The sequence below is a fragment of the Quercus lobata genome, chromosome 4 (genome assembly GCF_001633185.2).
Source record: "Quercus lobata isolate SW786 chromosome 4, ValleyOak3.0 Primary Assembly, whole genome shotgun sequence".
Taxonomy (NCBI): Eukaryota; Viridiplantae; Streptophyta; class Magnoliopsida; order Fagales; family Fagaceae; genus Quercus; species Quercus lobata.
The window spans coordinates 34767501-34911679 of NC_044907.1; the positions used below are offsets into that span (position 1 = coordinate 34767501).

General features: G+C 34.1%; 8 protein-coding genes across 15 annotated transcripts; 2 read left to right on the top strand and 6 right to left on the bottom strand.

Moving 5' to 3' along the window:
• Nucleotides 1-1407: 1407 nt before the first annotated feature.
• Nucleotides 1408-13810, bottom strand: LOC115986493 (probable helicase CHR10). Of its 3 annotated transcripts, XM_031109577.1 has the most exons (18): nucleotides 13680-13810; nucleotides 13350-13536; nucleotides 13094-13101; nucleotides 11315-11393; nucleotides 11040-11200; nucleotides 10714-10845; nucleotides 10173-10353; nucleotides 9149-9284; nucleotides 8938-9055; nucleotides 7235-7324; nucleotides 6834-6941; nucleotides 6533-6736; nucleotides 4922-5047; nucleotides 4177-4841; nucleotides 3848-3993; nucleotides 2309-2473; nucleotides 1848-1962; nucleotides 1408-1756 (listed from the first exon to the last, which is right to left on the bottom strand). In XM_031109577.1, the coding sequence occupies exons 2-18, from the start codon at nucleotides 13528-13530 to the stop codon at nucleotides 1732-1734; spliced, it is 2640 nt and encodes an 879-aa protein (XP_030965437.1). In that variant the 5' UTR covers nucleotides 13531-13536; nucleotides 13680-13810; the 3' UTR covers nucleotides 1408-1731. The 3 variants fall into 3 exon arrangements, with proteins under 3 accessions (XP_030965437.1, XP_030965438.1, XP_030965439.1); XM_031109578.1 differs by lacking the exon at nucleotides 13680-13810 and having other exon boundaries at nucleotides 9149-9272; nucleotides 13350-13673; XM_031109579.1 differs by lacking the exons at nucleotides 11315-11393; nucleotides 13094-13101; nucleotides 13350-13536; nucleotides 13680-13810 and having other exon boundaries at nucleotides 10714-10899; nucleotides 11040-11131.
• Nucleotides 13811-18845: 5035 nt separating this feature from the next.
• On the bottom strand, nucleotides 18846-19868 carry LOC115985091. Its single transcript, XM_031108061.1, has one exon. The coding sequence runs from the start codon at nucleotides 19866-19868 to the stop codon at nucleotides 18846-18848; it is 1023 nt and encodes a 340-aa protein (XP_030963921.1).
• Nucleotides 19869-30767: 10899 nt separating this feature from the next.
• Nucleotides 30768-37259, top strand: LOC115983574 (carotenoid cleavage dioxygenase 7, chloroplastic). The gene is made up of 7 exons (XM_031106288.1): nucleotides 30768-31599; nucleotides 33873-34001; nucleotides 34091-34222; nucleotides 34918-35190; nucleotides 35817-35902; nucleotides 36122-36439; nucleotides 37042-37259. Exons 1-7 carry the CDS (start codon nucleotides 30825-30827, stop codon nucleotides 37186-37188), a joined length of 1860 nt encoding a protein of 619 aa, XP_030962148.1. The 5' UTR covers nucleotides 30768-30824; the 3' UTR covers nucleotides 37189-37259.
• A 4509-nt stretch (nucleotides 37260-41768) lies between these two features.
• On the bottom strand, nucleotides 41769-52990 carry LOC115986445 (TMV resistance protein N-like). Of its 6 annotated transcripts, none has more exons than XM_031109468.1 (10): nucleotides 52828-52990; nucleotides 52051-52130; nucleotides 47300-47827; nucleotides 45934-47023; nucleotides 45586-45801; nucleotides 44610-45479; nucleotides 43645-44436; nucleotides 43200-43254; nucleotides 42726-42836; nucleotides 41769-42402 (listed from the first exon to the last, which is right to left on the bottom strand). In XM_031109468.1, exons 3-7 carry the CDS (start codon nucleotides 47800-47802, stop codon nucleotides 43675-43677), a joined length of 3441 nt encoding a protein of 1146 aa, XP_030965328.1. In that variant the 5' UTR covers nucleotides 47803-47827; nucleotides 52051-52130; nucleotides 52828-52990; the 3' UTR covers nucleotides 41769-42402; nucleotides 42726-42836; nucleotides 43200-43254; nucleotides 43645-43674. The 6 variants fall into 6 exon arrangements, with proteins under 6 accessions (XP_030965328.1, XP_030965332.1, XP_030965334.1 ...); XM_031109472.1 differs by having other exon boundaries at nucleotides 41769-42415; XM_031109474.1 differs by having other exon boundaries at nucleotides 41769-42120; nucleotides 42610-42836.
• A 10762-nt stretch (nucleotides 52991-63752) lies between these two features.
• Nucleotides 63753-65153, bottom strand: LOC115985092 (disease resistance protein RPS4-like). Its single transcript, XM_031108062.1, has one exon. The coding sequence runs from the start codon at nucleotides 65151-65153 to the stop codon at nucleotides 63753-63755; it is 1401 nt and encodes a 466-aa protein (XP_030963922.1).
• A 688-nt stretch (nucleotides 65154-65841) lies between these two features.
• LOC115985093 (TMV resistance protein N-like) lies at nucleotides 65842-67776 on the bottom strand. Its single transcript, XM_031108063.1, has 2 exons — nucleotides 67274-67776; nucleotides 65842-66988 (listed from the first exon to the last, which is right to left on the bottom strand). The coding sequence occupies exons 1-2, from the start codon at nucleotides 67774-67776 to the stop codon at nucleotides 65842-65844; spliced, it is 1650 nt and encodes a 549-aa protein (XP_030963923.1).
• A 33154-nt stretch (nucleotides 67777-100930) lies between these two features.
• LOC115985094 lies at nucleotides 100931-101656 on the top strand. Its single transcript, XM_031108064.1, has one exon. The coding sequence runs from the start codon at nucleotides 100931-100933 to the stop codon at nucleotides 101654-101656; it is 726 nt and encodes a 241-aa protein (XP_030963924.1).
• A 29330-nt stretch (nucleotides 101657-130986) lies between these two features.
• Nucleotides 130987-135989, bottom strand: LOC115984301 (BAG family molecular chaperone regulator 6). Its single transcript, XM_031107273.1, has 3 exons — nucleotides 135798-135989; nucleotides 132975-134808; nucleotides 130987-132768 (listed from the first exon to the last, which is right to left on the bottom strand). Exons 2-3 carry the CDS (start codon nucleotides 134718-134720, stop codon nucleotides 131152-131154), a joined length of 3363 nt encoding a protein of 1120 aa, XP_030963133.1. The 5' UTR covers nucleotides 134721-134808; nucleotides 135798-135989; the 3' UTR covers nucleotides 130987-131151.
• Between the last annotated feature and the right edge of the window lie 8190 nt (nucleotides 135990-144179).

Below are 144179 nucleotides of genomic sequence, written 5' to 3' on the forward strand. Positions count from 1 at the left end.
GTAGGGATTACTTGGTCATTTTTCATTAAATAGTCAGAGTATTCTGTTTTGTTATTATTATTATATCTGCCTACCGTAACTCATCTGAAACAGTTCTGCTTGCTGTAAGCATACTCCTGGCAGACAAGGCATAGTTTGTGCACAAGCTGGCCCAAGTTGAATTACAGTTGGATCGGTCTCATTTCCTTTACTCAGAAACATTCGGGTCCATTACCGCAGGAGGTAGCCTAGCCCAATGCAATACACAAAAAAGGCCCCTACATTTTCAAACAATAAAACTTATGTTTTTAAATGCATGTACCAAACATCCCCTTACTTTTTTATGGCTTTTGGTTAATTGTTGTCAAAGCAACTAAATAATCTCATATTCTAAATCTATCATTATTATTACAAATAAAAATAGTTTCTCATATAAAATTTATAAAAATAATCATATAAATTCCTTTAATATAAATCATTAATGCACAACTATTGATAATTAATATATGCATTTATTCCATTGGCTAATTCAAAGGCTAATAGTTTGATATAATTAAATACAAATTTTGTTGAGGTGGAAGCCTTAATAATAATAAAAATCTTAATGAATGCATCATATGGAAAAACCTCATGCTCTTCCATATGAAATCTGCTTTTATATATATATATATATATATTTGTTATTCTGCTTGGAATGAAATTAGGATTAAACATGAAGAAGCACCATGGTGGAAATTACACTCGCATAATTCTTCCATTCCCGACCATGCATTCATTTTTGGTTAGCTATATTATATAGACTATCAACTCGGGAAATGCTCTAGAAATGTTTTTTTTTTTTTTTATTGTCCTTTTACTAGAAGGATCTGGTCTCAGTTGCTGGCATGGTGTGACATTCATCAGATTGGTTCCTCTTAGTCAGAATTTCTCTACTGGGACCTTAGAAGCTTGAAGACTGGCATGGTGTGACATTCATCAGATTGGTTCCTCTTGGTCAGAATGTCTCTAATGGGACCTTAGAAACTTGTTAGAAACTTGAAGATTGGAGGATTTAGAGCAATTGTGTTTAAGCAAATGTGGGTTGCTGCAATACCATATCACAAACTAGATTATATAGCAGCAGCAATATGCTATCAGAGGAAGCTGTAGTTAGAAAAATCAAGAATTTGTAAAGCAACCGTAAAGCAATGCCAAATATCCTATGTAACAAGGTTCTGTGTATTATTTGGGATATCTCTTCCACCGTATTTGCCTATGTTTAGAGCAATACTTTTTTGTGGGACATGTCTTGTTAGATGAGAAACCTAACCCTGAATATTGCATACAAGAGTTGTAAATTTTATGACTTGTTAATTTATAGTGTCATAGACTCTTTTCTTTGTTTTTTGTTTTTTGCTCCAGTTAAGATCTTGTCATTTGTAAACTAAATTAATATAATTGCTTATTTAAATAAATAAATAAATAAACTGCCAGAGTTTTAGGGCCTCGCTTGAAAATCAGACCAACGACCACCCTTTCATAGTTTTATTTACAAGAAAATTTTGAACATCATCCCAGATGTCAGATTTGTATACCTTTTCCCTCCTATTTTTCCAAATCCTCTATTCCATCCCCAATAAAAAGCCAAGCGAAAAAGGGAAGTCAATTTAAATATTGCAAAACATGAAAGGAGAGAGATCCACATATCCTTTTCTATGCTATTAAGCTAGGATTTTGGTCATCTGGAGATTGATTTAAAACTCAAGCCATGCCTCAAGTTGACCGTCGATAATAATACCTGCAAAAATTATAAGGAATTAACTTTCCACACATGTACACAGAGAGAGAGAGAGAGAGAGAGAGAGAGAGAGAGAGAGAGAACAACATACACAAAAAATTTAATGCCATATACGGAAGCATATTTCCGTAGAAGACATTCCACTGTGTACCAATCTGAGCGATCTGATCCATCCTGATACCCAATACGTGGCATGTGGATTGAAGCTTTTGGAAAAATCAGATAAATATAACATAAGACGATTTCACATATGAAGAATAAACAAAATTTCACATTCTAAATTACCAGCCTGAGAATTCTGGTAAATGAGGTGTTTATTACAAATAGAAGAGAATTTTATGACCATGATGACAAGCAATCAAATAATCACCACAGTTAACTAGATACAAAAATTCATGCCTCAAAGCACGCAAACTACAAAGCAAAACTTGGTTACATTTACAAGGAAGCACACAATCCACTCAGAATTTCAAAATAACCAATAGGACGGAAGAGCAAGCCAAGAACATCAAGTTCTGTAATGAACAAGCCAATTGTGTCTTGACACCTTACCAGAGTTTTGAGCTGCTGAGAATGATGCTTTTGATAAGCAACGTTCCAGGTCAGGAAGAGAGATCTTGCTGCGAGGGATTTTACGCCTAATACTGTAAGACTGTACAACAGCCAAAGCCACCCATTGAGGACTACCACCTTCCATATTCTGTTCATCACTGCCCTCTGCATAGCAACCAATTGGTTGAGAGGTGAAGAATTATATGAAAGAAAGAAACCTTACAACCAACCAAAAAAGAAACTTGAATGCCAAAGTTTGGAATTTACAGTCTATATGAAAGGGAATCAATGAAGGCTACAACGGACTGCATCTCACTATGGCCCAAAAGATGAGACAATTCAAATAAAGTTCTTAAGAAGATGATTTTAGCTAAGTAAATGAGTTTCCCACATCCTCAAAAGTACGTTAGATTTTTACCTTCCACAAAAGGTATATAGAGGTAATAAGTTTGATACAACCGAAGAATATTTATCCAATCAATTCCTCCATCCAAAAAGTAGTTCTATAACACTCTTGGGTAATACCCATTGTGTCTCAAACATTGTAAAGGTAAATGTCCACAATTCATAAGCAATGTCACAATATAATAACAGATGATCTACAGTGTCACCACTGTTTCTGCACATGCAATATCAATTTAACAGACTTATCACTCTCTTGATAAGATTGTCACCACTTAGGAACTTTCCTCAAGTTTTTTGGAGCCCTTGTGCTCCAAATACATTTCCAATGAAACGTCGCCCCCCTTGTTTAATGCTTCATAGTTAGAGCTAACATTGAATTGCCCATCACTAGTCAATCTCCACTTCCGTCTGGCAGAACCCTCACTACATGGGAAATTTGAGTATAACATATCAAACAAAGTGTCAACCGACTCCAGTTCCCAGTCATTAACATCTCGAATAAACCTAATATTCTAATAGCGTGCCCTCCTATCAATCGGCGTTTCCAAACAAGAACTAATTGTAGCATTGTTATGAACTGCAATGGTGTGCAATTCTGTATATACAAATCTTCCAAAGGTTGTTGTCCACACCATGCATCATACCAAATCCACACCCTGTTCCCATCTATTACCACATACTGAACATGCCTCATGAATCTATCCTAGCCCACCATAATACTTCAAAGGTTACAACCGTGGGTCCTTCTTACAGGTATCTGCATAAATTAACCTAATCTAACTGATGCTGTGTGGTGTCCATAATCATTTGATTTATTATTAGATGGATTATCTACAATGAGGTAACACATTCTTACATTGGGAAATCATATAAATAGTACCTACTTGTGATAATCTTCTTCATTTAGTCATTGAGTAGAAACTGGAAACAGAATATCTAAGGATTTAATTTTTCATTTAGTAAGTTACACACACAACAAGTGGGTCTTGAACATTGTTTGCATGGATTGAACATTGTATCCTGTCATCAGTACCTGAACAACTTCTGAAGTGTGCTTGAGTGTCTTTAAACAATCCGAAGCATATTTGGTTATTAAACAATCTAAAATAAGGAAGAGAGAACACAGAAGCTGACCATTAATTCTAATAAGATGCAGATCACCAACATGCAGGTCCCCAAATTCAGAAGCTTGTTGATACGCATCAGGGATACTTGCAGAAAGTTTGGCCAGTGCATCAAACATTCCTCCACAGCCCCAATTTCCAGAGTCATCAACACAGCTGCAAAATCAACATAAAAATCAACACTACAAGTAAAAATGGACGACCCTCCAATGAGATGGAACCATTACAAAACATAAAGAGTAGAGATATTAGTGTCATGTAACAGGAGATGAAATAGATCGTTTTATATAAACTTCTACAAATTCAGAATTGAAGGCCCTTCCAGAACAATGAACTTACCTGAAGATAACTGTGGGCTCAGATGGACAAATTTTTGATGGTTGTGTACAATCTCCATAAACAAAATGAACAGAACCTGAATCTGACATCATATCACTATCCTCAGGAGGAATAGGTTCTTTTACAGACAATGAGCAGTATCCAAGGGCTTCCCACTTAGACAACTTCTTCTCTTCTGCCTTCTTCTTTGCAGCCTCATGTTTTAGATGCTTTTCCTCAGGGGCTTGCCTTCTAGTTCCTGACTCCATAATTGGGTTACTGCCCGTTTGTGATGCCTCCTTCAATTTTTCAACCCAGGAGAGATATGAAGCATCATCAAGACCAGGATCTAAACCGACAGAGGTAGAACTTTCTCCAATAGCAATATCAGATCCACTTGACAAATCTAATGGGTTAACCTCAAATTTCCTATCATCCTTTTCCGCAGTTTGTTCATAGCGCTTTGCAAGTACCTTCTCAACCATAGCATTCAGGTCAGACATCTGCGTCTCACCCAATTTCTCAGTAGAGATCTCAGTAGGATCAAACCTGTGTAACCCAAATATGATAGAACGCAAATCACCAGTTTCAACTCCTGCAGTTTCTTTACCTTCCCAGTTCATAACATCATCCCCAACAACATTATGGCTAAGCTGCAACTTCCTCTCTGCTCTCCTCATAATAACCTATACTGACACACATGAAACCAACAGTCTATATTACGGTTTTCAACAACACAGGCTGATAGTGATTAGTAAGATCTCACCTCATCCACAGTATGTCGGGTAACTAGGTTTATGGACAAAACATGATTCATTTGACCGATTCGGTGTGCCCGCTGCAGAGCCTGCTTGTCCACTTGAGGATTCCAATCTTGCTCATAGAATATAACCTAACAATGTAGATTGAAAACAAGTTGTGAAAAAACCATAAATAATATCACAAGGATACAAAGATGTGCTCTGAAGCAACTTCAAGGAAGAACAAGATCTAGGTAGGCTTCTGCATTACACAGAAATAAGGTTTCTTAACCATGATACACTTTCAACCACAGGTGATATCATTAGTGATATCATTATCGAAGTCATTAACATCAAGAGAAGTAAAAACCTGCCTTAGAGCCTTTTGAACATGAGGATTACTATTACCTTCATTTTTGGGTAATATAACATCCAAAATATGTAATTAGAGTTATTTACTTGCTGAAATAAATGGAAAAAAATTAAAAATATTTTACTACATTGTTGATTAGACAAACAACTGAAATTTGAAAACCTCAAAAAGGAAGAGATAAAGACTTATAATTGCCTCAGGTAGTTTCATTTAGCCTTGTCAAGTAAATTTTTTTGTGAAGGACAACACAAATAGAAACAGAATGAAATTGTTACAACACCTTGCCAAATTAATTTCTTGAACATTGTTAAAAAGATTTATGGTAATAATACTATACAGTATTTCTTTCTTGTATTCTGAAGCAGGTACTTCCTAGCTCATTAGTGCAAATCCATTTCCCACCTTACATCTTACATGATACCCAGATTGGCAACCATTGTCACCTCTAAGCTCAACTATGAGTTATCAGAGATCTACTCATGATTGTTTCCACAAGAACTATTCAGATCATCAAAGCCTTCAAGCTTGTGTCTGTTATTGATATCTGTAGTCTGTAACATCCCCAGAAAACTATTTTCAGCCACCAATGCAAGTCCGCTGGCAAATTATCTTTAGATGTGATGATTGATTAATCACCAGATTCTGATATCTGAATCTTCTCCCCAACAAGTAAATAACAATTTCAAAATTTGACTGCCTAGCTACATCCGCCCTCAAAATTGATCAAAGAAGAAATTCATCATATCATGATTTCCTCATCATACGGAATAGGTAAGAGAGCGTGGTGATTTCTAAGACTATAAGAACCATACCAGAATCTGTCAATTATCTTTATCATAGTAGTGAACTGACCAGCTTTGAATTCATGCAATCAGGAAGTTTAGAAGTTATAGCATAGAACACATAGAATGCATCAATGCATATCTCATTTCTCAGCCCTTAGCCTCATTAATTACAGGGATGGGTTTCCACACAATTTCAAGAGTTAGCTTTCTCCAGACTGTACATTTTTCATGCCATGTCATAATCAATGATATATGATATATCTCAAGAAATAAATTTAAAACAAGTAAAACTATGCTTTGGGTAAAAGGACCTAAGAAGTATTTGTATTTGGACAGATAAGAACCATTTCCTTCAAACAACACAAACATATTAATGTGTTCATATTCCACTCGAATGAACACAAAACAAGTCCAAAGTTCCTGCTTCAACTCAATTAAAAATGATGAGGGCATGGTTGGTTGAGTTTGATAAAGCTCACGGTATCAGCAGCCACTAGATTCAAGCCAACTCCTCCAGCTCTTGTAGAGATCATAAAAACAAAAGCACCATTTTGGTCAGATTCAGAATTCAAGCTCCCTTTAATTGATTGCCCACTGAAGCTTCGTATTGCAGAGAAGCGCTCCTCAGCCCGAACTGATCCATCAAGACGCTCATAGGAATATTTTCGTAACTCAAGAAAATCCTACATTGAATATGGAGACACTTCTTAAAACAAACTGCACACTGTCTAATTTAGCTGAAGAGATTATAAAAGTTTTCTTTGTAAAAGGACAAGAAACCTGTAAAATGTCAAGTGTATGTGTCATCTGAGCAAAGAGAAGGACACGGTGTCCAGAATCATGTAGCTTCTGGAGTAGTTGGTCCAATATCATAAGTTTGCCACTGGCCTGATCAAGAAGCCATAAACGAATACAGGTTTCATTCAAAGGAAACATCATGAGTGAGGAAAAGACAGATTTAATATATATCAATCCAGATATAAAGCACATAGTTTATCCATTTTGGGCTAAAATAGCACAAGCAAGCAACCTTATTATCCCTCTTTCTTTTTTTCTCCCGCCTTTTGTTTTCCCCTTCACTATTAAGGAGATTATAGAGTTTTGAGACCAAATACTTTGGTTCCCACCCCACATCAATTACACCACAGTTATATCAAATCAACATAAGAAAGCAGGGCTACCTGAACTAGGTGTTCACCCTCCTCAAATGGTTCAGGCTCAATACCAGGAAAAAGGTAAGGATGGCTACTTGCTTTTCTTAGCTGTATCACCTGTACACAAATGGCAGATCAATGGTCAAATGCTTTATAACATTAGAGTGACACATGGACACACATGCACACACACACACAAAGACAAACACACAGACAAACACACAAACACATCCAATACAACCATACAGGTGATAATAATATAAAAATAAAAAACAAAAACCATGAGTTGAGTTGTAAATGAAGAATGGAGAAGAGATTTTGAGAAAATTTTTAGTGCTGGTTGATCAGTCCTTCACCTTAGCACATATTTATATTAGGGTTTATGGAATGATTACAAAAATTCCCTTTTGCTAATGTAAAATAACATGTTAATATTAAAAATAATAAAAAGTAATCCAGCCTACATGAATTGCAATCAAAGTAAGCAATTAAGTATCAACAAATCATTTGAATTTGTAAAGCAAGAAATAAAAAATTACATGATTAAGGGCCTTAGACTACTAAGATAACAGTACAGACTTCTACTAAAAGTTCACATTCTATACCTCAGCATTCCTAATTAAATATGTTTTAAACTAGAAATGGTTTTCAAAGCAGATTTTGTAAAGAACGATTTTATGATTTTTGAGGCAGTCAATTGTTGAGGAAAATTTTAAGTCATTGTACTGCCTTGCTAGTCCATATATTTATGTTTCCCTCGATTTTGTACCAAATTTGGAGTTAGTTTGCACCTCTCAAGCTATGGAAATCATATTGATAAAGGCAGCTAGCCTCTTAATCCAGTCCAGAATGAGTCATAGCACTCCAGTTCAGTACCAGGCTGTAATTTAACATTAATTAAGAAGGTTCAAAAATCATCATATCATTCTTGTCCTTTGGCAAGAATATTACATAGCTTTAGGGGTGGAACCGTGGAAGGCCAACAGGGACCCACCAATTTCCACTTACCCCTTCTTTACGTGGCATGCTTCAGCCAATGGACTCAATCCATGAGGCTGGCAGTGAGTGAACTTTTGCATAGCTTTTTCCTTTCTTGACTTACAAGGAGCATAAGTAGCCAAACACATGATTAGTTTTAGGTGAGCACAAGCTCCATATATGAGGATGATTAATGGCAGAGTGATTCATGAGATCCATGAACCTGACATAATCCTCAGATCAGAAACATCAGATATCAATTCCCAAGCCCAATATACTGAGAATCATCTATCAAGTGATTCCATCAATCCACACATTATACTTCAACAAATTTAAGAAAAAGCATAAAACATTGGCAGCCCTAGTGTCAGAAGGTTCATCAATATACTATCCTTGATACAAACTTCTTCCACACTTGGAAAATGAGATTATGTCATCTGAATAAAGTGTTGTCAACCTAGAAGCTACCTGACAATAACAACAAAGCCCAAGTCCCAAAACTTTGGGATTAGATATGCATCCCCAACAGATTAATCACGGCTGACCATATGTATTCTTCTCTACCATTCTATTCTATCCAACATCTGACACCTCCTCAATTAACTCAACCTAGAAGCTAGGTGAAATAAAATAATTCTTCCAATGTGGATTAGTAAAAGTTAAGGAACAAAGGGATTTATTGTACTGCAACTTATAACTGGAATGAAAATGAAGAAAGGTGCTAAAGGTGAAAAGTTGATAAACTAACGCACAATATTCTGTAAGGATTGATGATTTGATGTTCTTGAAGATAAAGCAAGTAGTTTAGGAAGCTCCTTTCTCAATATTGACAAGTACACCTTCTTTTGCAGGCTGAGCAGCGGTGCCATCCTGTCAATATAAGGCATCTTAGAATCATATGATGTAAACAAGCACACAGAACTTTTGGTTGAAGTAGTTAGTGACATAAAATAGAAAGCATACACGGTTATCTCTGTAAGAGCGGGCAGCACTAGATTTCCACATTCAATGAGCTTTGCTTTTGTTCGTCGAAGCATGAAGGCTCCCAATATACATTTTAAACTTTGGAATTGCTCCTTTACTTTGGCTGTATCATGACCTAATCATAATTAACAAATTTAACGTCTATAAATGAAATCATGTTACATTTTCCCCAAACCTCTTTCTCATTAATAAATCACAAAAGCCATGAAGAAAGGAAGCTATCATCACCAAAAAAAATAAAGCCAGGTTAAGTGATTAGATTGTGACAGTTCCAAACTAAAAGCTATTATCGCATTAAAGGTAGCAAGCCCACACTACTAGCAATACATATATTCTGAATGTATCTACATGTGTGTTTGTGTGCATGAGTTGGAGCTCTAAAACTTATGGAAGCAAGAGCATTCAAGAAAAGTAGCATCAATAACAATCATGATTATCAAAAAAAAGTCCTGTTCCTGACACAAACTTCTCATGATTGAGAAATTTTGTACATAAAAATGGAAAGAAAAGATAATCGTAATAATTTAATTGCTTTTTTCAATTTCAAAAAACAAACTTGTAAAACTGCGTAATTGACGAAATGAGCAAATCAATGTACAGGTTTACAGACACTCAATGTTTGAAATTCTAAACCAGGAGTATTTTGATATTCAGTAGCTCAGCTGACATTATAGTTATGAAAAGTTGTGACCCCAATTATACTTAATTAAAACTTTATAGATTGATAAATCTTAAATTGACTCCAAACTGTTTATACCAATGAAATCATTTCTCAACATATTCATAAAATTTTTATTATAATTGCACCACAGGCCACTGGCTCGGCCAAATAACCATTCAATTGATGACCTGGCTTCTTTTATAATTTGGGTAAATTTGGAATTAAAATATACTATAATTAGTTGTAGCAGAAGTAGACACTTAAATTATATAAACATAAATTCATAGTCTTGGAAGAGCTAAAATCACTGCACAACTTACTAATGGCTGGTAAGAGGATAACCTGATGAAGGATTTCCAGCTTCCTTGAATGTGAAAAGGAATTGGTCTAGTGTCCCAAACACGGAAGGCATACAAAAATGCATCAAAGCCCAAAGTTCAGTGAGATTGTTTTGAATAGGTGTTCCAGTCATCAACAACCGTCTGGGCATAAGAAAGCGATCTTTGAGGAGACTGTAAAGAACCTGTTAAGGTTTAAGCATTTAGGTCTGCAATAAGAAAAGGGCAAAAAAAGAAAATAAATAATCACTTTAACTAAAATGAGTTTTTAATCTACTTAAAATTGGCATAAGTATCAAGTAATATGGTTGCATAATTCAAATCTTTCAAATATTTATTTGAAGAAAACTTTCAGTATGTCATTTTTCCATGTTTGGCATCCAAAAATTTATTGTTTTCAGTAGAAATAGTAAATAAAGAGTGCTAAGTCCTCCCTTCAATTTTTGAAGGAAACTTAATAAAAATGTTCACAATATGATTAATGATGTAATTCATAAGTAAAAAAAAAGACTAATATTTCAAGTTATCCTAAGCAATAAACATACACTGGAAGGATTTTTAAGTCTTTGAGCTTCATCAATTACTGCATACTGCCACGATATTTGAGACAGAAAATCTTGATCCATCAATGCAATGTCATACGTTGTCAACAGAATGTCAAAAGGTAACAACGAGCCCTGTCAATGGATCCAGCTTGGAAAACCATCAAGACATAGATTGAACAGGAAAACCTATTTTTCAAACAAGCGCCCAACCCAAGGAAAATTCTAGAAAGTTATGAATTAATATCATATAATACCAAAGTAACCAAAAAATTAAAAATGATTACATCCACAGCCTGACTCCAATTAGTAAACCCACATAAACTTACATTATAGGATGAGGACTGTTCTTTCACATGTTCATGCATTTTCCAGCGTAGACTGCGGCGGTGTTCTTTATCTCCTACATATCGAAGAACTTCTAAGTTTGGAGCAAATTTAACTACCTCTGAAACCCAACCATCTGTCACACTCAGAGGACATAGCACCACTGCAAATAATTGAAATAAAAATAAGAAACTAAAAAAAAAGTATGAATCCAATCCAAGACCAGAAACAAATACTTCATGATGTTCAGAATCATACAAAAATGTCCTCAACTTACAAAATGGCCCAGGAGACTTTTTGTGAACCTTCAAATAGCTCAAGAAAGAGATAGCTTGCAAAGTCTTGCCTAGTCCCATCTGTCAAGGACTTTATTAGATACAAAGCACACTGAACAAGATTATGCATTGATTTCTACACTTTACAGGCGTTATTAATTTCCTGCTTTTCACTTCTGCTTGGCTAGGTAAGGTTAAAGAAGATTAAAAAAAAATAAGCACACCACAGTTAGGTTTTCCCATATAAGCAGCTAAACTGCAATTTTCTGACAGTAACCTACCACGTAAAATCTGTCATCATAAATAAGCAACTACAATCGACACTGAAAAGTCACACATGAACCTGTGACAGGAATATAATACTCGAGACTTTGTTGTCATTCTTTCAAAACATCTCACATTTTTGTGGTTCTCCCCAAGTTACTGATGAAAAAACACAGATGTCTAAGGTGCACTAAAGGAAACAGATTTGGCACTCTAAATTTATGGTACATTTTACATCTTATTTTTCATAAATTCTAAGCACTAACATAAACTAACTATAGTATGTTACTTTTAACTGCTATGGATGTCTATTTTCATGAAATATTTTGCGCTCTCAGGTTTATCAAGAATTAGTTCATTGTAGAAATAGACTACAAACAGGGGTCCCTTGGGAAAAGTATTTCACATGTAACTTGGAAAGAATTCATCGGTTTACAAGAAGCCCAAAAATTCAGGAAAGATCAAAAGCTCTCACTCTTTGGAAAAGCAATTTGTATTCAAGAATCTCTAACATGGTAAGCATGCAAATAATAAGTCTAGTGGCATAAAATATTTCACAATTGCTGAGATGGCATATTGTGATTGATGCACACTTAAAGTGGTGTAACTGGTGAGTCCATGTAAAAAAAATGTTGCACCAATCACAACTTACCACCTTAGCAAGTTGTGAAAAAATTTGTGTCCATATCATTGTTCGTGTGCAAATCGTAGTATGGCAAACTCAATTACTTCAAGAAAGATCATGGAAAAGGAAAAATCAAGGTCCAAGTCCCTTCTAATAGGGTAATAGAAATATCATTTCCTAAAAAAAAAGATACTAAAGTACAACAACAACAGCAACAAAAATAAACCAAGCCTTAGTCTAAAAATTAGTAAAGAACATTAAATATCGGGCACTTTAATGTGCATACACTCTATTCAAATATTCTATTCATATGGTTTACTGAAACTTTTAAGTTAAGTGGTACTCCAATATTACATTTAGGCCTTACTTAAAGCCTCCCCACAAAGTTATCTCCCCGAACGAGTGGTATTAGAGCAAATTGTGGCGAGCGGCAAAAAGGAGCTAGTAACTCTTATTCGTGGCTTACAAAGAGATCTCAAAACTCACATAAAGATAATAACTCAAACATGATAAGAAGATTGTTAAGTATACACATTCAAGTGGAAGTCACGAATGGGAAAAAAAATTAACATCATTGACCACAATGCCATAGACTTAAGCTTTTCTAATAATTGTGCATAAGGGCGGTGTCCCAATCTCAAATATCAATTGGAGTCTCCCCAAAATGTTATCTCTCGAGCAATTAATTCGAAGGATCAAACACTTTGTACCCAGTGCACAAATCTCTCACTTTTGCGCGGTCTGAAAAAGGTCTTGGTAGGTAAAAATTATCAACAATCTCCATAATTACTTCAACTATTTTATGAACATTCTTAGAATTAGAAACATATCTGAGGCATTTTGATGAATTTAAACAAAACTTTGAACTTCCTCTACGTATAATAAATCGTACCTCATCTCCTGCAAATTCAACAAGGAAATACAATCAATTAAATGTACATTCCAATTATTAAATATGCATATAAATGAAAATTAATCTGAATTGTATCACTGTGAATGAGCCCTAATTATGGAGTAAATTTTTAACCGTTATCAGTTTAAGTTGAATTTCACTAACTATAAACTCAAATTCCAAAACTTTCATTTACTTTTACTCAAGATTTCTCAGCAACCAAACACGGAAAAAAGTTGAGAAAGTGAAATCGTACCGAGAATAACGTTGACGCCGAGATTGTACCGCCGAATGAGCCACGAAACTCCTTCGACTTGGTAAGGTTTCAGCGTCGCCGTGACTCCGAAGCTCGCGGCTTCCACAGGCGCGTCGCCGGCGCGTGAGTCATCGGCGAGTACAACTCTCGCTGCGGCTTTGAGCCTCTGCTCATAATTCATCTCTTTCTGTTGAAAAAGAAACTGTGATTCGCTGATGAGAGAGAGAGAGAGATTTGGCTGTTTGTGACTTTTTAAATCAAGAGCTTGAGAGGGAGAGTGAGTGAGATTTTATGTTGACAAAAATGGCCTTTTAGGAGTTCTCAATTTACCGTAAATCGCGTTGTTCTTCTGGTGTGGTGTGTGTTAGAAAGGTTAGTGTATTATCGGGATTTGATTTTCCACGTGGCGCATAAGGATGTATGTTGGTTGTAGACGTGGAGACGTGGGAACTGGGAAGTGAAGACCATTGAGCACGTTGATTGCACAGAAATTCCTGATACAGTTTGGGCAGAAGTTCTAAAAGCTATAAGGCCTCTAAACAACACATTTTTAATTTTTAAATAACATTATATACTTTTTTATACCTTCTTTTTTTGGGTAGAAATACGATGCATTACAACAAGAAAACTAACCAGAACCAGCTATAACAGGGCATGCCCTGTTAACATACAAGCCATTCTTATCAAAAAGCAGAGACTCCAAAATGTCCATAGGCGGACCATGGAAGTGGACAAAATCTAACTCTTGCTCCACGCCCATTTTTGCCAGTAAGTCAGCGCACCGATTAACTTGACGATAGCAGTGATTGATCTGCACCTGATGGAGACGGGCTACAAGCTGCCTGCAGTCATCCAGCAAAGGGGAAACAACATTATTTACGTAGCTTGAGTTTTTTAAGACATCCACCTCCACCTTAGCATCTACCTCAACAATGACACAAGGAATATTAAGATCACAGCAAAGGATGAGACCATCTCTCAATCCCCATAACTCCGCAACAAGGCTATTAGTTACCCCAATATGTCTCGCAAAACCTGCTACCCAATCCCTGTTTTCATCTCTTATAGTACCTCCACATCCAGCCTTACCCGTTCTTCCTACACAAGACCCATCCGTATTTAATTTTTTCCACCCAGTTAAAGGCTTCTCCCATCTGATTCTATTGCTATTTCGCGAGGCAATCCACATTGATGTAATGAAAGGGAGGGACCCACGACAATGACAGAACGACCCGAATAATCCACCCGTTTGCCAAGCAGAGTCTCACGAAATCTTCCCTCTTTGCCTTCAATAACATCCGAAAACGACTTGTAAACCTTATTATGACCGTCCCTCATTGGTTGTCCGCGAATTCCATTATCAAGAAGTGTATCCACAGCTTCTTGTACCAATTTCTCCTGACACATTACTAATTCCCCCGGTGTCGATCTACTTGTTGCTAATAAATCGATAAGAGTATTGTTCCGATAAATAACTCTTCTATAAAGTTCATTAATATCCGAGCTCATTAGTTTACCCCCGTCTATCTGAATGATCGGTCTCAACTCGGGAGGAAGAACTGGTAATAGACATAAAACCATCCATTCTGGTTCTATATTTGTTCGAATAAAATGCTTAGCTATTTCGATGCGTCTAACCAAAAAATCCTTTCTTCTTCTAACCTTTCTATTTTCCCACTCATTACCCGGGGGCCCTTCTTCCCTTAATTCTTTCCATTCTACCAACAAATAATCTATAATAATTCGCAAATCCAAATCGGCTAATTGTTCTCGTATAGCACCTGCTCCAGTAGACATTTCTCGATTTCGAAATGCATCGAAGCCTTGGGTAGTAAAGAAAAGTGGGATGCTGTATTTCCAGGATTGGATTTCATATTCGAATGAACCTCGTAATCGTAAGAAAGTAGGTTTTTTAGCTATGGGCCTAGCAAAAGAAAAATTTGGGTAGGATCCTATAGGATATCCCCCTTCAAAATTGGACGTGAAAGTTTCCTTTCATCCGGCTCAAGTAGTTACACCAACTAAAGATAAAGAAAGGAGTTTCCACTTTATTTTCTTTATCTATAAAACGGAACCCCCCCCCCCCCAAAAAAAAGAAAAAGAAAAGATCTACTCTTTACTCAAGTTTCCAATTTAGACCAAGCAACATTTCATTAATTCATTTTTTTTTTCTTTTTGTAGATTTCGATTTTATTTTATGAATTTTTTATTCAATTAGAAATTACGACGTAAAATCAATGAAATGTAAAATTCTTGAGTAGTCTACGTCCCTTCGAATGAGAGATACCTTTACTTAATTCTTAATTTCATTCAATTAAAGTAAAGAAGTACCTTGGAATTTATAAGGGATTTACTTGTCTATGTATCATTACATTCGATCTTTTAGGTCCCTACTTTGCCTCGACGGTTATGCCACGATGTCCTTAAAGCCTCTATGCGATGGATAGGCTCCTGCAACCATGACATGACAGAATTTGCTTATTTTAATAAACATAATTTCATTTCTTTATAAAGTAAAAGAAAGGGAGTGGTTAATTCCACAAAAGAAGTCTTTTTTTTTTTTTTTTCACGAGGTAGAACTATAAATTCCTATTTATTTGTTACTGAAGAGCCCGTAGACCAATTCCCCCTTTTATTTGGGAGTATTGAATACACCCATAATTCTGAGCTTCATGTTCTTCCTACCAAGAGACATGTCAGATCCAGGGCATACCAATTCACTTGAATGGTATGACAGTTTCTCATTCTGAATCTGTAAAATCAGAGTTTTGATCAAATCACACATCGCAGTATACCAGTCCTTCTAATTCTTTAAGAGGTTTATCTAAAAGATTCGCGATATAACTAGGAAGACGCTTCAAATACCACACATGGGTTACTGGGCATGCCAGTTTGATATAGCCCATTTGGTATCTTCGTATCCGAGAATCCACGAATTGGACTCCTTGGAGATGCAAAATAACAAAGAAACTCCATAGCTTGGTTCTCAATCTCCAAAGACAGCTTCGGGTTTTGATCTTTTCTGTTGAAAACAAAATTGTTTCTGCTCTTCCACACATTCCAAACAGCAAAAAGAAAGCTAGTACTCCATGGAGGCTTCCCTTGGATATGTCTTTTGTTGTCTTTTCCATTCAGAATCAACCAATCCTGTAAGTTGCTCACCCAAAAACCCCGGTCTGTCTCCTTAACTCCTAACTGTCTCCAAATATCCTTAACTCTTCGACAGTCCCTCAAAGCATGTAGAATTGATTCCGGCTCCCTTTGGCACATGGGACACAAATCCTCCTCAATTACTCTTCTCCTTACAAGACATTCTTTGACCCCAATACTGCCATGAAAACACATCCACAAAAAGGTTTTAATATGAGGCAGTGTCTTTAATTTCCAAATCCAACCAAAACTACTAGTAGTCACCTCAGAATCCTCATCCGTAGCAATTCCATAGGCACTCTTTAAGTCAAAGGTACCTCTCGGGTTTCCCAACCAAGAAATCCTATCCCTTCCTCTGCTAGTGATTGATATAGGAGTGGCCTGAATCATTGCTCTAACATCTGAAGGAAGCTCAAAAGGAATTCGGTTCCAAGCCCACCCCGTGTCTGATAACACATCCTTAATTTCCAAAAGATTTGCTTCTTGAGTTAAGGGGCCTTGAATCAACTGGCGAAGAGGCCCTTTACTCATCCAGTTGCCCCTCCAAAAACTGATATTGCTATCTCTACTTATCATCATCATGCTACCTTTGTGAAAAGTATCTCTTCCCTTTTTCATTGCTACCCAAATCTGAGAGCAAGGCAGCCTGTCAACATTAGAGGCTCTTGCTCTTCTATTGTTACAATATTTCTGCCATAATACTTGGGACCATAGCGCTTCCTTTTCTGTATGAAGACGCCAGTTCAGCTTAGCAAGAAGGGCTGTATTTCTGCCTCTTGCAGTCTGCAAACCTAGCCCCCCCTCTTCCTTCGACTTTGTTACTTTTTGCCATCCAACCCAATGCATTTTCCTTATAGTTTCCGAAGAGCCCCATAGGAAATTCCGGTTAACCAGGTCAATCCCATCCAAGATTCTCCGAGGAATGTAATTACACTGCATAATATAAAATGGAATTGCAGCCGATGAAGCCTGATTAAGAACAGTCCGACCAGCCAAAGAGAGCATGTTAGCCTTCCACCCCGCTAGTTTTTGTTTCACTCTCTCCAAAATGAAATTAAAGTCATGGGAAGATGAGCCTGGATGTTTAATAGGAAACCCAAGATATCTTCCAAGTGAGGGAGTAGAAGCAAAACCAAGGATATCACTTAAAGATTCCCTAGTATCCCTATCCACATTAGACGAAAAATAAACTCTCGATTTTGTATCACTTATCGTTTGCCCCGATAGGTTACAAAATTCATCAAGGACGTACCTAATGGTGGAGCAATTAGTGCCATCAGCTTTGGCAAATAAAACCAAATCATCCGCAAAAAATAAGTGAGAGAAGGCCGGACCACTCCTAGAGGCCTTTACGGGCTGCCAAAGGTGAGCATTGCATTTCCCTTCAATGAGTTGGCCCAAATACTCCATACATAGGATAAAAATATAAGGTGATAGTGGATCACCTTGCCTTATCCCTCTTGAAGGATAAATCGGCTCAAGAGCCTCTCCATTAAACAAAATGGAAGTGGAAACTGAAGAGATGTAGCTCATAATGATGTCAATCAAATCAGTCGGCAAGTTAGCTCTAATGAGCGTATCCCTTATGAAATTCCATTCCAATTTATCATAAGCCTTCTCTAGATCAATCTTTATCGCCATATATCCTACCCTCCCTTTTTTCTTACTTAGAGTATGGATAATTTCTTGCACTATGATAGCGTTATCTACTCCCTTTCTACCCAGAATGAACGCTATTTGGAGGGGAGAGACAAGCTTATCCAAGAAAGGCCTCAATCTAGCAACAATGATCTTAGTTATAATCTTGTACATCGTATTGCAAAGACTAATCGGTCTATAATTGGCTAAAGTTTCAGGCCCTTGAATTTTAGGAATAAGGACAATGTGGGTTCTATTTAGGTAATCAGCGATTTTCTTCTCAGAAAAGGCCCTTTTCACTACGCTCACCATAGAACTACCCACAACCAGCCAAAATCTCTGAAAAAATCCCGCATGAAGCCCATCCGGCCCCGAGGCTTTAAAGGCCTTAAGAGACCAAAGAGCCGCCTTTATCTCCTCCATCGATACAGCCCCACCAATGCTCTGACTCTCCTCTTCATCTAGATTGATCTGCCAAGGCAAAATGGAAGGGGCTGATCGAGACACACTAGAGAGAGAAGAAGTGTACACCTCGATGAATCCGCTCCTAATGATCCCCTTTATAGCATTTTCCTCATAAAACCACTCCCCCACTGCATCCTTAATAGCCAAAATCTGGTTTCTTTTCCTTCGCACCAAAGTTGATACATGATAAAAATTGGTATTTCTATCTCCTTGCACCATCCAATTAACCCGGGATTTCAAAGCCTAAATCTCTTCCTCTTGATTAAGCACGACATCAAGATCTTTAAGCAACTCCTTTTCAAGATTGATGAGAAAGGAGGAAGGCCTATTAGATAGGGCCCGTTGAACACCATTCAATCTAGCCATGATATTCTTTTTCCTATTGAACACATTCCCGAACTGCATTCTATTCCACCTTGTTGCTTCCTCTGTGAATTTGTTTATAGCATCCACCAACATCACAGGATGTCTCCAAGCTTGATTAACAATGTTGGGAAACGATGGGTCTGAGAGCCAGCAAGTTTGGAACTTAAAATGCCTATTCCTTCCACTACCCCTCCTTGGCTGCATTTCCATCAGGACAGGGCAGTGGTCTGAATGGCACCTTGTGAGATGCACCACTCTTGCTTCCGGATAAAGAAGACACCAGCTGGGATTAACAAAAAACCGGTCTATCCTCTCTTGTATAAGAGCTTGAATATCTCTTTTGTTTGTCCAAGTGAACCTAGGACCAGAGAACCCAATATCTATCATACTACATTTGTCCAAACACTCTTTAAAGAGCAAGGACCTATTAACACTCACCGCTCTTCCACCAAACTTATCTTCCCCCAAGAGGGGTTCATTAAAATCCCTAGCTAACACCCAAGGCATGTTATGCAATTCCGACACTTTAATTAAATTATTCCATAAAATAATTCTCTCCGCAGTCCTAGGACTAGCATACACAGCAGAAAACATCCAGCTAGCATTAGAATTACGTACCTTAACTAGTGTATGAATTTCTTGCTCCGTGTTGGATAACGGAGTTACCTCCACTCTCTCCGAGTTCCAGAGCGTCCAGAGCCCACCAGTATAGCCAATCGTCTTCGTATGGATAAACCCATCAAAAGGCAACCGATCAGTAATCTCCCTAGCTCTTTCCCCTCCAATACGAGTTTCCATTACAACAAAAATTGCTGGATTATGGTTGTGGACCAGCTCACGAACATGCTTTTTGAAAGAGGGCTTAAGAGCGCCTCTGCAATTCCATACTATAACATTCATGGGGGAATATAAGGAATGGGGAAACACTCATCAAAAGGCGGCAGCGGCTTCGCCCCCTTCCTCAAGCTCCATCCAATCCGTATCAACATATCCCTCGTCTACCCTTATCCCAGCGATATTATCCACATGGGTTGGCGCATACCCATCTCCATCTCCTGTGAAAGCACTAGCTGGTTGAGGGACATAGTTGGGAGTAGCACTTGAAACCGTTTCATACTGAGTTTGGTCCCCATGGATTAGCTTCATACATGAATCGGATTCACTCAGATTTTGTCCAGAATTACCTCCGGCATCTCTACTACAGCTTCCTTTAAATTGGAAGCCCATCTCTGGTAACGGCATGGCTGTGACCTGAAGCATAGCAGCCGCTCCCGGTTGATGGTCTCCAAAATGTCTGCAATTCATCTCTTCAACTTGATCGGAATGATCAGCTTGCCCGTGAAGATTGGAAGGCAACAGTGCTACAATTGTCTCAGTCTCTCCCACGGCGCTCAAAGATAAATTCTGCGTAGCCCTTAGTCTAGCCAAAGCCTTTTTGCCCCTTATTGACTCCTTACGGTTTGTCTTAGACTTAATTGCCTCAACACCAGCCCATGTTCCTACAGCACCTGAACCATGTGATATTGGGCTACCTTCTGGCTAACTTTGGGCCCGATTGATGTACTCCTTTCCAATACGCTGAAGAGCCTCATTGAGTAATAGCCCATTTACACCTCTAATAGGTGACAACTTCCTTTTAGCCTCTCTAACAGAATCACTGCTTGATCCATCTTGCCCACGAGCCACATAAGACTTAGACACATTCCCACTTCTGTGACCATTTTCCTGAGCAACAACAGGCCCACCACTCCTTAGATTTCTTGTCCCATTCTTCTTTCTGGTAACCACTACCCAAGGACCGTAACCCCTATCCATTGCATCCTCATGTCCACTGCCAGGCACGCTCTCTGTGGTCCCCACCCCTGCCTTGTCTTTATCCGTAACACACTCTTCGCATGACTGCTCAGCCCGCTCAGCCAACTCACCTTCAACAGAATTTTCCGTTGTTCGCCGTGGCAGATCGTGACGGACAATGTACGGACAAATTTCTTGTTTATGTCCCATTCTTCCATAGCCGAAACATAGTTTTTGAATGCCCTCGTAACAAACAGGTTGTTCGAACTTACCGATCAAAATGGCTGTTACCAGAGGCTTATTCACGTCTATTTGAACACAAAGTCTGGCAAACCTCCCTCTCATTTCAGAAGCGGTGTGCGTATCCACCCTTAGGACATTTCCAATCGACTTACCAATGTGATGTAGAGCTTCTGCATTGTAATACTCTATAGGAAGATTGTTCAATCTTATCCAGACAGCAATGGAGGAAATGCTTGCCGTCTCTGGCCGGAAGTCTGGCTCCCAGGGTCTGATTGATAAGAAGTGTTCCCCAATGAACCAGGGTCCCTTCTTCAGAATAGCTTCATAATCCTCTCGCAATGAGAACTGAGTGAGATAGAATCCATACTCCAAATCTACACAATCTAACCTCCCAGCAGGCTTTCATAAAGATAACAATCTATTCTGAATATAGTTAAAACCAAACGAACGACCATACACCTTAACGATAAGCGCTTTTGTCCACGGCTTTCTAATCTGCTGCTTAAAGCTCTTTGAGAACTTAACCGCCACCAATCATTGTCGGAGATCCTCTACCTCATCATCCGACTCCACGTCATCTTCCATGAGTTCTCCGAAACTGAAGGCCTGTGTAAATGCTCCTGGAATCTCTCCAATCAACTTATCCTTGAAGGATGTTGCACGATTCCATGGACTGTAACCATGGCTCGACGATGACGGAAAAGAATCCCAGCCTTCATGATACCCTGCATGATTAACATCTTTTACCTTCTTATTGCTACGTATTAGTTCCTCTTGTTCTTCCCTAGAGAGAGAAGGAGAGCGCTCTTCCATATCACAATATATACTTTTTTATACACTTTTTCACCTATACATATTTCAAAAAACTATAAACGACATTACTCAAAAAACATTACTCAATTTCCACACGTATTTCAACATTCCCAATTCATCTTACCTATCTTTTGAATCTCCTACAAATATTTCCCACATTTGGAAAGCTATTCAACATGGAAAACGACATTTAATCCAAATGACATTTCCTACATTTATGGGTAAAGAATGAGAAATTAGCAATTTACTACTATTTATTAAGGCTAAAATGACTAATGAAATATTTAGCAATTTACTACTATTTATTAAGGCTAAAATGACTAATGAAATATTTAGCAATTTACCACTATTTATTAAATATTTAACAATATACAATTATTTTGAAACTCGAATTCATGAAGTCTATAATTTAAAAGTCTATATGGAACTTGAGTTTTAAAATTTTCTGTAATATGAAACTCGAGCTCTTGAAGCTCGAGTTCCTTTAAAAATTGATGTGGCCTAATGCACGTGGGACATGCTGAAGTGAAGAAAAGCTGAAGGAAAAGAAGAAAATAATTAGACTAAAGAAAGCACAAGTGTGGGACATGTTGAAGTGAAGAAAAGATTAGACTAAAGAAAGCACAAGTCAGGTGTGTGCAAGTGTAGTGACGGACAATTGAAGTGTAGTAAAGAAAGCAAGGATGATGCCTATGCTTCATGACTTGTGAAGTGAAGTACAGATGGAGCGAAGTGTGTAAAAAGCACAGGACAATCATAGTGTGTAGGTGTCTAGTAGTAAGGTGTTGTAAAAGTTTTGTTTAGTGCAGTTTTATGGTACTCAAGTTTTATAAACTCAAGTAACACATTACAAGAAACTCGAGTTTCATGTGGCATTTTTTAATTAAAATAATCTAGGTTAGCGAGTGCCACCATGGCAGTTTTTATGGAACTCGAGTTTTTGAAACTCGAGTTACATGTCAAACTTGAGTTTCATGAACTTGAGTTTTTAAAAATGTAGTAGATTGCTAAATATTTCAGCCAAGAATGATATTTAGCCATTTTAGCCTACGAAATTAGTGATATAACAGTTGGCCCTAGTGATTGGAATTGCATATGAAAAATTCTGTGTGCACACAAAATTCAAATTTTTATATGGAAATGTTGTCATAATCATCTCCCAATTAGATCCATTTTAGCCAATATCCACCTTGATATTGACCCTACTTGTCCTCAATGCAGTCATGTTGAAACAACCTCACATGTTATTAGAAATTGTCCTTGGGCTAAAGAATTCTAGATGAATTTACTAGGACAAAGAGAATTTTTTTTATTTTTTTATTCTCCTGCTATTATTTGGTTAAAAGCAAATCTTGCCAATACAAACCTTGTAGAGTCTTCTTTTACACCCCGGAACATTATATTTGCTTATGGTCTTTGGCATCTTTGGCTTGCTCGTAATGATAAGATTTTTCATTCCCTTTCAGCTTCTCCCCATCAATGCATTTACTGGACACAACAACTAGCCTCATAATTTTTCTATTTAGCACACTCCTCTGTTCTTACAAAAACTAAAACCACCACACATATTTCATGGCAGCCCCAACAAAATCCTTTTATAGCTTTGAATATTGATGGTAGTGTACAAGGTAATCCAGGATTTGTAGGGGGAAGGGGAGTCCTTCGGGATAGCCTAGGGAACTGGATTAATGGCTTTTCAATGCATATTGGTTTTGTTATAAATAATGCTGCGGAACTATGGGTAGCTAGACAAGGTTTATTAATTGCCTAGGAACTTGGTTTCAAATTTATATACCTACAAATTGATTCTGAAATTGTGATATGTTGGTTAACATCAAATGGGACCATGTCTCCGGTTATGGCTCCATTAATTTGTGAGTGTAGGGCCATACTAAGTAGGGTGTGGACCGTCCTACCACGTCACGTCTTTCATGAAGCTAACAATATCACAGATGATCTGGCCAAGAGAGAAGTAATGCAAAGAAGTAGCCTAGTGGAATATGCACAGTGTCCTACTGTTGTAATTTATCCATATATTGGGATCTTTTGAAAAAAAAAAAAAAAGGCACTCCAAAAGGGAGTTACTTAACATCCTTGAACCCATGGATTTCATAAGATCCATGGGTTCGAAAGAACTACACAAACTGGGATAATAGTAAAATGCTTAAATAGCTTTGGACACCCTTGTTTACAAAATAAATAAATAATTTTTTTTTTCTAATTTTTCTATGCTATTTTGAGGAAAAATTGTAAATAGAAAATCTTAATCACATGCATACACAAGTTGTTTAATAAAACTTCTTATGTTATTTTCTTACATTATTCTAGACTTCTTAATTCATGGTGAGTGGTTAGGACAAAAAGACATGAGGAGGTTAGTGTTGACGGTGGTAGAGTAATTTTATGCTAATGGAGGTTAGGACCAATCCTCAAACTTAGGTACTACTATTTATCATTCAATTGTAGATATGGACAATGAGATGTTTTTGTTTGATTGATGAAGAAAATTATAAAAGCAAGATAAATGAATTTTGTGCAACCAATGAATTGATGAGCCTGAATATGTTTTTATTTATTTTAAAGATGGAATCTCATATGAACTTTACTAACTTTAGTGGTGCATCAGTTGGGAGAAATAAATAAATATTTTTTTTTGTCTAATTTTTCTATATTATTTTGATGAAAAATTGTAATAGAAAATCTTAATCATATGCATACACAAGTTGTTTAATAAAACTCCTTATAATTCTTTCTTACGTTATTCTAGACTACTTAATTCACGGTGAGTGGTTAGGATGAAGAAACATAAGGAGGATAGTGTTGACTGTGGTAGAGTAACGATCCCTAGTTCTATGCTAATGGAGGTTAAGACCAATCCTCAAACTTAGGTACTATCATTTAACATTAAATTGGAGATATGGACAATGGGATGTTTTTGTTTGATTGATGAAGAAAATTATAAAAGCAAATAATTCAATTTTGTGAATTGAGGATTGTGCGACCAATGAATTGATGGAGTTGAATATATATATATATATATATATATTTAAAAAAAAAAAAATTATTTTAAAGATGGATTCTCATATAAACTTTACTAACTTTAGTGGTGCATTAGTTGGGAGAAATAAATAAATAAATGAATATCTTTTTTGGTCTAATTTTTCTATATTATTTTGATGAAAAATTGTAATAGAAAATCTTAATCACATGCATACACAAGTTGTTTAATAAAACTCCTTATGTTTCTTTCTTACGTTATTCTAGACTTCTTAATTCATGGTGAGTGGTTAAGATGAAGAAACATAAGGAGGATAGTGTTGATTGTGGTAGAATAACAATCCCTGGTTTTATGCTAATGGAGGTTAAGACCAATTCTCAAACTTAGGCACTATCAATTATCATTAAATTGGAGATATGGACAATGGGATGTTTTTGTTTGATTGATGAAGAATGTAAGGACCAGATTTGAGTTCCTAGCCCACTATGTGGATGGATTTAGGCCCAAAAACAATGAATTTGTAGAGAGTGGGTTGGAAAATTGGGCTTTAGTTGATCAAACGAACATTGGGAAGGATTCAGATGATAAGAGAATGAAAAGAAAAAGGGTTGTATTGAAGAAAAATCGTCCTCGGCAAAGTTCGAGGAGGTCTATTCTTATATATTGCTCACAAGTCCTATTATAAGTTTGGTTTTGGAATGCTATATTGTTTTTTTTTTTCCTTTTTTTTGATCTCTTAATCTCGTTGCCTCCCTCTTCTTTTATATTCTCTTTCCTTTTTATCTCCACCTTCCACTTGTATGCTAGATGGTTAGTACTGATATTTGTCCCATCAACACCTCCTATAAGTCCTCATGTAGTAGCTGTAAGGCTGAAATAGACTGTTTAGGTATCACTTCTACATTAATGCGGCCAATGAGTTAGCTACAGTGCATTTAATGCGGAGGTAGTAGCTTTCTTCCCATATATTTTGGAGCTCCTCTTTATCTGATATCTCTGCAATACTTGCCCGCCCCAACTGAATTTTCGGGGTCATCATCCTTGCTATCAAACCATCTTCCAGGACCTCGGCCTAGTCTGGCCGATGACGTTTTTATCCCCAACACACTCTCTGGAGCTATAATGACCAAATCCCACCTTTCTATTTTTCGACACAGTCTCTTCTAACGAAGGCCTCTCCTCCTCGGGCAAGTCCTTGTCCTCGGCTTGGGCCACAGGCCCAATATACGGGTAGATAATGAACCTCAGGGCCCAAGGGCCTTACAAAGAAAATTATAAAAGCAAATAAATGAATTTTGTGAATTGAGGATTGTGCAACAATTGAATTGATGGAGCCTAAATATGTTTTTATTTTATTTATTTATTTTAAAGATGGATTCTCATATGAACTTTACTAACTTTAGTGGTGCATCAGTTGGGAGAAATAAATAAATAAATATTTTTTCATCTAATTTTTCTATATTATTTTGATGAAAATCTTAATCATATGCATACACAAGTTTTTTAATAAAACTCCTTATGTTTCCTTTTTACATTATTCTAGACTTCTTAATTCATGGTGAGTGGTTAGGAGTCGAAGAGACACAAAGAGGGTAGTGTTGACAGTGGTGGAGTTATGGTCCCTGGTTTTTTTTTTTTTTTTATTTACAAGATAGAATTTCTACTCTAGCCTAATTTAAGTGTATATGTGTGTGTAGTTCCCTTCTGAAGACTTGAACCCAACCCTTACCCTCGCACCCTACAAGTATTTATACTTGTGGAATGACCACTGCACCAAGAGTGTACAGTGGCAATGGTCCCTAATTTTAAACTAATGGAGGTTAAGACCAACCCTTAAACTTAGGTACTATCATTTATCATTAAATTGGAGATATGGACAATGAATTGTTTTTGTTTGATTGATGAAGAAAATTATAAAAGCAAGATAAATGAATTTTGAGAATTGGGGATTGTGCAACTAATGAAGTGATGGAGCTAAATATGTTTTTAATTTTTCATTTTATTTTATTTTTTTTAAAGATGAGATCCCATATGAACTTTAAAAACTTTAGTGATGGACGCATCACCATTTGAAATAGGTCTAGTTGGGGAGGGTAGTAATGGGAAGCCAAAGAAAAGTTACATATTGGGCTCACAACCAACTTTTTAAAAAGAATTCTATTATTTATTTTAATAATAATGTACCATAATTTTTTGTTTTAATAAAAATTTGGTATTTCGAAATGATTTTTTTTTTTTTGCCATATAAATTCAAAGAATTGTTGTTATTTTATTTGTAATATCAATTTTATTATTCAATTTCAATTACATTATTCAAGATAGTATTAGTTTTTATGCCATTTTTTTTAATTAATTTGTGCATCACACGATAGTACTAGTTTAAATGATTTTACTGACATATAGATCTTAAAAGTTACGTAAACTAAAAATAAAAAGAGCGATGCATCCCTTCAATAAAAAAATATAACATGATTAACATACCTTTTTCTTATAGAAATAATATACCCTATCAAAAAAGAAAAAGAAATAATATATACTGAAAAAGAAACTAAAAATAAAGCAATATGGAGGAATTTGAACTCTATTAATATGTGGGTTTGATATGTCTAAGTATAAGATCTCATTTGAAATCCATAACATACTATCACAAGTGTTTTTGTTTTGAGTAAAAAGATCCAGAGAATTCACATCATAACCATGTGTTGTTATAATTAAATATATATTAAGCAATTTATAAAAATAATTGTTCTCCAAATCTCTTGAATCTAAATCATGAAATCCAAATGCAATCTTTTAAGATTTTGTTCATTTGGGTTTTTCTTTTCAAGATATATAGCAAACTTCACAAGTATAGTTTTCTTTAAATTATAATAATATATAAAAAATTCTCACGCATTACATGCTTGCATTCATATTTCTTTTGTTGTGTTCTTTGATTTTCAAACATAAATGAATGTCACATAGAAAGAAATTTGGTTATAATCTAAGACTACAACTTTACTTAATATTCTTTTTTTTATTGGATATAAATTTTCACAAATCCACTATTAGATTACATTTTCTTCTTATATACTCCATACTTGCAAAATTTTCATAAAATATATAATTAATAGCTATATTATCAATTAAATGTTTAAATTTCAAGTTTTTACAATTTAAAATTATGCATAAAAAATAAGTTTATGGATCAAATAGTAAATAACATCCGATTGATAGGAAATTTGACATGTGTGTTAAGAACAAAAATAACATACAACCCAATGATTATATTTTTAAAATACGTAATCATACTAATTTTTTTAGTAAGAGTTATAATCTTAAATTACATTTAAATTCGTAACCAAACTTTCTCCCGATTAAAACTATATAATTTAAATTGTGCACTATTCAGAATCCAACAAATGAGCCCACCACCATTCCGACCAAGAATACAACTTGATTAAAATGGGTGTGCTATGGTCAATAACAAAACCATGCATTTTGATGAATTTTTTAATTTAGGAAACTAACAAATGGCGCTTTAGGTGGGATGTGGGGATGAGCTACGCAGATTCCTCTATAGACGGCCCAACTAAGAAATGCGGGCCCATGCTTTCTTGTACCGACTCCGGCAGTATCACGCCAAGTACGCACTTGGGAATCAAACTCATAATCATTATTTTGTTATTGCCCCCCATAATTTCTTCTTTTAATTTAATCCCACCTTCCTAAATTTTAACACTTTTTAAGTTCACCTAAGAGAATTTCACTTGATTTATTGTTGAATCACCAAAGTGACACCCATTGAGAAGTGTTGGGAGGTTTTAGCCTCCTTTTGGATTGCACGTTTGGCGTTTTTAGTGCGCGTCTGGCATTTTTATGTGGGTCCCGTGCACTATTCACAGGACCGCAAGTATAGAAAAACACATTTTTTATTTTAAAACTGGATCTTACGGCACTATTTATACATTTAAAAATTATTTTGTTACAGTGTTTTAGTTTTCAATAATAAGTAATATCCAAACAGACCCTTAAGGTGATTTCTACCTAATTTCCTTATAGATTATTTATTTTAATAATATATTTTACTATTTACATGTTAGTAGGAGTGATATAAGCCAGCAATAAAAAAAAAAATTACTGTAAGTTAAAAGTCTTGTAGCTTAGTTTTGTTTTAATTTGTTTCATTTTTTCTTTAATAAAAAAATAGTTACAACTTAAATGAGATAGCTAAAATGCTATCATGTTTTGTGTTTATCTCATTTGGGATTGAGATTAGCACCAATATCCTAATCAACTATCTAACATTTTCCTATCAAAAAAAATAAAAACTATCTACTATTAATTTGAAAGATATTGGGAAGAAAAATATTGGTAATTTCTTTGTTGTATTAGACTATTAGTTTAGCCCCCCAAAAAAAAAAAAAAATCATTTGAAATTCTTCAAAATTTAGCATAATTTACAAGAGGCATAAAAAGATTTATATATCTACAAAATTAATTGTTTTTACTGTTTTTTTTGTCAGACCAAGTTTGGTAAGCGAAGTTGAATATCAAATTATAAAATAATCATCTCATAAATTAAATTACCAAGTACCAAAATCTCAATGAATCTTTAGGATATATGGCAGTTGCAATGACACTTGTGGGCATCAGAACTTAAAAATTCAGTGCAGTGCTAGAAAGGTAACTTCAGTTTTCTACTCATTCCATTGTCATAATTTATTGATTAGATAAAATATTAATAATTAAAGAAAGTAAAAAAAAAAAAATGCCCAATAATTCTCAACTCGATTCTTCCCCGCTCCCCTTTCTTGACTAAGTAAATTAGAGACAAGATTAGAATCATTGCAGTAATTAATGTCATTTATAATAACTGTTATTTTTATTATAAATAGCACATTGTTAATTTATTGTAAACATATTCATGTTTTTACATATAATAAGAAAATAAAAAAAGTCCTCTAGTCATTATTATTATTTTTTTTTTTGAGAAATAAACACATACACGAGAAAGAAGGAAAGATATTCTAACACAAAAACATACCACAACTCCATTCAAAAGCTATGATTCTAGTCATTAATTTAAATTGGTTGAATTTAATAATACATCTTTTACATTTTACCCTATAGTCAATACTTTTATAAAATGTTTTTCTTTTTATAGAGAGTTTTAACTTTCAACTAATAATGTTTACTCCTAATGAATTGTCTTTTATTATCAGAACAAGACACCAACTGATTTTTTTGATATAGACAAGAATCAAATTCCAAATAAAATACTTCTATAAAATGTGAACTTATAAAAGGATGCTCTTCTCTAATCACTAGAAGTCAACAAGAAACTCAAAATAAAGTAAAAAAAATAGCGCAAAAGTTGTAAATATCTTGTGCGAATGGAGCTTTTTATTGAATGGGTTACATACTCTGTCCATAAGATTAAATGACGAAATGGAATAAAACTCGAGCATTATGTCTGCCATTCATTTTGTAAATTAATTTCTTCAAAGTCCATTGTCCTCCATGATTGATGAGACGTAAATATGACGATGGATGGCAAATCTGTACTAAAACCAAACATAATTTGACAAAGTTGGTTGTACCGAATTTCAATTCTACTCGATATTTTTTTATTGTATGTAAATTTTGACAAATCTATCATTGTATTATATTTTCAATACTTACAAAAATTTTCAGAAGATAAAAAATAAATAGTTATGTCATCAATTAAATATTTAAATTTCAAGTTCTTATAGTTCAAATTTATGTATAAAAAATAAGTTTATAAATTGAATAATAAATAACATTAAGAGGCACAAAAAAAATATGATATGTATTGCTCAAAGTTCCATCATTACAAGCCATTAGCTACACCCTTTGTAGCCAAACTTTTCTTTCTTATAAATTTATACAATCCTCTAGAACCTACCAATCTTCTTATATATAGTATAACTAAGTGTATAACCTAGGTGCCACCTTCATTCAAAACAAAGTCTCACTCAAACCTAAAAATTCTCTCCCTTTGAAAGATGCTAGCCAAACCTACCCACCATATTGTTCCACCAAAATTCCCATCATCAATAAACCTACCTCCATTAGTATCGCTCAAAGTTCCATCATTACAAGCCAAAACAACCCCAAAAACAATACCAAATGCTATATCCATTAACCCCACTTCAACTAACCATGTTTCAACCTTAGACGATACGCTAGTTGATGATTCTGTTTGTGCCTTTTGGGACTACCAATTCTTGTTTGTGTCACAACGCTCTGAAACAACCAAACCCATCACTCTTCACGTTGTGGATGGTTCGATACCACATGACTTTCCTTCTGGTACTTACTATTTGGCCGGACCAGGGCTATTCTCCGATGACCATGGCTCAACTGTGCACCCACTTGATGGTCATGGCTACCTTAGAGCCTTTACGTTTGATGGGGTCGATAGGGAGGTCAAGTTCATGGCTAAGTACGTGAAGACTCAAGCACAAGTGGAGGAACATGACCCCACGACTGACACGTGGCAGTTCACCCACAGGGGCCCATTTTCTGTGCTGAAAGGTGGACACAAAGTTGGTAACACCAAGGTGATGAAAAATGTGGCTAACACTAGCGTGGTGAGGTGGGGTGAGAGGGTGTTGTGTTTGTGGGAAGGTGGGGAGCCGTATGAGATTCAATCTGGGACGTTGGATACGGTTGGGAGGTTCGATCTGATCGACGGCGATGATTCCGCGGTAGATGGGGGAAAGAATAGTGGTGATATATGGGACGTTGCCGCCGGCCTTTTGAAGCCTATTTTGTATGGTATGTATTCCAGCTACAATAATTCTAGAACCACGGTCTATTCCATACATTTTGTGGCAATTATTTTATGTAACAAATTGTGATTATCACACAGCTAGTCATATAAGAGAGTTGTAGTAAAATACAATTTTTCATGAACACACTTGTTTACGTATTTTGATACAATTTGCAAATTTGTTAATGTGTGATTAGATTACATTATTTATACAGTTACACGCAGGTCCACCACTAAAACTTAATAAACGCAGGTCCACCACTAAAACTTAATAATAAGTAATTCAATTACCGTTTATTGCGTCTCTAAATTGTGTTAAATTGCATGGGCAAAAGCGTGGTGCTTGAGTTTTTGCTTTTTTATTTATTTGAGGAAGAGAGTTTTTGCTAATTTAAAGTCAAAGGTTGCACTCATTTTGGAAAGTGACAACCGATCATGGTATTAAGTAAATAAATTCATGAATTTTTCGAATTACTTTTTATCGTATCTATCATAATCTTTATTTGAGGTCGTTGATATAAACGAAACCATCTTTGTCTCGCACTAAGTGCCCCTTTAACATGATTAATTTTACCAGCTTATTTTACTATTCAGTTTATTTTTGATACTATTTATGGGTCCCACTATACTTTTTCGTACTATTTATAGGTCTCACTGTACTATTTCAGCTATCTTTTACCTTTATTTACAGTACTTTCAGTAAAAAAAGTTTTTAATTTCAACAAAATAAGCGAATCTTAAGCAGATCCTAAGACACAAAAAGTGAAAAAAGCTGACTACCAAAATTGCAATATACAATTTGGGTTTTCAAACCAACTACTAGTTTATAAAATCAACAATCATACAATATTAACTAGATTGTAGCCTTCACCTATTAGTCATCGAAGCCATATGACAATGTGAGATAAACTGAACTTAGCATGGTGGAAGGTTTTATTTATTTATTTATTTTTTAATGGATGATTACTTGTGTAGCGTGCTATATATTGCCATTTAATATAGTCTATAAAGACAAAATATTCTTTATCTATTTCAATAGACAACACTTAAAGTACCTTCTCCAAAAAAAAAAAAAAAAAAAATTTTTTTTGAAGTATAATTATATTATACAAACAATTCATACATAATGGTATGTGAGATGGTCTCCACTCTCATGTTGCCAAATGCATGTACATGTATTGATAAATGATAATAAACTTTTCACATTATTATTAAATATATATTTTTTGTGAAATTATCTATAAGTTTTTTTTTTTTTTCAATTGTTTGTTTGAGTTATTTTAAATTGGAGTATAATATTAATTAGCTTGTAAGAATGACTAGGAGGAGCGAAACATATACCTTTTACAATGTTTATCCAAAATGAAAAAAAAAACCTTTTCCAAAAAAAGAGCAACCGTTGCCAATTTATTTTTGGAAAATCCTTAGAATATTCTTTTTTTTTCATTAATTCTCTTTGGATGAGCAAGCTTTTTTTGGATGAGCAAGCTGGTCTGGCTAAATGGTTTAATGATAATCTTTCATTAAAATCAACTAGGGGTTATAGTTGATACTACTAGACACATTGGATGGTCTAGTTTCAATCATCTTTGCAATTCTCTGATCATATATATATATAAAAGCATCATATGTAGCTTTATTAAAAAAAAAAAAAAATCTGAGATTTCCTGTATTTGTTCTTTTGCCGATACAGTTTTCAACAAGCAGTAGAAGTTTGCTATCATTTTTATTTTTCTTCTAGGCGTGCGTTTGGCATTTAAAAAGCCAGCTTATTTTACTATACAGTTTATTTTTGCTACTATTTATGGGTCTCATTGCACTTTTTGGTACTATTTATGGGTTCCATTGTACTATTTCAGCTAACTTTTACCTTTATCTACAATACATTCAACAAAAAATTTTCAGTTTTAGCAAAATAAATGGATCCCAAACAGACCCTAAATATGTACTAAAACACTGTTCATTGATTCAATCTAGGACCCTTCTCCAAATCGGATTAATCTACAATCCCATGTCACCATTAAGGGTGGAATGCCATCACATATCATTTAGTTGACACATTTTAATGTTTTCAATAGAGATATTCAGGGTTGAAATCTTTCTTACCCCTATTGTAACAATTAAATTTAAAAATAAATTAAAAGAAGAAGGAAGTATAATAGAATATTTTGCCATCTTGTCCTTAATGCTTTCAATTAATATATAATTATAAATTATAGATGACATTTATGTGTCTTATGCCTAATTTATCTTTTTCTTTTTGGTTAAACATTCACAGGAGTGTTCAAAATGCCTCCAAAGCGGCTGTTGTCTCATTATAAGGTTGATGCCAGCATGAATAGACTTATTACAACATCATGCAATGCAGAGGATATGCTACTGCCTCGCAGTTCTTTTACATTCTATGGTACAAATTGAATAAGCCATGCTTAACTATCATTTAATGTATAATTCACAGCAAATTTATAACTTTTATCTTATAATTATCTTTTGCAGAATATGATTCAAATTTCGAGTTGATGAATAAGCAAGAGTTCAACATCCCCGATCACTTAATGATCCATGATTGGGCTTTTACAGATACTCATTACATATTATTCGCTAATCGAATCAAGCTTGATGTTGTTGGTAATTAAATGCACATAAATAGTTATGCAAGTAAATCACTTTTACTTCATTGTTTGTGGCTCTCTGATCTTTTTAATTTATTCTCTAATTGCATGTATATACATCTATGTGCACTTTAAACATAATTTCAATTGGTCCAAGAGCATTATTAGTTCATAAATTTAGGTAATTACTAAAGATGACTTGTTTACCATGAAGTACACTGCTAATGGCACTTCCTTTTGAATTGTCAATTGGTCATGGGAAAGAAAGGAAAAATACTTGGGAGGTTTACAAAAGCCATTTTATTTTCAAATTCTTATAATTAAATTGTTCCCAACTGTACTATTTTTACATGAAAAATGCAAGAGTTATAAATTATTTTATAAATTTTTGATGTGGTAAGTAGTTATTGTTAAGTGAAAAAGTGTAGCGGATCTAGATGAGAACTAATAATAATTGGCTACAATAGTAGTTTATAAAAATATTATAAAATAATTTGTGACTATAGTATTACTCCTATATAATCATATTCAAAATTGGCAAACTTAATTGAGTTTGATAAGAATTAATCTAGCTATTTTCTTCAAGCAATAAGAAATTGTGGAAATTAAAAGAAAATGTTGAATTGTAACTTTTTAATGTGGCAAATTTTGATGAAGAAAATGATAGTGTTACAACAATAAAGTGAGATAAACTGTTTAATTAAAGTGCAGGTTCAATGGCAGCAGTGTGTGGAATATCTCCAATGATATCAGCATTATCAGTGAACCCAAGTAAGCCCACATCTCCCATGTATTTGCTCCCTCGATTTCCAGATAAATCTGGTAAAGCTCGAGATTGGAGAGTGCCTGTCGAAGCTCCTTCACAGTTTTGGTTGCTACATGTTGGCAATGCTTTTGAGATTAAGGATGTCAATGGGAATTCAGAGATCAAAATACAGGCTGCCACTTGCTCATACCAATGGTTCAACTTTCAAAAAGTATTTGGTGCGTAGTTTTTCAAGTCTAGTTATTTTCTTTGGCAAGTTCTGAATTTTTATCTTTTTTGGTCCGTCAAGAATCAAGATCTTTTTATTTTTATTTTTATTTCTTTATACAAGATAAAAATTCTACTCTACCTTAATCTAAGTGTATATGTGTATGAAGTTTCCTCAGAGAATTAAACCCCGGCTCTTGAGTGACATAGTTAATATAAATATTTCTGTCCTTTTAGTGACTTAAGAAACCAATGTAGAAACTACCACGCGACAGATCATTCTAAGCCCAAAACTGAGAAACTAAAAGAAACCAATTCAGTCTAATACAAATATAAAGCAAAAAGTCCAAAGGCAGTAAGGCATATAAAAAAGTTCACAACTATTGAGGTAGCAAGTTGTTATTGTTAGATAAAAAAATGTATCAGTTGTAGGTTTAGATAAGAATCAATAATAATTTGTCAATTCAATTTTTGAAAAAAATATACGGCACACTAAACGTGGCCGAAACTATGATAAAATGATATTCTAGTACACACCTAAGCATTGTTTAGTTTCACTTTGGAGCATATTATTGCTACCATGAGCCATGTTGCACATCTTTTTAACAGAAAGTATGGACACTTTGGCATTGAACAGGATATAATTGGCAGAGTGATAAGCTAGACCCTTCCATTATGAATGTAAATGAAGGTGAACATGAGTTGCTGCCTCGTCTTGTTCAGGTACTCGCTCTTTCTCTAGGTTATACATCCATAATGTATGTATTATGTGTTAATATAACAATTCCAATGCTTGTAACGCTTACATAGATTAGTTTGAGTTCCTTGCGTCCAAAAAACAAAAAATCGAAGTACATTCTGAGTTAGCAATGAACTATGTGAAAGATTTTGTATAATTTCCAATTAGCATATATCTTATTAAATATCCTGTCACATATGCAGGTGTCTATTCAATTAGATGCTGATGGTAACTGCCAAAAATGTGGCGTGGAGCCTTTGATTAATAAATGGAAAAGGTCAACAGATTTTCCTGTAATTAACCCAGCATTCTCCGGAAACAAAAACAAATACATATATGCAGCAACTTCTTCTGGGTCTCGCCAAACATTGCCACATTTTCCATTTGATACCGTTGTAAAGCTCAATGTGTTAAATCAATCTGTCCATACATGGTCTGTTGGTCATCGGAGATTTATCGGTGAGCCTATTTTTATTCCTAAAGGGGATGAAGAAGATGATGGATATCTTCTTGTGGTTGAGGTGAGCAATGTCTTGATCATTTATCTTATCAACTAAACTATATAATTTTAGTGTAAGCTAATTTGCAAGCTTAACTAATGAATATTCACTTGATACAGTATACACATATATATAGAAAATATCGGTTGAAGCAAATGGAGCTAAGAAGTATAGAATCTATCTTCTCTGATTAGGCAAATTGTTGTCTCATACTCTCAATGTCCACACTTCATGTGGATCAAACATCAATTTGGAAATGTGGATACTTTATGTTCATATTTTATAAATGGTTGTCCAATGTGTATGAAGTGTGAATATTAAGAGTATGAGATAATCATTGCTCAATAAGTATTATGTGAACCACAAAACCAAGTCAACCAATATATAACCATTTTAGTTGTTTTTAGTTTGACATTTTTTTTTTTTTTTTTAATTCGAAAAATTGGTTCATAAAGGGACTATATCATAATTAAACCAACTTTGTGGTAACATTCTTCTTTACTGTCAAAAGTCTATCATAAGAGATTGATAGGTCTTGGTGGTGGTGACTATATTGTGGATTTATATTGACTGCGCTTAAATGCACTTTTTTTTTCTTTCTTTCTTTCTTGTCTATATTGTAGTATGCCGTTTCAATACAAAGGTGCAATCTTGTAATTCTGGATCCTAAGAGGATGGGAGAAGATGATGCACTTATTGCAAGGCTTGAAGTCCCAAAGCACCTGAATTTTCCTCTTGGCTTTCATGGATTTTGGGCCACTGACAAGTAATTTTTTTTTGATAAATGAACTAAAATTCTAAATGAGTCAAAAATACATTTGCTCACAATCTCAGACCCATTTAGGCGAGTGGAAACTATTGTAACAAAGTAATATTTGTAGTTTAATTGAATGAATAGACTTTCATTTACATGTACAGTTTGAATATTTGTATTCATACAAAAATAATAAATTGCTCCTTCTTTTGTTGCTGGCTTAAATTGCTTTATGTGAACACGTGATGAAGTGAGAATCCTAAGAAATTAGACTCCGATTGATTTTATAATGAAATTAATCAACTTGTTAAATTAATCAATCTAAATTCTTTTTAGGTTAAATACCACCATCCATATATTTGCCATATAGATTGCTCAATACCTTGAAGCCTAATCCACTTTCCGCTTTCCACGTTCTTGGAAAGAGTACAATAGGACATAACTTCTGTCTTAGAGTTTTGTTGATATTGCTTTCATCAATTTAGACATCATTATAACGGAAAAAAGTTTCTTTCAAACTCGTCATATATCTTTTTATTGGATGTAAATTTGGAATATCTAACCGCTGGATTGCTTGTTATTATTATATCCTTAATACTTGCAAAATTTCAAGAAGATCAACGATCAGTAGATATGTCATCAATTAAATATTTAAAATTTAAGTTTTTGTGATCTAAAATTATGCACAAAAAATAAGTTTATTGATTGAATAGTAAATAACATACGATTGGAACGAAATTTGACATGTATTAAGAATATAAAGAACGTGCAATTCATCGGTCAGATTTTTAAATTTTATATTCAATAAAAAGTTATAGGAGGAAATTGAAAAGTTTCTCTCCAAATTAGTTTGGAGAGAAACCTTATTCATTATAGTGTGGAGTTTGGATTGCATGATTGTTTTTAGAGGAAATGGATGACCAATAATGCATGCAGTAACTTTCACCGAAAATTCTTTTCGCCTTCTACGTTCATTCTTGACTAATAGCATTTTTTCCAATAGTTTTTACATATAATCCACTTTCTACATTATTTTTGACTTCAATGTTAATTCACCTCTGAAATTAATTTTTAACCTACCAACAATAGCAAGTAGCAACCTGCTACTTAGAGTTGTTGTGAAATTGATGTGAAAATGTTGTGGATATAACATTTCTCTTAACTATGGAGAAGTCTTACATCCACAACTTTTTCACAACAAATTATAGAAGTAAGTTATTATTGGTTTATATTTGAACCCACCACTAAAATTAATTTTTCTTTTCTATTAATAACAGCTAATAATAATCCTTCACTTAGGTTCTATTGTGAAAGTGAAAATATTGTGAACATAATGTTTCTCTTAAGAACGTCTTACTTTTCACACTTTTGAAAAAAGGAAAATAGGACACACTAATACAGATTAACCTTAGTGTGATAAACTATACATTATAATTCCAATTTTTCATAGAAAGGGAATGAGCTTCATAAAATTTCTTAAAACTATGTTATTTATTTATTATTATTATTGTTGTTGTTGTTGTTGTTGTTACTATGAGAGGATTTGAGTAAAAATGCACGTGAAGAAGTTAAAGGGAAGTTTGTGTAATTTACCATATATTTTTTTTAGTCAAACTTAACTTAGTTGTCAACAGTGACGGAGCCAAAACTTTGAGTTAGGGGGAGCAGTTTCACTGTTGGTTGTGTGTGGCAGTTTCAACCTTTGATTCTACTATTTAGCCGTTGAGTTTTTTTTTTTTTTTTGGGTAAGAACAAAATTATTTTTGTTTCGAAATTTTTAAAGAGAAGGGTTATTTATTTTGAATAAAATTAGTTAATTAAGCTTAATTTTGTTTTTAGTTTTATTGCTAATTTTTGTTGTTGAGCTATGTTTTTTTTTTTGCTTGTATATTGTGTTTTAGATTTTAGATTTATAAATTCTTTTATGGTCACTAAAATGAGGAAAATGTTAAAACTGCCAGTTTTTTTTTATAAATTACTAATGTGATAAGTGGTTACTGGTAAGTAAAAAAAGACACGAGTGGTGTGCCTATATGCGAACTAATAAAAATTTGCTACCAAAAAAATTTGTAAAAATGTTATAAAAAATTTTGTAAGTATAGCATTACTCTTAAAAGAATCAATGATATTGTTAAAGAAAAACAAAATGTAATTTTATAGAAAAAAATTGCTAAAATTAGTATACATATATATAATAATATTTTTTTTTAAAAATCTGGGGGGGCCATTGTCCCCCCCAGTCCAAGGGTGGTTCCATCCCTGGTTGTCAAGGAATTTGGCTCGAGAGTAGCGTGAGTCGTGACCTACTTTCTGGGTTCATGAAAGAAGACAATAGGATGCAAAGTAAATCCTGATGACCAGGTATAAGATTTGGTTAAGAAGATATCAATTTTTTTTCATTTCTGATGACCATGCATAAGATTCTGTCTACAAGATATCAAATTTTTCAAAAGTTTGAGCTATTAGGCACAGATGAATTTAATTATTTAATCATATATTAACACTTCTTCTTATGTGTGGATCCAAAATCCCTCTTACAGTCTTACTAAATAAGATCTAATATGTGGCATTTTTAACACTTTTTACATGGGAGGTAAAGATCGAACTTGGGATCTCCTATTCTGATATCACGTTTATTAATCATTTAACCAAAATTCAAACAAGGATTGTGCACCAATTCTTATGGCATACACTTTAAACTAACTCAAATTTGAACATCTCAAAGTTACATCTTCACAACTTAAACTGTTGCATTTTTCAATAAGATAAGTCGAAATTTAGATAGCATTGAGCTTTAATCACCCAAAAAAAAAAAAAAAAAATACTATCTTAGAAAATTATGATCCCAAATAGTATATCCCATCACCAAATATTTGACCAAACTTTGTTAAATTAATGTTAAAAATGTTGTGTATTAACCTCCCTGTGGGTAAGAGCAGTTTTCCAAAATTACCATCCTTTTAGATTTAAAATGTTTAAAAAACCCTATCTATTAAACACAAGTATACACAAATGCTCTTAAATTTTACTTGAAATACCAAAAATTAATGTTACTCTTACCAATGCTAATAAACAAGACGATAATATAGGACTTGCTGTCTTAGAAGAACTCCCATAAAGGAAGAACAATTTAATTCTAAAATCAATTGTTTAAATTATAGTGTATCATAAAATATTCAGTATGACTTATTTATTATTATTATTAACTGGTCGTGAAAAGATTTGTCATTGCATAAATTTTGGTTCTTGATAGACTTTGTATTTTTATTCTTATTTTATTTACTAATCATAGTATAAAGAATCTTTTAAATATATAGAATACTTTGTTGCTAATAATAAAGGAAGGATAATGTAATTATACAATTTTATTTTTAGGGCAATAGTGAAAGTTATCAAGGCCACAGTTGACCAATTAAACTCTTTTTCTAATGCTTATTATGCGATAGAATGCGTTACAAAAAGTTTACTCAAGCCACAGGTGAGTTGTAAAGACGAAAAGTTCTCGCCGTAGTAACTCTTAGCATGCAATGATTACCGCGAAACTCAAAGCCACAAAGTAGCCTGAGCTCTGGAGCCTCTATTCTCTATTTTATTTTGTTTTGTTTTGTTTTGTTTTTTTTTTTTTCGGAAACAAAAAGAAAAAATAAAAATTGAGAGAATTCTTGTGTACTGGTTAGGAACTTAAAACCTTAGTATTAGTACACTAAGCCAAAACTGAAAAAATTTAAAATAAGAAAAAAAAAGAAAAAGAAAAAGAAAATGAGAAATGTCGTGCTGTTTCAATCACTTAATTTCATCCATAGCAAAATAAAAATGCAATGGGAATTAACCTTCCTCTAGTTAAAAAGAAAAATATGATCGAAAGAGCTTTATATCATTACCTTGTATTTGATAGTATATTGTGGCTGGAAGGTAGTTAAGTCAAAGCCAAGGCTAACTGTTTTGTAGTGATTAGTGAAGTCTGCTCAGTAGCTGCTTGTATATGATTGTAAGCATTTTTTTTTCCTCTTTAATATAATCACTTGTTCATCTAAAGAAAAATTATGAATTATGGTATGTCACAGTATTTGATTGGGAGTTGCTGTGTCCAATACCCATGTCAAAACACAATGCTTTTGTCTCTATGTCCACAAGATAGAGATCACTTACAGAATTTGGCCTTAAAAGAGACCATTAGTCCTGCTATTGGGACAAACTGGTTCTATCATCTGAGTGCTAAAATCAACTCATAGACCTTTGCTGTCTTTTTCAGTGTAGTGGCCATATTTGTGCTTTCAGAGGTCAATACTAATCTGCGTCAAATAGGTGACTCTAGATCAAATGCTTGTAAGTGTATGTTGACATAGCAGCCCATCATCAGCAAAGAGTGAGATCAGGTTTACTGTCCAGATTGCCCATATCTTGTTCTGGAGTTAATAAATGCTCCTTATTTCTTCGTAAAACTTTTAAGCTACATTACACATAATTGGTTAAATTTCTAGAGTTATCACATCTTTAAACTTGAAAATAACAAATTATATAGCTCAATGCACTAAAAAATACATTTGAAAAGGAAAAAAATAATTCATATGATAATGAGATAATCAACACAAAACATATAAAATGGAAATGGTAATTGAACATAATTATAGAGATGGAAACAGGAGAACTATACAGGAATTTTTACACACACACAAATCTTTCCCCAATGTCTTAAATTGTTAGTGATTGCATGCATAAGAGCTATCTAGTAATAGAGTTACAAACCCAAAAAATGTTAAAAGAGTTTGAAGCAAGAGTAGCCAGGGCCCTAGCCTCTGCAGTGACTCCTATGCACAGCATATATGTACACCATTGGTGCTCTCCAACTTCCTTGCACTTTTGGCCATCAATCAGGGCAGCAAGTTGCCAAGGAACCTTCTTCTTTCCCAAATAGAATTCCTCCATTCTTCTACTAACCAGAACAAATCTGTAAAAACCAAGCTCTAGAGCCTTAGTTAATGCTTCTAAAACAGCAAGGCATCTAGCCGCCATTCAGTTGCATATGACAGAACTGCAACAGCCTGCAAAAATTTTCTTCCCAGCACATGATTTAGCTACATAGGCAAAACAGCCTCATTTGCAGCTTCTCTGCCAGTGCCCCTCAAATGTCAGCAATACTGGCAATCCCTCTGCAACTGGACACACCCGCCTTAGTACTCTGCTGCAGTTATTCTGATCCACATGTTGTGCATCATGGGCTTGTGCATACCTACAGTACAAAGCTTTACTGAGCATTAGCACATCATAAGTACACTGTTTTGCACCCTCAAACATCACTGTGTTGAGGTTATACAACAAGTCCCACATGTTAGTTATGATAAGATAATCTAGAGAACATCACATATTCCTGCTTATGAAAATCTAGATCCTCCATTTACTGAGTAAATTACTGCTTCAAAGAGCAAGGGTAAATGACCTCAGTTCTAAGTGTCTAATCTGACCAAAACCATACAGCCCAAGCAAGAATGCGCTACGAGAATAAATGATCCAACTTCTCTTCCTTAATGAAAAAAGACACTTGGTTTCACTCACTATGTTTGTGTTGTATGAGGCCATGTCATATTTTCAGTAATTCCACAGCTTGAGAGAGGGATAGCTAAAATTTAATCAGCCACTTCTGGAGTACAGCTCTCTAATCAGATCCTGTTTTCATGTAAAAGTGTAAAGATAAGGTTAAATAAATGTTAACAGTTGTAGCTTAACTTCGTTAAGGGTTGTAGCTTATTTCGACTTCGTTAAGGGATTCCTAAAATATATATTTTGTGTTATTGAAAAAGACTGGTACAGATAAACAAAAAGTTGAATGTTTTAATAAAAGTGTAGGATCTTTCCACTATGAAATATGACTAAACTTAAATTCTGGACATAACACATCAAAATAAAATTGTAGGATCTTTCTTTCCACTATGAAATATAATACAACAAAACCAAGCGGAAAAATATGAGAAAACTTAAATTCTGGATGTAATGCATTGAAACAACGGTAACAACTAGAGTGGGGCTTACCGATTAAAGCAGGATACCTTCTCTATTTTTCAACCTTGTCTGCACAGTTGCTTGCCTGCTTGAATATGCACAGAATGCAGATTGGCCCAGAACAACACGCACATTAAATTAACTAGGTGTACAAATATGTGTTATTTGACCAAGGAAATAAACCAGATGAGAGTTGGAATAAGTACCAATAATGAAACTAAAGCACAGCTAGCAAAATTAAATTTTGAAGTTCAAATTAATTAAGTAAAAGCGTAAACTAAAGCACAGCTAGCAAAATTAAATTTTGAAGTTCAAATTAATTAAGTAAAAGCGTCCAAAGGAAAAGGAGAAAAAGATAATGCAGTGCAACCAACAAAACAAAGGAATATATTTGAATTCATTGACTTTTAGAGTATTTGAACCCATTTTTCAAATTCCATCAACAATTAAAAAAAAAAAAAATCCAATGACTTAGAGAGTATTTGAACCGATTTTCTAAATTCCATCAACCTTCCAAGTCACTTTCACTAGATTTCTGCCAATCACTGAGCTCCTCACTGCATTCCAAGTACTCCTCACAATCAGAGTCACCATAGGCCATAAATTCTATGAATCTTTCATTCCTTTGTGGGTGTGGTAGTTCACTAGGTCCAGCCCCATCATATTCGTCATGGGTTTGCTTTGCTTTGTTACCTTCTGCTTCCACCACTGAATTATGATGGAGAACACCCAAGTCCTCATAAGGAATAATGCTGGTGTTGCTACTCTGAGCCACAATTTGGTTAAGATCTTCAATGTCTTTCTTGTATACCATACGGAACCCACATTTCTTCACCATCATGCTTAGACCGCGGGGTTTAATTTTAATGCCAATCTGATTAAATTCATTTTCTTCAAATTCCTTCAGTAATTTTATGTCCTCCTCGACAAAGTATTGAGGAAGCAAATAAAATAGCCACATATGATCTGATAAAGCGACTATGCTTAAAGGGCCTACTGTAGCATTCATTTCTTCTCCATTGACTATCAATTGACAGGTGAGGTCACAATCAAAGCACATATCGATGTAGTGATCTTGAACACAAGAAAATACAATGCAAACAGCAATGCCCATCCACTCATCACACAAATGAGAAGAAGTTTCCACTTTTATATTCACTTCAACCCCTATACTTTGATGGCTAAACCATTTTGGAATTACACTTCCAGGAATAATAATGTGATAACTACTATCATCTTGGCAATATCTATCTTTAAGAGAGAGTCCCTGAAACATACAAAGCAAGTTGTTTATAACAGAGAGAGAGAGAGAGAGAGAGAGAGAGAGAGAGGCAATATCTATCTTTAAGAGAGAGTCCCTGAAACATACAAAGCAAGTTGTTTATAACAAAGAGAGAGAGAGAGAGAGAGAGAGAGAGAGAGAGAGAGAGAGAGAGAGACCTGAAGGTGCTTTCTTATCACCGTAAAAAACATGTCAATGACACTTTGATTGTCAGTCAGTTTACTGCAATTTGAAAAATAAAGCTCTGCCTCACATATAGAATTAGGTTTCAGTAGATCTGGTATCATTTCTAGTGAGGTACAGCCATATCCCCAGATAGCTGCAATACTTAATGGAAGCTTTGGCAATGATCGAAGACTCTTGCAATCCTCCAAATTCATTGTTCTCAAATTACATAGATGATCGAGGTTGTCAGGAAGACAAACAAAACTATTTTCACTTAAATCTATTTCTCTTAAAGAGAATAAGCAACCAATATCATCAGGGATTGCCTTGAGATTGCAGTCTCTTAGATTCAATAGGGTCAAAGAACACAAACCCAATAGAGAGGACAATCCAACGATGTCTGGACTTTTTGGCATTGAATAAAAAGGGAGGAGATCATACCAAGATGTAGATTTAAATGATGATAACCCCTTACATCCATCAAAAGATAGCACTTTAAGATTCTTTAAGAGACCAATGGAAGAAGGAATCTCTTCTATAGCAGTTTCATCCAAGTAAAGCTTCAATACACGTTGCATGTTTTCTCCAAATTCTGGAATTTTTTTAATTTTTGAGCAGCCGGAAAGAATAAGAGTTTCAAGAGACTCCATTTCAAACTTGTTTGGAAGAGATTTTAGGTTTTTGCAGCCTTTTAGGCTAAGAAAAGTTAGCTTTTTAAGAACTACAATGGATGGGTGCACCCTGGATAAATTTAAACAATCTTCAAGAACCAATTTCTCAAGGAATGGGACTTCGGTGAAGATAGGGGTTTCAATAAGTTTCAGAGGCTTGCTTATTCGGATCGATTTTAACCTCTGAAATGACTATTAAAGCCAAAAAAAAAAATTAGCTTCTGCAAAACCTTATATTTTAATGAAACCTAAAAAAATAAAAAATAAAATAAAGGTTACATACAAGTACCTAAATTACCTTTGATTGGAAACTTGATGGAAAATATTTTGAAGGGTACTTGTCCCAGTCAAGAATTCTCAAGCTATTAGGAAGATGTTTGGGATCATGCAAAAGGTAAACATTATTGATTATGAGTAATTTAAGATGTTGCATCTTTGAGAATGATTCAGGATTCCAATGTGTCTCTTTTGGTGTAGACAACTTTAGAACAATGCCTTGAATTGCTTCTGTTTCCTAATAATCATGAACAAAATGGATTAGTGGCATGCGAATGTACTATTACAATATTACCTAAACTACTGTAAATTAAACTCTTTTGAATAAAATAATAGGGTACATGCCTAAGTTTTCTAAATAACCACTTACCATATTTTTTGTAAGTACATCATCAACATCCTCAAGCAACCACAGTTTGCTACGTTTTCCAGGCTCTTTAGGGCACTCTTGATAAACTATGTTCCTACCCATTTCTTGTAGTAAATCATGCATCCATAATTTAGTTTCATCCATTTTCACAAGAGATTTATCTACAAGAACCCCTAAACCAACATTAGGGTAAAGGCCGAGATAATCTAGTTTTTCTACTATATCATTTTTGATCCCATTATTAAAGAAACATGCAATATGTAGAAATATTTCCTTCTCTACTTCATCTAGTCCATCAAAACTTATTTTAAGTACTTGGAGAATTTCACTTTTAGGAAATTCTTTAAGCCTATTTAATGTACTTTTCCATTGATGAATATCTCTACTAAACAAAAAGGAACCCAAAATCTCAATAGCCAAAGGAAGACCTTTAGTATATTGTATAACGTCTTTACACAGCTCTAGATAATCTTTGGGAGGATGGTCATTAGTAAAAGCTTTCAAACTTAAAAGATGAAGAGCTTCATCATCATTCAATCCTTTAGCTTCGTATATTACATCTACTTTAAGTAGGCGAAGTAAATGCTTATCCCTTGTTGTTATGATAACTCTACTACCAGAACCAAACCAATTACCCTTCCCAACTAACTTTTTCAACTGGTCTAAATGATTTACATCATCAAGAATGAGAAAAATTCTTTTATGACGTAATCTATTCTTGATCACGAAAAGTCCTTCCTCAACATCTTGTATTCTCATACATTCATTTAATATTTTTCTAATTAGTAGTTGTTGCAATGGAATTAAACCATCTTTTTCACAAACCTCTCTAACATTATGGAGAAAGCAACAACCTTCAAACTTCTTCGAAACCATATCAAAAACAACTCTAGCAAGAGTTGTTTTACCTATACCCCCCATCCCCCAAACCCCTATAATGCGAACATCATTAAACCCTGTAGCTAAACATGACTCCAATTCCTTCACTCTAGATTTTATTCCTACAAGGTCTTCAATATCTTCCAAGAATGGATAACTCAATCTATGCCATAACTCTCCCACAATATTTTGGATAAGTTGTGCCTCAGACCTGCAATGAAGAGAGAATGATATCTAGTAAGCACCACCTATAAATAGGACCAAAAAAGAAAGTAGACAGCCAATGTTCTATTTTGTTGGCTAGAACAAGAAAATGTAAATGGTGCAAAAAATTGAAAAAAAACGTAAATTAATTAGATCAAGTCAAAATATAAAAAAAAGTGTGAACATCTATGTCACTTTACTTTAAAGTTTAAAATAAGGCTTAAGAAAATAAGAGTATTTACTTGAACATTTTCAAAGTAACTAGTATGTAAAATTGGATTACCTATCATGTAGGTGCCACCCTTTGAGATTTGCCACTTCCCTTAAAGCTGCTCTCCATGTATTCACATTCTCTATAAAGTTCTTGAAACATTCTTCATGTTTAGAAAAGGCTTGGGCAAAAGAGCCTGTTTGTTTTCGTACATTAGATGGATCCACATCATAAAATATTGGAAATACCGTTGTTTTCATCTCTTTCATGCATTCAATGATCTTTACAAGTTCATCTAAACACCATGTTGAAGTTGCATAGTTTTTGGAGAGAATAACAATCGCAAATCTTGATTCTTCTATTGCTTTCAAGAGTTCTGGTGAAATAGATTTTCCTATCTCAAGTTTTTCCTCATCTCTAAAGGTGATTATGCCCTTTTGTCTCAAAGCAACATATAAATGGTCCGTAAAATTATTGCGGGTGTCCTCACCTCTAAAACTAAGAAAGACATCATATTTCCACTGTGGTGTTGAAGATGACGAAGGGGAGGCCTTTTGAGTGCTAATGGAAGACATTGGAAATATGTTGGCAAATCTTGGACTACAATAAAGATGATAAAAAAAAAAAAAGCGCTTTCAATTAAAATTGAAAGAAAAATTATAAGGAAAAAAAATAGAGAAGAAGAAAACAATTTGATGTGGAATTTTCATTTCTTGGAGAGTGAAAGAGTAGAACAAAAGCGATGAAAACTCCATGATGAAAAATTTGATGTGGAATTTTCATTTCTTGTTTAGTTCTTAGTTTTGAATAGAAAATTAATTATTTATCTAAAACCTCAGTTTTTCCATGATGAAAACTCCTTTGCCAATTGATTGATATAATCAAAAGAAATCAAGAAGTAAGCGAGCTAAAATCTAGAGAGAGAGAGAGAGAGAGTATTTTTTAAAGAGTGAGAATATCTACATATATAACATTGAAAGTTGAAACAATGTCATTTGTGACACCTATAAGAAGTTTGAAGGTAAATTTTTTTTGAATAAACAGTAATATTTATTAGAACACACACGAAAATAATAATACTAGTGTTTTAAACTGGGTTTATAATACATTATATAACCAGAGTACAACTACAAAAGGGCCTAACATTTGTAGTTGTAGGACCTAATTTTTGTAGTTGTAAACTGGGGTTATAAATAGTGGACACTAGAGCAATTTATTAGAACAATTGACCCAAGCATCCGTGGATTGTGATCAAGGGTTAAACAGAAATAATTGATAAAAAAAAAATTATTAGAGCAATTTAAGCATCATTTGTGACACATACAAGAAGTTTGAAGGCTGATGATTTAAGAAAATTGAACCAAGCATCTGAGATCAAGGGTAAAAAAAAAAAAAAATTCAGAGTAAATGGAAATAATTAATGGTAAACAAATTTATTAGAGCAAATTAAGGGTCAATTGTGCACATTTAACGTATAAGGAATGTTGGTGAGACATTTTTGCATTTAATTGATATAAAGCCATAAATTTTTGTTTTTTGTTTTTGAGAAGAAAGACTTAAATTTTTTTTTTTTTTGAAACAAACACACACACACAAGGGGAGAGAGAAATGGGTTCTAACAAGAGACACACCCCAAACTTTACTCAAAAACCATAGTGATATAAATTTTTGTTGATATCATATAAAGGCATGGTAAATTGAATATATATAATATTACTTCAACTAAAAAATGTTTTTTTTTTTTGAAACTTTGATTATTTATATGCTCATTTCAAAATTGATGATGACACATTAACCTGGAGTACGCCAATCCAAACGCAAAAATACAAAACATTGGCATTAATCTCAAAATAATACTAACAATCATTTGTAAGCAATTAAAAAAATCAATAGTTGGTGTAAATTCTATATACAAACAAAATGCACTGGAAGAAAAAACGAGAGAGAGAGAGAGAGAGAGAGAGAGAGAGAGAGAGAGAGAGAGAGCTTTGATAGTGTAGATTAAAAACAGAAATGCAAAGTTGGAACAAATTTAACCCAACACAATTTTTAAGTTAGCTGCTATAAGAGAGACAAAAAAAGAACATATTTAAATATGAAAATATGTAGAAGAGATAAAATGTATTACCAATAAGGCGGTCAGGAAGTTGAAAAGGTTGGGGAAGAGGAGGAGACATTGTATGTTCAAGGAATCGAATGTAATTGTAATTGCCAAAATAATGATATTATATAATTACTAGTCTCTGCACAGACTGCGTGTAGGCTCTTCTATTTTTTTTTTTTTTTTTTTTGAAGAGTCTTCTATTTTTTTGGAATTTGGGTAAAAGTTAATACTTTGCATTTATTATAATTTGGAAATATATATATTTTTATTTTTCAAACAAAAAAAAATGATAAACTTTGGAGATAAGTATTAAGTAGTAACTGTAAAATAAGATGAACATGAGGGGAAAGAAGGCTAAATTTCAGAAGTGTTCTTTATTTTATTTTATTTTTATATTTTTTAAATTGGGGTGTTTTACTTTTATTTGGATGAAAAAGGAATCAAAAATGCTAAATTTTAGAGAATAAAAAGATGAACGTGAAGGGAAAAAAAAATCCTAAAATTTAAGAGTTCTCATTTTGAATTCAAAATGAAATTTGTTATTTAACATTTATGACTCTATTTTTAAGAGAGGTCACCCTTCATTAATGAGGGTATTTTTGAACCACATAACAATCCTATTCAAAGAGTGAAATCCTCTTATAGATAGTATAAATAAAAATAAATCTCACTAATACCTCCTTTTTACCAAAAACAAAAGTCTCACTAATTCCATAAAAAAAATATAAAGAAATGTAAAAAGATAAACATTATGGAATTTCCATATACATTTGCAAGCTATAAACGTATAGTTGTAGACTTTCGGGTTTTGTCCTAATTATTATACATTTAATTATGTACCTAAAATAAAAATATAAAAAATAATATCATACACCCATTTTTGCAATAGATATATAAATTTAAATTAGATGTGTTAAAAAAGTGGGAAAAAAAATCAATTAAATGAGATATTAAAGAAAGAAAGACTTAAATATCTCATTTAATTGAGTTTTTTTCCCCAAAAAAAAGGAGATATTTAAGTGTCATATATAATTGTCCTAATTTAAATATTGGTGGAATTAATAGTGAACATTTAAGAGCATATTTTTTACTACTCTTGGCGTGATGGTCACTCCACAAGGGTTGAGATTGAAATCTTCAAGAGGAAGCTTAACACAAATATACAATTAGATTAAGTTAGAGTAGAATTCTATCTCATATATATATATATATATATATATATATATAAAGAGCATAGTTTTTATTTCTATTTAGGGTAAATTGCAAATTAACCCCTAAAGTTTGGGGGTAATTGGATTTTACATCCTGAAGTTTCAAAATTTGGATTTTACTCCCTAAAGTTTGGTAATGTCTAGATTTTATACCATGATATTTCAGAATTTAGATTTTACCCCCTATATTTTAGAAGTGTTTGGATTTTGCTCTCTAAAGTTTTGAGGTGTTTGAATTTTATATCCTAAAATTTCAGAATTTGGAGGTGTAAAATCTAAACAACCCTAAACTTTAAGGGGGTAAAATCCAAATTTTGAAATGTTACGATTTAAAATCCAAACACCCCAAACTACAGGGAGTAAAATCCAAATTCTGAAACTTTAAGAATGCGTTTGGATTCCGCTTATTTTGCTGAAAACTGAAAACAATAAAAAAATAATTTTCGGTTACTGTTCACACTCACAAAACACTGTTCATTTGCCTTAATGCGCTGTTTATATCCCATGAACAGTGCAAGAGGCACTAGTTAAAAAAAAAAAAAGTGCAAAACGCAAAACGTAAAACGTGGACTCTGAATCCAAACATATATTAAGATGTAAAATCCAATCACCCCCAAACTTTTGGGGTGTAATTTACAATTTACCCTTCTATTTATTATTGATACATGACAAACATATTCTATATATTATTGGCACATGGCAAACATATTGACATATACAAAAAATTATTTGACACATGGCGTTGGTGTCATGTTCTATTTATTATTGACACATGGCAAAAATATTGAGATGTACAAATAATTGTTTGATACATGGCTTTGTTTGTCCATGTAATACTAACTAAATGCATGAAGTTGTCACATGTTATCATACTTTGTTTTAAAAAAGGAACACTTGTCATCGTTGCATGCATTCTCCAGCAAAATTAATGAATCCAACTTAGAATTACAATCCAACAAAATTTCAATTAATGAATCCAACATAGAATTACAATCCAACAAAATTGTTGATATATGACCCTAAAAAAGACAAACAAAAAAAGAGAGCACATATTAAATATAAGAGAAACAAACATTAAATGGCAGGCGACGTTGGTGTTGTACAGTTTGTGTTTGATTAAAAAGCTTTTACTTTCTTTTAAAAGAGAAAAAATATAAGAAAGGCTCTCAACATTAGCAGGTACTATTAATCACCAATAATATCATTTAATTTAAAAAATGTATTTTCTTAAAAAGAAAAGAAAAGAAAAGAAAAGAGTTGTAGTAATAGCCACAACAATTGCTAGGAATAATTAATTTCACATGGAAGAAATGGGATTGAGAAAAATGAAGCTAAACTGTAGGATAGTTGGAGTTTCAAATTTCAATTAATGAATCCAACATAGAATTACAATCCAACAAAATGTATTGCACAGTTTGTGTTTGATTAAAAAGCTTTTACTTTCTTTTAAAAAATAAAAAATAAAAACAATGTAATACTAATACAGGCAACCAAGACAAAAAAAAAACCTGGGCACTTGTATCTTGATTAGCACTCTGCCCTCACGGTGACTCCTAGCCTCTTTTGCCTATTTTCCAGCACAAAAAACCTGTCCACATGAAGCCCAGAGATCCAATCATCAACATCAATCAACGCAACAATCATAAAAAATGTAAGACTACAAGCAAATTGAAAGAGGAAATTCAAGATGCATCTCAAAAATAAGTTTATGGCATCAAAATACCAGAGTCCTAAACAGAGAATAAATATCAAAACATGATAACATGATATGACACGTTTAATGTTTTGAACTTGGTATTAGAAACGAATAGTAAAAGTAACCTACTCAAGTTTAACAAAAACCAACTGCAAATCGCAAAATTCTCATCAATAGACAGATTGTCAGTGGCTGTTGAAAAGATGATGATGGTAGTGTACACTACCATGTAGAGATTGAGAAAAGACGATGATGGTGGTGTAGAGAAAAAGAATAGCATTAAACACTGTTATACCCCCAATTTTCTTTCCTATGTTTTCCATCATTCCTAAATTCCACCCAACCAAACACAGTGTAAGAGAAAAGAACGTTTGTAATTTAACAATCACAGTTGGGATAAGTGGAGAAATTCAGATACTATAAAACAAAAGTGAAACACAAAATCCAGGATGAAATCTTTATGTTGCTCCCCTTTCACTCTACTTTCTCATCATCCAAATAGAAGTTGAAACACGAACTAAATATAATTACAAAAAAAAAAGAAGAAAAAGAATTCACACAAAGCACTGCATAAGATAAAAGAGAAGACCTTGAGTATGCGGATCACGTTGTCAAGGTCGAGGAGACGAATATAGGCTTGGACAATTGGTGGGAAAAAACTTTCCGTGTGCTCAGTTTGAGAAGAAAAAACAGTAGAGAGACAATAATTGAAGAGGCAAACTTTTAGTATTGAGTTGGAGAGTTGAGGAAAGTTGTAGGAGGTTTCGTAATTGGAATTAATGGCTTTACACTTTATTTTGCTTTTTTTAACAACTTTTTAATTTACGTGCTTTAGTGGATTTTTTTTTTTAGATAAGTACTTGGTGAAAATTTGATGACAATTATTCTTAGATTAGTTTTAGGACTACAAATTATTTCACAATTTTTTCACCACAATTTTAATATGATAGTCTATAAGTTGTTAACTATCTCTTACACTTAGATCTATTTTTTTTTTTTTTTTCACTAATTACACTTTATCATGCCATAATTATAATAATAAATCTTATTCCTACACATTATTCCTTCAAGAAAAGAGAGAAGAATACTAACTTCTTGGTGGCCACCGCCAGCTATAAAGTCATGTTGATTATATTGCTTTTTGACAAACAACAAAGCTATATATTGCCTTTTTTCCCATCTATTCATATATCAGATGCCATTGTGATGTGAGAGCATTTTCAACCGATTATCTAAATTTTTATACTGTTTAGACAATGAAAAGTGATATTTAATTTTTACCTATCTACTTTTTTAAATACACTTTTTAACAGATTCTTTATCCTTTTTCTCCATCTTATTTAAATATTATTTCTTCATTCATTCTTTATTATTTTTTTATCATCATTTATTCTTCCTATATTAATTCCCAACAATTATATTTTTCAATGAAAAGTGTTATATCCACAACATTTTTCACAATACTTTTACAAGAATCACATCAAAATCTTATGTGGAAATGTTTTACTAGTTTTAATTTAAACCCATCGCTGAAATTATTTTTTTACTCACCAATATTAGTTAATAACAATCTATTACTTAAAATTTATTGTGAAAATATTGTGGTAGCATTTCTTAATTGCCATTTCTTATTTTTTATATTATTTTTCCTTTTTTAATTTCATCCATATGTTTTTTTTTTTCCTTGGTTTTTTCTCCACCACACACGTATCCTATCCTATCTCTATCTACCCTTCTTTTTCTTTTTCTAGTTCATTCCGGATAATTTCTTCCGCTCTCTCTCTCTCTTTTTTTTTTTTTTTTTTTTACTTTTTCTATTTCTACTTGATTCTAGAACACTCTCTCCCTCTATCTCACACAAACCAATTCTCTCTCATACACACATAGATCACCGTAGAGAAGTGGAGATCAACGTTCTACACGTTTTTTTATTTATTTATTTATTTTAAAGTTTTATGGTGAAAAGCACATTTTAGTCCTTACATTTTCAGACGATTCCCATTTTAGTCCCTACATTTGATTTTTACCGCTTTTAGTCCATATTCTAAAAAATGCTTCCAGTTTTGGTCCCTGTCGTTACATCAGAAATGGAGAAAGCTGACGTGGCAAACGACAGGAATAAATAATACTAAATTAATGTCCACGTGGCCTAAATTAATAATAAAAAATGTTTTTTGGCATTAAAAAATGCCACGTCAGCATTTAAATTAAAAAAATTAATTTATTAATTCTAGCTAAATAAAAAAAAATTAAAAACAGAATTAAAAACTAAAAATCATATGAATTAAGATTTAAGTGTGTCTTGAACAAGAACAACAAGAACACAAATCCAGATCCAAGAATACAAACCCACGCCCCAAATCACAAACCCATGGCTGACCTGTGACTGCCCTCAAATCACAGCCACAAATCCATCGGAATCCGCCACATAACTATCAACAATCTACCACAAATCCAAAAAAATAAACCCATCCACTACCCACACAAACCCATTGGAGTAAACTACCCCACCCAAATTTGATTTAAAAAAAAAAAAAACTCAGCTAGTCCAGCCACCATTCCTCTCCGATCTGAGTACGAAACCCATCACCAAACTTCGATTTGTGAATGAAACCCACCACCAAACTTTGATCTGTGCCATCACTGAAACCCACCACCAAACTTCAATCTAGCCACCAACCATTACAGATCTAGCCACTGAACGATCACGCAACCCATCATCGATCGACCCAAACTCCAACCACAACCACTGACCCAAACTCCGATCTGTGCCATCACCAAAACCCACAACCTAAAATCGTGAGGATCATGAGGGAGGGTTGAGAGAGAAAAGAGTTTCGGAGATTGAGGCCAGGGAGAAGTGTAGAGAGTTGAGAGATGAGAGTTTTGGAGTTTTGAGAGACTAGGAGAAGCGTAGTCAGAGAAAGCGTAGGATTGACTGATTATTGTTTCTGGGTTTGTGTTCTCGGATCTGGGTTTGTATTCTTGTTGTTCTTGTTCAAAACACACTTAGATCTCAATTCATATGATTTTTAGTTTTTAATTTTGTTTTTAATTTTTTTTTATTTAGTTAAAATTAATAAATTAAATTTTTTTAAATTTATATGCTGACGTGGCATTTTTTAATGCTGCCTCGTCTTGTTTAGGTACTCGCTCTTTCTGTAGGTTATACATCCATAACGTATGTATGATGTGTTAATATAACAATTCCAATGCTTGTAACGCTTACATAAATTAGTTTGAGTTCCTTGCGTCGAAAAAACAAAAAATCGAAGTACATTCTGAGTTAGCAATGAACTATGTGAAAGATTTTGTATAATTTCCAATTAGCATATATCTTATTAAATATCCTGTCAATATATGCAGGTGTCTATTGAATTAGATGCTGATGGTAATTGCCAAAAATGTGGTGTGGAGCCTTTGATTAATAAATGGAAAAGGTCAACAGATTTTCCTGTGATTAACCCAGCATTCTCCGGAAACAAAAACAAATACATATATGCAGCAACTTCTTCTGGGTCTCGCCAAACTTTACCACATTTTCCATTTGATACCGTTGTGATGTGTTAAATCAATCTGTCCATACATGGTCTGTTGGTAGTCGGAGATTTATCGGTGAGCCTATTTTTATTCCTAAAAGGATGAAGAAGATGATGGATATCTTCTTGTGGTTGAGGTGAGCAATGTCTTGATCGTTTATCTTATCAACTAAACTACATAATTTTAGTGTAAGCTAATTTGCAAGCTTAACTAATGAATATCCACTACACACACACACACACACACATATATATATATATATAGAAAATATCGGTTGAAGCAAATGGAGCTAAGAAGAATAGAATCTATCTTCTTTGATGAGGCAAATTGTTGTCTCATACTCTCAATGTCCACACTTCATGTGGATCGAGCATCAATTTGAAAATGTGGATACTTTATGTCCATATTTTATAAATGGTTGTCCAATGTGTATGAAGTGTGAATATTAAGAGTATGAGATAATCATTGCTCAATAAGTATTTTGTGAACCACAAAACCAAGTCAATCAATATATAACCATTTTAGTTGTTTTTATTTTGACATTTTTTTTTAATTCGAAAAATTGGTTCAAAAAGGGATTAGATATATTTCTATATAAAAAGTCAAGTGGTAATTTGGTTCTATTAAGTATATGAGAAATGATATGTCTACAACATTTTTACAACAAATCCTAAGTTGCAGGTTATTACTGGTTGTTATTGTTAGGGCAAAAAAATAATCTTAGTGTTAGTTTCAAATTACCAATAACAACTAACCACCTGTGATTTGTTGTAAAAATGTTGTAGACGTAGCATATCTTTAAGTATATTCCCCCCTACACCTAAATAAAAGGTACATTCCCTAAAAAATTACAGTTTTAAATTTTAGTGTTTTCACATTTATATATTTCCATCAAAAACTAGTTTTAACTTTTAAATTTAACAGATTTTAGTTGTTTTTAGTTTGACAATTTTTTAATAAAAAAAATTGGTTCAAAATGGGATTGAATATATATTTATATATAAAGAAAAGCGTTCGTTTGGTTCTATTAAATACATTCCCTAATTTACATTTTTGAAATTTTAATGTTTTCACATTTATATATTCCCACCAAAAACTAGTTTTAAATTTGATCGGTTTTAGTTCTTTTTAATTTGATTTTTTTTTTCTAATATAGAAACAACTGGTTCAAAATAGAAATATATATTTATATATAAAACAAATCAAGTGTTGGTTTGGTTCTATTAATTACATTCCCTCCAAAATTACATTTTTAAAAATTTTAATGGTTTCATATTTATATATTCCCACTATTTAAAAAAAAAAAAAAAACTGGTTCTATTATGATTTTAGACAAACTACCAAAAAAAAAAAAAACCAATTCAAAATTAAATTGGTTCTATTTTTTTGTTCAACTTGTATCATAATCAAACCAACTTTGTGGTAACATTCTTCTTTACTGTCAAAAGTCTATCATAAGAGATTGATAGGTCTTGGTGGTGGTGACTATATTATGGATTTATATTGACTGCGCTTAAATGCACTTTTTTTTTTTTTTTTTTAAATTTTCTTTCTTTCTTGTATTTCTCTATATTGTTGTATGCCGTTTCAATACAAAGGTGCAATCTTGTAATTCTGGATCCTAAGAGGATGAGAGAAGATGATGCACTTATTGCAAGACTTGAAGTCCCAAAGCACCCGAATTTTCCTCTTGGCTTTCATGGATTTTGGGCCACTGACAAGTAATTTGTTTTTGATAAATGAACTAAAATTCTAAATGAGTCAAAAATACATTTGCTCACAATCTCAAACCCATTTAGGCTAGTGGAAACTATTGTAACAAAGTAATATTTGTAGTGTAATTGAATGAATAGACTTTCATTTACATGTACAGTTTGAATATTTGTATTCATACAAAAATAATAAATTGCTCCTTCTTTTGTTGCTGGCTTCATGAATTTAAATTGCTTTATGTGAACACGTGATGAAGTGAGAATCCTAAGAAATTAGACCCCGATTGATTTTATAATGAAATTAATCAACTTGTTAAATTAATCAATCTAAATTCTTTTTAGGTTAATTACCACCATCCATATATTTGCCATATAGATTGCTCAATACCTTGAAGCCTAATCCACTTTCCTCTTTCCACGTTCTTGGAAAGAGTACAGTACGTAGGACATAACTTCTGTCTTAGAGTTTTGATGATATTGCTTTCATCAATTTAGACATCATTATAACGGAAAAAGGTTTCTTTCAAACTCGTCATATATCTTTTTATTGGATGTAAATTTTGAATATCTAACCGATGAATTGCTTGTTATTATTATATTCTCAATACTTGCAAAATTTCAAGAAGATCAATGATCAATAGATATGTCATTAATTAAATATTTAAATTTCAAGTTTTTGTGATCTAAAATTATGCACAAAAAATAAGTTTATTGATTGAATAGTAAATAACATCCGATTGGAACGAAATTTGACATGTGTTAAGAATATAACAATTCAATGGTTAGATTTTTAAATTTTATATTCAATAAAAAGTTATAGGAGGAAATTGAAAAGTTTCTCTCCAAATTAGTTTGGAGAGAAACCTTATTCATTATAGTGTGGAGTTTGGATCACATGATTGTTTTTAGAGGAAATGGATGACCAATAATGCATGTAGTAATTTTCACTGAAAATTCTTTTTGCTTTCTACGTTCATTCTTGACTAATAGCATTTATTCCAATAGTTTTTAAATATAATCCACTTTCTACATTATTTTTTTACTTCAATGTTTAACCATAAATTGTAAGTTGTTACTAGTTCTAATTTGAATTCACCACTCAAATTAATTTTTAACCTACCAATAATAGCAAGTAGCAACCTGCTACTTAGAGTTGTTGTGAAATTGATGTGAAAATGTTGTGGATATAACATTTCTCTTAACTATGGAGAAGTCTTACATCCACAACATTTTTACAACAAATTATAGGAGTAAGTTATTATTGGTTTATATTTAAACCTACCACTAAAATTAATTTTTTTTTTCTATTAATAACAGCCAATAACAATCCTTCACTTAGGTTCTGTTGTGAAAGTGAAAATGTTGTGAATATAATATTTCTCTTAAGAACGTCTTACTTTTTACACTTTTGAAAAGAGGAAAATAGGACACACTAATATAGATTAACCTTAGTGTGATAAACTATACAGTATAATTCCAATTTTTCATAGAAAGGGAATGAGCTTCATAAAATTTCTTAAAACTGTGTTTTTTATTTATTATTATTATTGTTGTTGTTGTTGTTATTATGAGAGGATTTGAGTAAAACTGCACGTGAAGAAGTTAAAGGGAAGTTTGTGTAATTTACCATATATTTTTTTTAGTCAAACTTAACTTAGTTGTCAAGGAATTTGGCTCAAGAGTAGCGTGAGTTTGTGACCTACTTTCTGGGTTCATGAAAGAAGACAATAGGATGCAAAATAAATCTTGATGACCAGGTATAAGATTCGGTTTAAAAGATATCAATTTTTTTCATTTCTAATGACCATGCATAAGATTTTGTCTACAAGATATCAATTTTTTCAAAAGTTTAAGCTATTAGGCACAGATGAATTTAATTATTTAATCATATATTAACACTTCTTCTTATGTGTGGACCCAAACTCCCTCCTATAGTCTTACTAAATAAGATCTAATATGTGGCATTTTTAACACTTTTTACATGGGAGGTAAAGATCGAACTCGGGATCTCCTATTCTGATATCACGTTTATTAATCATTTAACCAAAATTCAAACAAGGATTGTGCACCAATTCTTATGGCATACACTTTAAACTAACTCAAATTTGAACATCTCAAAGTTACATCTTCACAACTTAAACTGTTGCATTTTTCAATAAGATAAGTCGAAATTTATATAGCATTGAGCTTTAATCACAAAAAATACCAAATGCGCATTAAAAAAAAAAATACTATCTTAGAAAATTATGATCCCAAATAGTATATCCACTCACCAAATATTTGACCAAACTTTGTTAAATTAATGTTAAAAATGTTGTGTATTAACCTCCCTGTGGGTAAGAGCAGTTTTCCAAAATTACCATCCTTTTAGATTTAAAATGTCTAAAAAATCCTATCTATTAAACACAAGTATACACAAATGCTCTTAAATTTTACTTGAAATACCAAAAATTAATGTTACTCTTACCAATGCTAATAAACAAGACGATAATATAGGACTTGCTGTCTTAGAAGAACTCCCATAAAGGAAGAACAATTTAATTCTAAAATCAATTGTTTAAATTATAGTGTATCATAAAATATTCAGTATGACTTATTATTATTATTATTATTAACTGGTCCTGGAAAGATTTGTCATTGCAAAAATTTTGGTTCTTGATAGACTTTGTATTTTTATTCTTATTTTATTTACTAATCATAGTATAGAGAATCTTTTAAATATATAGAATATTTTGTTGCGAATAATAAAGGAAGGATAATGTAATTACCAGGGACGGAACCAGGATTTGAACCTGGGGGGGGCCAAAGCTTAAAACAATTTTTATTTTTTTATTTTTTTATTATTTTTTTTTTTTATGAAAATAAAAAACTAACACCTATTTCATATTCAACAAAATACTACATATAAAATAATTGTTTCTTAAACATTTGATATTATAAAAATGTCAACAATGTATAACATACAAAGTTCATATTATCGTATATATATATATATATATATATATATAATATTACTATATTAGCCACATCACACAAAGTCACAAAGACAATTTTTGATAAAACCAAAACAATTAACCAAAGACTTGGTCAATTGGTGATGGTCTCATAAAAAAGTCATTTATGACTTACCAAAGACTAATCTTCACAAACTCACAAGTGACAAAAAAAAATACTACCAAATACTACTCTCACAAATAAGATATTCACAATCACATACTCACATTCCACTGTATCTTAGTCCCACTTTATTTCTTTATAGTTAAAACCAAATGCGATAGAATGCGTTACAAAAAGTTTACTCAAGCCACAGGTGAGTTGTAAAGACGAAAAGTTCTCGCCGTAGTAACTCTTAATATGCAATTATTACCGCGAAACTCAAAGCCACAAAGTAGCCTGAGCTCTGGAGCCTCTATTTTCTATTTTGTTTTTTTTTTTCAGCAACAAAAAGGAAGAAAAAAAAAATTGAGAGAATTCTTGTTTACTTTGTTAGGAACTTAAAACCTTAGTATTAGTGCACTAAGCCAAAACTGAAAAGATTTTTTAAAAAAAAAAGAAAAAAAAAGAAAAAAAAGAAAAAGAGAAATGTCGTGCTGTTTCAATCACTTAATTTCATCCATAGCAAAATAAAAATGCAAGCATACTGAATATGATTAGTGAAGTCTGCTCAGTAGCTGCTTGTATATGATTGCAAGCATTTTTTTTTTTTTTTTTTCTCTTGAATATAATCACTTGTTCATCCAAAGAAAAATTATGAATCATGGTGTGTCACACAGTATTTGATTGGGAGTTGCTGTGTCCAATACCCATGTCAAAACACAATGCTTTTGTCTCTATGTCCACAAGATAGAGATCACTTACAGAATTTGGCCTTCAAAGAGACCATTAGTCCTGCTATTGGAACAAACTGGTTCTATTATCTGAGTGCTAAAATCAACTCAGAGAGCTTTGCTGTCTTTTTCTGTGTAGTGGCCATGTTTGTGCTTTCAGAGGTCAATACTAATCTGCATCAACTAGGTAACTCTAGATCGAATGCTTGTAAGTGTATGTTGACATAGCAGCCCATCATCAGCAGAGAGTAAGATAAGGTTTACTGTCGAGATTGCCCATATCTTGTTCTGGAGTTATTAAATGCTCCTTATTTCTTTGTAAAACTTTTAAGCTACATTACACATAATTGGTTAAATTTCTAGAGTTATCACATCTTTAAACTTGAAAATAACAAATTATATAGCTCAATGCACTGAAAAATACAGTTGAAAAGGAAAAAAATAATTCATATGATAATGAGATAATCAACAAAAAACATATAAAATGGAAATGAAAATTGAACATAATTATAGAGATGGAAACAGGAGAATTATACAGGAATTTTCACAGAGATACAGATCTTTCCACAATGTCTTAAATTGTTAGTGATTGCATGCATAAGAGCTATCTAGTAATAGAGTTACAAGCCCAAAAAATGTTAAAAGAGTTTGAAGCAAGAGTAGCCAGGGCCCTAGCCTCTGCAGTGACTCCTATCACAGCATATATGTACACCATTGGTGCTCTCCAACTTCCTTGCACTTTTGGCCATCAATCAGGGCAGCACGTTGCCAAGGAACCTTCTTCTTTCCCAAATAGAATTCCTCCATTCTTCTACTAACCTGAACAAATCTGTAAAAACCAAGCTGTAGAGCCTTAGTTAATGCTCCTCAAACAGCTAGGCATCTAGCCGCCATTCAGTTGCATATGACAGAACTGCAACAGCCTATTTGCAGCTTCTCTGCCAGTGCCCCTCAACTGTCAGCAACACTGGCAATCCCTCCGCAACTGGACACACCCGCCTTGGTACTCTCCTGCAGTTATTCTGATCCACATGTGCATCATAGACTTGGGCATACCTACAATACAAAGCTTTACTGAGCATTAGCACATCATAAGTACACTGTTTTACACCCTCAAACATCACAGTGTTGAGGTTATACGACAGGTCCCACATAGTTATGATAAGATAATCTAGAGAACATCACATATTCCTGCTTATGAAAACCTAGACCCTCCATTTACTGAATAAATTACTGCTGCAAAGAGCAAGAGTAAATGACCTCAGTTCTAAGTGTCTAATCTGACCAAAACCACACAGCCCAAGCAAGACTGCGCTACAGGAATAAATGATCCAACTTCTCTTCCTCATTGAAAAAAGATACTTGGTTTCACTCACTATGTTTGTGTTGTATGAGGCCATGTCAGGTTTTCAGTAATTCCACAGTTTGAGATAGGGATAGCTAAAATTTAAGCAGCCACTTCTGTAGAGTACAGCTCTCTAATCAGGTCCTGTTTTCAAGTAAAAGTGGAAAGATAAGATTAAAAACTGTTAACAGTTTCGACTTCATTAAGGGATTCCTAAAATATATATATATATATATATATATATATTGTGTTATTGAAAAAGACTGATACAGAGAAACACAAACTTGAATGTTTTTATAAAAGTGTAGGATCTTTCCACTATGAAATATGACTAAACTTAAATTCTGGACATGACACATCAAAATAAAATTGTAGGATCTTTCTTTCCACTATGAAATATAATACAACAAAACAAAGCGGAAAAATATGACAACTTAAATTCTGGATGTAATGCATCAAAACAACAGTAACAACTAGAGTGGGGCTTACCAATTAAAACAGGATACCTTCTCTATTTTTCAACCTTGTCTGCACAGTTGCTTGCCTGCTTGAATATGCACAGAATGCAGAATGGCCCAGAATAATACGCATATTAAATTAACTAGGTTTACTACTATGTATTATTTGATCAAGGAAATAGACCAGATGAGAGTTGGAATAAGTGCCAATAATAAAACTAAAGCACGGCTAGCAAAATTATATTTTGAAATTGAAATTAATTAAGTACAAGTGTCCACAGGAAAAGGAAAAAAAGGATAATGCAGAGCAACCAACAAAACTTTAACAGAGACTTATGTGTGGATGATAAAGAAAAAAAACAAGAAGTTCAACAATCTTCAATGATGCTGTTGTTGGAATAAGTGCCAATAACAAAGATAAGTTGAAGCTAGCAATTGTTAGAATTATGATAAAGTGATTAAACTCACCATTTCCTATTAGCTTAAGCTTTTAGGAGAATCGGTGATTTAACATAAAATTCATTTGAGTTCATTGACTTTCAGAGTATTTGAGCCCATTTTTCAAATTCCATCAACACCTATAAAAAAATCCAATGACTTACAGAGTATTTGAACCAACTTTCTAAATTCCATCAACCTTCCAAGTCACTTTCACTAGATTTCTGCCAATCACCGAGCTCCTCACTGCATTCCAAGTACTCCTCACAATCAGAGTCACCATTGGCCATAAATTCTATGAATCTTTCATTCCTTTGTGGGTGTGGGAGTTCACTAGAGCTTCCTTCTCCACTAGGTCCAGCCCCATCATAATCATCATGGGTTTGCTTTGCTTTGTTACCTTCTGCTACCACCGTGGAATTGTCAAAATAATGACTGGTGTTGCTACTCTGAGCCACAATTTGATTGAGATCTTCTACATCTTTCTTATATACCATACAGAACCCGCATTTCTTCACCTTCATGCCTGAACCTTCCGCTTCAATTTTAATGCCAATCTGACTAAATTCATTTTCTTCACATTCCTGAAGTAATTTTATGTCCTCCTTCACGTAGTATTGAGGAAGCAAATAAAATAGCCACATTTGATCTGATAAACCAACCACGCTTCTAGGGCCTGGGACATAAGTCATTTCACCTCCATTGACTATCAACTGACAGGAAAATTTGCAGCTGCAGTAACCCCCGAAGTGGTGATGTGGAAGACAAGAAAATACCACGCAACCAGCAATGCCCATCCACTCATCACACAAATGAGAAGAAGTTTCAACTTTTATATTGACTTCAGCCCCCATACTTCGATGGCTAAACCACTTCGGAATTACACTTCCAGGAATAACAATGTGATAACTACTATCATACTCTTCATCGTAATATCTATCCTCAAGAGAGAGTCCCTGAAACATACAAAGCAAGTTGTTTATAACAGAGAGAGAGAGAGAGAGAGAGACCTGAAGGTGCTTTCTTATCACTGTAAAAAACATGTCAATGATAGCTTTATTGTCAGCCAGTTTACTGCAATTTGAAAAATAAAGCTCTGGCTCACATATAGAATTTGGTTTTAGTAGATCTGGTATTGTTTCTAGTGAGGTACAACCATATCCCACAATAGTTATGATACTTATTGGAAGCTTTGGCAATGATCGAAGACTCCTGCAATTCTCCAAATCCAAGGTTCTCAACTTAAATAGACCACCAATGCTGTCAGGAAGACAAATGAAACTATTTTCCCTTAAATCTATTTCTGTTAAACAGAATAAGTAACCAATATCATCAGGAATTTCCGTGAGATTGCAATCTCTTAGATTCAATTGGGCCAAAGAACACAAACCCCAAATAGAGGACAATCCCACAGGATGTGGACTTTTTGGCATTGAATTAAAATGGAGGAGATCATAGCAAGATGTGGATTTAAATGATGATAACCCCTTACATCCACCAAAAGAAAGCACTTTAAGATTTTTTAAGAGACCAATGGAAGAAGGAATCTCTTTTATAGCAGTTCCATCCAAGTAAAGCTTCAATATACGTTGCATGTTTTCTCCAAATTTTGGAATTTTTTTAATTTTTGAGCAGCCGGAAAGAATAAGAGTTTCAAGAGACTCTATTTCAAACTTTTTTGGAAGAGATTTTAGGTTTATGCAACCTTTTAGACTAAGAAAAGTTAGCCTTTTAAGAACTACAATGGATGGGTGCACCCGGGATAAATTTAAACAATCTTCAAGAACCAATTTCTCAAGGAATGGGACTTCGGTGAAGACAGGGGTTTCAATAAGTTTCAGAGGCTTGCTTATTCGGATCGATTTTAACCTTTGAAATGACTGTTAAATGCCAAAAAAAAAAAAAAAAAAAACCAGTTAGCTTCCACAAAACCTTACATATTAAGGAAACTTAAAAATAAATGTTGTATACAAGTACCTAAATTACCTTTGATTAGAAACTTGATGGAAAATATTTTGAAGGGTAATTGCCCCAGTCAAGAATTCTTAAGCCATTAGGAAGATGTTTGGGACCTTGTAAAAGGTAAACATTATCAATTATGAGTAATTTAAGATGTTGCATCTTTGAGAATGATTCAGGATTCCAATGTGCTTTTTTTGGTGTAGAGTTTGTAGACAACTTTAAAACAATGCCTTGAATTGCTTCTGTTTCCTAATAATCATGAATAAAAGGGATTAGTGACATGAGAATATACCATTACAATATTACCTAACCTACTGTAAGTTAAACTCTTTTGAATAAATCAATAGGGTACATGCTGAAGTTTTCTAAATAACCACTTACCATATTTTTTGTTAGTACATCTTCAACATCCTCAAACAACCACAATTTACTACGTTTTCCAGGATCTTTAGGGAACTCTTGATAAACTATGTTTCTACCCATTTCTTGTAGTAAATCATGCATCCATATTGTAGTTTCATCCATTTTCACAAGAGATTTATCCACAAGAACCTCTAAACCAACATCAGGGTAAAGGCCGAGATAATCTAGTTTTTCTATTGTATCATTTTTGTTCTCATTATTAAAGAAACATGCAATATGTAGAAATATTTCCTTCTCTACTTCATCTAGTCCTTCAAAACTTATTTTAAGTACTTGGAGAATTTCACTTTGAGGAAATTCTTTAAGCCTATTTAATGTACTTTTCCATCTATCAATATCTCTACTAACCAAAAAGGAACCCAAAATCTCAATAGCTAAAGGAAGGCCTTTAGTATATTGTACAACATCTTTACACAGTTTTAGATAATCTTTGGGAGGATGGTCATTAGTAAAAGCTTTCAAACTTAAAAGACGAAGAGCTTCATCGTCATTCAATCCTTTAACTTCGTATATTTCATCTACTTTAAGTATACGAAGTAAATGCTTATCCCTTGTTGTTATGATAATTCTACTACCAGAACCAAACCAATTACCCTTCCCAACTAACATTTTCAACTGGTCTAATTGATTTACATCATCAAGAACGAGAAGAATTCTTTTATAACATAATCTATTCTTGATCACGAAAAGTCCCTCATCAACATCTTGTATACTTATACTTTCATTTAATATTTTTCTAATAAGTAGTTTTTGCAATTGAATTAAACCATCTTTTTCACAAACCTCCCTAACATTACGAAGAAAGCAACAACCTTCAAACTTCTTCGAAACCATATCAAAAACAACTCTAGCAAGAGTTGTTTTACCAATTCCCCCCATCCCCCAAACTCCTATAATGCGAACATCATTAAACCCTATAGCCAAATGTGACTTGAATTTCACTCTAGATTTTATTCCTACAAGGTCTTCAATATCTTTTAAGGAAGCATAACTCAATTTATGCCATAACTCTCCCACAATATTTTGGATAAGTTGTGCCTCAGACCTGCAATGAAGAGAGAATGATATCTAGTGAGCACCACCTATAAATAGGACCAAAAAATGAAGTAGACACCCAATTTTCTATTTTGTTAGCTAAAACAAGAAAATGTAAAGAACTTGGTGCAAGAAATTGAAAGAAATATAAAAATGTATATTAATTAGACCAAGTCAAAATATTAAAAAAAGTGTGAACATCTGTCACTTTACTTTAAAGTTAAAAACAAGGCTTAAGATAATAAGAGTATTTACTTGAATATTTAGAAGTAACTAATATGTCAAATTGGATTACCTATCTAGTAGGTGCCACCCTTTGAGATTTGCCACTTCCCTTAAAGCAGCTCTCCATGTATGCACATTCTCTATGAAGTCCTTGAAACATTCTTCATGTTTAGAAAAGGCTTCGGCAAAAGAGCCTGTTTGTTTTCGTACATTAGATGGATCCACATCATAAAAAATTGGGAAAACTGTCGTTTTCATTTCTTTCATGCATTCAATGATCTTTACAAGTTCATCCAAGCACCATGTTGAAGTGGCATAGTTTTTTGAGAGAATGACAATTGTAAATCTTGATTCTTCTATTGCTTTCAAGAGCTCTGGTTTAATAGATTTTCCTCTCTCAAGTTTTTCCTCATCTCTAAAGGTGATTAGGCCCTTTTGTTTCAAAGCAACATATAGATGGTCCGTAAAACTAGTGCGGGTGTCCTCACCTCTAAAACTAAGAAAGACATCATATTTCCACCGTGATGTTGAAGATGACGAAGGGGAGGCCTTTTGAGTGCTTATGGAAGACATTGGAAATATGTTGGCGAAACTTGAACTACAATAAAGATGATTAAAAAAAAAAAAAAAAAAAGCGTGTTCAATTAAAATTGAAAGAAAAATTATAAGGAAAAAAAAAAAAAAAAAAAGATAAGAAGAGAACAATTTGATGTGGAATTTTCATTTCTTGGAGTGAGTGAAAGTATAGAACAAAAGAGATGAACATGTGCAAAAAGTGAAAAACTAACATATTTGATAAATGAATTTGCAGCAGTGATTGTATAGCTCACTATTCTAAGAAGCAACACATGATTCAGTTCCTATTACATGATTTCTTGTTTAATGAAGTAATGACCATTATTTTGTCTTTTTATTGAGAGTTTGTAAAAGAAACGCGGGAGGCATTGCTAAAACTAATGTTACAACAAAATTCATAAGAGTCTCACATTTTGGGGTGATTCTAGCATTGCTGGGCATTCACTTCCGTTGTTTTCAGTGAAGTCAACATTTATTTTTTCAATTTTTTAAACAACTAGTTACTAACCCATGCTTTGCACCATTTTTTAATTATAATTTGTAATTTTTTTACTTTTTAATTATAATTTGTAAATATTAGAAGTAAAAATGTTTTTTTTTTTAAGTCATATATTATTACATAGAATTTTTTTTTTATTAGTATTTGTGTAGGCCATTAGGCCTCCTTTATTTTGTGGTTGAATTTGATTATAAATTGTTTATATATATATATATATATTTATAAGTTGTAAATATCAAAATGTATTTTGTATCATGCATGAAATTATTTTTGGCACTTTTCTTGCTCGATTGGGTAGCATCCTTATCAGTCCTTCTTTTCCTCATTCCAATTTTAATTTCAGTGGTTTCAAGCCATAAGGATCCATCCATCGTGCCCATCATGCATGTTATTGAATTATTTGGCTATTTTAATGCAAGAATATAGTTGGCTTTCCTATATTGTAATTTTCTCACTACTTTGTTTTGTTATTAGTTTCCTTTTGTAACCATAAAAGCAATAATTTGTTTAATTCTTAGTTTTGAATAGAAAAATAATTATTAATCTAAAACCTCAGTTTTTCCATGATGAAAACTTCTTTGCAAGTTAATTGATATATAAACAAAAGAAAATCAAGAAGTGAACGAGCTAAAATGAAAAATCTAGAGAGAGAGAGAGAGAGAGAGAGAGAGAGAGAGTATTTTTGAGAGTTATCCCACTATAATATTGGGTTGAAGAATAATAATTTAAAGAGAGAGATTATCTACATATATAACATTGAAAGTTGAAACAATGTCATTTTTGACACCTATAATAAGTTTGAAGGGAAATGATTAGGTAAATTGATCCAAGCATCGGTGATCAAGGGTTAAGAAAATCAGTAAACAAAAATAATTGGTACAAAAAATTATTAGATCAATTTAAGGGTCATTTGTGACACATTAAAGACATAAATCTTTGGTATTTTTTTTTTTTTTTGAGAAAGACATAAATCTTTGTTAGTAACACATAAAGGCATAGTAAATGTTTCTAAAAAAAAATGTTTTCATTTTGGTGTGAAAATTTGACTATTTATATGCTCATTTCAAAATTAATGATGACACAAACCATAAAAACTTTTATATACACCCTAAATTGCATTGGACATAAATTATATGTAACTAGCTTGTAACCCTATACATATGCATGGATATACTTAAAGATATACAATAAGATGCATAATATAATTCATATCTATATATATATATATATATAATTTAAATATTATTGATAGTCATTTTTATATTTTGTTAACTCTTTAAAAAAATTTGTAAGGATATTATTACGTATAAAATGTTAATTGTCCATTTTTTTTTAATTATTGTGAAATATATATATATTTTTTACGATTCATTTATTTTAGACTCTTTTGTTTTTGTACTTAATAACTCACTTGGATAAATATTTATGACGTGGTCTCACATTTGATTTTAAAATTAAGAAATAAAACTCTTTAAGAATAAATAATTTAGGATACATAGCGCAAAACTAGAACTCTAATTTGAAATTCTAATTTAAGTTTCTTCTAGTTTTACCTATTATTACATATATAGATAACAAAATTGAATATCACCTACTAATCAAAATTTCACACATTCTAAACGCATTAAGATTAATTTGAAGTATACCAATCCAAACAAAAAAAATTTAAAAACATTGGAATCAACGCCAAAATAATATCAACCACTTTCATAAAAAAATTATTTAAAAAAAAGTCAATATTTGGCATAATTCCATACACATAGAAAACCATATTTTAAAATCAAAACATTAAAATAAATGTGAGAGAGAGAGAGAGAGAGGTACCTTTAATAGTGGAGATGGAAACTGAATATCACCCACCCACTAATCAAAATTTAAAGCATTCGAAACACATTAAGAGTGTGTTTGGATATTGCTTATTTTGCTGAAATTGAAAAATTATTGTTAAAAGTATTATAGATAAAGGTAAAAGTTAGTTGAAATAATATAGTGGAACTCATGAATAATGCCAAATAGTGCAGTGGGACCTATGAATAGTAGCAAAAATAAGCTGAATAGTGAAATAATTTTAATTTTTAATCCTAACCCAAACGAACACTAAAATTAACCTAGAGTGTGTCAATCCAAACACAAAAATACAAAACATTGGCATTAATTTCTAAATACTAATACTAATGAACATCTTTAAGCAATTTAAAAAATCAATAGGTGGTGTAAATTCTGTATACAAAGAAAATACACTATAAAACAAAAGACATTAAAAAATTAAGAGAGAGAGAGAGAGAGAGAGAGCTTTGATAGTATATGTTAAAAACAAAAATGCAAAGGTGGAACAAATTTAACCCAATACAATTATTAAGTTAATTGCTATAAAAGAGACAGAGAGAACATATTTAAATATGTAGAGGAGAAAAAAACACATTACCAATAAGGGGGAGAGGAAGGTGAAAATGTTGGAGAAGACTAGAAGAGGAGGTGACATTATATGTTTAAGTAATTGAAACAAATGTTATTGGAACGTCAAAATAATGATGTTATATAATTATTAAGATAAGTCTCACTAATACCCAAAAAATAAATGTAAAGAAATATAAAAAGATAAACATTATGGAATTTCCATATACATTTTCATGCTATAAATGTATAGTTGTAGACTTTTGGGTTTTGTCCTAATTATTACAAAAAAATTTACAAACTGTTGATGTGGTGAGTGATTATTGGTAAATGAAAATAATGATGGGTCTAAATGAAAACCAATAAAAAGTTGGCTACATCAACATTTTGTAAAAATGTTATAAAATAGTTTGTGGGTATAGTATTTGTCCAGTATTATATATTCAATTATGCACCCAAAATATAAATATAAAAAATAATACCATATACACATTTTTGCTAGAGATGTATAAATTTAAAGAGAGATGCAACGTCTACAACATTTTTACAACAAATCACAAGTGGTTAGTTGTTATTAGTTTAAATTTGAAACTAACACTAAGATTACTTTTTTGCCCTAACAATAGCAACCAGTAACAATTTGCCACTTAGGATTTGTTGTAAAAATGTTGTAGACATATCATTTCTCAAATTTAAATTAGACATTTATTTTATATAAGATAGAAATTTTACTCTACCTTAATCTAAATACTTGAATCATGGCTTTTGGCCACTGCATCCCACAATTACTTATACTTGTAGAGTGATCATCGCGTTAGTGGTGCACAGTGGTATTAAATGAGACATTTTAGGGGGGTCATATATAATTGTCCTAATTTAAATATTTGGTGGAATCGATAATAAACATTTAGCATATTTTTTACTACTCTTAGCACGATAGTCACTCCACAAATATAAGTGCTTGTAGCGAGTGAGAGTAAGGGTCAAGGTTCAAGTCTCTAGGAGAAAACTTCACACACATAAATAGTAGAATGCTATCTCAAATTTAAAAAAAGCATATTTTTTATTTCTATTTATTACTGACACATGACAAACATATTGACATGTGCAAATAATTCTTTGACACATGGTGGTATTTGTCCATGTAATACTAATTAAATAGAGGAATTTGCCACATGTTATCGTATTATGTTTTAAGAAAGGAATACTTGTCACCATAGAATGCATTCCCTAATTTGAGGATCCAAATTTTATAATGTATTATAGATAAATAGATAGAAGTGAGTGTGAAAATTATTTACGCGCTATTATCTCTATAGAAGTGGGTTTGAAAAGTTAGATATTGTCTTTTCTATTTCTAGAAATACCCTAACATTTTTTTCGCAGCATAGAAACACAAAAAGTAATGGTAAAAAAGTAATTTAAAGTAAATTGACACATATAGCCTATCATCTCTATATATTAAGAGGATTCATCTTCTTTATAAATTAAGAGAATTCATAAAGTTAGGTTATGTTTGGTAACTGTTTTTCTTTTTTATTTTATTTTTTCAAAAATGGTTTTCTATTTTTGAAATTAAAAAACTTGTTTGTCAACTCAAAATGGATAGAAAACCTGTTCTTAAAAGTCAATTTGTGAAGGAAATTGAAAACATGCAAAAGGCTTTTTCAGTTTCTAGTCTCCAAAAGTTAAAGAAAAAACCCATTTGATTTAATGAATCTGTCTTACTTAATGAGTTAGTATTCGAATTCAAATCCTAAAAACAACATATTTTAGTATTTTCTATTTTTTCTTCAAAAAACTATTTTTTTTTTTTTTTAATTTCAACTAACTAAACATGTTTTTGGTTTCAAAAATACAAAAAAAAAAAAATTGTTTTTTCTTTATATTCCCAAAACAAGTTTTTAAAAATAGAAAATAAAAACAGTTACCAAACATAACCTTAGTTATTACATTTTTTACTTCCAAAAAAACCCCTAATTTAATTAACTAATTCTTATTCTTAAAATATAAGAAATAAGGTCAAACTATAAATTCACAAAAAATAAAAATAAGAAACCTACCCAATGTTTAACAAAAAAAAAAAAAAAAAACCCTTCCTACTTCCCTTCCCACTATCCCACGTTCTATATAAATAAAAACTGCCCACAGTTCCTATCCTAACAAATAAAACTTCCATAAAAAAAATTAAAAAAAAAAATTCCTTCCAAAAAAGAAAAAGACTTCCATTAAAAAAAAAAAAAAAAAATCAATTATAACTTCTTGGAAAAGAACTTTTCCTTCCATTTGTTCCTTTTTTCACTTTCCCACAAATTTCAAACTCACAACATTCCTTCAGTTTCTTTATCATTTTTTTTTTTGTATTATTTCTAATTGACATTATCTTCTTCTGCATTGACTATTTCATATACAAAATTCTTCTTAATGGTTAAACGTTTTCCTGTCAAAATTGGTAAGCTCCTTTTCACAGAAATTATAACTTATATTCTGTATTGTACCTTTTCAATTACATATCTTATGAATTGGTAACGCTATGACATTTTGTGATGTGTGATTTATATGAAAGATGTTATGAAAATTTTGGTTATGAATAGAAAATTACTAGTTATATTTTATTGTGTTTCTTTCAACTCCCCCCTGCTACCTACCTCCCACAAAGTAACGTGCATTACATCCCATTACACCACTATAAAAATTCAAATCTACTGCAATCACGATAAGGTCTCTCTTGGTTTGGGCTAGATTTCTTTTTCTTTCTAATCATATTTAGTATTTTTATTTTCCCTGAAAGCATTAACGATCTCTGTGAAAATTGAAATATCAATCTCTAATAGAAGTCCCCTAGGCAAAATTTTCATCTCGAATAAGAAAAGGCAAAGATAATCTCTTTTTCCTGATTTTTTTTTCCTAATGCAAAAACTTTGATCCACAAAATTTGTTTCAATTCCATTAAGACATACCACACATGCATATATGCTTAAAGTGGTTGGCAACTACGGATGGCCATGGGGCGGGGTGGGGTAGGGCTGAAGGACCGCCCCACATGATTTTGTCTTACCCCATCTACGTCCTGTCCTGCCCCACATGACGGGAAAAATTTTCTTGCCCCATCCCCACCCCTTGGAGCCCTGCGAAGCGATGCTACACCCCGTAAAACTCTACTTCTTGTTAATTTTCCCACAACTACTACAATTTTTTAGCAAAACCTTTTTTATTAATAAAAATATACTTGAAATTATAAATAAAAATTTTCCATCAAATCAAACTAATTTTTAGCAAAAACTGAATAATATTATCCAAATATTTAACAAAACAATATCACAACAATAAAAAATATCATAATACAAAATTAAAGATTCAATAGTATATAAATTTGTTTCTAATAAAGACAAAAGAAAACATTAAAATTTATACCTTATTTCCAACCTTACTAGAGAGAAAAAAAGAGGCAGGGAGCCATGTTGGGTAAAATAAAATAAGCTAATGATATATGTGTTTAAATAGTAGGGTTTTAGGATATGAAAAATTTACAATTTAACATTTATCAACATGGGGTGAAGTGGGAATAGGGCGGGGCGGGCAGGGTGGGTTTAAAAAGTCTAAACTCATCCCCGCCCCGCTTTGCCCCGTAGTGTAGGGTCAAAATCTTTTCCCATCCCTGCCCTACCACCTTTGCGAGGTTGGAAAAACCCACATAGGGCGAAGCGGGGAGAGACAAGTCAAGTGGGACAAGGCAAAATTGCCATCCCTATTAACAATACAATCAAATCTAGATATACCTACATACATAATAGGAGAGTTACAGTGAGGAATTGCTTGGCCAAAAATTGGAGCGGGTTCCATTATTCTCTCTTTTTTAAATCTTTTGATTTATTTTTAAAGGATGCTTCAATATTTGATTGTTTTGGGTAACTGTTGTTTGTTAGGGCACGTTTGGTAGACTGTAATTGTGATTACATAGAAATAGTAATAAGTATAATAAGGAATACAAGATGCTATAATGTAATACTTATTACTATTCATTTGTTTGGTGATAACTCAATAATAGAACCTTGAAAAGATAATGGAATATTTAAATTAAATTGTCTAACTTGTAACATTAGAATAAAACATAAGATATATTTTAGGAAATATCTTATTCATATAATTATATTATCTAAAAAATTATATTTTTAAATTTGAAAGAAAGATTAGTTATTTTATAAATTAATACACCTACTAAGGAATAACTATTACAACCCTTTTAGAGAGGAATAATTATTCCTAATTTTATTAAATAACTATTCATAAAAAATGACTATTCTCTGTAATAAAAACATAACCAAACTACTGAATAGCTAAACCATAGGAAATGACATTCATAATGTTTTTTTTTTTTTTTTTTGGTTGAAATATTTGCAGAATGTATAGTTGTGTATATATCATTTGCATTGTTTGATTGGTTCTTCCCTGCCAATACACTCACAGATCGTGTATATTTTCCCAACTTCTTTTGGAAAGTAATGACTTATAACACCTACCCAATTGATATATTTATGTTCTAATTATGTGTACAACATTTTTTGGAACCGAGATGGAGCGAATTGAATGTTAAAGGCCAAGTCTTCTTTAACGGCATATGACATCTACACAATTGATTTTTTTTTTTTTTTTTTTGGGATAGATAGGGGGATATAACACCTACCCAGTTAATACTCAATAACCTTTTCAATTTCTAAACTATTATCTATGTCATAATTGTAAATTTGTGATTTTCAACTATGTTTTGTTGGTTTTAATTCCGTGTCCAACTTGATTGTATTTTGTCAATCTTTTCCTTGTATGTTTGTGGGATTTAATGTAAGGGTTGAGTTTGAGAGTTTGGTGAATATTTGTGAAGAACAATGAAGTTCGCGGCTAGCTTGTGATTGACTCGAGAGTGGACGACCCACAAAAGGCCACGTGAGAAGCACATGCTAGAAGCTGAATAGTCAAGTGCCAAGAGGCATTTCATGAGTTAATTTGAGCCTGGAGCAAGTCACGAATGACCCACAAAACTCTCTATTTGGCTGATTTTAAATATGCTTTCCTCAATCTTTACCCACACTATATAGGCCCTCATTATCCATAAAATTGTACGGAGACCTTTAGAAAGAAAACCCTAGAAATACACTTTAGAGTTACAAATTGTAAACCCACAATAATTTACACAATTTCTCTTATTTTTCCTTTACTCTTACCTCCCTAATTACAAATCCTTGATAGGATCTTAACCCTAACACTTATTGCACCCAATCTAAACGTTGAGAGAAGTTTTGGTGCATGTGAGAAGCATTGGAAGAAGCCATCGATTGACAAATGCAATTTGGAACTAATTGCGGGATCTAGATAACTAGTGAAGAAATGATTCGGTGAAGTCCGTTGATAGTTGGAACTTGGAGGGTTCAAGTATAGTGGGTAGATTAGGCTTGGAAAGTCTTTTTGATATCCCTTGTATTCCAACTTTATTCACTAGTGCATCATTTCGGTTTGGACGGCCGCGGAGAAGTTTTTTGCCGAGTACTTCGGTTTCCTCTTCGATAATACGTCTCGGTGTTATCTTATGTTTACATCTCTCTTCCCTTACTCTTTATGCTTTACGTTTATTGTTTATTATTTATGTTTATGCACTAAAGAGTAGTTCCAGTTTATTGCGTTTCATTTATTCTTACTCCACACTTAGTTAAGTAGAGTAAAAGCAATTTAGTCATAAGCTTAAAATTGAGGATCTAAACAAGCAATGGTATTTTGCACTATTTAAGCTTTCAATAATTATGTGTACATGTTTTTTTTTGACCAAAAATGGAAAAAAATTTGACATTGAATGATTATTGATGATGTTGAAATTTTACATTCTTGAACCTATGTCGGATGAAAATAAGTTATATGAAATGTTTAGGTGATTTACCAGGAATGAATTGCTCCTAGTTAGAGATGGGAGTTCTGAGCATCACATGATCAAGGATGACTTTCTTTTGGTTATGGAAACTAGGGGTGTCCATAGGTCGGATTTGTGCTTAACCCGCATCAGACTGACCAGATTGGGTGGTCAAAATTTCAACCCTCTGCCAACCAAAGTGATTGATCGGATCGGGTGGATCCAACCTTCAACGGATGGTGGTCAGTCCGGTCAGAATTGGAGATCTAAAAATTGGCCAAAATCCAACAAGTTAACAGCAAAAATTGGCAATATTTTTGTCGGATTTGGTGAAATCTCACTAGATTCGGTGAGATCTCGCCAAATCCGGTGGAGATTTCATGGATCTAGCTGAGATCTCGCTGGAAATGGCTAAGATCTCACCAAATCTAAATAATCTCACGAGGAAATGTTTTATATCTCGGTTGGTTTGGGTTTCTTCAGGTTTTAGGGTGAAGATCTGAGACTAAATTGACAGTTTTGAATTTTGGAGAACTAGACCCGCTGTTGACCGCCAGAGTAATCAAGTTGGCCCAGGTCCAATCGGATTTACCGAGTGGGAGCCGCTAGTTGGGTTGGACAGCCCTAATGGAAACATTGGACAAGTACATCAACGTTGTAGCAATACATACTAACTATATATTTTACATTAATTTATTATGTTATCTAAGTAGTATTAATCTTATTCTTGACATCAGTTTGTTAAATTTTGTAAATAAATTTGTAGTAGATTTAAAGAAATTTTAGTTTTTTTATTATTATTTTATTTTATATAAAAAAACCTCTATGTGCATATATAAATTATACATTATAGATAGATAAGTTAATAATATTTTATTACAAGACTTGGAATTATCAGGCATACTACTAAACTGCTTTTATCTTTAATTCTTTATAGCTGCGTTATTCAATTTATTTTCAAATATAACTTTCTCATGATTTGAAGGGAAGGGAGAGAAAGTACCGTTTATTTTATTTTTTTGGTACAGGCACAACTTTTCCATCGTATATATGTTTCCTAGAGAGATAAATAAAAGACTTTAATTCAAACTATAAGTGTGTGAACGTCGTTTCTTAAAAAAAAAAAAAAAAGGTTGTGTGAAAGATAGTATAAAGGGGCTGCTCCAGCTCCATTTCCGTTCTGATTTACTGCACCGGTCTTCTTTTTTATGGAGTCCTAACTATGGAGGTGGATAAATGATTAAAAAAAAAAAAAGTTGGAAAAAATTTATTATGAACCTTATAGATCAAGGGATGTAAATTAATTAAACTAGCTTCTTCGCATGTGCGTGCTCAATAGCTTTTTTTTTTTTTTTTTTTCTTTAAATATTAATATTTTTCACTAATCCCAATTCCAGATTTATGCATTTTTCAATTTTGAAAAACTTAGGGATGTGATGATATGTAGCACAAAATAAAAAAGTAAAACAACCAATCCACTTTGTAAGAACTAGACTAGGTATAAATGTCAATAAATATACAAAATATAGATGAAAATTACAGTTGCCAAAGAGACTAGCCACTCAGAGGCTCTTTCTTATTTGAATTTATGTTAAAGTTTATCATTCATATAAATTTGGAATTTTTGTGTTTTTCTAATGGTGTTATGCGTTTGCCAACTATTGATATAACCATGAGTGTTATGATGAGGCTAGCACCCAAAAAATGAACACATCCATGCATGAATAAATTTGAAAAAAATTATTTTGATGTTCATATTTTGAGCTAGCCTCATGGCACTCTTAAATGTATCTATAGTTTTCAAATGCATAATATTATTGAACATACATGTAACCTCAAATTGGGATAAATAGAAAATTATGACACTAAAAAAAAAAAAAAAAAAAAAAAAAAAACCCTAAGAGCACGCACAATGAGGCTTATTGTAGAAATTATTTAACTAACATTGAATCATTACAAAATCATCCTCTGTGTTTTTAATGATTTTTTAACCTCCAATCCTGCTGATCCTATACAGGATAACCATTCCCATGTCAATTAAAATGAAGCATCCATTTACCTTTTCCCCAAATAATACAAATTAGATCAGATTTACAATTATTCCAGAATATGCTTACAGTTATTATTATTATCGTAGAAATTTATTTAACTAACATTGAATCATTACAAAATCATTAAATGATTTTTTAACCTCCAATCCTGCTGATCCTATATACAGGATAACCATTCCCATGTCAATTAAAATGAAGCATCCATTTACTTTTTCCCCAAATAATACAAATTAGATTAGATTTACAATTATTCCAGAATATGCCTACAGTTAGCTTTCCACATAATAGTATTATTAAGAGGAAAATGTTTGTAATTTGACAATCACAATGGTATAAGAGGAGAAACTCAGATATAAAACATCATGAAAACCCAGTAACAAAGTTTATGTTTTCTCATCATCCAAACAGAAATAGAACACACACAATAAAAACAACTTAAAAAATAAATAAACAAAACAGAGAATTATCACAAAGCTAGCATTGCATAAGAGAAGATAGAGGACCTAGAGAGGATCGAACGATTTCCAGTGTGCTCAGTCAGAAAAAAAATAGAGAGAGACGCTCACTTGAAGAGAAAAACTATGGCCGGATAGAGGGAAAGAGATGGCAATAGAGAAGTAGGTCTGAAATTATAACAGCGGAGTAATGTAAAGCTCAACAAAATTCAGTTCTTAACTTCCTATTATATAAAGGAATGGCCATTCACATCCTCTGTTTTGGGCACATTTTCAAAAACCAACTACTTCCAATTTGTTTATTCATTTCAAAGTCAGATTCAGCTCATATTATGTCCTAATTGCTTGTTAATTTAATGGTCTGTTTGGATATCGCTTATTTCTGAAAACTGAAAATTGAAAACACTATAACAAAATAATTTTTAAATGTGTGAATAGTGCCGTGTGACCTAGTTTTAATGAAAATTTTGCTAAATTCCATATTTGTGGATCCCGTAAACAGTGCACAGGACTCACTGTTTAAAACACAAACGCGCTGAAAAACGTTTTTAGTGCAATCCAAACTAACACTAAATATTGGCAATTGGGCATTGGAATCAAAGAGACAGAATCATTAGTACATAAATGAGCTGAATCTGGCTTTAAAATGAATAAACAAATTGGAAGTAGTTGGTCTTTGAAAGATAATTGTAACTTTGAAATGAATCTGAATTATGTGCAAGCATGCACATCCTCGGTTTAAAGTGAGGACAAAAACTCACTGTTTAAACAAAGTAGGTGAGAAAGTCAGAAACCAACAACCAAAAATTATTCGACTATATAATAACGGATAATTATGAGAGACTAAAATGATAGCTAGGAGCAAAGTTTGTCGTCATCAGCATATATAATAAGGGATTTCACCATATATAATAAGGGATTTCTCTGAACAGCCTGATTGTTCTTTATCAAATTGAACATGCCAAAGAACTGATTTACACGGTTTGTGATATTTGAAGATTGGAAATGTAATCTTAAAATTCAGTGGATTTCTGTTGTGTGTTATCAAAAATTCAGTAGATTTCTATAAGGGATTCAGCAAGTCCACTGCTTATGTTGTTCCAAACTTTGAATTGAAACTCGCCATACAATTATATTCTTCTTCTCCTTCTCAGTTATTGAATTTCACAGAACAAAGTAAAATGAAAAAGAAGAAAAACGGAGAGAGAAAGCAACCTAAACAGAGGCATTAATAGAACAAAATTCACAACAATCTCACAACTACACTCAATTTGCCAACTACCTCTCACATGGGCCATAAAAAAAAAGAAAAAAAAAAAGTGAAGGGGTGGTAGGGAAATTGGGTATTGTAAATTCTTGTGAATTTTATGGTGAACCTAGCATTGCTAGCCATTCACATACTCTGTTTTCAGTGAAATCTACACTTTCTTGTTTTTTGTTTGTTTGTTTGTTTTTGGTAATCTGTTTGTTTTTTAAACAAAGTGGATGTGCAAGTCTTTGTTTCGCTATGTGGAGCTGAATTGTGTTTGATCCGGATTATAACCCAATCTGATACAAAAGTGCTACGGTTTTTAATGAGAGATTTTCTAAGAGTTTGGTGTGTTGTTTTGAGAGAGAAAAACTGTATTGTTGTATCTTGTATTTTTTTTTTCACTGCAAGTCTGTAGATATAGGCAAATTACCGAACCACGTAAATATTGTATTGTATAATTGTTTTCTTTGGCGCATATTTTTATTTTGTATCTCATGGATCTAAGAATTTTGTGTAGCCTCCCTCTCTTTCCAGGAGTCTCAAACTGAAAATTATTTAACTCACGTTGTTGTTGTTGTTATTATTATTATTATTATTATTTTTGTAGAAATTTATTTAAATAACGTTAAATCATTACATGCACATAATAGTATAAAGAAAAAAAAAAAAAAAACGTTTGTAATTTAACAATCACAGTTGGTATAACCGTATAAGTGGAAAAATTCAGATCTAAAAAACAAAAGTGAAACACAAAATCCAGGATAAAATCTTTATTTTGCTCCCCTTTCCCTCAACTTTCTCATCATCCAAATAGAAATTGAAACACAAACTAAATATAATTAAAAAAATAAACAAAGAATTCACACAAAGCATTGCATAAGATAAGAGAGAGGACCTTGAGTATGCAGATCACGTTGTCAAGGTTGAGGAGGCGAATAGGCTTGAACAATTGGTGGTAAAGAACTTTCTGTGTGCTCAGTTTGAGAAGAAAAAAAAAAAGTAGAAGAGATAATAATTGAAGAGGAAAACTTTTAGTATTGAGTCGGAGAGTTGAGGAAAGTTATAGGGAGTTTCGTGAGTGGGTTTGCCTTTACTGGATTACTCGTGTGCGTTCCTAGCAACCAGAATAATAAGTACTTTCTTTCTCAAAAAAAAAAAAAAAAATAATAATAATAATAAGTGCTTTAGTTGGTGGGGAATTTTTTTGGGATAAGTACTTTAGTTAGTGGGGAAATTTTTTGGGATAAGTACTTTAGTTAGTGGAAACGGGCCAGATGAGACTTGACTAGCTTTATTAGATGAAGTCCTGGGTTCTGCTAGCGGGGTTTGGATGGGGCGTTTTATTCGTGCTTTTTGAGTAAGGGTGTGTATGGGTCAGATTAAGGAGATTTTTTGACCCAATCCATTATGATGGGTAAAAAAAATTTAACCCAACTCAACTCATCACATAAGTTTAACCCAACCCAACCCAACATACATGGGTCAGATTAGGTCGAGTTGAACCCATAGGTTTAACAAATTATTATTATTATTATTATTATTATTATTATTATTATTATTAAATTGAGTAGAAAAAAATATTAATATATTAAAAAAAACCTAAAGATTAGTATTAATATAACTCCTTAAAGACAAACAACACTAATGACTAAATAACAATAGTAATTTATTAGGATTTGTGTGAACTAATTGGCTTTTATATAGGATAAGAAGAACTGGCTATTTAAAAAAATTTATTAATTATATAATATATATATTAAATTAATATTAGTATTAGTAGGAGGAACTGAGGAAATGCTGCTCTATAATTGTTTAAAAAAAAAAATTATTATATATATATAAGTGCCCTATAATTGATTTAAAAAAAATATTAAATATAAAATATATTTTAAATATGGGTGGGTCAGGTCGGGTTTGGCGGGTTTGTAATTTTATGACCCAAACCCAACCCGACCTGCCATAAATTTTTTTTTTTTGTAACCCAACCCAACCCAACCCACCCCACCAAGCCTTAAAAACCGACCCAACCCGGTGGGTCGGGTTGGGTTGGGTCGGGTTTGGCGGGTCGGTGGGTTTTCTGCTCACCTTTACTTTTGTGTTTTTTTAGTGCGTCCTATAAGTATTGTCTAGAACCACCAAGAACTGAAAAACATGTATATTTATGTATTTTTGAGTTCCACGATACTATTCACACCTTTAAAAATTATTCTATTACAGTATTTTAAGTAATAAGTTTTCAGTTTTTAGTATATAAGCGATATCTAAACAAACTTTAATGTTAATGTGTGTTTGGCAAAAATTAAAAAGGCAACTTATTTTACTATTTAGCTTATTTTTGCTACTATTTATAGGTCTCACTACATTTTTTTGTATTATTCACAAATCTATTTCAGCTAACTTTTACCTTAGTACTTTCAGCAAAAAGTTTTCAATTTCAACAAAATGAATGGATCCCAAATAGACCCTTAGAGTGTTTAGGAAAATACTAGGAAGTTTTCTGATGATTAATGAGCTTTTTTTTTTCTTTGATTTCCTAGCACTTACTCCACTCATAAAAATATAAAAACTATAACTTTATTTTGCTTTTATTATAATTTATTTTAATAGGTAGATAGTAGAGAGGAGATGTGAGAATTGAACCAAAAAGATGGAACACGATATTATTATTGTACTAATCGCAAACTTCTGCAATGTGCTAGAATAGATATATTACAAAACTAGAAAAATTAGCCAAACTCTTAGAGCATTCACAATAAAAGAGTTAAATTTTTTAGCATTTAGCAACTCAAAAAGCTACCTTATCTATTTTAACAACTCATTTCACAATACACCCAACATCAAGGCATTTATTTTTCACATAAGCTAAAAACTATTCATTTTTTTAATCATTTCTCTCTCCCTTTCTGTCACAATGTCACTCACCACATTCACAAACCCACAAGACCACACCTCGACACTCACCTCCTCCACAACCAACCACCACAAGCTTGCATAAACCCATGGCCTCAACCCACGGCCCACGGTGGCTTCTCTTCTTTCTTTCTGACCTTGTATGTGTTTGGATTCCACGTTCATGACTGCATTTCGCGTTTCACGCATTCTCTTTTTTTTTTTTTTTTTTGTTCAGCCCGCAATTGTTGACAAGTCAACTGTGAATAGTGTACCCATGCACTATTCACAGGTCCCAAAATTACACTTTTCAGCAACTTTTTCATTAAAAATGGGTCCCAACGCACTATTTACACATTTAAAAATTATTTTGCTACAGTGTTTTCAATTTCAGCAAAAATAAGCTGCATCCAAACGGACCCCTTATCTCGCTTTCTCCCTCTCATCCTCTCTCGGTCTCAAACCACGGCACAACCAACCACTGAACCCACAGATCAAATGACAACCCACAGCACAACCAACCCAGCACCACATATCAAATAGCAACCCATGACACAAGCACAACCAACCACCGAACCGCCGTTGTAGCTAGACACTAAACCACCATCGTTACCCAGCACGATAACCATGACCCACAGCCAAACTGACGGTAACGCCATCCAGCACAACCCAAAAATCTAACCATCACAACCAATAGAAACCCACAAGAGCACAACCAACAAAAACCCATATCATAATCAGAGCACAAACCCACGAACCCATATCACGAATCCACGATCCACAACCGAAGCACAGACATGATAGACCCACGATCTCACAAACGCACGAACCGAAGCACAATCAAACCTAAATAACAGAGAAGTGAGAGAGGAGAGAGAGGAAGGAATGAAAAAAAATGAGAGAGGAGGAAATATAAAATATAGCTATAACTTTTTGTTATAGCAACTTTGTTGTAGGGCCTTTTTTGTGTGGTTGAGATGCTAAAATAATTTTTGAGTTATTTTAGCATCTTTATTGTGAGTGCTCTTAGACAGATAAAGAGCATTTTCTTTGGTTGAAGGTTATTTCCCAACCATAGAAAACCTTCTATGAGAAGGCTACATGCTATGTCTTGCCAGACAAATCATTCTAATTGTGACCTATACATGAGTTCACATATATAATATGTAACGACATAAGAATAATAAGGTTTGCAATAGCATGCATATAGGCAATACAGGTGTAGATTTTACCCTGCAATCTATTAAATAGTGAAAATCAGAAGCATACATGGTCTGCACTTGTCTTCTTCTCACTTGGCCCTGTGACTATTTCCTAATGAACAAGTCCAACAATCCTACATCGAGGGGCCAACTAACATATATCACTGAACAAAAATTGGCCTAATCATTATTTATTTTATAAAACTTTTTTTTTGGATTAAAAGAGTAGCTTCAAGAATGGGGCAAAATTTGCTAAATAGTACATTTTAAGGGAAATTTTAGGTGGATAGTACGAGGGCGAATTTATTTAGTTATGTAGACTTTTTCTAGAACTTGAGTTTGTCAAACTCGAGTCCCAATCCAAAATCAAGTTTATCAAACTCGAGTTTTAATTAGTTTTAGGTTGTGTGGCAGTCTGATGTTGTATAACAAATTGGAACTTGAGTTTGCTATACTTGATTTTGGGTTGAAACTCAAGTTTGACAAATTCAAGTTCCAAAAAAAGTCTACATAATTAAATAACTTCAGTCACATGCTATTCTCCTAAAATTTTCCTTAAAAAAAAAAAACTATTTAGCAAATTTTGCCTCAAGCATGGGCATGCTGAGAATGCTACAGATACAAACATTTTTACAATTTTTTTTTTTTTTCCAAAATTGTTGATGTTGTAAGTGGTTGTTGATAAATGAAAAAGTGATGTTAGTGGTGGAGCCAAATGAAAACCAATAAAAAGTTGACCACAACATCAGTTTGTAAAAATATTATAAAATAGTTTGTGACTGTATCATTACTCTCCTTTTACAAATTGTACCAATCCATAAGATTTAATAATACGCATATTAAATTAACTATGTTTTATTTAATAATACGCATATTACTGAAAACTGAAAATACTGTAGCAAAATAATTTTTAAATGTGTGAATAATACCGTGGGACCCAATTTTAATGAAAATTTTGCAGAATTCCGTACTTGCAGGTTCCGTGAACAGTGCACAGGACCCAGCCACAAAAATGCAGACACGCAAAACGCAGAGACATGCTGCTATCCAAACTCACACTAAATCACAACTAGCAAAATTATATTTTGAAGTTCAAATTAATTAAGTAAATGCATGAGTCCAAAATTATATTAGTTTCCAATTTTTACCGATTGAATCCGCAATTTTTACATTTGAACCATTGATTTTTACAGTTTTTATCGGACCAGTTAAGGATCCAGTTCCTAATTGAATTGGTCATTCTGATCCTGCTTGTAAAACCATGACCACAGTTACCATGGGCCATAAATTCTGGGAGTCTTTTTTTCCTTTCCGGATATGGTACATCATCAATGCTTCCTTCTCCACTAGGTCCAACTCCATCATAATCATCACGGTTGCGCTTGACTTTGTGACATTCCACTACCGCTGCCAAATTGTTGAAATTATATATGATGGGGAACATCAAAGCCCTCATAAGGAGTGATGCTCTTGTTGCTATATTGGGCCATTGTTCGGTCAATATCTTCTATGTCTTTCTTACTCAATTGTTGTGAAAAATATTTTAAATATTTTGTGTATTTTTTTTTTTTTTGAGAAGTGATACATTCACAACAAAGCCTAGGTGTTATAAGTTGGATTTTGATACAAGATAGAAATTTTACTCTAGCCTAAATCTAAATGTATATGCATGTGAAGCTCCCTCTTGGAGATTTGAACCCCGGCCATTGCCCCCAACACCTCACAAGCACTTATATTTGTGGAGTGACCATCGCACCAAGGGTGTGCGGTGGTAGGTGTTAAGTTGTTACTAGTTCTAATTTGAACCCACTACCGAAATTACTTTTTTAACTCACCAATAATAGCCAATAACAACTTGCTACTTAAGATTTGTTGTGGAAAATGTTATGAATATAACATTTCTCTCTCTCTCTCTCTCATTTGATAAAGAAAAATATTTAGCCTTAATTAATACTATTATAATAAAAGAAATAATCACATTGGTTAAAATTTGGGGGTATTTTATACTTTGGGGCCTTAGTTGATCACCACATTTGCCTATATTATAAAGCTAGCCTAAGTGCTGTTTATTTTACACACTATCACACACACAACATAGCATGCACACTCACAAAAAAGTCCCGATTGCCCTTGTCTTTATTTTATTTATTCATTTATTTGCTAAGTACCTTTAATGAAGAATTAGTCTTCAAGCTTGCCCACTTCCTACTTTCTTAGAAAGAGTACAGAGGGACATAACTCCTCCATTGAAGTTTTGTTTGATATTGCTTTCTTCAAATTATATGTGGACGGCATGACTGTTTTTAGAGGAAATGGATGACGAATAATGCATGCAGTAACTTTCACTGAAAATTTTATCCACTTTGTATGTTCATTCTTCACCTTTATAGTGTTTAACCATGGTCCACTTTCTAACTTCTAATTCGTTTTTTTGATTTCAGTGTTTAACCTAATGGTGACCATCCCACTTTTCACGCTTTTGAAAAGAGGTAGATACGACACACCGACACAAATTAACCTAATGGTGACCATCTATAATGTATAAGCAAGAAGACAGTAGGATGCAAAGTAATTTCTGATGACCAGATCCTTAGAATATTCTTTTTCTTTCATTAATACTCTTTGGATGAACAAGCTGGTCTGGCTAAATGGTTTAATCTTTCATTAAAATCAACTTGGGCTTAGTTGGTTACCTACTAGACACATTGGATGGTCTAGTTTCTATCATCTTTGCAATTCTCCGAGATTTCCTGTATTTGTTCTTTTGCCGTTATAGTTTTCAACAAACAGTAGAAGTTTTGCTATCATTTTTATTTTTCTTCTAAATATGTACTAAAAAGATTTCAGTCTAGGACCCTTCAATCATTAATTTATTTTTATTATGTAAAGCAACTTAGATCAAATCTACAATCCAATGTTACAGTAAGGATAAAATGTCATCACATATCATTTAGCTGATATTTTTTAATATTTCCGATGGAAACATTCGAGGTTCAAATCATTCCCATCATATTGTAATTATCAAATTAAAAAAAAAAAAAAGGGAAAAGAAGACGAAGAAGTATAATAGAATATTTTGCAATCTCGTTCTAAATGCTATCAATTAATATATAATGATAAATTATAGACGAAATTGATGTGTCTAATTTATTTATTTTTTTCTTTTTAGTTAAACATTCACAGGAGTGTTCAAAATGCCTCCAAAGCGACTGTTGTCTCATTATAAGGTCGATGCTCGCATGAATAGACTTATTATACATCATGCAATGCAGAGGATATGCTACTACGCCTAGCAGTTCTTTTACATTTTATGGTCCTAATTGAATAAGTCGTGCATAACTATCATTTAATGTATAATTCACAACAAATTTATAACTTTTATCATATAATTATCTTTTGCAGAATATGATTCAAATTTCGAGTGGATGATGAATAAGTTGTAGGGAATTAAGCCAAATTCCCAACTTGTGAGAAACAAAAAAAAAAAAAAAAAAAATAGAGAAAACACACGTCAAAGAAAAAAAACAATCACATGCACAAGACAATATTTACGTGGTTCGACAATTTGCCTACGTCCACAGAGTTGTAGGGATTTCGCTCCATGGACTAAGCCTCAGTAAATCTCCCATTAAAAACCACACAATATTATTTGGGTCGGGTCGGGTCGTCAAATCGGATCAAACAAAACTAGACTCCACAAAGCCCAACATAAGTAAGAGTTCAACATCCCCTATCACTTAATGATCCATGATTGGGCTTTTACAGACACTCAGAGCATATTATTCGCTAATTGAATCAGGCTTGATGTTGTTGGTAATGAAATGCACATAAAGCAAATCACTTGTTGTGGCTCTCTGATCTCTTTAATTTGTTCTCTGATTGCATTAGTACATACATGCATATGTGCATTTTAGAGTTAATGAGATGATGATGTAGAATGATTGTTTAGCTTTACTATGAAGTACACTTTTAATGACACCTCCATTTGATTTGTCAGTTAGTCATGGGAAAGAAATGATAAAACTTGGAAGTTTACAAAGGCCATTTCTTTTTTCAAACTCTTATTAAATTGTTCTCAATTATACTATTTTGATACATGGATTAGCAAGAAATGATGGGTACTAATTTCTTTTAGACCCCCCCAAAAAAAGAAGAAGATGTACAAGTAGGCATGTTGTGTTCTGTATAATCACATCCTTAATCTCATAAGCATTGCCACCATGTAGCTACCAAAACTGTGAAACAGGCACTCTCCAGTCTCGAGCTTTACCAGATTTATTTGGAAATCGAGGAAGCAAATTTTTGGGAAATGTGGGCTTACTTGGGTTCACTGATAATGCTGATATCATTGGAGATATTCCACACACTGCTGCCACTTGCTCATACCAGTGGTTCAGCTTTCAAAAAGTATTTGGTACGTAGTTTTTTAACAAGTCTAGTTATTTGCTTTGGCAAGTTCTGAATTTTTCTCTTTTTTGATCTGTCAAGATCTTTGAAAGCAGCTCAATTGAATGACATAGTTAATATAAATATTTCTGCCCTTTAGTGACTTAAGAGGCCTAAAAAAAGATTTGGGCCAATGTAGAAACTACCACAAGTGAGAATATCCTAGACCCAAAACTGAGAAACAATAAGAAATCAATTCATTTCCATTTTCTCTACCCTTTCCTCCTTGTCCACATGGTAGAGCACATGAGTTCCAAATACGGGATAAGATAATCTGTATTCAATCTAATATAAATATAAAGCGAAAAGTCCAAAGGCAATAGGGCATAAAAAATTTCACAACTGTTAATGTAGCAAGTTGTTATTGTTAGATAAAAGAAAATGATATTAGTAATGGGTTTAGAATCTTTAGATGAGAATCAGTGACAACTTGTTAATTCGCTTGTTGTAAAAAATATATTGCACACCAAACGTGACCAAAATTATGATAACATGATTTTCTAATACACACCTTCATATTGTTTAGTTTCACTTTGGAGCATATTATTGCTACCATGAGCCATGTTGCACATCTTTTTGACAGTCAGTATGGACACTTGCATTGAACAGGATATAATTGGCAGAGTGGTAAGCTAGACCCTTCCATTATGAACGTAAATGAAGGTGAACACGAGTTGCTGCCCTGTCTTGTTGAGGTACTCTCTCTTTCTCTAGATTATACATCCATAATGTATGTGTATGCTCATATATATATATATATATATATATATATATATATATATATATTTATGTTTGGGTTTAAATATATTCATATAACAATGCCATATAGCACATTCTATGCTTGTAGCACTTACATAAATTAGTCTGAATTCCTTGTGTCCAAAAAACAAAAAATCGAGGTACATTCTGAGTTAGCAATGAACCATGTCAAGGATTCTATACAATTTCCAATTAGCATATATCTTATTAAATATCCTATCACATATGCAGATGTCTATTCAATTAGACACTGATGGGAATCGCCAAAAATGTTGTGTGGAGCCTTTAATTAATCAATGGAAAAAGGTCAACAGATTTTCCTGTGATTAACCCAGCATTCTCTGGAAAGAAAAACAATTATTCTGGGTCTCGCCAAACAATGCCACATTTTCCATTTGATACCATGTGAAGCTCAATGTGTTAAATCAATATCTGCCCATACATGGTCTGTTGGTTATCGGAGATTTATCGGTGAGCCTATTTTTGTTCCTAAAGGGGATGACGAGGATGATGGATCGATATCTTCTTGTGGTTGAGGTGAGCAATGTCTTGATCATTTTCTCATCAACAAAACTGCATAATTTTAGTGTAAGCTAATTTGCAAGCTTAGCTAATGAATATCCAGTTGATATAGTATACACATACACACACATATATACCTAATGTCCACACTTTATAAATGATTGTTCAATATGTATGAAGCGTGAACATAGAGAATGTAAACAATCGTTATTTACTAAGTATTTTGTGAACCACAAAACCAAGTCAACCAATATATAACCAGTTTAGTTCTATTTAGTTTGACATTTAAAAAAAAAAAAAAATCGAAAAAATGGTTTATAATGAGATTAGATATATTTCTATATAAAAAGTCAAGTGATAATTTGATTCTATTATTTCCCCCTCCACCTCACAAAAGAAAAAAAAAAAAAAAGAAGAAGTAAATTCCCTCAAAAATTATATTTTTAAATTTTAGTGTTTTCACATTTATATATTTCCACCAAAAACTAGTTTTAAATTTAACCGGTTTAAGTTGTTTTTAGTCTGACAATTTTTTATTCAAAAAATTGGTTCAAAATGGGATTGAATATATTTTTTTTTAAAAAAAAAATCAAGTTTTGGTATGGTTCAATTAAATACATTCCCTCAAAAATTACATTTTTGAAATTTTAATGTTTTCACATTTATATATTCCCACCAAAAACTAGATTTAAATTTGATCTGTTTTTAGTTTGATTTTTTTTTATTTTTTATTTTTTATATATAGAAACAATTGGTTCAAAATGGGAATATATATATATATATATATATATATTAAAAATCAAGTGCTTGTTTGGTTCTATTAAATACATTCCCTCAAAAATTGCATTTTTAAATTTCAATGGTTTCACATTTATATATTCCCACTAAAAATTTAAAAGACATACTAAATAAAGCAAAACCAATTCAAAATTAAATTGATTTTATTTTTTGCTTATCTTGTATCATAATTAAACCAATTTTGTGGTTTGTCAAACATTCCTCTTCACTATCTAAAGCCTATCATAAAAGACTAAGTCTTGGTAACTACATTATGGCTTTATATGGACTGCGCTTAAATGTGTGTTTTATCCTTTCTTGTATTTCTCTGTATTGTAGTATGCTGTTTCAATACAAAGGTGCTATCTTGTAATTCTAGATCCTAAGAGGATAGGAGAAGATGATGCACTTATTGCAAGACTTGATGTCTCAAAGCACTTGAATTTTCCACTTGGCTTTCATGGGTTTTGGGCCACTGACATGTAATTTGGCTTGATAAATGAGCTAAAATGCTAAACAAGTCAAAAATACATTTCTTCACCATCTCAAACCCATTTAGGCGAGTGGAAACTATTGTGACGAAGTAATATTTGTAGTGTTATTGGATAAATAGGCTTTCATTTACATGTACAATATAAATATTTGTGTTAGTACAAAATATCAAATTGCTTCTTCCTTTATTGTTGGCTTCATGAAATTAAATTGCTTTATGTGAACATGTGGTGAAATGAGTTTATTAGGAAACTTTTAGGCCCCAATTGATTTTATAAAAGAATTAATCAACTTGTTAAATTAATCGGTTAAGAATTTAGATTGATTTTTAGGTTAATAACCATCTATAAAGAAACATACGTTACACTATATGAAAAACAATAGACAACCAAACAAACGACACAACAAATGATGACACATGGAACTATTCAAAAGGAAAAACCACTGTAGGGGTTTAGCCACAGATCCTAAGAAAAACACATTCATTATATATACAATTGGAGTTTTTCAAAATATAGTAATCATATTCTAGTTTCCTACCACTTGTAGAGCTTACTAACATTTCTTAGTGTCTGTTTGTATCTAGTATATTTGTTTACCTTTTAGCTTTTTTGCTTATGAACGACTTTTTACAACCTCACATCCTTTTTTCCTTCAAATTTTCAAAGTAGAAGTATACTTTAGTTTGCTTTTAAAAAAAAGCCAAGTAAACTAATGTCAAAGGCATACTTAATGTGGCTCCAAATCCTTGGATTCTTCGATATATGAACTCTATTGCACGTGAACTTTCTGCTCATGACTTCAAGTACCCATGTGAATTTGATCTCCATAGCAAACCCTGAGATGGCTCTATGTCTTTAAACCAAGGATGTCAATACCGTACCGGAGGCCGTACCGGTTTGGCCACCGGTACGATATATTTCGGATACCGGTCAATACAGGTGTACCGTTTCGGGTTTACCGCTATTTTTTATATTTATAAATATATATATATATATATATATATATGTATGTATGTGTTTGTGTATATATATATTATAATAAATATAAAAGTTTACCATAAAATATTTCCTCAATTTAGAACTAGTTATTCATGGTTTTAGACTTTAGTATCAATTAAAAGGAAAAAAAATAAAAAAAAATAAAATAGAAAGCTTAAAAGTTACCATTGCATACTAAGAAAACAAATAATACTAATAAGTTAATACAAATAAGTTACCATTTTGTCCTAATAAAAATTCAAAAATTACAAAACTTAAAAAAAAAAAAAAAAAACTTTTTTCTTGTACCGGCCGGTACGCCCGGTACCGACCGGTATTGCCCGAAATTGGCCGGTACGTGGCCGGTACGGCCGGTATTTTTTCCGGTACGAAACAAGGGGGTCAAGTGTACCGGATTACTGGCCGGTACGGTATATTCCGGCCGGTACGGCCGGTACGGTACGGTATTGACATCCATGCTTTAAACGTGATCTATATTATGACAGCAACAACACCGTGGAAGAAGATTCTCTATTTGCTTCTGAATCAATGGGCTGAATAGGTGAAGGTTAGGATTTTCTCTTTTAATAGTGCAAGTTACCTACACAACTTGCTAAAAGTCGTGCTTAGTGGGCCTTTTATATAGGCAATACTATTAGGGTTACAAAAACCCATTTGCATAGTTGACTTAATGAAAATCACATCAAATCAAATTCCGATTCTACGATTCTCAATTGATCAAGTATGTGTTGACTGTTGAGTATGTGTCAAACTTAAATGTTGATCAATTGAGGATGCGTTGAGATTACATACAATAATTTATTTTTGTCAAACATTTTGTATATGGTTATGTTTATGGTTGGTTGTATGTATATGTACACATGTCTATGTTCTTGTTTATGTGTGTGTCACATAATTTACCATCTAGAGTCAAGTCCTCACTCCTTGTAATTGATTGAAACTTGATACCATCATTAATAAAAGCAAAGTTAGGAGGTATAGAACATGTATCACGTGATTTTGGAAGTATACAAGAATCCTGGCCTTAACATTAGGCTTTTAGTGCAAGACATTTTTATCTTCATAGCATGAATACTTCCTGATTGGATCTACCAGGAAAATGGAGAGATAAATATTAGGAGAATTAACCATATGAGAGTATTTAATGATGGTATTATATGAAGAAAATCAAATGTTTTCCTGTTGAACACAATTCCAGACCTGTGAAGAAGACAAAGAATATTAAATGTGAAGAAAACGCACCATTTCATTTTACATAAGATTAGGCACTTCAATCAAACGCACCGTTTCACTTATTTGTTGTGTTGACTCTTTTAGGCGTGCTTTAATGAAACAGTGCGCGTCACTTTTGTCTGATTCACTTGGCAGTTCAAGCTTGGAGCGAAAATTAGTTAGAGCTGTGTAACTAACTCCCTAAATATCAGGAGCTTAACTTAATGGCTTAGCTTAATCTGGTTGTATATAAACCACTTTGTGGGCATAGTTGTAATGTATGAAAGAATTCTCTGGAATTGTATAGAAGCTTTCTCTCATTCTTTCTCTCCCTCACTCTCTCTCCGTTCCTCAGTTTTCTTGCTCTTTCTCTTCTTTGTAATTGTTCATGTACGGCACCGAGATCCTAGGCCCATACAGGCCCTGGGCCCAGTCCCATACCGGCCTTGGGCACAGGCCCATACAGGCCCTGAGCCCAGTCCCATACCGGCCTTGGGCACAGGCCCAGCAGAAAGGTCCAGTTATCCTGCGCCCTTCTTGAAGCTTCCTTAATGTACAAACAAGTGTAGGGTATTGAATTCCAAGAGGTGATCGGTCAAACGTTCCCGGTCAAATATATGAACCGTTCCCGGGAAAATGTGATATGCACAGGAAACTGAGTTGCCGAACATAATCAGTCAAGATGGAACCAAGTTCCAAGATCATAAATGCTGCACCGCCCTCTCACCTAAACATCCACTTTAATCAGATAATATTGGACCTTCAGTAGCACTAACGGTGGCTGTAATCATAATCTCCCCACTAACCTTGGCTATAAATAGAAGAAAGTTGGGAGAAGAAGGGGTTCAGAAAAATTGAGAGAAAACAGTCAAGGAGAGAGTATCAACTGAGTGTTGCTTTGAGTCTCTCTGCCGAGAACGACCCATTGTAGGAAATCCTCAAGCCCACTACAAATAAATTGTGAGCCCAAGTGATCTAAGGCCCAGAAGTCTTATACTTGGTTCCTACAGTTCACATACACTTGATTTCTCTGTAATCACTACAGAAGCTTAGTCCTCTATTATTGAATCTTTCATCATCGTATCAGAGCAAGCAACTACTACTGTGAATCAATCTTCAACAATGGCAGCTTCAAGCTCAACAATGGCTTCGTCCTCATCTAATTCTTCAATGTCATCTGATACACCAATGAATCTGGTAAATCAGCCTCTCTTACTCCTGTCCAATATGTCGAATATGATGACTGTGAAGCTAGATAATGCCAATTATATAGTTTGGAAACATCAGATTACCATGGTTCTTGAAACTTATTCTTTGTATGAATTGCTTGAAGAACCTCAACTAATTCCTGAGAAATTTCTTAAAGATTTGTCTGGATCATATACTACAATTGTGAATCTAGATTTCTTGATCTGGAAATCAAAGGAAAAGGCCTTGCTTACCTTTATAAGCTCAACTTTGTCTCCATTTGTACTAGTACTCATTGTTGGATGTGCCTTTGCTATTGAAGTATGGAAGGTGCTTGAAAATAGGTTTTCCTCAGTATCAAGGTCTCACATCATGAATCTTAAGAGTGAGCTTCATAATCTGAGGAAAGGAAATGATACTGTTGATGTTTGCCTTCAGAAAATCAAAGTGGTTAGAGATAAATTGCTTGCTGTTGAAGTAATTGTTGATGATGAAGAATTACTCCACATTGCAATTAAGGGACTTCCTAAAGAGTATAATGCATTCCGATCTGCAATCAGAACTAGGAGCACTCAGCTTGGATTTGATGAACTTTCTACTATGTTAAATGCAGAAGAAGAGTCTCTCAATGAAGGCTTAGATGGTTAAAACTCTATCTTTGCCTTAGCTGCATTGACTAATCAGAAATCTAATGGCAATGGCTATAATCACAATTAGAATGGCTATAATCACAATCATAATAGAGGAAGAGGTAGGGGGAATTTCAATAATAGAGGAGGCAAAGGTGGTAGAGGATCAAGTGGTCAATCTCCACAATTTAGTCCATTTAATCATTTCCAACAAGGCCAATCTAGTTCTGGTGGTGCAAAATCAGACAGGCCAATTTGTCAAATCTGTGGAAAAGTTGGTCATTTGGCTGTGGACTGTTATCATAGAATGGACTATGCCTATCAAGGCAAGCATCCACCTGCAAAGCTTGCAGCAATGGCTACTGCCTAAAATGCCTGCTTTACTCAAAATCAACCTTGGCTTGCTGACAATGCAACCACTGATCATGTGACTGCTAGTCTCAACCAGCTTAGCTTCCCTAAGCCATACACCACTCAGGATCATATTACTGTTGGTAATGTACAGCCCTTATTCCCTTTTCTTCTTCTAGTCTTCAACTTCACAATGTCCTTAGAGTTCCATCCATTGCCTCTAATCTTGCTTCTATTCAAAAACTATGTCATGACAATAATTCTGGTGCTATTTTGATGAACATATTCTTTCAATCCAGGCCTTGGACATGGGAAAAATTCTCTACTAGGGCAGGAGTGAAGGTGGTGTTTACCCCATCTATCCTTATCAGGCTTCTCAACTTTTCTTGTCTCCTAAGACCTGTAATAACACTTTTGACTCTTCTGTTTTTAATAAGACTCTTTGGCATATGAGACTTGGTCATCCTAATGATCAAACTCTCCATTGCTTATTTCCTAATGTCAGATCTGTACATACTAATAATGTTGAGGTTCACACTTGTACTCATTATTTGTATGGTAAAATGCACAACCTTTCTTTTCCACATTCTAATTTTACAGCTTCTTCTCCCTTTGAACTTGTGCATTCTGACTTGTGGGGTCCTGCACCTGTTGTATCTGTCAATGGTTATAGGTATTACATTTTATTTGTTGATCATTACTCTAGATTTAGTTGGCTTTATCTGCTTAAGTCCAAATCTGAAGTCTTTACTAAATTTGTTCATTTCAATGCTATGGTTGCCAATCAATTTTCCTTGAAAATCAAGACCTTTAGGTTTGATGGTGGAGGAGAATTTACTTTTAATGAATTTAAAACTTATTTGTCCAACCATGGTATTGCTTATCATATTTCCTATCCTTATACACCTCAACAAAATGGGGTTGTAGAGAGGAAACACAAGCATATTATAGAGACTGCAATTGCCCTTTTGTCTCAAGCTTCTTTATCATACTCCTTTTGGAATTTTGCAGTGCAGACTGTTATTTCTTTAATTAATATGCTTCCCACATCTATCCTTGGTTGGCAATCTCCTTGGTCCACTCTTTACTCCACCTCACCTAATGTGTCTCAATTTAAAGTATTTGGTTGTGCTTGTTATCCAAATCTAAGATCGTACACTACTCACAAGCTTGAACCTAGGACTAGGGAATGTATCTTTATTGGTTATCCTACCCACACTAAAGGCTATTTGTGTCTTAATCCTCACACTAAACATGTTTACACCTCCAGACATGTTGTGTTTAATGAGTCTAAATTTCTTGTTTTACCTTCTGTCCAACCTGTTTCTTCCACTTCTTCCAACTCTGTCATTCCCACTTGGTTGTCTAATCAGCTTTTCCTTCACTCTACCAATCAGCCCTCTCTGCTTGGTTCTTGTCCATCTCCATCTTCTAATCCTCCTTTTCAATCTATCACAGCACCAGCACCTGCACCAGCATCTCTCACCCCTGTGCCTTCACCTAATTGTGCTACTTTACCTTCCCAATTTAGTGATGCACCATCTCATCTACCTGACACACCAACTCCTGAGTCTACTTCTGATGCTACCCTTATATTCAATCCTCCTTTACCTATATCTTCTCTCAACACACATCCTATGCAAACTAGGTCCAAGAGTGGGATTTCCAAACCTAACTCTAAACTATGTTATAAGACCACTATTGATTACTCCTACACTGAACCCCCTAGCTACAAAATTGCATCTCAGCATCCAAAGTGGTGTGAGGCTATGGATGCTGAATTTTAGGCTCTTCAGAGGCAGCAAACATGGTCTTTTGTTCCTGCTCCTCCTGGTGTTAATCTAGTTGGATGCAAATGGGTTTTTAAGCTTAAATTGAATAGTGATGGTTCAATCTCTTGATATAAGGCTAGGCTGGTCGCTAAGGGGTTTCATCAGCAGGCAGGTGTGGATTTTCATGAGACTTTCAGTCTTGTAGTAAAGCCTGCTACTGTGAGACTTGTCTTGGGCATTGCTGTGAGTTGTGGATGGGCCTTGAGACAGATTGATGTCTCAAATGCATTTCTTCATGGCTTTCTTAAAGAAGAGGTCTGTATGCATCAAGCCCTTGGTTATGTGGATTCTGCTCATCCAGATTTTGTATGTAAATTGCACAAGTCCCTATATGGTCTTAAGCAAGCACCTAGAGCATGGTTTGAGAGATTTGCTTCTCATTTACTTCACCTTGGCTTCACTGCTTCCATGGCAGACAACTCTCTCTTCATCTTCTGTTCAGCCAAGACCATCATTTACCTTCTTTTGTATGTTAATGTTATAATTGTCACTGGTAATGATGCCTCTCAGGTTCAACATTTGATTGCAGCTCTTGGTCAAGTGTTTGTACTTAAGGATTTAGGGCCTCTCAATTATTTCTTGGGCATCCAAATTACTCGGTCTTCTTATGGTCGTACTCTTACTCAGACTAAGTATGCCTCAGATGTCCTTCACAGATTTCATATGGAGAATTCAAAACCTACTAAGACTCCCTCATGTTCTTCCACTCGTTTGGTTCCTCATGATGGTGTCCCTTTCTGTGATCCTACTCAGTACAGGAGCATCATTGGTGCTCTTCAATATCTTACTTTCACACGCCCTGATATTGCCTTTAGTGTACAACAACTTTATCAATTCATGAGTCATCCTACCATCACTCATCTTGAGGCTGCTAAGAGGGTTCTACGCTATATCAGGGGTACACTGCATTTTGGGATTTCTTTTGCTCCTGGCCTTTTGACTCATATTGCGTTCTCAGACGCAAATTGGGCTGGTGATCCTACGGATCATCGCTCCACCACAGGCTTACTTGTGTTTCTTGGTAACAATCCAATTTCCTAGTCTACTAAGATGCAGAGCACTATCTCTTGTTCTTCCACAGAGGCAGAGTATCATGCTTTGGCTTCCACAGCTGCGGAATTGTCTTGGCTTCGTACCTTATTCAAAGAGCTTTGTGTCTTTCCTCATCATATTCCTGTAATTTGGTGTGACAACGTATCTACAATTGCTCTTTCTGCTAATCTTGTTTTCCATTCTTGCACCAAACACCTTGAAGTGGATTACCACTATACTCGTGAGAAGGTTCTTCGCAAGCAATTACAGATTGGTTTTGTTTCTGGCCGAGATAATTTTGCGGATATCTTTACTAAGCCTCTTCTTGCTCCTCTATTTCGGTTTCATTGTGTCAAACTGTTGGTTGATTCCTCCCTCATCAGTTTGAGAGGGGATGTTGAACACAGTTCCAGACCTGTGAAGAAGACAAAGAATATTAAATGTGAAGAAAACACACCATTTCATTTTACATAAGATTAGGCACTTCAATCAAACGCACCGTTTCACTTATGTGTTGTGTTGACTCTTTTAGGTGTGCTTTAATGAAACGATGCGTATCACTCTTGTCTGGTTCACTCGGTAATTCAGGCTTGGAGCGAAAATTAGTTAGAGCTGTGTAACTAACTCCCTAAATATTAGGAGCTTAACTTAATGGCTTAGCTTAATCTGGTTGTATATAAACCACTCTGTGGGCATAGTTGTAATGTATGAAAGAATTCTTTGGAATTGTATGGAAGCTTTCTCTCATTCTCTCTCTCTCTCACTCTCTCTCCGTTCCTCAATTTTCTTGCTCTTTCTCTTCTTTGTAATTGTTCACATACACTTGATTTCTCTGTAATCACTACAGAAGCTTAGTCCTCTGTTATTAACTCTTTCATCATTTCCAACTAAAATACAAATAAAAGTATACTTAAAAATAATTTTCAAATACATAATCGGATGTGTATGCTCTAATCGAATCTGGATAGTACTTATTGTAACCATATATATATATATATATATATATATCTATATATATAATCATTTTTGTTTTTCGAATAACAAATAAATAGACTATTTATAGTAAACTGTTAATTATATGGTAGTTATCACAAGTGGGGTATCATCAATAGTAGTTAGATTTTGAGTGATCTCTATACAAGGACAGTAATGAGATAGATTTATCACGTCCATGGTTTAGTTTAGTTTAGTTAATTTTTTTTTTTTTTTTAAAATTTATAAATTTATTATAATGCATATGCATGTTTGTTGCAATCTCTATTTGGAGAAGTAATAATGTGAAAGTTATAAATGCTAGTGATAGTGTATTATAACACACAACTCCAAACTCGTCCAATGCGGTCGTCCAAAGTAAACAAGGCAAACGAAATAAATGTAGGATTGCATTATAGTATACTCATCCATGGTGAGGTCGTCCGTCCAAGGAAGTACCTGGACGACCTTCCTGGATTCTAGACGTCTCTCCCTCATGCAAGCTTAGGACGAGCTTATGACAGTCCGGAACGCAAAGGTCAAGGTTCATCACCCTAGCCAGTTTCCAATGACAGTTGTAGAAAACAAGCCTGAATAATGTAACTTCCATAGTAGTTATGGAAGTTACCTCTGAGTCTTCCGAATTCCTCAATGATAGGGGAAGTTACTAAACAAGTGTCCCAAAAGGCGTGCTATATAAGCACTCATCCACGAAAGGGTAAGTCATTCAGACACTTCCACAAAAATTGGAATTCTAGAAATACTAACTTTACCATCGGAGGATTCTTGGCTGGTCTTTCCTGGTCGCCTCTGATTTTGTGTTTGCTTTTTCAGGACTTTCAAGTGCTCTCTGATCATTGATGCTCGAGACATTCAACCCACTGATTTCACTGTGTTCATCAGTTGGCATCGTCTGTAGGGAGAATTTTTGCTAGACTTCATCTTTGAATTCTGCAATTTCTTTCTCCGACAAAAGGTTGCAATGGTTCTGACAAGATCAAGGGCTACTAGTCTAGGCCATCAAGAGAGTAGGGACGCCTTTAGTCATCCCCACTGTGATTGTCAATTAGCGCCTGTCATGCAACCATCCTCTGTTCAACATGTGCAATCCATGGTAGCCGCCATGGCGGAGTTAACCCGTCAGAACCAAGAATTGACCAGGGAAATTAATCTAAGGAGGCAGTAGCATGAAGAACATACTGAAGGAAAATCCCAGAGTCAAGAAGGTAGAGGGAATGCTGAACCTGAAAGCTAGTCAAGAGGTACCACTTCATGAAGGGTGCCACATTTGGAAAGAGAAATGGACCAGATGAGGAAAGTTATGGACAAGATGAGGGAGAACATGAGAGGGGCAAACCCCGTAGAAGATTTAGTTCACCGAACAGACTCCTCCTTCACGGCTTCCATCAACGGTCACCCCTTGCCTCCAAAGTTCAAGATGCCTTCTTTGGATTCGTATGACGGAATGCGTGACCCTTTTGATCACATTGCAACTTTTAAGACTACAATGCACCTTCAAGGGGTTCCAGATGAGATTATGTGTAGAGCCTTCCCTACCATCCTCAAAGAACCAACGCGAGTGTGGTTCAATAAGATCCCTCCTAACACAGTGAGTTCTTTCGAAGAGTTAAGTAAGTTGTTTGTCAATAATTTTATTGGAGGACAAAGGCACAAACATTCCTCGTCCAGCCTGTTAACCATTGAACAAAGGGAGAATGAAAGCCTGCGATCCTTTATTACTCGTATCAACAGGGAAGCCCTAATAGTGGATAAGATGGACGACAAGTTATTGTTGGCGACCTTCCATAATGGAGTCAACTTTGACTTATTCATCCACAAACTTTACGAGAAAGAGCCTCAAACCATGGCCAAACTCGTCCATTTGGCCCAAAATTTTATGAATGCAAAAGACACGATTATAGCCAAGAAGAGGAAAAGAGCTGAGAGAATGGAAACTGATCGTCCGCGTCATTCAGAACAAGGTCCTCGTCCAAAGAAGGGACGGACGGGAGAAAAGAAAGACTGAGACAACAAGACAAGCCCGCCAGTATGGAATCAGCAGTATACATCCTTGAATATGCCGCTTGAACAGGTTCTTATGCAAATCAAGGACAATCCTTCTTTGAAGTGGTCGGAGAAAATGAAGGGAGATCCCAACAAGCGCAATAGGAACAAATATTGCCGCTTCCACAAGGACCATAGGCATGACACGAACGAATGCTATGATCTAAAACAGTAGATTAAAAATCTTATCAGACAATGAAAGTTAAGAAATTTCCTTGGACGAGAGCACAAGGATGAGAAGTTGAAAGGGAAGGTAGAAAGTCGTCGCGACCCCTACTTGGAGAGATAAGAGTTATTATAGGAGGAAGTTCAGCAGGTCAGTCGTCCAAGTCCAGGAAGACATACCTGAAAGTAGTGCAGAATGTTTAGCCCTCTAGACGATCACCAAGGATGAGGACCACGGACAAGCAAGCAATCACATTCACAGACGAGGACGCTAAAAGAGTTCACCACCCCCATGACGATGCCATCGTTATTACTTTGCTTATTGCCGACTATACAACTAGAAGGGTGTTGGTGGACAATGGAAGTTCAGCAGGTATTTTATATTACCCTACCTTTCAGCAAATGAGGCTCGAACGAGACCAACTTCGTCCAGTAAACTCGCCCTTGGTAGGTTTCGGTGGAATGAAGGTACAACCTGTGGGCACTATCACATTACATGTGGTGGTGGGGGCATATCCACAACAGGTAGCCAGAGACATGAATTTATTGGTGGTAGATTGTTCATCCTCCTATAATGCTATAATTGGAAGATCAACTTTAAATAGTTGGAAGGCAGTTACGTCTACTTACCACTTGTCAGTCAAATTTCCAACAGAGCATGGGATAGGACAAGTGCAGGGAGATCAGCTGGTAGCAAGAGAGTACTACCTGGCCATGTTGGCCATGGACGAGCATGTTCAGACGATGAATATTGAGGAAAAGAGAGTTGTGGCAAAGCCCACTGAAGCATTAGAAAATATTTTCTTGGACGAGAATAGCCCCGAGAGGCGTACCAGGGTTGGAGCAGATTTAGAAGGAAAAACTAAGCAGGATCTTGTCCATTTTTTGAAGAAGAGTACTGATGTGTTTGCTTGGAGTCATGAGGATATGCTAGGTATAGACCCTAGTGACCCACCGTTTGAATGTATATCCTTCCTCTAGGCCTGTACAACAGAAGAAAAGAGTATTTGCCCCTAAGAGAGACAATGCTATTAAGGAAGAGGTGCAGAAGTTGGCCACAACGAAGTTTATTCAAGAGGTTTATTATCCAGACTAGTTAGTCAATGTAGTAATGGTCAAGAAGGCAAATGGCAAGTGGAGAATGTGTGTAGATTTCATTGATCTAAATAAAACTTGCCCCAAGGATAGCTATCCGTTGCCACGCATTAACCAGCTGGTAGATTCTACTGCAGGTCACAAGCTGCTTAGTTTTATGGATGCTTTCTCCGAATACAATCAGATAAGAATGTACGAGGCAGACCAAGAGAAGACGTCCTTTATCACCAGTCAAGGTTTTGTTACAAAGTGATGCCCTTTGGTTTGAAGAACACAAGAGCAACATATCAGAGGTTGGTTAACCATATGTTTCATCCACAGATTGGGCGGAACGTGGAAGTCTATGTAAATGACATGCTGGTAAAGAGCCTAGACGAGGGAAAGCACCTAGACAACCTGTAGGAAACTTTTGACACACTTAGGTAGTACAACATGAAGTTGAACCTCAGCAAATGCGCTTTCGGAGTATCATCGGGGAAATTTCTTGGATTTATGGTTTTGCATAGGGGGATTGAAGCAAATCCTGATAAGATTCAAGTGATACTAGATATGAAGCCTCTGCGAAATATCAAAGAAGTCCAATCTCTCACCGGATGAGTTGCTGCCCTTAACAGGTTTGTCTTTAAAACTACTGACAAATGTTTGCCATTTTTTAAGGTTCTTAAAAAAGCGTTTGAATGGACGGACGAGTGTCAGAAAGCTTTCCAAGATCTAAAGACGTACCTCACTACGACACCTTTACTGAGTTCGTCTGTGTTGGGAGAGGAGTTGTATTTGTACTTCGCAGTCAACTCGCATGCCGTAAGTTTAGCATTGGTGAGGGAGGAAGGAAAGGTGCAAAAGCCTGTGTAATATACAAGTAGAGCACTGAGGGGAGCGGAAGGACGATATCCGCTGATAGAGAAGTTGGCTTTTGCATTAATAACAGCTTCCAGGAAGTTAAGGCATTACTTCCAAGCTCATGTCATCAATGTCATGACGGACCATCCGCTCAAAAAAGCAATGAACAAGTTGGAAGCCGCAAAACGATTGATCCAACAGGCTATTGAGCTTAGTGAGTTTGACATCAGGTACCAACCAAGGCATGCAATAAAGGCTCAAGCCTTGGCAGATTTCATTGCGGAGTTCACACCGAATTATGACGACTTAGATGGGATGGAGGATAGTAAGTGGGTCGTCCCTGTGGATGGCTTGTCTACACAATATGCAGGAGGAATAGAGGTGGTTTTACAAACCCCAGAAGGAGGTAAACTAAAGCACAAGGTCCGTTTGTAATATCAAACAACCAACAATGAAGTTGAGTATGAAGCCCTTCTTAAGGGGTTGGAGTTGGCTAGATCTGTGGAAGCCAAATCAATACTTGTCCCGGGAGATTCTCAACTGATCATGGGCCAAGTAAACGGAACATATGAGGCTAAGGAAGAATGAATGAGGAAGTACCTTAATAGGGTAATAAGGCTTGTGAAGAGATTCAAGGAAGCTAATTTCGTTCAAATCCTAAGGGAAGAGAACGTAGAAGCAGATATTTTAGCGAAGGAATCCTCAGCCAATGAAGCCATGGACGAGTTTGATGAAATTCAGTATATACCAAGCATAGATCTTCTAGAAGTGCAGCAAGTAGAAAGCGAAGGAAATTGGATGACTCCAATAGTGTCATACTTAAAGGACGGGAAGCTTCCAGAAGGGAAAGAAGAGGCCAAAAAGCTCAGGGTCAGATCAACCAGGTACGTCCTTATGGACGAGGTATTATATAAAAAAGGTTTTTCTCAGCCTTATCTTAGGTGTTTAGCTCCAAACGAGGCGAACTATGTACTAAGGGAGGTTTATGAAGGAGCATGTGGCAATCACTCAAGAGCTAAGTCACTCGTCCATAAGGTCGTTTGTGCAGGATACCACTGACCAACTATCCAAGCTTATGCCAAGGCATATGTCAAGGTTTGCGATCAATGCCAACGATTTAGTAATGTCCCCAGACAGCCATCAGAGTATCTCACCCCGATGATGGCCCCATAGCCCTTTGCACAATGGGGATTAGACATCTTGGGTCCCTTCCCACTAGGTACAAGACAGATGAAGTTTTTAGTGGTTGGCATTGATTATTTCACCAAGTAGGTGGAAGCGGAACCCTTAGCAAATACCACACAGCAAAATGTTAAGAATTTCGTCTGGAAAAACATTGTTTGCAGATTTAGGGTGCCTAGAGTATTGATATTCGACAATGGACGACAATTTGATAATGCACTTTTCAAAGACTTCTGCGAACAATTCAAAATTCAATATCACTACTCCTCACTTGCCCACCCGCAAGCAAATGGCTAGGTCAAAGTTGTAAACCGATCCTTGTTGAAGATCATCAAGACTCGACTTGAGGGGGCAAAGGGAGTATGGCCAAATGAGCTATCAGGTGTTCTGTGGGCATATAGGACAACGGTGAGAACCTCTACAGGGGAAACTCCTTTCAAGTTAGCCTATGGAAGCGAAGTAGTCATACCTGCAGAAGTGCATATGGCTAATCACAGGGTGATGACATATCAAGATAAGGATAATGAGGAGCAACTCCGTTTAAGCCTTGATCTAATAGACGAGGTAAGGACAGATGCAAAGTAAAGGACAGCGAGGTACGAAAACGTCATGGCTAGGCAGTATGATGCAATGGTGAAACCCAGGCGGTTCAACATAGGAGATCTCATCCTGAAAAGGGTTTCTTTGGCAACCAAGAACCCAGCTCATAGGAAATTGGGACCTAATTGGGAAGGACCCTACAGAGTTATCAATTGCAAAAGGAAAGGATCCTACTACTTAGAGGCCCTGGATGGGAGGAAATTAGAGCATCCTTGGAATGTTGAACACTTGAGACGGTATTATCAGTAAAATGCTAGCATGGACGAGTATTATCTCGGATGAGCTTAAAGTTAGTTTTACTTATCTACATATTTTTTAGTATTATTATGTTGTGGGCTATGGACGAAGTTATGGATTTGTTTGTATTTGTTATTCCCTAAAAGGCATTAGCTTTTAAGCATATGCCTCATCTATGAACAATATTTATGTTATGTACATAATGTTGTGTGAATTCCTAATTTCCATATTGTTTTTGTTCAAATTAACCCACAAGAAGGCTAAAAGCCCAAGACGAGTAAATTCTTTGGACGCAGAGATGTAATGTCTATAAGCTTTCCTAAGGGCAAAGCAAAGAAAAGCAGGCTCAAGGCGTATTCATCCAAATAATGGGCGAGACTAAGCCATTAATACTTTAGTCCAACCCATGGATGAGTAAATGCGTACATAAATGTTTAATCTATTAAATAGGATGCCAACTAAAACAATCCAATCTTTGGATGAGTAAAAAGTTGGACCCTAAAAAGAAACTTCAGCTGCCAAGTCTAAGGACAAGTAAAGCTGAAAAAGTTCTTCTCATCCACAAAGACGAGTTATACTTGCAAAATCCAAAGAATGGTAAGAAGTAATCATGTTAAACATGAAAGAATTCCTACCATGGACAAGCTAAGGTTGAAATCAATGTTATATATATATATATATATATATATATATATATATATATATATAAAATAAAAGAAAAACAAAAAAAACTCATCTACACACTAACAGAAAGAAGATAAACATTCATTCAACTATATAAGGGTGGACGACCAACATCCAAACACCCTTATAAAACTTAATTGTTTAAAATCCCATCCTAACACTATGGACGAGCTAAATGTATTTAAGTTTCATTAAAAAGTCCCTAACAAAAAAAAAACAAAAAAAACAAAAAAAAAAACAAAAACAAGGATTAAAATTCACTGAGGGGGGTCATTTCCAATGCCCTGAGCAGGTTGAGTAGTGGCATTGTCTTCAATATTGACGTCCTCGGAGCTAGTCTAAATGAGAGAGCTTGTAGTAGCAGTACGATTAAGCTTAATGGAGCTAAAGTCCACTTCAGGGAAGTTTTCCATAGCATCCATTCTAAAATCTTCAAAACCTGCTGCATAGTTAACGTCTAGAAGATCAGTGTACTGTTTGGACGCCTTGAACTCAACCACTGCATCTGCTTTCTCTTTGGAAAGAAGGGTACTCAACTCGTCATTCTTCTTTTGAAGGTGGTCAAGACAAGTATCCTTCTCAACTACGTCAGCTCTCAACTCCTCAATCAGATTTTGCAAGTCCTTAGCTTCGTCTTTAGCTTTGGCTGCCACCTCAACCCAACCCTTGTAGTCGTCTTTAATCTCCTGTATCCTCTTCTCCAGAAGAATCCTCGTCTTGTCCATTTTTGTAGCCTACCTGGACGCAGCTATGAACTTTGACATGGCCTACACGTGATTAAAAAGTTATGATTAGTCAAATATACACGTGTTATTAAAACCAGACAAGATAAAAGAGTACCTTAAAAAGATCATGAACACCAGAGTGCTCAAACTCTTTCAAGGACATGTCGTAGCATACAATCACGTCCTCACTAGTTATAGCCTTCTCAAACCTCTCCCAAGCCAAGTCTTCATTCTCCAGGATGTTCATGGGGATCCTTTGGGAAGGTTGGGACGAGGTAGGAGCAGTGGTCTTGGATGAGGGGGGAACAATGGTCTTGGCAGGACTATCAGCAGGGATGGACGAGTCAATGTCAACCATTTGGATGGATAGCTAAGAGGGAGGAATGGACTTAGCAATCTTAGGCTTGGACAACCCGTGCTTTGCTTTCTTCCCATGACGATTGGGAAGATTTCCAAAATCCAGCGTCTTGGGCAAAGATTTTCTTTTATCTCCAGCCAAAGGACGAGTTTGAGATTAGACCCCAGGCTTGGCAGCCTCGTCCACAACCTCTTTCCCTTTGTTCTCTTTCATTGTGGCCATTCCTAAAAAGGAAAACATAAAGTGTTAGTAAAAAAAAATAAAAAAAAATAATAATAATAATAAAACAAATGTGTGTATACATATGTATGTATAATGTAGAAAATTTCCAAGTATAGAGAGAACTCACGTCTGCGAGTTGTAAGTTCATGTGCAAGTGCTTCCACGGACGGCTCAGGACCAAGTCTCCACATGAACAAACGATGAGAGTCACCAACGAGTGAAAACTTCTATCAACGTGTAGACGAGCCCTGTGGACGCGATCACGATGGAATTTACTCAAAGAAGGATGTTCAATAGCTACAAAACAAAAGAGAGACGAGAGAAAACAAGGTCAAATAAATACAAGCCAAAAATCAAAACACTTACAAAAATATAAAATAAATAAAATAAAATGAAACATGAACATACCTTCAGGATGAAGGTTGCCTAATTCTCCGGTATATGGGGCAAAGGTATCCCTGCCAACCTCAACAGGTTGCCCGGCCTAGAAACCAGAGACGAAGAAAAACTCCGTCTTCCAGTTTTTGTCAAAGGTAACTAATGATTTAATCAATCTACAGTTTTTACCCCTAGCTATAAACTGATAAAAGCCAAGGGACTAATTAATTTCGAAGGGTTTGTAGCAATAAAGGAATTCGTCCATGGTAAGAGGACGATCCCCTTCAAACGCCTCTCTCCACAAAATTTGCATAGAGACGACGAGTCTCCATGCATTAGGGTTAAATTGACAAACTCCTAAGCCTAATCTAGTAAGAAGTTCTCTGGCAAAAATGTTTAGAGGTAACCTAAGTCCCCCTAGAAGATAGGCCTCATAAATACCTATCCCAAGACGAGGTTGACAACACCACTCCTAACCGACGGCTAAACTAAGATTGAGGTCGTCAGGGATTTGGTACCATTTCCTAAGTAAACCTAACTTTCTACCATCTGTTTTGGAAGGGATTCCTATGACGCAACTATACACAGTTTCTACTTCATCTGAGGGAGGAGACGAGGGAATACTCGTTGAGGTGCCAGCCCCTGAAGTTGCCCTCGTCCTAAGCTATTCCTGAATAACCTCAAGGGGGAAACTAGGAACCCCAGAGGTGTATCCCTCGTCTATGGAGCTACCACTACTACTGCTATCACTATTAGAGCTACTATAGCTAGAAGATTTGTGATACTTGTCTATAGATTTATATAAACTATGCTAGACGACGATAGAACGACTTCAGACATTTTATAATATTGAAGGAAAACCTAGAGATGAAGGAAAGAAAAATACCTGGCTCTAGATGGAGGACTAAGGACGAGAAAACGCTTCTAGACAAGGCTCTAAGACAAGGAGAGTCAAGGAAGGAAATTTCAGAAATGTGAAGGGTAATGGAGGAATTCTACTATTTATAGGCGGTGGATTTAGGCATCTGAAATGACACAGCCAACCAGAAAGTGACACATGGCATGTTCCTCGAAGAAATGAATTGACACTGTTGGTCACCAATGAGGTTGTAACACGTGGCACATCTAATCACAAACATAAGCGCGTCTGTCCAAGGAATGACATGGGACCACACGTTTCCTTGAACAACCCATGGACGAGGGGGCAACTAATAGTGTATTATAACACACAACTCCAAACTCGTCCAATGCGGTCGTCCAAAGTAAACAAGGCAAACAAAATAAATGTAGGATTGCATTATAGTATACTCGTCCATGGTGAGGTCATCCGTCCAAGGAAGTACCTGGACGACCTTCCTGGATTCTAAACGTCTCTCCCCCATGCAAGCTTAGGATGAGCTTGTGATAGTTCGGAATGCAAAGGTCAAGGTTCATCACCCTAGCCAGTTTCCAATGACAATTGTAGAAAACAAGCCCGAATAATGTAACTTCCATAGCAATTATGAAAGTTAACTCCGAGTCTTCCGAATTCCTCAATGATAGGGGAAGTTACTAAACAAGTAACTGTCCCAAAAGGCGTGCTATATAAGCACTCATCCATGAGAGAGTAAGTCATTCAGACACTTCCACAAAAATTGGAATTCTAGAAATACTAACTTTACCATCGAAGGATTCTTGGCCGGTCTTCCCTAGTCACCTCTGATTTTGTGTTTGCTTTTTCAGGACTTTCAAGTGCTCTCTGACCATTGACGCTCGAGACATTCAGCCCACTGATTTCACTGTGTTCATCAGCTAGTATTATGTAAAAAAAGTCCAAAGTTTATTGGCTAAAACATTGAACTTTTACACCAATTCACCATTAACCTTTATTGAAGATAGAGGAAAAAATGATAGTAAGGAAAAAAGGGTAAATAAGAAGAACTATTTGAAATTAATGGTAAAAAAATTTCCAATTACCACATTTTTTTTCTTTTTTTTCAAAAACACACCCACAACAAGGGAGAAGGAATGAAGTTTTAATACAAAAGCACATCATAGACTCTACTCAAAGCCATGATAATTTTTAACTTATTATTATTATTATTATTTTCTTAATTTTTGTACACAAAAAATTAATTTATTAATTTAGTTGTTTTAAAGTTTAATAAATTATTAGCTATTGAATTTAGATTTTTAATCTGTGTATTTGTATATGCATATCCATATGTATACATTACTATATATATATAGACACACACGTGTATACATACTTGGTTATGGGCAAAAAATGTTGATTACTTTCTAATGTATTTGAAAAAAAAAAAAAAAAAAAAAAAACCTACTTCCATATAATTTTGGACCCATAAATGATAAGATGAATTTATAAATGTGACTTATTGGTGACTGGATGTACAAACAAAGTTAGGAGTTATTAAACTCGTATCACTTTTTTTTTTTTGAGAAAGAAGACTACGATTTTATTGAAAACAGATCAGCCAAGATCAGCAAAGAGTACATCATAAAGGTGTGGTGGAATATCCTCCACCCACACTGATAAACCTCTAACATGTCTAGCATGTTTAGCTAGGTTGTGGGCGACTCTATTACCACTTCTACGAATATGTGAAAAAGCAATACAATTATTGGTAACTAGAGTGGATTTTGCAGACTCGAGAATATGGCCAAATGTTGACAGGGAAGCTTCTGTGTTTCGGAGGGTGTTTATCACAACTTCCGAATCTCCCTCAAGTATAAACTCGGTGATCCCAAGTTCCTATGCAAAGGTCATCGCTCTCGCAGCAGCCATGGCTTCCACAATAACTAGTGCGAACGGTAACGGTGCTTGTTCAGAAAGTGAGGCAATGGCATTTCCATGGCTGTCGCGGATTACCACACCCAAACCAGCCTTGCCCAACTCTGAAAAAGTGGCCCCGTCAAAGTTTAGTTTAAGACAGTTTTCCGGAGGAGGATGCCACTGGACACTGTGCTGAGAACGTGTGGCTGCTGCTTGGTTTGTGAGGGCGCATTGGGACTGTTGGAAAGTAGCAAGAGCTTGTGAAGCTTGTTGGAAGATTTGTGCTTTGGGAAGAACACTTGAGTGTGTGCGCATTTGGTTTCGCCGATGCCATATCGTCCACATTACCATAGCCATGAGATCCACGTCCTTTCTTTTTTCGTGAGTCAGGTTGATTAGTTCTTTGATATTTGAAACATTAATCTGTCCCCGATCTTCAAAGCCTGGGATGTTTTGCCAAATCTCATCCAGCATGGGGCATTTCCATATAGCATGAGTTGTTGTTTCGGACTCCCCACCACACTCTTCGCATTTATCTTCGGTTAGGATCTTCCTCCTCAACAGATTGCGCTTAGCTGGTATGGCTTCTTTGCAAGCCCGCCACATGAAGTTCCGCACTTTATTTGGGACATTTAGCCCCCAAATCAACTTCCATACCTCAGTTTGCTGCTGTGTGTTACCTGCAGGAGCACCCAAAGAAGGTAGTTTAGTTAAGAACTTTGAACCTAAGTTTACCGTGTAGTTACTTGAGGGAGTGAAAGGCCAGATGATTTTGTCCTCTACAGGGGTGCGGCTCAATGGAATACTAAGAACCAGTGTGGCTTCTTCAGGTGACAACAACCCGTGCACTAAATTTGCATCCCATGTTCTTGTACTTGGATTAATTAGATCAGCAACTCTATAGTCTTCAAAACCTGGTACAATATCTGATAGGACTCGTGGATGTTCCTGTGACGGTAACCAGGCATCATTCCAAATACTAATATCCTCTCCACACCCCACCCTCCATCTAGCACCCTTTAATAGGACATCTCTTCCTTTTAGGATACTATGCCAAGCGTGTGATCCAGAGCTAGAATCTTGAGCCTCCCATAAACTACAATTTGGAAAGAACTTCGTTTTAAAGATTCTATAGAATAGAGAATCCTTATTGTGAAGTAATCTCCAAGCTTGCTTAGCTAAGAGAGCATCGTTGAAATTGGCCAAATCCTTGAATCCTATTCCACCTTCTTTTTTAGGAAGACATAGTGTATCCCATTTCACCCAATGGACTTTTCTTCGTTCTCCTTTCTGACCCCACCAAAATCTTCTTATTAGGCTTTCAATTTCTGAACAAAGCCCTATTGGAAGTTTAAAGCAACTCATGGTGTAGGTTGGAATAGCCTGAACAACTGCTTTGATTAATATCTCCCTTCCAGCTTGTGATAGGAGTTTCTCCTTCCAACCCTGCAATTTCTTCCAAACTCGGTCCTTTATGTAATTGAAGCTTGCTTTTTTGTTTCTACCTACCAATGAGGGTAACCCCAGGTATCTTTCATACTGAATAATTTCTAGAACTCCCAAAGCCAACTTGATTTGATTTCTGGTATCATTAGTGGTAGATTTACTGAAGAATATTGTCGTCTTGCTTCGGTTAATCTGTTGTCCTGAGCAACTTCCATACACATCTAGAATGTCTAAAACTTGTTAGCACTCCTCAATGGTGGCCCTGCAAAACAGCAGGCTATCATCTGCAAACAAAAGGTGTGTTAGGCGTGGGCTATTTCTACAAAGAGAGTAGCCCTTAATATATCCTTGGTGAGCAGCTTTATTGATTAATCCATTAAGACCTTCAGTACAAAGTAAGAAAAGGAAAGGAGAGAGAGGGTCTCCCTGTCTGATGCCCCTAGATGGTGTGATCATGCCCTTGGGTTCTCCATTCACCAATATCGAGTATGTCACAGTTTTAACACATAACATCATGAGATTGATCCAGTGCTCTGTGAATGCCATTTTTTCCATGACTGATTGTAGGTAGGACCATTCCACTCTATCATACGCTTTACTCATGTCCAGCTTGATAGCCATATAACCTTCCTTCCCTGTGTATTTCTGCATGCTGTGTAAAGACTCAAAAGCTACCAGAATATTGTCAGAAATAAGGCGGCTTTTTGTAAAAGCACTTTGATTCTCAGTGATAATATTAGGCAAAATTTTCTTAAGTCTATTTGCAAGAACTTTTGAGAAAATTTTATACAAAACATTGCACAAACTGATAGGTCTAAATTCAGAAGCAGATTCAGGATTATTCTTTTTTGGAATGAGGGTGATAAAAGTGTGATTTAGGTGCTCAGGTAAAGTGGCAGAATTAAGATAATGCAACACAGTTTTAGAAATGTCATCACCAATTAAATTCCAATAGTGTTGATAAAAGAGGGGTGGCATACCGTCTGGCCCGGGGGCCTTTAGCAGGGCCATTTGGTTAATGGCTTGCTTTACCTCCAGATGGGTGAACTCGGCTGAGAGCTTGGAGTTCATTTCCTCGGTAATCACGGTTTGAATAGAATCTGTAGCCGAAGAACAATAATGCTGGTTTGTTGAGCTAAAGAGGGTCTGATAGTACTGCACTAGATAGTCTGCTATGCTTTCATTGTCCTCAACCACACGGCCATTGGAATCCTTCAGCTTCCGAATTAAATTTTTCCTCTTTCTTTGTGAAGCGTGGCTATGAAAGTATTTTGAGTTTCTATCTCCAAATTTTGCCCACATGACTTTTGATCTCTGGAACCAAAGTCTGTTTTCCTTGTCCACCAGTTCAGCTATCTCTTTCTTCAAATCTCGGACTTGATGGTTATTTCCGGATCTCATAGCTACTTTTTCAGCCTCTTTTAATTCCTTTCTCTTTCGGCTCAACACCATTCTAACATTGCCAAAACAGTTCCTGTTCCATATTCTTAACTCTTTGCTACATTTGTCTATTTTACGAATTACATGATCATGAGCACCTTCGCCTTCCCTAGATAGCCACACCGCTTCTACAATATCTGAACACCCTCGATCCGAGAGCCACATTTCTTCAAACCTGAATGGTTTTGAGAAAGTCGAGATGTCCAAACCATCCAAGGTGATCCACAAAGGAGAATGATCATAGGAGTCTGAATGCAAGTGGTGTATTTTTGTACCCGAAAATTTCATGAACCAATCATGGTTGGATAACCCTCGGTCCAGTCTCTCCCATAGTGAGTGTCCATCAACAAAATGCTTTCTCCATGTGAATTGCTCTCCCACATACCCAAGGTCAAGAAATCTGCACTCATCAATGACATCCCTGAAAAGTTGCATCTGAGCTTGACTTCTATTATTGCCTCCCAATTTTTCTGAGTGTCTTGCGATTTCATTAAAGTCTCCATCACAAAGCCAAGGAAGGTCATGTTTATTATTGAGTAAGTGAAGTTTGTTCCAAGCTTCAATCCTTTTGTGTGTTGCCGGCTCACCATAGAAACCTGTGAATCTCCATGCTTCATCACTTCTTTTATTGATTATTGAATCTATGTGATATTTAGAAAAAGAATCCACATGAACATCAAAGGAATTTTTCCAATATAGAGCCAGTCCCCCACCACCTCTAGGATTTCTATCCACGTAAAACAGATTATCGAACTTAATATTCCTTTGAATTTCTTTTAGCCTAGCTTCATCCGCCCATGTTTCGGCTAAAAACAAAACTCGTATCACTTGATTTTCAACGATACACCACTAACATATTTAAATCATAATTTATCATCGTTTATAGAAGCAACGATATATGTTTGCATCATTAACTTATGTATAACATCACTATGACAAAAGGCCAAGGTGTATTACTATTTTGTCTAGTTTTGATTATATATATGTAGTAAACACAAGAAATTTAGCAGTTTGTTATGAAATGTTATTGTTTCCCATAAATGTTAGATAATTGAAGAGATGAGAAAGGAAAATATGTTTGGATTTAATTTTCTTTTAAAAAAAAGAGGAAATATATTTTACATGTGTATAAATTTTGGGATTACAAAAAGAGTGGACCCTACAAAAACTTTTTCCCTCCCTGATTTTTTGGTGAAACTATAATATTAGTCCCTAAAGTTTATCATGTGAGCACAATTGATCCCTGAAGTTTCAAGTGAACACTATTGGTCCCACAAATATTAAAAAATAAGCACTGTTAGTCATTCTATTAACTAGTGTTAGTATTATTGCTTATATGCCTAACAGAATAGTGAAATGACATCTTTTTAGCTTATGTGGCATTATTTTATTAATAAATTTCAAAAGTAAATTTACACATCATAAATTCATAATCTCACAACTTGATCAAATAAGTAATACCCAAATCAAACCAAATCAAATTTGAATGTCCAAATCCACAATCAAAGATACTCATAACAATGATTTAAATTTGCCCCCATCCCACTATACGTCATCGACCTCCATCAATGGCAAAACATTCTCATCACGATACCAAAAAATTTTCCAATTTTGTTAATCAATTAATATATATATATATATATATATATATATATATATAAATAAAAAAAACCTCCTAAATTTGGGAGAAAGACAACAAGAAATACATATGGATTGTCCTCGTAACCCATAATTGGGTCATGGAATTAAAGAGCTTTCATAGACGCTCAGTGAGTAGAGAAGAATTTTATGTGATATCTAAGAATCTATTAATATATATAGGACAAGTGAAACATCAGAGAAAATTTTAGTTTGAGATAATAGAGTTTGAATTTGAGAGAGAGAGAGAGAGAGAGAGAGAGAGAGAGAGAGAGAGAGAGAGAATTTGAGAGAGAGAGAGAGAGAGTGAGTGTGTGTGTGTGTGTGTGTGTGTGTGTAAGGGCAACAAGGGTCTCATATGGTGAGGATTGTCTTATACCAATTTGGATTTGTAAAGCATAAAGGTTGGTTCAGGTTTGTACGTTCAATGATCAAAGCTATGTTAGGGTATAAGATTAACAAGTCTTTTGATAACAAATTTAAATTATTTATTTATCTATAGGTATAGGTATTATTGTTATTGATTGTGGATTTGGAGATTCAAATTTGATTTGGTTATTACTTATTTGATTGAACTATGACAGTGAGATTAAGAATTTATGATATGTAAATTTACTTTAAATTTTTTTTAATTAAATAATGCCAAATAAGTTAAAAAGATGTCATTTTACTATTCTGTTAGCCATATAGGCAATAATACTAACAATAGTTAACAAAAGGATTAATAACGCTTATTTTTTAAACTTGAGAGACTAATAGCGCTCAATTGAAACTTGAGAGACTAATTGCGCTCACTTGCCCAAAACTAGAGTGAGAGTGAGTAACCATGTTAGGTTTCACATTTGAATGCTCCATTTCCACCTCCTTCTCCTCCTCATAGTCCACACCTTCCCCCTTCTCCTTCTCAAACCCACCCACCGCCATTGTCTCCACCTTCTCATTTGGATCACCTTTTCCCCCTTCTCCTTCATCCCCTTATCCTCCTCCTCCACTGCCACCATCACCACCGCAAACCCTATCTCCTTTGCCCCTTACCCACCTCTCTCATATTCAAATCCTCCACCTCTTCTTCAACCCATTCCTTTTCTTTCCCCTTCAATTCTGCCTCATCTTCTGTCACCACCTCATATTTATTCACCACACCACCGCCAACCTCCTCAATTGCCACAACCACCACTTCACCTCTCTTCGCAACGACATCTTCCACAACCACAACATCTCTTTTCGGATCTTTAGCCACTACCACTTCCCCCCTATTTGGATCAAGTCCATATCTGTCCCCATTCGGCATATTGCTATTTACAATGAGTTCAACCTTAACTCCTTTCCAAATAACCTCATCTCTATATGCATGAATGACTTATCTATGTTTCATGGGTTTTGGAGCAATGGTATATTTGAGAAATGCTGATCAAATAATTCAATTAAACTTTTAATATCTTTGTACACAAAGATTCCCTCTTGCTTAAATTCTCCAATTCTCTCTATCTTTTGGCCAAATTTGACATACAATAGCTTAGAAAATCTATGTAAATCACACAAAATCATATAAATTAGGGTTTTTTTTTTTTTTTTTTTTTGGGTTTGAAAAATGTCACACGTCTAAAAATTAAAGTGAAAATTGTAGGATTCTAAATGGAAAAGGAGCTTAACCAAACTTTTATACTCTATTTCTTTCCAATTTTTAACTAAATTTGAGACATGATTTTTTTTTTTTTTTTTAAAAACCCATGTAAATCACACAAACCAAATAAATGACTAATGAATTTTTTAAATGCACGTGTCTCATATGAGCCACATCTAATGTAATAATAGTTGCACTAAATTCACCATGAAGCTTGCCTATTAGGAAGAAAGATTTATGATTCCAAAACCAAAGAAGACCATGCCCTACTTGAAAAAATGTGGATTGAAAGTTTTGCAACCATTTATTTACAATCGTACAAGAAAATTAATTTGCACTAGGGATATAATTTTAGAAGAGTGATGATGCGACTGAAACAAGATTTGGCTAGTGAAGGAGAGGAAGTGACCATATTCATCAATCATGGTTGTCAGTTGAGTTAAACAAACCGAGTTAACTTTGTTGTGTTATTTATGTTATTTTGGGCTTCTTTTTGTACCAATTTTGCAGCTTTAATGACAAACAATTGGGCTTTGGAATAAGAATACTTTTAAATTATTTGGACCCATCTCGATTTGGGCCCAATCATGTACATATATATATTTTTTCTTTTTTGAAAAAAACCCAAATAACTTCTTATTTGAAGGCTAATTTCTTGAGCAGACATCATGATAAAATAAAATGTCAATAGAGTTAAACCCCGCCTCCCCCCCCCCCCCCAAAAAAAAGTCAATAGAGTACGAATTTAAATTCATGTGATTTATGTAGTCTAGATAAACCCTAGGAACTACAAAATCAAAAAATATAATGTAAGGGACAAATTGACTTTCGGGTATATTTTCAAACCAAGGTTATTCATATTCTTCTAATGCCAATAGTATAATTTTTTTTTTTTTTTTTTTTATCAATAATCTGAGTAATTAGCCAAAAACACAATAAACGTATTCCAGAAAAGAATTTGAATGAAAAAGATAATATTATTAAACCAAAAAGAAAATACAAACAACTTAAAACTCAGCAGCATCTACAAACAAATTTCAGCCCACAGAAGAGAGAAAATTGTTCTGCACATCTGATATACTACACTTCCTTCTCACATAGAATAGTAGTACACCAAATGTACTATATTAGAAACTTCTGATCTCCCTGGACATTATTTATTGGTCCAACCACATTGGGAGTAGGCATCGAGGATTCAGTGGATGCTCATGAAGCTGTTGCCCAGACTGATTGGAAACTATGTCGGAACCAATCACATAAACTGTGGAATGACTCTGGAGTGGAGTGCCACATTGATTCAAGAGTTTCTTGACAGCGTCGGAGAATCTGTTCGCCTGAGCGATGAAGTAACAATACTAGAACCAATGCGCATATAGTGAAGATGAACCACCCAAAAGGAGGAACAAGCATCAACAAAATTAAGTCACAAGCAAAACTCCGGAAATGAGAAACACACCCTTAAAGAAAGGGTGACGGGTTCTGTTGAAAGTTGTTAGTATTGTCACTACCATTGATATAGTGAAGATACATACATCTATTATTAAGATCAACATGAGTGCACCATGAATGTCGAATAGGGATATATTTGGGCTTTGATACTTCCATTTGAGAATGGTAAGCAGAGTTCCAAACACAAAGCCAAAAACAGCAAGCCATTTGGTGTATGAACGGAGTTCTTGCTCATTCCTAAAAATAGAATATAAATTGCTTCAGAGTACATACACCATATAGTTTAAAATGGAATTAAATCAAACTCTCTCACAGTGTATTTGCATTTTTTTGGCATGTATTAAGACAATGAGATACTTATAGTCTCAATTTTCTACAAAGTTGGACTAGGAATGGACTAACCAAATATTTGTCTTATGCTTAAAAATGCTGCTATCTTATAATCGTACCAAAAGTGGCGAATTGAATCACATATTGCAAACTAATTGGAGTAATGTTACCTTCAATCATGAGTTACATTTAATTCATGCATTAATTTTTAATTGAATTTAATTTTCATCTAAAAAATTTAACATTTATTATTAGGTAAGTTAATGGTCAGGGATCATGAAATCTAAGATCTGTTGGATGCTTGGATTGACAATATAGAAGAAGAAAAATCCATTGCAAATGTCAATTCAGAAACTCAATTGCCTCAAAAAAAAAAAAAAAAAAAATCAGAAGCTCAAAGAATCAACAAAGTTACAAACTTTTGATGGGGTTGACCCTCAAAGAATCATCCATGATTTGATCAATCCCAAATTTCAACAATTTCCCAGAAAACAAAAACCTTTTACAAGATCAAAAACTTTCATTACTTCAGTTCTTATCCTCAACTTCTTGGAAGCCTAAAGTTTGGATGAGAGCCAGCATCATCATTTTTTTTTTTTTTTTGAACAAAATAATGTCCATAATCTTTATTGGCACCTTAACCAAAAGTTTCCATGTCCAAACCGAAAAAAGACTGATCATTTTTTGGGTAAACTGAATTCAATGCATTGAACAAGTCTTAATGTCCTACAGACACACAAACAAAAATTAAAGATGGATTCTAGATTTTGTGCCACAATCTTCTTGGCTATACATTTAGAGTTTAAAAAAACTTCCCCCACCAAACTGTACTGGAATATGCAAGATAAATGGAACATTAATTGAAGTCACATAAGCTGATAAGCAGTTGTTATTTATTAAAGCACCAAAATAAGTAAATGATTAAGGCACATAAGCAATGCATATGTAAGTAAAACACCAAAACGTTCTTGTTTAAACTTTGTCTGGAAAGAACTTAGAACAAAAATGGACTTGAGCTATTAGTAGAATTCATGAAAAACTCAGAACAAAAAACTAAAGAAAAAGAGATAGCTATGTACCTGTCAGGGCGAAGATCAGCGTAGTTGTTCATGTCCATTCTTCTAAGGAGAAATGAAGTGGCAGCACTTGCAGCTAGCTCTTTGCTCTCTGTGTTTTGTTCTTATTGCTTATGCAGAGTATCTCTGGGAATGGAACTCATTTATATAGTATAGACTATAGGGAACAGAGTTGAAGTGTGGAATATATTAATGTATCTTTAGACTTTAGACTTTAGAGGCTTTCTTTGAAGTAACAAACATTGGTGGCAATTAGGCAAAAGCCAATGATACGGACCGTATTGATCGGCTTGGCCGAATTTTGAATCATTCGGCTAAGGGAACTTACATTACTAATATCAACTGGTCAGAAGAAAAGCTAGATAAAGTACCTGTCAAAAAAAAGGACCCACTTAATAAACGTTAGCTATTCACATTTGAGATCCTTGTCTTAACTTGTAACTCTCTCTCTCTCTCTCTCTCTCTCTATATATATATATATATATATATTTATATACACTATTAAGATACAAAACTCTTAATATAGTACTTTATAATTGAATAATTTTGGTCTATTTATTGGTTTGTACCAATATTATTTGCCTTTTTTTTTTTTTCTTTTTTTTTTTTTGGTTATGTTTTCAAGTAAAACAAAATATATATACAACTTACACTTTTGAATGAGTTAGTTACTTCATTCTCTGTTTTTGGGTAATTGTCTTTTAAGGGTTCTATTAATGAGTGTCTTTAAGACATTTTTAATAAACCATATTAGGAAAAATTTTATACCACTTCAATGGGAAATATAAAAACTATAAAAATAAAAAAAAAATAAAAAAATTCCTAAACCAATATCCTTAGGGCATTCTTTAACTTTTTTCATCTTTTGAATCTTAGAAAGATTTCAGATTTTTTTTTTTTTCTATTTTTATATCTTCTATTTTTTGGCTAAGTGGCAGATTTACTAATTTTCTTTGATTTCAAGCCAATGTCACCTATACATTCTTAAGTACATCAATTGAATTTATCAAAAAGGTATATTAAATCAAAAACTACAAAAATTTCTTGATGAAAATGGCAACAATGGCTCAAATAAGAATCGGCTAGTTCTTTTTTTTTTCTTTAAATTTAGCCCAAGGCACTGCCTTACCAAAATACAAACGCTAAGCCAAGTTATAACTTATGTGATTGTATGATTATATAGCTAGCAAAATCATATTTTTGTGACATTCAAACATGGTTTGGCTCTAGTGCACTAGACCCAATTGGATACATATGTCCAAAATTGGTTATATACTTGCATCATGCATGTTGATTCTAATATACATTAGAGTATTGGTCCCAAGCTTTGTCAATGTATTTAGATCTCTACGTTGAAGATTTATTTTCTTAATCAATTACATCCAAACTTAATATCTATCCAATTCCAAACTTGCCCTTAATATGTAACTAAATTGATTTGTTGATTTTGTATTTCTTTGGATAATTTGGGATCAATGTTGCAAGAAATTCTGGGTTTTTTTTTAATATTTTTTTAAAATTTTAGTGATCACGACACAAAAAAGAGCAAAGAGATTAAAAAATTTTTTTTTTTAAATATTATATTTGATTTGTTGTTAAACAATGCCTATTTAAAATAAACAAACCCTTGAGTTAAATCACAAAAGGTAAAGCTTGTGTCCAGTATATATATTGCTTTACATTTTGATTGCCTATTTAAAGGATCCAAAGAACTTAATCTTCAAATAAAAATAATCTAAAAGAGATCGTACTTGATACACTATCATAAACGAACTCTAATTTGACTAGAAAACCCTTAAAAACACGTAAAATCAAGAAAATAAAATCCTAAATCTTAAAATATTTAAAATTACATAAAAATTTAAAAGTTAACATACAATAAAAATTAAACCTCATATCTTGTCCTAGATCAACATATAACAATAATCAATGGCTTTTGCCTTGGTTTTGGCATGCATGAACGTAGTACATACAAAATAAAAGAAAATTGACATAATATTTTATTAGATAGTTACAATTACTAAATCATAAATCTTAAGATTTATGTTGGAATACTGAATCACAGATACATAGAAAGTTCACAAAAACAAAGGCAAAGAAAAAAAAAAAAAAAAAAAGATGTTGGTTATTTGCTAGACATAAATAATTGGGAGGTGAAAAAAAGAAAATAAAGTTTGATGTGCGGAAGCATCAAGAAGCAAAATATAACTCTTTTTAGAAAACAAAAAACAAAACATAAAACAAAAGCACCTAAAATATATTCTAAAATAAATTATAATTAATACCTAACCATAACTTGACCTAAAAAACATTAAAAGCACCTAAAAACAAAAGGAAATAATAATCATAAACCTAAAATTCTGAAAATTACAGATTAAATACCAAAATTAATAAAAAACGAAAGTCTAATTGTAAATTTTGTCCAACCCTCCACATGATTATGTTCTACTAAGGAATGAAGCACAGCCAAGATTGATGTTTCTTTTTGGTGTTCACGTTCCCGCTTTGATATGCCATGAAATCATCATACGCCATGGCCATATTTGGGCACTTAGAGTTTCCAACACATGATATGTATCCCTTCAAAGCCAATTCCACATTCAAGATTCCCACATTCTTCGAACCCTTGAACACCATAAGAGAAGTTGATACCTTCTGTTCTGCAGATTCCTTTTCTTCATCAATCCCATCGGAATTACTGTGATCATTACTCTCTCTCGTACCATCATCCGTGTTATAAGACCAAGGATCTTCATCAGCAGTATCATACCTAAGATCTTCATCAGCAGTATCATAACAAGGATCTTCATCACCAGTATCATACTTGCACTCTTCTTCCTTAATCTTAATGCTTTCAAATAGTGAGTGTAGGTCACACTCAGCCTTCCCTATGAACGAGTCTTTACGCCATCTACGTGCCTGGTAAATCTCGCATAGCATAGAAGAGTTATCAGAGATTGAAAAAACAAACTTCTCGTCCCATATGGGGTTTGAGCCTCTAGTGGAATTAACCTTGGTTTGGATCTTCGCTTGTGGGCAAATATATGCATCCACATAAGTCTTTGTGATCTTTTCAGCCTTCAGATAAGCAGATTGAAGATTAACCTCCAAAATTCTAAATTTTTCACTCACAGAGGGAGATGGCTGAACCATCCTGTCACAACCTTGAAAAAAAAATTTCATGAATTACAGAATTTAAGGAATCGTATATGTAGGTCTATGTTTTGTTGATATAAAAAAAGAAAAAAGAAAAAGGTTTTGTTTTGTTTTGTTTTTATAGAGTTGTGCTATCGGTTTTATGCTTCTCCGAAAAGGAGCAGGATTAGGATTGTTGATGTGGTGGTTTGAATAGTTCGTCTCTTGGAAGGACCTGTAAACCTAGTCCTCGTTGGTTTAATATGCTGACTTAAGAAATCCAAGTCCAACTTGGAATCTGTTATGGTACACCACGGCTCAACTTTAATTAGCCAAAATTGTGGTATCTTGCGACAACCCTAATACACAAGCAACAGAATATATATATATATATATATATATATATATATATATATATATATATATTATGCGGCAATTGATATATTGGTGATCAAAGGCAGCCGCAACTTTGGTTATTAGAATAGGGCTTTCTCTATTCTTTGTTATTTTGTACAGAGTACTAAGGCGTGACTTTGTGAGATTTTCAAGTTTCTCTAGTCATGTACTTTTGGTGATTGAGAGTTTTTTTGGTGTATTTGAGGCTTGGGCTTTTGTGAGAATGTTTTAGTAGCACCTTTGTAATTTTTTCCTTATGTTAGTGAAACTTTCTCCTCAACCCCGCCTATGTATATAGGCCAAAAGCCGAACCACTTAAATCTTTGTTCTCTCAGCATAATTGTTTGTTGAGTTGTCTATTTCTATTTTGCAAAAACCCATTATTATTTGGCTACACACAACAAATAAATATTTACTCTTCTGCTATTCTCAACAAGGATTGTTAGTATTCTTTTCCACCCTAAAAAAAAAAAATTGATTTTGCAAAAATAAGATCTCACCGCCTTTAATATATCGTTTACTAGCATTATTCTCGTACTATGCATGGCTTAATAAAGATTCATATATAAGCTAAATTATTTTTTAAAAATATTTAAAACTAAACTACTAAATAAATAGTGATGATAAATGATAAAATAAGTAAATAATTTTAATAACAAAAGAATTGCCTTTAGAGTTTAGACTTTATTAATGTTTATCTATATATTTTTATATTTTAAAATTATTTTTGAGCTTTGTGTTAATTTCTTAATATGGAATAAGGAATGAATTTTACCTAAATTAAATAGTTTTTAAATATTATTGCTTAATTTGAGGAGATATATCCTAACAAAAAATATATAATTAATTATGAGTGAAAATAGTTTTAGCACAACCACGGGTTCTAACTTTTATTATATAGTATATGATTTAACTCCTATATCCTATTAGGTTTTGCAAATAAGACATTTTTTATAATTTATAAAAAATAAAATAAAAAATAAATAAATAAAAAGAAAGAAAAAGAAAGATTAAATTTCACAAACCTTCCTTGAGCTTTGTGATAATACCAAGTAGGTCCAAAATATTCTAAAATCTACCAATTTGGTCCTTAAAAGGATCTTCCTAATTTCCACCGCAATCAATGACGTCAATGAGCTTTTGTCCCTCTCTCTCTCTCTCTCTCAAATCAGAACCTACGCAGTAGAGGTGGTGGTGCTTCAATCTAGATCTCGCCTTCAACAGACTCTCGCGACAACGTCATGGATCGCAACATGGCTGATCTTGTGATATGATGTGTTTTTTCAGGTTTCTATTATGAAGATAGTTGGGATTGTGCTGGTTTTGTGTTGTTTGGCTGGGATTTTTGTTGGTTTTTTTGGGTTTTTGTTGGGATTTTTAGGAGATTTCATTAGGAATTTACAAAGGCATTCATGTGTTATTTGGCTTGGATTTTTGCTGGTTTTTTTGGGCTTCTATTGGTTTTGAAAGATATATTTTTTTGTGCTTTTTTTGTAGAGTTTTTTTTTTTTTTTTTTTTTGGTAGAGATTTTGATACTAATTTTTATGGATTCAGAGATTTTGGTATTTTTTTTTTCTGGTACTTTGGGATTATTTTTAAAGGGTATTATGAAAGTAACAGTGTTTGGCTGTTAGGGATTATAACCACTCAAATAAAATTAATTTCTGACAAGATTTGCTTAACAATTAGCCTGAGGTTAGAGAGAGTTTTTGAGAGAGAGAACTCAGAGAAAAAGGGAGAATAAGGGGAAAGGAACAAGAAAGAAAAGAGAGAGGAAGAAGAGAAAATGAAAGTAATAGTATTTGACTATTAGGGACAAAGTTGTCTTTTGAGGACCAAATTGGTGGGTTTTAAATGTTTTGGACCTAGTTAGTATTTTCATAAACCTCAGAGTAGGTTTTCGAAATTTACCCTAAAAAAAAAAACTCTATTTATTTTCTATAAAGGTGGGTATCATTCTCCTTTGCTATTAATCCAAAAGGTTTATTACGTCATGTGTCAATGAATTGCAATTATTTTTCTTTACCTCTATCCAAACCAATCAGAGCATGATTCAGTTGAACTAATTCCTGCATGCTTAGAGTACACATGACCAATGGTCACACATCAAACCCAAGATTTTTGATTCAATGTAAACCCAATTAGAGTTTTCTCTTTGGTCCATTTATAATAGAAAAATGTGTAGAATTTACACATTTTTGCCTAAAAATGACCCACAACAGTCCGTATATAATTGTGTAAATTTACAAGTTTGCAATTATATCTATATAAATTTACACTAACACTATTCATTTTTCATTAAGTTGTTTATTTTTTCTTTACAAATCTCGAGGATGAAATATAGGAATGGCAAAAATTGCCCAACCCGCAAAGCAAATGGGGTAGGTTTGGGTTTTATAAACCCAACCCGTAGCAAGTTCGGGTCGAGTGCAGATATTATGTATACCCGCACCGAACTCGACCAGTATACATATATTATATTAAAAAATTTTGAAAACCCTAACTATAAATACTAACTTTCTCATTTCTCTAACCTTAATCCTTCATTCTCTTCACTCACTCTCAAGTCTCAGTCGCCTTCCCTCTCCTTCACTTTCACTCTCACATGTTGCCGCCGCCTTCCTCCCTACCTCCCTCACCTCGCTGTCGTCGATCCCTCCTCCAGCTCACCAGTCCATCCTTTCTACCTCCCTCATTGTGCCGCTCACTCCTCCACCTCGCCGCGGATGCCGCTCCTTCCTCCCTGCCTCCCTCACCACGCTACTCACTCCTCTTCCTCACCACAGAAACCACTCCCTCACCTCACCTTGATTGGAAAAATGAGGGATTTTTGTTGGGTTTTCTAGGTGTGTTGTGGTTTTGTTTTTGGAGTTTTGGAGGGGCTGAAATAGTGGTAGCTTTCGGGTTGTAAAGGGCAGATCAATTGCTATTTTGTATTGGTATAAAAGGAAAAAGGAAGGATTTTTATGTATTTTTTGGGGTTATGCAGGGGATGGTTTAGGATTAATTTTATTGTCAAATGTGAGTGATGTGATATTATATAGTGTTTTAGTGTTTTTTACATTTTTAATTTATTATTTCATCTTGAAAAATATTTAGAATTTATGTGTTTGGGTTTGTGATTTTGAAAGGGAAAATGAGAAATCCGAAATTAAATTATTTTGTAGATTTGTGTGATACACTGATATTGATTTTTTTTTTTTTAAATTTATAAATTGGGCCACGATTCAGGGACTTCAAATTGGGCCTTGAAGGGGCATGGCGGGTGGGGCCCGTAGGGGCTGGTATGGGGGTAAAAAAAACCATTTAGTTGATAGGGCGGATTTAGGTCACGAGTGGTGGTGCAAGTTCAGGGATAAAGAAACTCAACCCGTTGCCATTCCTAATGAAAGAAGATGGTAAATGGTAGTTGTTGTGTATGAAAAAAGAGAAATAATTAAAAAAAATGATATTTTAATGAAATATGTGTGAAATAGGATGTAGGATGTTTTGAAAAGTAAGTAAGTGAAATAGAAAAAGTTGGTTCCTATATTAAAATAAATAAAAATCTTTTTATGAGTTAATGCGAATGCTTTTATTCAGCTATTATATTCTTATTGATTAATGGGTTTTTTTTTTTTTTTGAGATTTTTTTTTTTTTTTATATAGTTTCAACCTATAGTGTCTACTCCTAATAATTACTCTTTATCATCAGGCCAAGATACCAATTAATTTTTTTTTGTAGGTAGGAATCAAGCCCCATACTTTTTATTTGTCAACAAAAAAATTTACCAATTATGTTAATTTCTTCGTATTCTATCAATCTTCTTTTCCTTTTTAAAGTTATTATTCTATTTTATTTTATTTTTATAAAAAAAATTCTTTTTTATTTGACAAAGAAAATAAATAGAATGTTAAATTGCAAAGTACGCACTTAAATTTTGGAAGAGTTTGGATTTTACACCCTAAAATTTCAGAATTTAGATTTTACACCTAAAGTTATGAACTGTTTGGATAGTTAGCCCCTCCATTAGTGTTGTGCTGATGTGTCTATTAAGTAACATATAAGCCAACCATTTATGCTAGATGCACCAATCAAATTGCGCCACATGGAATTAGCTTATTCTATATAATTAAATTACTATTTAAAGCTTTAACAAATTAAAGTAACTCCTAAAATTTAATAAAATAAAATTATTTATTTACAGCTTGCTCTCGTAATAACATGGATGAACAGAATATCAAACAAATTAAAATCCATATAGATCAAATACATAAATTTTGAACTAGGTGGTTAATTGAAAATTGCTTAGGTGGTTTTCTTATTCTAATATTTAAAACTTATGCTTTCAAAAGGGGGGGGGGGGGGAGAGGGAACTAACTTACTAAATAATTCCCAAATTAAAAGAGAATAACATAAAATAATAATTGTAAGGACACAATTTGTGGTAACCCCAGAAAGATATTGGGTTCGCACGTTAAGGGCCCAAACAATAAAATTTGTAGAACGTGGGCTTGAAAGATTAGGCCTTGACCATCGGACTACGGTTGGTTGTGGTTTATATGGCAATTTACACGGGGATGAACCGGGCATGTCTAGCAAGGCCTTCTTCCGGTGCAACCTGAATGGTTCCGGTCTTTCGATCTTATCCAAGGAGCTAGGTGATCTTATTATTCTCCTTCTTTGGGATCTTTTTGGTCCAGGCCCCCTCCCTTGGTTCTCTTCCCCTTTTATACTAGCATTTACCCTCTTTCCAGTGTCCACCTGTAAGCTCCACTTTTTGGGCTTGAGACTTGTCCCATCGGCCCATACCTATAGTGGTTGGGGGTAGTTGTAAAAGCTAAAGAGTATGGTGAAGAGCATGGACTTGTCAGACGCAGAGTTCTTTATTGCCGTATTGGCAGCATTTCACTTGCCCTACTCCTGTACTGAGTTCGTCTTTTCCTTTAGGATATTACGGGATGCCGAGGACGGAATCCTCCTCGGCTGTGTCTTAAGGTAATTTGGACTTTCATGTCCTTAGCTATGCTCTCCTCGGCTCAGGCCTTGGGCCCTAATGTGAAGTGGGCCAGTGCCACAAATTATTGGGCCCCACAATAATAATAATAAATGAAAAATACCTTTTTATAACATGTCTACTTATAAAGTTATAATATTTATAAATTAATAAATTAAGGCAAGAACTAGTGTATTATCAATTTGGATGTCCATTGTTGACCTAATTACTCATGGGTATTGCTTGGGTTTGTTACTTATGCAAGGAGCCACATTAATAGTCGGTTCTACTCATTATAATGTCTATCAAATATTTTATGCTTTTAATTTTTTTTTTAAGAGAGTTTCAACCTATGGCATTTACTCCTGATGATAGTATTTTATCATCAAATCAAGACATCAATCAGTTTTTGGTGTAAGTGAGGATTGAACCACGAATCTCTTATTCAACCATTTGAGACTTTACCAATTGAACTAACTAGAACTTACAATATGCTTTTAATTTGAAATGATGTTTCGTTACTTTTCTGCAACAAACCTTATATATCTTGAGCATGCCTTTTAGACTACTATCTGTGAATTATTGTTGGTCCTTATTCTAAATTATATAGAAAAAATTAACTTTGATTTAAAGGTGGAAGTTTTTTTATGGTCATTTTCAGCACACATTTTCTACAAGCCTGACCACTTTGTGGACCCAATTTCATATGTTATAATTTTTTTTTATTCTTTTAAGTATGGTCCAAACCCATGTGACATATCAGGAAAAATAAGAGAATGTGGTTTTAGAGAGTATGACTTGGTTTTTTTTGTATCTTTTTCATGAATCTAATCAGTATGTGCTACTAAGTGGGCAAGGGACATTGCTAATACCTCAAGCTAATGGAGGAGGTATTTTACCTGGAATTTTCACCCCAAAAGAGTTGTTATGCTTTGGCTGTCTATGGCCCAAGTTTTCTGACCTACCCTTTTTTGGCCTTAAACAAATAGCTGACCCTAAGTGGCTAGCCTTGTTTGCTACACCAACCAAATGCAACCTCCAAGGATTTGCCATTACTTGGAAACATTAGCCCAAGAATTTAGGCCACTTCATCTCCCAAATTATGTATAAAAAAAACATGTCAACCCTTTTACCCAATTAAAGCAAATATGACCATAATCTCTTTGATTAACATCTTGGAGTCCAAAGATTCTTATATTGACCAAAAACTAATAACTAAGAGCACCTTAAGCTCAATAGAAAAGCCTAAATCAAATTCAAAACAAACTAGCCACTTGGAGTATAAGCCTAGATAGCAACGATTCTCAATATTCTGAAACTTGGGGGTGGAACTACTGGTATAAAGGAACCTACTCTCTCTCCCTCATGACGTTTCTTAATTTCCTCTTATTACTGTTTGTGAGTCAAAGTATTTCCTCTTATTACTATTTGTGAGTCAAAATTTTAGACCTAATATTCTAAGTGCATTTTCTACATTTTTGCTATTATAATTTTGATTTCTCTTGTTAAAGCAACATTCACTTTGTTCATCGTTATGTGGAATTTCTAGTTTGACTCTCCATAAATAATCATTTCTAAATAACCCAATGGAAGATTTGGACCATTTTTACATTTTTAACCCTTGTCACAAAACGTACCCAACAAAGTGATATAGTCATATTATTGTTTAATATAAATATTTCTAATAGTGATTTACAAGAGCCTGCCTAAAAAAACTAGTTATAGATGAAGTGGCACTCTGAATTATTTTTTTGCTACCAAAAAAAAGTATATAAATGACACCAAAATATACGGTACAATAATCACAGAACAGCCTCTAGATCAACTTGCAGCCAAGAGAGAAACAAAAAGGATCTCGAGGCCTCCAAAGCTAATGCTTAATGGATGGCTGTAATTAACTCAGGTACATGATAACAGACTACGGGTTTCATTTCATCTAGTAAAAGAGAAGACCTCTTTATAAACAGTTCCAGCTTCCAGTCAGACTTTCCGTGCTTCTCTCCCAATAAGTAGGCTTCACTATTCGAAGCAAGTAGCATCAGGCCTTTCATCTAGTTTCTTTGCCTCTCAGATATAAGGAAAATGGCTGTGGTGCGATGTTCCTCTCCATTGACTTTTATTGTTTTCAGTGGCTTTCACTATTATCAAAAAGATTGCCAAGCTGCAGGAGTTGGCTTTCTATGGTAGACATAAGGTTGATGCGTCAGTAACTTTACCTGTTCTTCTTTCAGCTCTGGTTGCAATAAAAGAACTACACTAATAATTAGAACTGGATATGATTTCAAAGGCATTAGCTGAACTATGCTAAAAAATGATCTAGCTTCTGTGCAGCCATATTGAACAAGATAAAGATTAATTTGTAATGGGGCATTCAGATTTATCAATGCAGAGATTGTGCAAGCATATGGTTCACAAATATGCGCATGCAAAATATAAATAGCTTCCATTAGCATAGAAAACGGCGATCTGATTTATATCTATTAGCAAATATACAAAATCATGATATGTTTAAGATGACAATCTGAATCAATCATGTGTCATAAAGCCAACAAATTATGAGCGGAATTATTAAACTCCATTAGTAAATATACAATAATATTATAAGTTCAAGACACAATACAAAGCAATTCAACCCAACACAACCTTAGCATCAACTGGACATAGTGCTTTTGAGAACCAGAGACACACTACACTGCAACACCAATAGCCCTCTCCTTAAGGGCTTTATTAGCTGCTTTGACACGAGAAGATCTAGATAAGGCTGGTTTTCTCCTCAGTTTCTTCTTCCTAGCCAACTCTTTCTCCAAGTCTCTTACTCTTACAGTCAAGTTGGATATAACAGTCAACTGCTCTTTTCCTGCTGCAATCAACTTCTCCATCATCTCCCTCAATTTCTTGTTCTCTTCGATAAGCTTTTCATCACTTTCCACACCTATGTTGCACTCATCAACAGAAACCTGGCTGGCAGTTGGTGATAGAGGTAATGGCTCTCCTTCCCCTTCAACTTTCTCTACGTGCAGTGGAACCTCCTCACTTTCAATTTCAGACCCAATAGCCTGGTCAGTCAGCACTTTCTTATTCTGGCTTTCATTTTCTGCCTCTTCTGCCTCTTTCTTCTCCTCCCCGATTGCTACAAGAGGCTGCTCATCATTATCTTCCACAATTTCAACTCCAATGGCCTGGTCAACCAGCACTTTTTCATCTTGGCTTTCATGTTCTGCCTCTTCCTCCACTATCTTCTCTTCCCCGATTGCTACAGGAGGCTGCTCATCATTATCTTTATTCTTCCAAGTTGGCACTTCATTGCTTTCTCTTAGTATTGGTGGTGATTCCACTGCTAGTTCAAGTGTTGCATCGCCAGGAAGTTTCTCATTCTTCTGATGGCCAACATTTTCCCAATCTAAAGATTCAGCAATAGACTTCTCCCCTTCATGGATGTCCAGTGCCTGCTGCTCCAATTGACTTACAGTTTGAGTTTCATCATCTGGTGAGATCAAATCAACTGTGACATCACATTTCCCCTCTCCACCAGTTTCAACTTGTTCGTGCCTCTCAAATTCAGAAGCAGCAGGGCCATCATCTAACACCCCACGCCTTTCATCTGTTCCCATCAAATCAACCTCAGTTTGCAAAGTAGCATCCACTGACACGTTAGATTCTACTTCACTTTGTTCAACTTCACTTTGTCCCGTTCCAATTTGGTTGTCCTTGTCAGACTCATAAACAGTAGGGTTCTCATCAGTTCCTCCTTGTGTAAATTCCATCTCATATTTGATCTTCTCTTCTTCAACCAAAGGAAGTTCACTGGATTGCTCAGAATATACAATATTTTCATTTTCTACACCCTTCAATGTTTCTTGACAAACATTTAGCTCACAATTAAGTACCTCATCTTTTTGTTCCATAATTTGCTCTGGCTCAGCCTCTTTAGGCACAACAACACTTGTGTCAGTAAAGGTAGACCCCGAAGTTTCCTCACTTTGGAGGCTCGACACATGGAGGCTCGACACAGGGCCAGGGCGAAGCATGCTTTCGTGTGCCTCTACCATTCCAAGCTTACCATTGCAGCTTCCCTCGGGAGAGCTTTCACCAAATCCTGCTACTTCCACTGCTTCCTCCTCTTGCAGGCACAAACTATTAGAGGTCTCAACAGTGTGCTGTTCCATATGTTTAGTGGTGGTGGTGGACACGTCCTCAATGGATTCTTCAGACTTGTTAATCATCAGAGAATCTAGCTTATCCTGTAGGCTCACAAGCTCCCTTGCCAAGGATTTTCTTAAATCTCTAACAATTGGGTGCAAGCCCTGATATATGGTAAAAAAACAAATTATAAACTACAATGCAAAACAAATAGTCTAGCAATAAAGGAGAACATAGAATGACATTAAGTTAATTAAAAAAAAAAAAATTGTCTTTCATATCTACAATAATAACAAGTTTAAATTTTCCTCTAAAGTCCGCTCATTAGGAAAATAATACAAAAAATAGTAGAGGATTAAAGTACACAAACCTGAATTGTGTCCAATTTTAGCAGAAGCCTCATTATGGTTTCTCCAATTACCACTTTCTGCTTGTCATCTCTTTGAAGATCAGAAGAAGACTCCAGGATCTGAATCTGATTCTGAACATCAGCCACCTGCTGACGAACATCAGCTAGTTGCCTCAGTTTCTTCAGTGGTTCCCATTTTCTCACCTCATACCCAAGATAGGCAGACTGGATAAGCACAGCAGCTTCTTCCTCTGACAGGGTCTTTTTCTTGAATTTACCTTCATCACCAGCTAATTTAGATGAATCTATCTCTTCCTTTGCTTCAATTTGTTCCTCAGTTTTCATATCTCCTTCCTTTCTTGATTCTTGAACCTTACATTCTTTACCATCTTCTTCAGACTTCTCTTGAGAACCCATCAAAGGATTAAAAGGGAACTGAGGCTCAGACCCATCTCTTAAATCCCTATCCTTGTCTTCACTGGTTTTCCTTTCCACCACCTCTATAACCTTTATCTTTTTGTTTGGCTCCACCTCCTTGCTGCTATCTTGAGTTATTGGAACTTGAGGAGTCTTCTTTTTTAAGCTTGATGCTGCAGTTGCCATGGAAGTGTCATTATTTGAAGCCTCTTTTGAATGAGCAGGAGGACTAGGAGATCGGGAACCGCTATTTCCATTTTTCTTCCTTGGTAAAGGTTCTACTCTCAAACAAACTGGAGGTAACTTGGACATCTTTGGTGGGGATGATGTTTGCTTTTTACTTTTGCTACAAGGAGGCTTGTCCATGGTATTGGCATCACTTCTTCCTCTGCTCTGAGTGTCCTCTGAACTTTCCTCCTTGTGCAATTCCATTTGCTTCACCGGAATATTTTTCTGATCAGCAGCTTTCTCCCCCAATGACACCTCTGAATCACCCAGACTCTCAGAAATCTTTTCATTTGCTGTAGGTGCATCTGTGAGTTCATGACTTTGAGGAGGATTTACTGGAATGAACTTCAAAGTATAAGGTGGCTCTTTTTCCTTATTTCCAGCTTCCTCCTTATCATATGGCATCCAGATAATGGGAAATGGGAATTGTGTCCTCTTCTCCTCCTCATTTTGCTGATTCTGAGTCCTCTTTCCGTCTCCACCATGCAGCAAAGTTCCAAGGCTATTCATGGCAGGTGGAGCTGGAACCTTATCAGACTCTGCAGTTTCTATCTCATCTTCAAAAGGCTTTTTTTGCTCTTTTCTTTGCATGGACTCTGGTGGAATCCACACAATTGGATAGGGGTAATTCTTGGCCTGAACAGGAACCATAGATTCTCTTTCACTTCTTTTCTTTTCAACCTCCGGCTCCTGCTCCACAATCTTCACAATTTTATCATCCTTCTGACTGTGAGCGTGATTCGGACAACCACAGCAATGATAGTTTCCGGCGGGCACATTCTTGTCATACTCATACCTGGGCATCTCCATCGAGTAGTGTGGAGGGGGTACATAATGAATAGGGTAGGATTCGTGATATGTAGGATGACCCCCACAACAAGACAAAGGTGAAGGTGGTGGAAAATGAGGATAAGGAGGTCTAAAACTATAATAACCCGGGAAGCTGTTATGATTGCAGCATGAATGCCATGGCATTGGGTAGCCATAGTTGCCACCATGAGGCCAACATTCATATGGAATGTTGGGGTTGATTGGTTCACTCTTCATAGCTTCCAAGCCTGGCTGATGATACTGAGTAAACTGGTGGGGTCGTGAGTCCATATATCTGTATACAGGCATCATTTTTGTCCCGACCTTTGTAAAGGTTGAACCACCCCGGCAATGCTTGGAAAAAGTTGGGAGTTTCTTGCTCAGAAAAGTATAAGCAAGACTAAAACAAAAAACGAGGAGAAATCAAATTAGCCCAGAAACCAAAAATAAAAAAGTGACTCAAAAGGAAAATCAACTGAGACAAAAACACTAGAGCAGCAAACACAAATCACATCAACGCAATAATGGTCATATGATGGTGCATTGTTTACAAAAATTTCAATCAATTGAGGAGGAAATTTATGACAAAAGTAACTGTCTAAATTCTATGCTATAAAGAACAAAATTCAGAGTATGCATGTACAAGAGAAATCCAAGTCCAAATTAATCAATTCTTTTGTAGAACACAAGAAATATTAATAAAAATTTCTGTGTGTTGACATCTAATTCCAGAACATAAGAAATATGCAAGTATCAACTGGAATTGTCCTAAACAACAACTGTTTTTTAGCGATTGAAGTCATCGGAGTTCATTTTTCCTTTAAAAAATTATAAACAAACAAATAAGAAGAAAAGGTCTCCCAACTCAAGTACAAGGGGATTTTTGCCCGTTAAAGCTAATTGTTTTGTTTGCAACATTATTTTATTAATGTTAGGAAATAAGAACAGAAATTCAGAATTTACACTAAAAAAGATTGCAAACCCAGCTCTCAATTTCATTAATTTCCTTATCTACATGACTACATTACATTACCTCAACTAAACCAGTAAGAGCATTTTAACATTAACAGCATTTTTTGCCAAATAGCATAATTTTAGGAATAATTTAGAGGAAAAAAAAAAAAAAAAACTGGCTCAAAGTTATTTAATTATGTGACCATTTTTTTTTTTTTTTGAAACTCTAAAAGTTTGTCAAACTCTAGTTCAAAACACAATCTGATCAAACATAATGCTTTAAACTCGAAACTGACAAACTCAAATTTCAAAAAAGCACTACATAACTAAATGAGTTTGTTCCATTATTTAGCAAATATTTCCTAAACATTCTAGCCTACCTAAATAAATAAATAAATAGAGAAGCAAAGGGGAGAAGTGAAAGCAATGACTTACAGTTAACAAATTTATTAATTTCCCCGAAGAAAATGAAAACTGGTTTCAGCCAAACGGTTCCACACAATCCTTAATACCAAAGTTTTCGGCACCCGAATCAATCCACAAACCCAGAAAACCACGATTCAAATTCTTGAGCTCTCTCTCTCTGTTTAGTTTACACCAACTCTTTTTCTCTGATATGAGTGTCAGATATCACCGTATCAGCCTTTTAAAGACAGCCGTTAATAATGTCTCTGTTCCAGATCTTTCTGCGCTTGAAAGAACTGTCTGGAATTTTCTTGCCACGTGTATCGAGTTAGGAAAATTGAAAAAAAAGGAGTAACGTGGCGCTTTGTGATTGGATGATGGGTTGGAATTGCATGAGATATAGAAAAAGCTGGTCGCAGGGAAGTTGGTAGAGCCTTCGGGAAATCTAGATTCAGCAGCTGACGTGGCACGTGGGTCTGTCCAGATGTTTCTGGTGCTGTGTAGTGATTTCTTATTAATTTTAATCTATACTTGACATGACATCACGATTTAGAGATTTGAGCTGCTACGGGCTAGCCAACCCAATAATGTCGGTTTGGGTTGGGTAATTGTTAAATCGGGTATGGATCAAAATTTGAGAAAAGCTAGATAAGTTTAAATCGGGTATGGATCAAAATTTGAGAAAAGCTAGATAAGTACTTGTCAAAAGAAAGCAACCCTTATGTGGCGTGAGAGAATCCACATTACTCCTACTATCCAAATTTTTAGAAATGTAATTTCTTACAATCTGGATGCCTGAAAATGTAGTTATTCCTATATTTAGTTTCATTAGAAATCTTTTAAGATTCTTATAAGCCGTTTGGTAACATTGTTCTAGTAACATTATTTGTATTTTTTAGAAATACGTGTAAGTCAAAAAATATGTGAAAATGTGTATAATGTTGTTTAAAAACTGAAAATATGTGTTTAAACACATGTAACAAACGGCCTTTTAGGAATGTAAGATGATAATGTTTAGTTTATTTCTAGAAATCTTAAATGATTTTTTTTTTTTTTTTTCATTCTATCCTTTAATTTGAATGTGAACTACCATCCACATTTATTTTAAAAGAACCCGATAATGGAGGCAACCAAGCCGACTGCATTTGTGTGTCAGATAAGTGCAGAAACCCGTTAGAAACAGCCCCACTGTTTGTTTCAATTGCAGACCAATACTCCTGGAGATAAGTTGCTGCTTAAAGTGCCACAGCCAGACCTGTTTTACCTTCTCCCCGGTGAAGAATGTCATTCCTATTACACCATAATGCCCAAGCAATCATAACCAATCTTGAACATTTCTCCTCACCTGCTGCATTAGTCATCATCTCATACCACAACAGATCCTTAAATGAATCAATATGGACATCCAAAGGCAGCAAATGTATTTTCGAAGCAACCCAAGCTTCTTGACTACGCATCAATATGGATTTATATTGACTACACATAAATGTATATTTTTTTAATTCCTTTTTTTTTTGTATTACTCTTTATTATAGTATGCCGTTTCAATACAAATGTGCTATTTTGTAATTGTGGATCCTAAAATGATGGGAGAAGATAATGCACTTATTGCAAGATTTGAAGCCTAGAAGCACCTTAATTTTCCTCTTGGCTTTCATGGGTATTGGGCCACTGACAAGTAATTTGTTTTTGATAAATGAGCTAAAATTCTAAACAAGCCAAAATACATTAACATCTCAAAGCCATTTAGGCAAGTGAAAACTATTGTGACGAAGTAATATTTGTAGTGTTATTGAATAAATAGACTTTCATTTACATGTACAGTATGAATATTTGTGTTAATACAAAACATCAAATTGCTTCTTCCTTTGTTTTTGGATTCATGAATTTAAATTGCTTTATGCGAACTCATGGTAAAATGAGTTTATTATGAAAATTTTAGGCCCCAATTAATTTTATAACAAAATTATTTGACTTGTTAAATTAATCGATTAAGAATTTAGATTGATTTTTAGGTTAATAACTACAGTTTACAAAGAAACATAAATTACACCATATGAAAACCAATAAACAAACAAACAAATGACAAAACATATGATGATCCAAGGAATTGTTCCAAAGGGAAAACTGCTGCAGGGTTTAACCACCAATCCTAAGAAAAACATATTCACTATATAGAATTGAAGTTTTACAAAATATAGTAATCATATTTTAGTTTACAACAACTTGTAGGAACTTATTGACATCACTTAGTTTCTGTTTGTGTCTAGTTTTTTGTTTACCTTTTAGCTTTTTTTGCTTATGAACGACTTTTTAAAACCTCACATCTTTTCTCTATTTTTTTTTTTTTAAAAGTACAAGTATACTTTTAGCAAAATCCCAAGTAAGCTAATATTAAAGGCACACTTAATGTGGCTCCAAATCCTTGGATTCTTTGATATATGAACTCTTTTGCAAGTGAACTTTATGCTCATGACTTCAAGTACCCATGTGAAGCTTCATCTCCATAGCAAACCTTGAGATGGCTCTATGGCTTTAAACTTGATCTACATAATGGTAACAACAACACCGTGTAAGATGATTCTCTATTTGCTTCTAAATTAATAGGTTGAAAAGGTGAAGGTTAGGGTTTTCTCTTTTTATAGCATAAATTATCTACACAACCTGATTAATGGGCATTTGATATAGACACACCTATTAAGGTTACAAAAACCCATTTGCATAGCTGACTCAATGAAAATCGCATCAAATCAAATTTTGAATCTACCATTCTCAATTGATCAAGTATGTGTTGAGAATGTGTCAAAATTAAATCTTGATCGATATTCAATAATTTATTTTTGCAAAAATTTTGTATATGCTTCTGTATATGGTTATGTTTATGGTTTTTTTATGTATATGTACACATGTCTATGTTCTTGTTTATGTTTATATCACATAATTTACCATCTAGAGTAAATCCTCACTCTTATCAATGATTGAAACTTGATACCACCGTTAATAGGATCAAAGTTAGGATGTATAGAACATGTATTACATGATTTCAGAAGGCTACAAGAATCCTAACCTTAACATTAAACTTTTAGTGCAAGACATTTCTATCTTCATAGCCTAAATACTTCCAAATTGGGTCTACTAGGTAAATGGAGAGACAAATTTGTAACAATCCTAGTTGGTTATCTTTCTATTCACACTACACTCGTTAAAGTGTTGTGTTAAATCTATTAGGAGAATTAACCATGTGGGAGTGATTAATGATGGTATTATATTAAGAAAATCAAACGTTTTCCAACTAAAACATTGACCTTTCACACTAATACACTATTTAACATTTATACTTGTAAAGTTAGTGGAAAAAATGACAAATAAGGAAGAATATTTTAAATCAAAGATATAAAATACAAATACAAATATACTTCAATAATACGTTTCAAATATATAATCGAATATATATGCTCTACTCCTTCTAAAACATTGATACTTATTTGTTAATTATATGAGAATTTATTCAATGCTAAGCTATTCTAGGTGTCCTTTTGTCATATCTCTCTCCAAGGACAATGAAAGTGTTGAATATCACATTCGTGATTTGGTTAATTTTCATAATACCCATAAATGTTTATTGCATCACCATTAACCATTATAGCATTAATGTTAGAGGGAAAAATTAGAGTAAAGTTAGTGGGAAAAAAGGGGTAAATAAGAAGCATTATTTCAAATTAATGATTAAAATAAAAAAATTCCCAATTACCACCTCTTTTTTTCTTTTTCCTAGAAACACGCACACACACAGCAAGAGAGATGGAATGAAGTTCTGACATAAAAGCACATCATAAACTCCACTTAAAAGTCATGATAACTTTTTAAACTTATTTATTTATTTTTGCAAATTTTTGTACACAAACGATTAACTTATTAATTTAGTTGTTTTAAAGTTTAATAAATTATTAGTTTTTGATTTACTTTGTGCATTTGTATAGTATGTATATGTTTATGTTTCAGTTTATGTTTGACACATGTGTATATATATATAGACAAACATATATATACATTGTTTTTTTTTTTTAATGTTTATATCACATAATTTATCATCTAAAGTCAAATCCTTACTCTATCACTAATTTGAAATTAATACCATTTTTAATTGAAGTAACAAAGTGCAAAATGTTGATTTTCTTCTAATGCATTTGAAAAGAAAAAAAAAAAAACCCCACTTACATATCATGTTGGACCCATAAATGATAAAAATGAATTTATAAATGTGGACTCTTTGGTGATTGGATGTACAAAAAAAAGTTAGGAGTTATTAAACTTATATCACTTGATTTTTGGAAGAATACAAGAATCCCGTCATAACAATACACCACAAACATTTAAATATGGCAATGATATATGACAAAAGGCCAAGGTGTTTTAGTATTTTGTCTAGCTGTGATTGTATGGATGAAGTACAAGAAATCTAGCTATTTGTTATGAAATGCTATTGTTTCCCATAGACTTAGGGTTCGTTTGGTTGAAAAGATGGAAAAGTGAGAGAATAGAAAATGAGAAGATGATGAAAAAATAGAAGGATAGAAGAGATTTTAGTTTCCCTGATTTGTGATTGGTTGGAATGACAGAAAAATGAAGGAATGAAAAACTTTTTTGTTTGGTTGACAAGAGAAATGGAAAAAAGAAAATAGAGTTTCTATAAATTTACTTATACATCTTTATTAAAAATGATGCCCAATTAAAAAAAAAAAAAAAAAAAAAAAAAAGTTTCTATAAATTTACTTATACATCTTTATTAAAAATGATGCCCAATTAAAAAAAAAAAAGAAAAAAAAAAAAAGCCAAATAACCACCCAAAAAAAGAAGAAGCAATCACCCAAGTATATTAAAATATAAGATTCAGGCCCAATAAAAAAACAAGAAAAAAACGGTCCAAAAAATAGGGCAGTGTAGCTGTACATGTATCAAGCTTTAAGAAACAAAAACCTATTGTCCAATTTAACCCAGTATAAAAAATAAAAAAAAATAAAAAAAATCAGACAACACAAAACAAAATTTCTCTCCAAATTAGTTTGGAGAGAATTTTTAAGCTCCTCATATATCTTTTTTTTTAGTGTGAATCTTGAAAATTTAATCATTAAATTTCTTGTTACTTATGTTCTTAACATATATATCAAATTTCGTTCAAAATATATATTATTTACTATTCGATCAAAAAACTTATTTTTTAAACACAATTTTAGATCATAAAATTTTAATATTTATTTAATAAAATAATAATTAATTTTTAATCTTCTTGAAACTTTACATGCATAAAAAATATAATAAAAACATACAATCTAATAATTAAATTTTTAAAATTTACACTCAATATAAAAATATATAAAGAGTTTGTAAAGTTTTTCTTCAAACTAGTTTAGGGAGAAACTTTGTTTCGTAACACATACACCCAGTTTTGTTTTGAGAACCATTGGGTGTTGCTGCTGTTGTTGTCGCTGCTCTGCGGCTTTTTTTCACTTCACACATACACCTAGTTAAATCGGGTTTGGATCAAAATTTGAGAAAAGCTGGATAAATTACTTGTCAAAAGAAAGGAGCCACTTAATAAACATTACCTATTCACATTTGAAATCCTTGTCTATTTGCATTAACTTGTAACTCTGTTTCTCTCTCACTCTCCCTTCCTTTGTATGTGTGTATATATATTATGTTAAATTATGATTTTTCATATCATATTTATGTTATAATTACATTAATTTATTACCTTATATTTGTGAGATTTATTTGTAATGAGTTTAATATTAAATTGGTAAAGTTTATTCAAGACAATTGATTTCGCGACTTCTTTGCAACTGACTTGCGAATAAACAACCTGCATAAAGTCATGTTAAACACATGTTAGAAACTGCTGAATAGTTAACAAATTGACTTCTCCGAAGAAAATGAAAACCCGTTTCAGCCAAACAGTTCCACACAATCCTTAATACAAACGTTTTCCACGGACAAAGGATTTCATGCACACTTGTGTGAAGGAGTTGCTGCAAACAGGATTAGGTGACAACAATCCATAATGACACTTGTCCTAATGTCATGAGAAACGCACATGGTTAGTTTTATTAGTTTGCATTGTCCGTTAACCAACGTTCTCTCTCTCTCTCAAACGTCAAACACGCAAAAAGTTATCCATCTCTCCTCTGAAACCATGAGTCTCATTCAGCCAAAAAAAAAAAAAAAAAAAACCATCACTCTCTCTCCTCTCTCTTCGAAATCATCACTCTCTATCCATCTTTCTTCCTCTCTCTTCCTCCTTCATTCCTCTCATCAGAAACCACAGCCACCTCAACCCATAATAAAAAAAACTCTTGCTGCAAATCCCACCTAAAACCGAAGATCCAACATGCAACAAGGAATCCTCCCAAAATTTAGATATGATCTGTGCACAGTGAGGATTTTGGCTCCGGTAAGTGCAAATATTTTGGAAATCGGGGTTTAGATCTGGTGCTAAACCATTGGGGATTTTTTTTTCTGGGATTTTGGATTATTGCTGTTTGGATGCCAAGAAAATATTCAAGACTGAAATTAAAGGAGGTGAAGAAAAGAGAGAGAGAGTGCTGCTATAATTTTAACGGAAAAAGTTAAACTAAAATCTAACCATGTTCGTTTCACAAGATACTGGGACAAGTGTCACTGTAGATGGTTGCCACCTAATTCTGTTTGCAGCAACTCCTGCACACAATTGTGCAGAAAATCCTTGTCCTTTCGGCACCCGAATCAATCCACAAACCCAGAAAACCGCGATTCAAATTCTTGAGCTTTTTTTTTCTCTCTCTCTCTCTCTCAGTTTACACCAACGCTTTTTCTCTGATATATGAGTCACAGATATCACCATATCAGCCTTTTAAAAGACAGCCGTAAATAATGTTTCTGTTCCAGATCTTTCTGCGCTTGAAAGAACTGTCTGGAATTTTCTGGCCACGTGTATCGAGATAGGAAAATTTAAAAAAAGAGTAACGTGGCGCTTTGTGATTGGATGATGGGTTGGAATTGCAAGAGATATAGAAAAAGCTGGTTGCAGGGAAGTTTGTAGAGCCTTCGGGAAATCTAGATTCAACTGCTGACGTGGCACGTGGGTCTGTCCAGATGTTTCTGGTGTTGTGTAGTGATTTCTTATTAATTTTCTTCCACGGTTATCCAACTATTAATCTATACTTCACATAGCGATTTAGAGATTTGAGCTGCTACGGGCTAGCCAGCCCAATAAAGTCGGTTCGGATTGGGTAATTGTTAAATCGGGTATGGATCAAAATTTGAGAAAAGCTAGATAAAGTACTCGTGAAAGAAAGGCCCTTTAATAAATATAAAATTGGATACAAAAAATAGTATAAAGGATTTGTATTTAAAAATGAGTTGCTACTTTGTCTCGTTCAAGTACTCTCTCTATCTCTAGGTGGTAATATTGACTAATGCATCCATTCATGTGTATATTTGTGTGCTTTCTCCATAAATGTATCAATATAACAAACCATATGGCATATTCTATGCTTGTGATGCTTACATAAATTAGTTTGAATTCCTTGTGTGAAAAAAAGAAAAGAAAAGAAAAAATACATTTTGAGTTAGCAATGAACTATGTGAAGGATTTTCAAGATGGCTTAAAGGAAAGCTCTAAGCAACTATGATGTAGTACAGTGAGGAAGTTCTTGAAAAATCATGATAGCAATATCATATAGGGGTGTCAAATGGGTGGGTTTGGGGTGTGAATTATTGGGTTAGGTATATAAAACCTATTAATCCAAATCCAATCCAATCAAATTATTATGGGTAAATCCTAACTCATCCAATTACCCAATTATCAAAATTACCAAAATGCCATTAAAGTGAAAATGGCCATTTTGAAAACGTTTGCCTCCCCAATTGAAGTGAACAGGCAATTTTCTTATTTACTGTTTCATCTTTGGGAGGATTAAGTTTAACCATCCAACTATTGAATGTAGACCCTAAAATTTTTTTAGACAAATCATAGAAAGAAGAAACTTGACATCCCATATTACAATTCCCTTTATTTTCCACATTTTCTCAGTACCCAAACAAAGAATTTACAGAATTAGACAACTGTTGAGGTACAAATTTTCGGGCCTTAATTTCATTAGCCCACTCACAAAAATACCCACACAAGCCCATAAATTATTTTGAGCTCACATAAATATTCCTCATATATATTACCCAAATATTCTCCACGTTATTAAGCCTTCACAAATACTCCATGCACAAGCCTATAAATTGCCTTGGGCCTTCTCACGAATATTACCCATTATAGCCCACATATTATCCAACTTAGGCTTTCACAAAAATACTCACCATATTGCTACCATATTGAGCCACAAAATTATACCATCTCTATAAAAAGCCCAAAAGCACTTA

Coding starts and splice junctions, on each gene's coding strand:
- LOC115986493 (XM_031109577.1), bottom strand. CDS start 13,530: ATGAATTATGAGCAGAGGCTCAAAGCCGCAGCGAGAGTTGTACTCGCC. Junction 10,846..11,039: donor AACAGTCCTCATCCTATAAT/GTAAGTTTATGT, acceptor ATCCATTGACAG/GGCTCGTTGTTACCTTTTGA. Junction 9,285..10,172: donor AGCTGGAAATCCTTCATCAG/GTTATCCTCTTA, acceptor AATTATGATTAG/GTCATGATACAGCCAAAGTA.
- LOC115985091 (XM_031108061.1), bottom strand. CDS start 19,868: ATGAATGTTATAGTATGGAATTGCAGAGGCGCTCTTAAGCCCTCTTTC.
- LOC115983574 (XM_031106288.1), top strand. CDS start 30,825: ATGCTAGCCAAACCTACCCACCATATTGTTCCACCAAAATTCCCATCA. Junction 31,600..33,872: donor TTTGAAGCCTATTTTGTATG/GTATGTATTCCA, acceptor AAACATTCACAG/GAGTGTTCAAAATGCCTCCA. Junction 34,223..34,917: donor AATCAAGCTTGATGTTGTTG/GTAATTAAATGC, acceptor ATTAAAGTGCAG/GTTCAATGGCAGCAGTGTGT.
- LOC115986445 (XM_031109473.1), bottom strand. CDS start 47,802: ATGTCTTCCATTAGCACTCAAAAGGCCTCCCCTTCGTCATCTTCAACA. Junction 45,802..45,933: donor ATGTACTTACAAAAAATATG/GTAAGTGGTTAT, acceptor CATGATTATTAG/GAAACAGAAGCAATTCAAGG. Junction 44,437..44,609: donor TGATAAGAAAGCACCTTCAG/GTCTCTCTCTCT, acceptor TGTATGTTTCAG/GGACTCTCTCTTAAAGATAG.
- LOC115985092 (XM_031108062.1), bottom strand. CDS start 65,153: ATGCAACGTATATTGAAGCTTTACTTGGATGGAACTGCTATAAAAGAG.
- LOC115985093 (XM_031108063.1), bottom strand. CDS start 67,776: ATGTCTTCCATAAGCACTCAAAAGGCCTCCCCTTCGTCATCTTCAACA. Junction 66,989..67,273: donor GGGTGGCACCTACTAGATAG/GTAATCCAATTT, acceptor TCTTCATTGCAG/GTCTGAGGCACAACTTATCC.
- LOC115985094 (XM_031108064.1), top strand. CDS start 100,931: ATGGACCAGATGAGGAAAGTTATGGACAAGATGAGGGAGAACATGAGA.
- LOC115984301 (XM_031107273.1), bottom strand. CDS start 134,720: ATGATGCCTGTATACAGATATATGGACTCACGACCCCACCAGTTTACT. Junction 132,769..132,974: donor TAAAATTGGACACAATTCAG/GTTTGTGTACTT, acceptor ACCATATATCAG/GGCTTGCACCCAATTGTTAG.